The sequence below is a fragment of the Oncorhynchus kisutch genome, linkage group LG2 (assembly GCF_002021735.2).
Source record: "Oncorhynchus kisutch isolate 150728-3 linkage group LG2, Okis_V2, whole genome shotgun sequence".
In the NCBI taxonomy this organism is placed as follows: domain Eukaryota; kingdom Metazoa; phylum Chordata; class Actinopteri; order Salmoniformes; family Salmonidae; genus Oncorhynchus; species Oncorhynchus kisutch.
In genome coordinates, this window is record NC_034175.2 from 30,430,065 (window position 1) to 30,574,243 (window position 144,179).

At 42.7% G+C, this 144,179-nt stretch overlaps 2 protein-coding genes across 4 annotated transcripts; both read left to right on the plus strand.

Annotated features, from left to right (window-relative positions):
• Positions 1-19,559: 19,559 nt before the first annotated feature.
• On the plus strand, positions 19,560-109,819 carry hivep3b (HIVEP zinc finger 3b). Of its 3 annotated transcripts, none has more exons than XM_020453179.2 (7): positions 19,560-19,745; positions 88,191-92,871; positions 93,155-93,303; positions 100,325-100,500; positions 102,996-103,097; positions 104,781-105,412; positions 107,434-109,819. In XM_020453179.2, the coding sequence occupies exons 2-7, from the start codon at positions 88,603-88,605 to the stop codon at positions 107,761-107,763; spliced, it is 5,658 nt and encodes a 1,885-aa protein (XP_020308768.2). In that variant the 5' UTR covers positions 19,560-19,745; positions 88,191-88,602; the 3' UTR covers positions 107,764-109,819. The 3 variants fall into 3 exon arrangements, with proteins under 3 accessions (XP_020308768.2, XP_031648953.1, XP_031648951.1); XM_031793093.1 differs by having other exon boundaries at positions 104,781-105,400; XM_031793091.1 differs by lacking the exon at positions 19,560-19,745 and adding an exon at positions 75,656-75,795.
• A 25,716-nt stretch (positions 109,820-135,535) lies between these two features.
• On the plus strand, positions 135,536-144,040 carry LOC109902273 (endothelin-2). Its single transcript, XM_020498519.2, has 5 exons — positions 135,536-135,703; positions 138,360-138,510; positions 138,901-139,014; positions 142,517-142,582; positions 142,726-144,040. Exons 1-5 carry the CDS (start codon positions 135,646-135,648, stop codon positions 142,814-142,816), a joined length of 480 nt encoding a protein of 159 aa, XP_020354108.1. The 5' UTR covers positions 135,536-135,645; the 3' UTR covers positions 142,817-144,040.
• The last annotated feature ends 139 nt before the right edge of the window (positions 144,041-144,179 follow it).

A 144,179-nucleotide genomic window follows, 5' to 3' on the forward strand; every position in this document is an offset into this window, starting at 1 on the left:
ATCATCACCTCATAAACTCCAGCTATCTAAAATGTCAACTCTAGTAGAGCTGTAGTGTACAGGCGAACCGTCTTCTCAATGACAATGTATCTCAGATGGGCTGAGAGCTTCTCCATATTCCCTTCCCTCTGTAGCCATTAGTTTCACCGGCATAAATCCCACCTTAATTTCCTTGTGGGATAATTGGTGTAATTTGTAGGCGAATGATAGATAGCATAACGAAACATTCCATGGTAGTCCCCCACCGTGCTTGGTTGAGCCTCATGGCATTGTTCATTACAGACTGTGTTTCCTAGTTACTGCGCCCCCCAGAGAGTGACTCTGTCTGTCCTTATCTACTGTAGTTAGAGACTCTCACAGCAAAGCTTAACCCACGGAGCTCTCCTCCCTTTCTTGCCATTTAGATCAAGTATGCACAGGGGTCTATTCAGAAGGGTGCAACAATACAAACTGTTCAGAAGGAAATACACTGAGTATACCAAACATTAGGAACACCTTAGCACGGACTCTACAAGGTGTCGAAAGTGTTCCACAGGGATGTTGACTCCAATGCTTCCCACAGTTGTGTCAAGTTGGCTGGATGTCCTTTGGGTGGTGGACCATTTATTTATACACACAGAACTGGTGAGTGTGAAAACCCCAGCAGTGTTGTAATTCTTGACACAAACTGGTGTGCCTGGCACCTACCATACCCCGTTCAAAGGCACTTCAATCTTTTGTCTTGCCCATTCACTCTGAATGGTACACACACAATCCATGACTCAATTGTCTCAAGGCTTAAAAATCATTATTTAACATGTCTCCTCCCCTTTATCTACACTGATTGAAGTGGATTTAACAAGTGACATCAATAAGGGAGCATAGCTTTCACCTGGTCAGTCTGTCATGGAAAGAGCAGTTGTTCTTAATGTTTTGTATACTCAGTATATTTTAAAGAACAAATAGGTTTTTCTGTAAGGTAGCATAAGGAATTGTTTTCTCTATTCATTACATTTCTATCTTCAACATTCGGAATGTTTCACCTCATTAGACCCCAGATCTTCAGAGTTTTCCCCTCTGCAGTCTTTTTGAAATGTCAACCCCCTTTTCCTGTTGGATTCATTCAATGTGCAAGATAGTCAGTTGGAATTTTTCACATTGTGAACTCCATTTCAATGTTACAGACAAACAGGTCCATTAACAATAATCTCCTAAGGATAATTCATAGTCTTCAGCCATATCATATTGATTTGGATAAGACCCCTGACCACCACTAATTACAAAATGACTGGGAAAGCCTGTCTGATGAGTAATTGCATTTTAAGTGTGGGATCCAGGCACATTGAATTACACTGCACAGAGGGGGATCTTCAGTTTAGGCTCTGCTGGCATATCTATGCTGGAAACATTTAGATCCCAATTAGGCCTCTCTAGGATGGGGAACCTGGCGCTAGGTTAGGGGGTGGGAGGGGTCTGCCTGGTAGATAGGGTCTGTGTCAGGCCCCTGAATGTCACTCTGACAGGGAGGCCCAGTAGGACTGGTCCAAAACTGTAACTCATCCACCATGGGTTCTGCTGAAGGCATACTGATTGGGTATCAAGTGGAGCTGTACCAAGTCATACATTTTCATTTCATTTCATGCTCATGGTTATACTATATTTCCATTGGTTCTGTATTTCCATCCTTCACACTCCTATCCCCTGTAGACCCTGTGTGTGTGTGTGTGTGTTGGCTGCAGTACAGATCTCTCTTGGGCTGGCAGGCAGTGAGTGCTGTGCGCATGCTCTGGCTAGCTCAGAGGAGCTGCTAATGTAGTTATATAACAGGCAGTGCAGCTGGCGTCTGCTGTGAGCCGAGTGCAAGGCCAGCCTGGTTACGTAAGCCTGTCAGAGTCATATTGTAGCTCCTCCCACCTTCTCTTGCTCTGTCTATCGCTCCCTCCTACTCTGTTTCTCTTCCACCCTGTTGCCCTCCCTCTATTTTTTCTCTCCCTTCCTCTCTCTATCCTTCCCTCCCATCTCTTTCTGTTGAGGTTCTGGAGTCAACTGAGGGAACGAAGGCTGAACACGCTAGATGATGCAGATGCATAGACTTAACATGGCTCAGGGTGGTATAGGGCACAAAGGTATTTTGTATATAAACATCATGACTGCACGCTATTGTGAGAGAAAAAACAAGCAAGCGTCCCCTCACCCCCATGGCTTGTCTGTGTCGCCATGACACCATTTGACATGAAGTGACAGGGGCAAGTGTGCCGTGACTCACCACCTAAGAGCTCTGATGTCCACTGACCTTTAAACGTCTGGTTGGCCCCCTGAGGGGCTGTACCTTTACTGACCATGTTTCTCACAGCACTGCCATCCCACACCATCACCACAACACTGCATCAGAGCCACAACAATTAATGGGTGGCATGGGTCACACTTCCTGAAGTCCCCTAGTATGGAGTATTGGTGTGTAGCCACTGCCCAGTGCCCAACTACTACGGGGAGCATGGTTAGACTTTAAGGTCCCCTTGATATGGGGCAGTGTCTAACCTAGTGGTTAGAGCGTTGGACTAGTAACCGAAAGGTTGCAAGTTCATATCCTCGAGCTGACAAGGTACAAATCTGTCGTTCTGCCCCTGAACAGGCAGTTAACCCACTGTTCCTAGGCTGTCATTGAAAAAAAGAATTTGTTCTTAACTGACTTGCCTAGTTAAATAAAGGTAAAAATAAATACATATGAAGGGAAGAGAGGCAAGCTGTGTGGAAGAGCTGCTGCCTGACAGGAAATTAAGTAATTTGCAATTGTAATACACACAGAGGTCCTTATCATTTACATAGTTACTTTGATGACTATCTCTGTGTCACACAGGCTGTAAATGTGCAATCACTGTTTGGGCATGCAATGTGTATGCATGCACACACATTTCTTTAGTCTCTGAGTTAGAGAGAACAAGAAAGAGCGAAAGAAGAGAGGAGAGTTTTACTTCCAAAGAAGAATGGCCCAAAGAACAGTGGGAAATGTACACTGCAGTTTGACTATGGAAGCAGGAGAGGACTGGCCATTAAACATTCTGGGCAAATGCCAGATGGGCTGGTCCATTTTTAGCACAATGGGCCTGTCTAACTTAGATTTTTTTTTGGCTTTTTTGCTCAAAATTATAATTATATGGTTTATAATGCTGGCCTCAAATTAAAAGAAATTGGCAGATTTAGAAATGCCAGGACCTGTTTCTTGTCCCAGTCTGCCCCTTTCTGGAAGAGAACATAAATCAAAATGTTTCATGATTTACTAGACCTGACGAGTTTGCTGCTATTTAACAGTTTTAATAAAGTGTCATTAATCCTGCCCCACAGTTTACTATGGTGGGAAAAAAATATGCCTTAATGTATTCCTCTGTATGTTTTCAACCACTGAGTATAACTGCACAAAAGCAACACAGGAACAGAGGTTTGTGAAAATAGTCATTAAGCTTAACTCTACGTTGTAGTGACCTTAGTAGGCACAACGGTCTAAGGCACTGCATCTCAGTGCTAGAGGCGTCACTACAGCCACCCTGGTTCGAATCCAGGCTGTGTCACAACGGGCCGTGATTGGAAGTCCCATAGTGCAGCGCACAATTGACCGAGTGTCATCCTGGTTTATTTTTTAAAATGTAATTTAATCTCTAGGCGTAACTGCTAAGGTTCAGGTTGGCAGTCGCTGGATCAGGGTTCCTGTCCTGGTCGGGGCTAACCTCTGAATTTGCTAAAATAAAATATATCTTTACTGTGTAGTCTACAGGTAATGTACATTCTTTACCTTGCTCTTTTCTCTGAACCTCCCTTCACTCTCACTCTAGGGAAGGGGTTAATTGAATTGAGACACATATGTATCAGTGGCTTACCCCTGTAATAGTCCCTTTGTGGGCAATGCATTATGTTGCCATTGATTGGTTAAGTGATTTAAACTTGCAAGGAGGCCACAGGCCTAGAGTTAGCTGTAATCAAAGTTGGCTGCCGCCAGCAACCCATCAACTCCCCAGGTACAATCAACTAGTAGGCTATTGTAACTAGAATGTGAGTGATGGGGGTGAGGGAGGTCATAATTCTTGAACACTGGGGGATCCTCTGTTCTAATTGATGCTTTGGATCTTGATGTAATTTGTGGTGGGTATAGAGCTTGCCAGCTTGTAGTACTAAAAAACAGAAATGAGTTACCTCTGGTTCGTTCAGCCATTCCTATGGGGGAAACCAATGCGGAAGAATGGGGTTTTGGGATAAATGCCGAAAATAAGGTCTGAGGTTTACTAAGGCTTAGGACCTTATACGTTTTGTTCTATGAGATAATATTGGTAAATTAACATGACCTTTATGAATTATGAAGCCTTTATGTGCTTGTTATGATTGCATAATGTCAAGAAAACGATACGTTTTTATGATTCTGATGGCCAGATAGCTAGCAACAATGACAAGAAACTGTCGTGGTGAATTTTAAGTGGCTCGTTTCAGCTCGTTTGATCTTGTTCTTGATATCATGTTGTGTATTGAGGTGTTTTAACTGTCACATCTATGCTAATATGGCTAACTAACCAACAACTGTAACAATATATTTGCGAGACAAGTGCTCATTGTGCAACTTTATTTATGTTTTCCATATAGTTTACATGTTATTAACAATCTAAGCCAAGCCTGTCTGTTTTGCCGCATCGGTTTTGTTACTAAACAACCAACCTGTCTATAAGCTATGCTTCAGAGAGGGCTCCTTGTTGCTTGAGCATGGGTCCATTTGCAGGAAGTGTCATCCATCAAGGTGTATGGCTGGTGCTTTCGTTTCCACATTTATCCCATTTTGTGTGACTTGCTTCAGCTCTTTGGAAGTATTTGTACACTTTGATAGTAGTGGAAAAAGTTAAGCGAAGCGGTGAAATATAGTCAAAGTTCAGTATATCAAAATATCTGGTCTGATTACTTTGATAGACTATATCAACCTTATTACTTATTATTACTTATTACTTTTTATAACCTTATTACTTTGGACTGTGTTGAACGCTGAGCTGTAGTCAATGAATTGCATTCCCAGGTGGGAAAGGGCAGTGTGGAATGCAATAGAGATTGCATCATCTGTGGATCTGTTTGGGCGGTATGCAAATTGGATTGGGTCTAGGGTTTCTGGGATAATGGTATTGATGTGAGCCATTACCAGCCTTTCAAAGCACTTCATGGCTATGGACGTGAGTGCTACAGGTCTGTAGTCATTTAGGCAGGTTGCCTTAGTCTTCTTGGTTACAGGGACTATGGTGGTCTGCTTGAAACATGTTGGTATTACAGACTCAATCAGGGACATATTGAAAATGTCGGTGAAGACACATGCCAATTGGTCAGCACACGTCTTGGTAATCTGTAACATGTTTAAAGGTCTTACTCACGTCGGCTACGGAGAGCGTGATCACACAGTCGTCTGGAACAGCTGATGCTCTCATGCATGCCTCAGTGTTGCTTGCCGTGAAGCAACGTAAAACGTTCTGTGTAAGTGTAACAGATGTGAATCGGCTAGCTTAGTTAGCTGTGGTGCGCGCTAAATAGCGTTTCAATCGGTGACGTTCACTTGCTCTGAGACCTTGAAGTAGTGGTTCCCCTTGGTCTGCAAGGGCCGCGGCTTTTGTGGAGCGATGGGTAACGATGCTTCGTGGGTGACTGTTGTTGATGTGTGCAGAGGGTCCCTGGTTCGCGCACGGGTATGGGCCGAGGGGACGGTCTAAAGTTATACTGTTACATAAGTTTCATTTTAGTTGAATGTAGAACGTTTAGGCTATTATTTGGGGAGAGAAATATGATGGTGCATCTAGTGATGACAGCTCTTGAAATCATTTTTGTGGTAGTTGAACTATGTAGAGTAGGTTCATATGTAGAGCTACAGCTAGCTATCAGTAGGTCTATCTAATAAATAAGCTCTTTAGGCTAACAGTGATCACTGAAAAGTACATTTTCTGAAGGAAAGTACATTTTAAAGTATGGTTTTGAAATAACTTAGTAGTAATGGTGGTGAATGGTTATAGTTGAAAAAGTATGTTGATTGATTGGATGGCTGATATGATAGGATAGCCTTAACATGTGAAAGTTAGTTTGGTGTTTAAAACTTGAAAGCTTCAAGAGTTACAATTATTGTTGTTGGGTGTTATATATCAATCTATGCACACTTATGTAGTTATATTTTCTAGTGCAAACAAGAGCTAGTGCAAACCAAAGCTAGCTAGCTACACCTAAGACCAGAGCTGGACCAGAGATAGTGCAGACCACAGCAGTAGTTGTGTGGTCAGTAATTGTGGTCAGTAGTTGTGTTGTTGGGATCATTAGTTGTGTGGTTCTGTAGAATTGTGGTCAGTAGTTGTGTGATTGTGGTCAACAGTTTTGGTAAGTAGTTGTGGTTTGTAGTTGTGTGGCCAGTACTCGTCAGTAGTTTTGGTAAGTAGTTGTGTGGTTGTGGTCAGTAGCTGGGGTCAATAATTGTGTTCAGTAGTGGTTAGTAGTTGTGGCCAGTAGTTTTGTGGTTGTGGTCATTTAATTGTGTGGTTCAGTAGTTGTGTGGTCAGAAGTTGTGTAGTTGTGGACAGTAGTTTTTGTCTTACGTGTTGGGGAAGTGGTCAAAACAGCAGTTATTTCAACAACACAAAAGCAGTTGATACACTTACTAAACTAGCTGTAACATAATAATAATAATAATGTATAGTGCAAACAAGAGCTAGACCAGAGCTAGTGCAAACCTGAGCTACCTAGCTATGCCCAGGACTAGTGCTGGACCAGAGCTAGTGCAGACCAGAGCAGCAGTTGTGGTCAGTAGTTGTGTGGTTTAGTAGTTGTGGTCAGTAGTTGTGTGGTTATGGTCAGTCGTTCTGTTCAGTAGTGGTCACTAGTTGTGTGGTTGGGGTCAGTAGTTTTGGTAAGTAAGAACATGCTGGCAAACGTTTGTGCTATGAAAATAAATAAATACTCCGCTCTGATACTCAACTTCTTTGCAAGATTCATGATAGTATTGTTAGACAAAGCAAGAAAAGTTCATTTCAAAACATGATGTTGTTCTATTGGAATTTGCAGTTATTTTTGGTAATGAATCTGCTAGCATCTGACATTACATTCTGCATCTGAAAGCTGTCGATGGGTTACTAAAACAGCTTTATTTCTTGACTGGTGGAAGCTCTTCCGGATCAGATTTGAAAAGCAGATGAGTAGAGGAAGATTTCATATGCTCTACTTTTTTGTCTTACTTGTTGGGAGAGTGGTCAAAACGGAAATTGTTTCAAAAAGTTAGGGAAAAAAGCAGTTCATGCAGTTACTAAACTAGCTGTACCATTTGATTGGAATAAGATATTTTTGTTCTGAGTTCAGATTTGAATAGCAGAGAAGTATATGAAGATTGCATACCCTTTAACTTTTTGGGAAATGTATCAATATTTCTGTTAATAAAAAGTTAGAGGAAATGTTGTTGATGCAGCTAGCAAAACAGCTGTATCGTTTTATCAGTAGAATACCTTTTTGTTCTGACTTCAGATTAGAAAAGTAGAGGAAGATTTCATTCACCCTCACTTTTTGTCTAAATACACTGAACAAAAATGCAACATGTAAAATGTTGGTCCCACGTTTCATGAGCTGAAATAGGATACGCACAAGAAGCTTATTTCTCTCAAACGTTGTGCACAAATTTGTTTACATCCCTGTTGGTGAGCATTTCTCCTTTGACAAGACAATCCGTCCACCTGACAGGTGTGGTATATCAAGAAGCTGATTAAACGGCATGATCATTACACAAATTGACATTGAAAAAATGCAATTGTGTTCATTGTCCATTGCACACTCCCTCAAAACTTGAGATATCTGTGGCATTGTTGTATGACAAAACTGCACATTTTAGAGCCATTTCATTATTTTGTCATACAACAATGCCACAGATATCTCAAGTTTTGAGGGAGTGTGCAATTAGCATTCTGACTGCAGGAATGTCCACCAGAAATGTTGCCAGAGAATTACATTTTCATTCTTCCAGCATAAGCCACCTCCAACATTGTTTTAGAGAATTTGGCAGTACGTTCAAACAGCCTCACAACCGCAGATCAAGTGTATAATGTGTGGGCGAGAGGTTTTCTGATGTCAATGTTGTAAACAGATTGCCCCATGGTGGTGGGGTTATGGTATGGGCAGGCATAAGCTATGGACAATGAACACAATTGCATTTTTTCAATGTCAATTTGAATGCACAGAGATACTGTGACGAGATCCCGAGGCCCATTGTTGTGCCATTCATCTGCCGCCATCACCTCATGTTTCAGCATGATGATACACAGCCCCATGTCACAAGGATCTGTACACAATTCCTGGAAGCTGAAAATGTCCCAGTTCTTCCATGGCCTGCATACTTACCAGGCATGTCATCAATTGAGCATGTTTGGGAAGCTCTGGATCAACGTGTATGACAGTTCCAGTTAATGGTCAAGGTAGCTCATTTGTTTCAAAAGTCACAATGTTTACTCATTGTCTCATGCTTAGGATCTGCTCCCCCATTGTTATAATTTTATATAATGGCAATTCATTCAACATTGGGAAGTTAGCTAAATTAGTTGATGTGGTGACTAAAACAGCTGCACCTCTTGATTGGTAGTAGATATTTATGTTCTTATTTCCAGATTTGAATAGCAGAGAAGTAGAGGAAGATTTCATACCTTCTAAGTTTTTGTCTAAAGTGCTGGGAAATTTTTCAAAGTAGCTAAATTTGTTGCTAAGTGCTGGTTGAAAAGAAAGTTGCTAAACCTAGCAACAAAATTGCTAAATTGGCATCACTGCATCCATCGAGCAGCGCAGCCTTCTACTGCAAGGGGGCATTATATTTCCACTCTGTTAAAATCGACATTTGAAATGCATGACGTAACAGAGTGTTTATTGGTAATGTAATCAAGGCTTGATATGCAAAATATTGTTTGCGAACTGCTGCCCCCCAAACAATTTGTTCTCGAGTTTGTTGAGCAGAGGCTGTGTATCCTTGGTTCTGCAAAGCTGTGTCCATCATAACATACAATAATCAATTAATTGCATTCATTCTTGCACCATGTGATCAATTATCAGTTCTAAACATGCATTTTTCTTGCCTATGCACACATGATAGACAGTAGCTGTTCGGAGCACGTCTCCGTAGACGTGTATTGTATTAATCCTGTTGAAGAAATCAGACTGTGGGGGATAGAAGGACAATGGATTAGCACACATTCAGCAAATCTGATCTAACAAAGTGGATATTTGTCAAATCCTTAATGATTGATGTATTGTAACTGACCCACAATGGCTAGTTGCTGGATCGAATCCCTGAGCTGACAAGGTAAAAAAAAAATCTGTTGTTCTGCCCCTGAACAAGGCAGTTAACCCACTGTTCCCCGGTTGGCCATCATTGTAAATAAGAATTCTTACTGACGTGCCTAATTAAATAAAGGGTAAATGTAAAAAAATAAATATTTATTTAAATCTAAATCTTTTCTTTTTTTTAAGCTGGTAGCATAGATCAATACAGAAATCGGTGGTGGTAGTTAAAGTCGTTTTAATGTAGTTGATTGATGATGACATGACGAACAGGCATTATTCTCCAATTTTATTGAAATACACAAAAACAATAGGCTAAAAATAGGCTAACATTTAGGCAAATTTCGCTGGGGGAGGGGGGGGGGGGGGTCGAAATTGAGATGTTTGAGTTTATTTTATTTTTACAGGGACAGTGCACATTAATCAACGTTTCAGTAAAAGTGCCGGTTTTAGCCAGCCAGCTAATTTTCAACCACAGACCCTGGGCAGGTTATTAAAAACAATTACAATATAGACAGACGTCAGATTGACCATGCAGCCTTTTAACCCTCCTGTTGTGTTCAGTTTCATGTTAATTAATTCTGTGTTCCCGGTCCAAAATGACGGCCCCATTATAACTGATTTATAAATCAATAATAATACATATATTATCACCTAATGTTGTCTTTGATCTTTTATCAACTTAAGTTTGTTTGAACAAGTTTTGAAATTCTATTTGCTATTTATGGCCTGTAGGCCTCATTGACCTGAGCTCATACAATTCATTTTTGAAAAGAAAAAAGCATAATGTATGGTTATTTTGACTATAACTGTTAAGGGATTTTTTCTCAATAATGACTAATTATGTATACATTTCAATCAGGACTGATTAATCAGAATACTATTATGTTACTGTATCGATGTATGAATTTTATTTTAATCCTAGTACTGAATATAATGTGTGTAATTATAATCAAGAATTAGAACAATGACTGTCTGTTCCTTGGTAGAAACGAATGAACTTATCGTCAGACTGGCTAGAATGCTTATCTACACAGGAAGAACTTGGCTTGGTCATAAATTATCTATACTGGTGGGGGTCGATGTAGGAAGGCTTGAGAACTATACTGCCATTGTACCGGAGTGGAGGAGAGACGGGACAGTTCGAAACCTAATGACGTCATTTTCAGTTTATAACCTGTTGTAAATTGTATCATGTTCAGTACTCTCGAGAATAAATGCTAGTGCTTGATTTTGAGACTGGTCTCCGCCCATTTTATGCAAATAAGTTTCTTACAAATCCTTAGAAATGGGCAGAGTGTATTAATTGGGTATTAAACATATAGAGGAATTAAATTCCTAACAATAACAAATAATCAGATGCAACATATTGTGATATTTATAACAGACTACTTTGTGTCAAAGTTTAACAAGGACTCTCTCCTCACCAGTGTCATGATCAAAGATATGATCAAGAGCCTCACATACAGTTTATCATTTGGTCATTGTGCTGCCACTGAATGAATTGTGAGAAAGGCCTCAAAAAAGCTTTATATACCAGAGCTGCGAGAAAAGTAGTATATTTTATTGAAACAATGTTGCGACTGTTTGTGAGAATGCCAAAAGGTGTGGTTCCCGTGGGGGAAAGATTCTATTGGGGAAAGGTTCCTGTGGGGGTTGCCATGGAAGCCAAGAAGGGGAGTGAGGTGTGTGTGTGTGTGCTCAAACACACATTCATGTGGGGGTCTGTGAGAGGAAGTGTGCCCATCTGATGAATGGGCATGTGCCTGAACTCAATTTTATACACTAATTGTAGTCTCACCCATTCATTTCTAATGACCGGTCATATATGACCGGGAACACCACAGGTGTACAAAAGTTAAATATAACACCCAAAATGTTACGAAAATCCTCAAAATGTATTTTGTGTGTTCAGATGCCCTGTGTGGACAAAGTCATGGAGCATTATGACAATCTAAATAAATCAACTACATATTTCAGAGAGAAAAATGGAGGGTTAAATTAACGTGTCACATAGTCACTGTAGCAGCATGAGCAACTAGTGCTAGCAATTCAGTGAACAACTATCCCAAAATGGAAATATCTGACATGAATAACAAATAAACAAGTAACAATCAATCTCTTGAGTACCTGTTAATGAATGAAGTTGACAGCGACCAGAATAATTATCCTACGGTATAGAGTCCTCCTCTGGCATATTGCCTGGTCTGCTGCTCCATCGTTATGGACATTACAGGTAAACTTGCATGCATATCATACAGGCCATGATTTTTTTAAATAGCTAAATAAACTTTTACTGACTGTTTAAGAACGATTAAAAGCCAGAACAGTGGTGTATAAATGTGAAGCTAATATTGCATTAGAGCTGCTGATGTTTTTTTCTAATGAGTAGGCGTAGATTGTGATTAATTTATACAACTATCACACCTGTGCATATTATTAAATGACACTGATGTTCAAGATAACATGCTTTTATATTAGTTGATAACTAATATTGAAAGGTGATATGATGCAATCTTAGATTGGAAGGCTACTTCATCCTAATGTAAACTACTCGCTCACAAAACTAGCCAAATTAGATGCATTGTTGCTTGCATGCGATTGGCTGTGGTCTTGCGGTTGGCACAGTGTTGCCTGTCAGACATTGTTCAGGGCCTAAATGTCCCAATAAGGCTTAATTGACCCATGAGCTCTTCGTTCAAGGTAAGGGACATTTAGCTTACTAACATTTTAACTTATAAACTGATAAGCTCCAAACACAAATGAAAGCATAATGTTAGCAATGACAAGTATCATCCCTTAGTGTAGCAATCAATAAAAACATGTGCGCTGATCCACCTTCCTCAGCCACACTGTCAATCTATCATCAATACATCCACTCCTATTCATAGACTTTATCTCGTGATCATGACAAAACAACTTTTGTTATGTTGTGTCCATGAGAAAATGATATTGTGATTAACTAAACAACTTGTGTTATGTCGTGATCATTAGAAAATTATCTTGTGATCGACAAAAAGTGTTTTATGTATTGATCGTGAGATACTGTACATAAATTGTGATCTCGACATAACAAGGGAATCTTTTTTTTGTAATATGTCCTCTCTGGTCTTTCATACTAAACAGCCGATAAGCAGGATGATATCGCCTGCTCGCTAGCTATCTTGTCCTACATGGTAACTAGCTAGGTTGGCAACGAGCTGGTAAACATCAGTTACTCAACATTTGACTTAAAATTCAGAGCTAGAGTTTTGCCTGGGCTGCAGACGGCTATATCAGTCAGCTAATACAGGACTATTAATGTCCCAGTGCAGTACCCTACTTCCCGCGGCTTATGATGAGACATCCTGAAAATAGTTTTTCTCAAAACTACTTCTGTAGCGTCCGAACGGTTTGGCCGACAAACTATTATGACCCCTCCGTGGAAAGACGTGACTCTCACTAACATGAACATATTGGTTGTTTTGCCCTACGACCCTCCACAAGTGTTTTGGGACTCGTCTGAAGTCGGTACCACCGATCTGCCAACTTCTGTCTGTAGCTTCTGACTGTGGAAAGTTGAATCTCACTAACATGTACAGTACCAGTCAAAAGCTTGGACACACATACTCATTCAAGGATTTTCTTTATTTTTACTATTTGAATAGTGAAGACATCAAAACTATTGTGGCAGATGGCAGGGAGAGGTGAGGGGAGTGGTTATTAAAGGGAAATATCTTGCAGCTCGCTGGCTCTACCCCCGAGCCTTATATGGACTTCCTGCCCCAACGAGGCGTGGCTATGGATCATTAAGCCAATGAGTGCTTGGGGATAAAAGAGGAAGTGGCCTGCACAAAGGGGCAGAGAAAGGAGGGAAAATTGTGTGTTATGAAGTGTGGGAGAAGAGAGAATAATATCTGTGAGATTACCTGTTGTGACCTGGACTGTCGGATTACCCCCCTTGTGTACCGAACCGGATTGTTTGAGGACTCGACTTTTAGGATTACCCCTGGAAAACGGAGCGGACAACGAGAATGGCTCGTGGACTGTGAAGTAATTGGTGAATTCCCCCTTCCCCAGTTTACAAAAATTCCTAATAAACTTCCACTTGCATTCTAGTTGTGCTACTGTTGCATGTTTTGTTATTGAACTTGGTGATATGGAAACCCCACACCCTTGAACCTGCTACACTATGAAATAACACATTGAATCATGTAGAAACCAGAAAAGTGTTCAACAAATCAAAATATATTTGAGATTCTTCAAAGTAGCTACCCTTTGCCTTGACAGTTTTGCACACTTGGCAATCTCTCAACCAGCTTCATGGGGTAGTCACCTGGAATGCATATAACAGGTGTGCCTGGAATTTCTTTCCTCCTTAATGAATTTGAGCCAATCAGTTGTATTGTGTCAAGGTAGGGGTGGTACACAGAAGATGGCCCCATTTGGTAAAAAAAACAAGTCCATATTATGGCAAGAAAAGCTCAAATAAGCAAAGAGAAACGACAGTCCATAATTACTTGAAGACATGAAGGTCAGTCAATGTGGAAAATGTAAAGAACTTTTAAAGTTTCAAGTGCAGTCGCAAAAATCATCAAGCTCTATAATGAAACTGGCTCTCATGAGGACCGCCAAAGGAAAGGAAGAGCCAGAGTTACCTCTGCTGCAGAGAATAAGTTCATTAGAGTTACCAACTTCAGAAATTGCAGCCCAAATAAATCATTCACAGAGTTCAAGTAACAGACACATCTCAACTGTTCAAAGGAGACTGTGTGAATCAGGCCTTCATGGTTGAATTGCTGCAAAGAAACCACTACTAAAGGACACCAATAAGAAGAGACTTGATTGGGCCAAGAAACATGAGCAATGGACATTAGATCGGTGAAAATCTGTCGTTTGGTCTGATGGGTCCAAATATGAGATTTTTGGTTCCAACCACCGTGGCTTTGTAGGTGAACAGATGATCTCTGCATGTGTGGTTCCCACTGTGAATCATGGAGGGAGAGGTGTGATTGGTGTGGGCGTGCTTTGCTGGTGACACGGTCAGTGATTTATTTAGAATTCAAGGCACACTTAACCAGCATGGCTACCACAGCATTCTGCAGCAATACGCCATCCCATCTGGTTTGCGCTCATTTGTTCGCTCTGAAAATTACACTTTTTAAATAGAAAAATAACAATGCTTAAACCACATCAGGAGACTGGTTTTGAGGTCTGTGAAAAATTGTCTGGGACAAATAGAAGAAATTTCGATTTTTGGGTGAGTGGAGCCTGCTTCGCTCTATTGAATCAGAGTAGCAGGATTAACGTACAGCCCGCCCTTGTCTTTACAGACAGGCAAACTAGGCAGTTCAGTTATTTAGAGAATGGTGCACAATGCTGAAAAAGATGACACGCTGCCTCCTAACTGCTATTCTTGGTGTTTACAATTCTTCATCATCACTACACTATTGTTCTAAATGTATTTACCCTCTTCAACCTGTGAGTAACCATAGCAACGGCTTCGATTGGGCTGCTCAATGACGAGACATGACAAAGCTGTTAGCTGACATTAGCTAGCTACTTTTTGTCACTCTAAACTCCTACAAACCGCTGTAAATTTCTATTGGTAGAAGATAACTCTGTTACAATTCCATATTTGGTCCCTTTACGACAATTTTTGTGAACTCAGTGTACAGAACTCACCATTTCTCCTACCATAAACCCTCACATTGGCGCCCACAAAAGAGAGAAGATGATGTTGTGCAGATGATGACACAATACCACATAATGACAAAGCAAAAACACTATTTTTTTTTTTTTAAACGGGGAAAAATGCATTTACGTAAGTATTCAGACCCTTTACTCAGTACTTTGTTGAAGCACCTTTGGCAGCGATTACAGCCTCGAGCCTTCTTGGGTATAACGCTACAAGCTTAGCACACCTGTATTTGACGAGTTTCTCCTATTCTTCTCCACAGATGATCTCAAGCTTTGTCAGGTTGGATGGGGAGCATCACTGCACAGGTCTCTCCAGAGATGTTAGATCGGGTTCAAGTCCGGACTCTGGCTGGGCAACTCAAGGACATTCAGAGACTTGTCCCGAAGCCACTCCTGTGTTGTCCTGGCTGTATGCTTAGGGTTGTTGTCCTGTTGGAAGGTGAACCTGGAGCAGGTTTTCATCAAGGATCTCTCTGTACTTTGCTCCGTTCATATTTCCCTCGATCCTGACTAGTCTCCCAGTCCCTGCTGTTGAAAAACATCCCCAAACATCCCCACATGATGATGCTTCACAGTAGGGATGGTGCCAGGTTTCCTCCAGACGTGACGCTTGGTGTTCAGGACAAAGAGTTCGATCTTGGTTTCATCAGACCAGATGACTCTCATGGTCTGAGAGTCCTTTTGGTGCTTCTCATGTGCTTTTTACTGAGGAGTGGCTTCCATCTGGCCTCTCTACCATAAAGGCCTGATTGGTGGATTGCTGCAGCGATGGTTGTTCTTCTGGAAGGTTCTCTCATCTCCACAGAGGAACTGGAGCTCTTTCAGAGTGACCATCGGGTTCTTGGTCACCTCCCTGACCAAGGCCCTTCTCCCCTGATTGTTCAGTTTTGCTGGGAGGCCAGCTTTAGGAAGAGTATTGGTGGTTCCAAACTTCTTCCATTTAAGAATGATGGAGGCCACTGTGGTCTTGGGGACCTTCAGTGATGCAGACATTTTTTGGTACCCTTCCCCAGATCTGTGCCTCGACACAGTCCTGTCTCAGAGCTGTACGGACAATTCCTTTGACCTCAAGACTTGGTTTTTGCTCTGACATGCACTGTCAACTGTGGGACCTTAAATACTGTAGACAGGTGTGTGCCTTTCCAAACATGTCCAATCAATTGAATTTACCACAGGTGGACCCCAATCAAGTTGTAGAAACAGAATGCACCTGAGCTCAATTTCAAGTCTCATAGCAAAGGGTCTGAATACTTATGTAAATAAGGTTTTTCTGTTTAGTTTTTTCTCCATTTGCAAAAATTTCTAATAGCCTGTTTTGGCATTGTCATTATGGGTTATTGTGTGTAGATTGATGAGGACATGTTTTTATTTAATCCATTTTAGAATAAGGCTGTTTGGTAAAAAAAAAAAATAGTCAAGGGGTCTGAATACTTTCCAAATATACTGTAAATGTCATAGTTCATCTAAATGCACTCTATTAGCTTCCAAAATGTAAGTAGGCATTATCTAATGCATTCTGATTAAATGGCTTGTCCTGCACTTTGTAAAAACCCAGACTGCGTGTTGGGAAAAATATTGGTTCCTTTCTAAACATAGTATAGAACAAGAAGGCTACTGTTAAAGCTCCCAATTCACTGCTTATTGACAATGTTTCGATCCGAAACGGATCTTCGTCAGGCCAAACACACTGAGTGTTCACATCCCAAAATATATACATTTCACCTCACATGACCATTGCGGACATGATGTATAGTGGGTGCAAAAAAACATTTGTATATTTCTAATAATAATAATAGAGATTTAGAAATTATTTCGTACATTGAGACTTATGGAGTTATTTTGTCCCATAAATGATAAGACTCCAAATGTGGATTTGTCAAGTATGGGTGAGACGAGTGTTCAGACTATGGGTGACACAATGTAGAATGCCATTTTCCATAGAACGAAAACCCCTTTTTGAGCTAAATCCACTTTTTGTCCACCCAGATACAGAAATCCCTCCCTAGAAACATACTGCAGATTGGTGGAAAAAGATTTCCGATTTTAAATAAGAAACGAGAATACAGAGTCTACAATAATCTCCCTAAAGAACAGAGGCAAGCATTTGACATTTAAAAAAATGATTCCACTTTGATAGTGAGTAATGCTGACAAGAGCGGAGCTGTGGTGTTGTTAAACCGTGATGACTATCTGAATGAGATCCGGGGACAATTGAACAACACCGCTTTCTATCAGAAATTGTCACTTGACCTTACACCACTGTTCAAAGAAGAGATTCACTGCAAGCTGATGTCTCTTATGGAAAGTGGAAACATTATGCAAAAAGAATATGAGTTCATGAAAGTAGTCTATCCAATCAGGAGCATCATTCATACCTTACCAAAAATCCACAAACGACTGGATAAGCCACCAGAGAGACCTCAATTGGCTCATTGACTGAAAATACTTCTGCTTTTATAGATTTATTTTTAAAAACCAGTGTGGTGTGACTCCTTGCACATGTACGTGATTCTATGGACATGATTAACACCCTCAAGACATGCACAATATCAATGGGGAGATGTTTATGGCTTGTTTTGATGTTGAATCACTGTATACTAACATCCCCCACCAGGGAGGCCTAGAAGCCATGACACACTACCTCAGTCAACGACCCACTGGCAAACTGCTATGGGTAGTAAAAATGTCACCGAATCATGCCAATCTGTATGTGTTTTTTTCTTTTTTAGAAGAAGAATGTGATTTTCAGCCCTAATAATCCATTCTTGCGACATATTAGACTCTGAAAATGCTTAATTGATGACGTATTCGTTCTATTTCAGGGCACAGCAGAGGAACTTCATTGATTCCACTCCTTCATCAATTACAAGCAGTTAACATTTGAAATTCACCCTTACATTTGATGCGCATGAAATACGTTTTCTTGACATTTTGAATAAGAGGGATGGGGGGGGGGGGGGGGGGGGTCTATACAGGAAGCCGACAGACAGGAATTCCCTGTTACTCGACGACGACAGCTTCCACCCTACTCCGCTAAAAAAGAGCCTACCCATTAGCCAATACAGTCGCATATGTAGGATTTGTAGTACACAGAGTGACTATGTCAAACAAACTGACCATCTGGATGAGCGTTTCAGACAGCAGGGTTACCTAGAGTAATGACACATTTTGTATACATATTATTATTTTCTGGAACCATTACATGCACCCATCTCATTTTTTTTTTTTTTTACTATTAGAGATATGCAAATGTTTTTTGCACCCACCATGCGTCATGTCTTCAATGGTCATGTGAGGTGAAATGTGTATATTTTGGGATGTGAACACTATGTGCTTGACCTGACGACCTGACGAAATGTTGTCAATAAGTGGTGAATTGGGAGCTTTAACTTGTTCTATACTAGTATTCTTTATTAGCCCAGCAACTATGTTTTTAAGGATGTGCCACAAACTTTCCTTTCTAAACATAGCAATGCGAATGCAAAGAGGACTTGGTCCACAAAATAGTTGACGTGAACTGGCAAAAGAGTTGAGTCAATGTGAATACAAAGAGAACTGAGTTATTTTGAACAGAGTTCACTCTAAATAGGACTGAGATCGGTTCTTTTAAAGATAACTATATGTGAAAACACCCTTAAGTAGCTGAGAAGTATACCAATGTGTTATACCCTCTAAAATTCTGGGAAAGTGGTGAAAATGTCAGTTTGTAAAGGTTGAGACAAAAAGTAGTTGATGTGGTAACTAAGCTGTCTTTTTTATTGGTAGCAGATAATTATGTTCAGATTCCTGATTTGAATAGCAGATAAGTAGACCAATATGTCACACCCGAAGTTTTTGTCTAAAGTTCTGTGACAGTTGTAAAAATGTAAATTGTTTGGAAGTAGAGATTAGATTTCATATGCTTTCTGTTTAACTTTGGAAAGTGTTCAGTGTAGCATATTTTTGTCAAAAGTTGTGTTGTTCACAGTGAATGGTATGTTGGAAGTCTGGGAGTTGATTATATCACAACAGGGCCTTTAGACCGGTCTGCACATTTTAAAGTTTGAATGAGGTGTTTAGCTTAAAGCTGCAATATGTAACTTTTTGGGCGACCCAATTCACATAGAAATATCAATTATAGATCTGTCTTTCTCATTGACAGCAAGTCTAAGAAGAGATAGAACATATCTACTATGTGCGCTGTTGCTATGATTCACGTGATTAAGTTTCATTTTTGCATCTTTTGGTTTTATACACCAGCTTGAAATACGGAATATAGGAAAATATATTTCACAGCAGTTTAGATTGTACAATGATTTTCTGCACTATACTTGCTTTTTTTGTTGTCACATAAACTGAAATTGGGTAAACGTGTAAGAGGATTCGTTTTCCAGGTAGTAATTATAAGAAGTATGACAAATATTTAAAGTGGGGACTCTTGCCTTGCAAACCCCATTAATAAGAAGTATGAAGAAGATTTAAAGTTGGAGCTTTTTCTTCACAAGTCCCATCTATTTAAAATGTCCTAGCAAGCCTGGCCAATGGGAGACGAGGAAAGGGGGCGGGATCCTTTTGACGTCTCGTGCGGCGGCGCTGAGTGTTTATGTAGCGCGAGATTGTGTTTTTGTTGTTTTAATCGGCTGAATGTGGCTTCGTAGTTCCAGTTTGACAAGGCGTAGGGAAAGCGCCCCCCCAGTTTGTTTAGTGCAAGATCTGCACTGCACACACCGCTGAGGAAATGCAGACTTCTGGCCCTTTCGCTACGGGTTACATTGCTACAGTCCCCACACCGTAGCAAGCTGGTAAGTAGTGCTAAACGGTGTAACTTCACGCTATGTATTTTAGTCTTTCGAATGATTGAGTTCGTGAATAATTTGATGCCATTATGTCCAAGCTCTATGAAATATGAAGAAATATGGCAGTTGTAGGCTAATGCTGTGAAGTATATTTTTCCAATATTTGAGCTGCTAATCTCAGTGTAAAGTGGACAGTATTATATTGTTACTGTAACGGTATTGGAACTGTGGTACATGCGGTGAATTGAATTGCACTTCCTGACTGTCAAGTCACAGAGTTTCTAAACCCAGAGTCACAACATCGCAAGACTTTCGGGAACGCTTGCGAAACAGACCAGTTCCAGGTTTGGTGTTTGACAACTCAATGAGAGTAATTCTTCCTTAGTTAATGTTCTTGAAATGTAAAGGCACAACCTTGATTCGAGCCAATGTCTTAAGTAGTTGAACACTCCAGCCTCTTGAAGGTGACAAACGGACGTTTTCATTTAATTCAGAAACGACTTCATTATCGAAGGAGGGCCTTTATCTGACAGCTTGCACATGCGCAGTTTGGCGCGAGACGACCGTTAGACCCATTTACGTGTTTCTACGCATGAGTTTCGCCAGCTAACATCGCCATGACATCGCCAAGTGTGATCGTGGATCTCTACTGAAGAAGCAGTTTCTGCCTATCTTCATACTGTACTGTCTTTGATCAAATTCTGAATATGTTATGTTATTATTGATAGGAATGTTGTATTTTGACATAGGATAAAACAAGAATATGCTATATATTTGACATGCGCGCAACTGTCTGTTGAAAACCTAATACCTGTCTTTTGAAAGCCTAATATTTTGCTAATTTATTTTACGCACACAACTGCATGTTTTTGTTTTTGGTTACATTCTTGTGTAATCGGGAAAAAGGGTGGCAAAAAATCCTACCTGCCTTCATTCACCAACGTCAAGTCTGACCATTTATATGAATGAATGTGCTAACTTGCTCAACATAGTCTTGATGATTGCAGTTGATCATGTTATACAGTGAATAATAGCTTAGAATTGTCTACATAGGCCTACATCTGCCAAGATGCGAGTTCTAGAAATATAATCTTGCAATGTGAAAGCAAAGCATGCATTTAGCCAGTTTTGGATTACTTTTGATGATGAATTCTGGAGAGCGCCCACTGCCCAGAATGAAATTACGCATAGCCTAGTGATGGGCTGCTTTGTTGGGAAACTTGAGTCGGTGCACTGTAGTGGGTCGCCTGGCTGAAAACACACATTACAATAATGTTGATCCTATGAGATCTCCTTATACTGGTGATATGACATGGTCAAATACATTTTTGTTATTGTCTGCGTTTGGTGCGATGCGTTTGTGGTTCCTTTTTACGCACGCTAAAAGGTACTGCCACCAGGGGCATTTTAGGACAAAAAGTTAGACTATACTGTAGACCTACATGACATGCCCATGATCTAAAAATATGTTTTGAATGAAATCCTGAAGCGTTTGCTTTGCATCTATTCCTTATTTCCTTTTATATTTTCTATTACCTAATATAGTAATGGGTCATTACTTATTAGTGTGTGTAATTTAAAAATCTGCATACATTTCTTTCATTTTTTATACTGTCCTTCATTCAGAGAGAAGTAGCTCGCTCTTTTGGAAGTTTCAAATTTTCACTGTGCACATTCCTAATAATCTCATTCACAACCCATCAGTGTTTCAATACAAATAAATCTACCCATTTCAATCATCTGTTGCCTCCCTCTTTATTATTTTCCCTGTACAAGTGTCATTACAGTTTAAGTATAATACTGACTAGCACCACCAAGACATTTTCTGACAGAATGTGTCCAAGATGCTCACTGATCGTCCTCTGCAATTGGTTGGTTGGTCGCTTCATTTTGTTGTTCGATTTGATTTATAATTGATTTCTGCCTCCTCTCCTAACAGCTAAGTAGAGGATGTCACGTCAATAATGTTGAAATATATTATTTCACTTACAATGTGTACTGTATTGAAACATAAACATTGTATTTTAAAACAAAAATTGTGTTCCTCTAGTAACTAAAATCAAATAAAATTGTATTGGTCGCATACACATACTGTATTTAGTAGATGTTATTGCGGGTGTAGTGAAATGCTTGTGTTCCTAGCTCCAACAGTGCAGTAATATCTAAGACGCACACACACAAAAAGTCAAATAATGGAATTTAGACATTTTAGGAGGAGCTGTGTGGTGTGTGTGTAGTGCATTTGGAAAGTATTCAGACCCCTTGACTTTTTCCACTTTTTCCAACCTGTTTTTGCTTTGTCATTATGGGATATTGTGTGTAGATTGAGGGGGACATTTAAAAAAAATCCATTTTAGAATAAGGCTGTAACATAAAAAAATGTGGAAAAAGTCAAGGAGTCTTGGAGTACTTTCCGAATGCACATATCAAACTTTACAATGAAACACTGTCAGAACTTTACAAAAACAATATTCCGAGGTCTCTCGCTCAGATGACATCATTGCTTTTAACAATGCAATGCTCACAATACTAGCTAGCAGCAGCAGTAGCTAGCAGCAGTAGGATAGAATGTGTATCTGAAGAATACTTAGGATAATGGCTGTCGATTTTATGAGCTCTTAACCAACTGTGCTATTTAAAATAAATACGTTTTTATTTTATTTTATTTGTTTAACTTATTTTGTACATAATGTTGCTGCTACCGTCTCTTATGACCGAAAATAGCTTCTGGACATCAGAACAGCGATTACTCACCTTGAATTGGATGAATACTTTTTCTTTAATGAGTCGGACGAGAGGGATTTACTCCAGACACCCGAACAGGCCCTCATCCCCGTCATTCGCAGGGAAAAAGAGACTGAGATTTCGTGGAAGGAGATTGGGGTCCATTATGAGGATCCGGTTGGCGAGTGGCTAATCTGCCTTTGCCATCGGTAGTATTGGCCAATGTACAATCACTGGAGAATAAAGTGGACAAACTAAAAGCACGTACATCCTACCAATGGGACATTAACTGTAATATCTTGTTTCACTGAGTCGTGGCTGAACAACAACATGAATAACATACAGCTGTATCGGCAGATTAGAACAGTAGCCTCTGGTAAAACACGGGGCGGGGGCCTATGCATTTATCTAAACAACAGCTGGTGCATGATATCTTAGGAAGTCTCGAGGTTTTGCTCACCTGAGGTAGTGTGGTCTACAGCTTATGAGATACTCTATCTACCTAGAGTTTTCATCTGCATTTTTTTTTTGGTAGCTGTCTACATACCACCACAGACCGATGATGGCATTAAGACCGCACTCAATGAGCTGTATACGGTCATAAGCAAACAGGAAAACGCCCATCCAGAGGCAGCCAGAGACTTTAATGCAGGGAAACTAATCTGTTTTACCTAATTTCTACCAGCATGTTAAATGTGCAACCAGAGGGAAAATAACTCTAGACCATCTTTACTCCATACACAGAGACGCGTACAAAGGTCTCCCTCGCTCTCCATTTGGCAAATCTGACCATAATTCTATCCTCCTTAAATTAAAGCAGGAAGCACCAGTGACTCTGTAAATAAAAAAAGTGGTCAGATGAAGCAGTTGCTACACTACAGGACTGTTTTGCTAGCACAGACTGGAATATGTTCTGGGATTCTTCCGATGGCATTGAGGAGTACACCACATCAGTCACTGGCTTTGTCAGTAAGTGCATTGGTGACTTCGTCCCCACAGTGACAACGTACATAACCCAAACAGAAGCCATGGATTACAGGCAACATCTGCACTGAGCTAAAGGCTAGAGCTGCAGCTTTCAAGGACCGGGACTCTAACCCGGAAGCTTATAAGAAATCCTGCTCTGCCCTCAGACGAACCATCATACAGGCAAAGCGTGAATACGGGACTAAGATCAATTTGTACTACACCGGCTCCGACACTCGTCGGATGTGGCAGGGCTTGCAAACTATTACAGACTACAAACGGAAGCACTGCAGCGAGCTGCCCAGTGACACGAGCCTACTATAGATGGGCTGAATTACTTCTATGCTCGCATCGAGGCAAATAACACTGGTACGTGCATTAGGGCATCAGCTGTTCCGGATGACTGTGATCATGCTCTCCACAGGCGATGAGAGTAAGACCTTTTTAAACAGGTCAACATTCACAAGGCCACAGTGCCAGACGGATTAGCAGGACGTGTACTCCATGCATGCGCTGATCAACTGGCAAGTGTCTTCACTGACATTTTCAACCTCTCCCAACATCTTTCAAGCAGACCACCATAGTCCCTGTGCCCAAGAAGACTAATTCAACCTGCCTAAATGACTACAGACCCGTAATACTCACGTCTGTAGCCATGAAGTGCTTTGAAAGGCTGATCATGGCTCACAACACCATTATCCCAGAAACCCTAGACCCACTGGAATTTTCATACCTGGCCCAACAGATCCACAGATGATGGAATCTCTATTGCACTTCACACTGCCCTTTCACACCTGGACAAAAGGAACACCTATGTGAGAATGCTATTCACTGACTACAGCTTAGTGTTCAATACCATAGTGCTCTCAAAAGCTCGTCAATAAGCTAAGGTCCCTGGGACTAAACACCTCCCTCTGCAACTGGATCCTGGAATTCCTAACGTGCCGCCCCCAGGTGGTAAGAGTAGGTAACAACACATTTGCCATGTTGATCATCGACACTGGACCCCTCGGGTGCGTGCTCAGTCCCCTCTTGTAATCCCTGTTCACTCATGAATCCTCAGATCCTCAAAAAGTTCTACAGCTGCACCATTGAGTGCATCCTGACGGGTTGCATCACTGCCTGGTATGGCAACTGCTCGGCCTCTGACCGCAAGGCACTACAGAGGGTAATGCTTACGGCCCAGTAGGTCACTGGGGCCAAGCTTCCTGCCATCCAGGACCTCTATACCAGGCGGTGACAGAGGAAGGCCCTAGTCATAGACTGCTCTCTTTATCGCACAGCAACTGGTACCGGAGCGCCAAGTCTAGGTCCAAGAGGCTTCTGAACAGCTTCTACCCCCAAGCCATAAGACTCTTGAACATCTAGACTATTTGCATTGCCCCCCCTTCTTTTACGCTGCATGTACATATTACCTCGACTAACCGGTGTCCCCGCACATTGACTCTGTACCGGTACCCCCTGTACATATCCTCGCTTTTGTTATTTTACTGCTGCTCTTTAATTATTTGTTACTTTTATGTCTTTTTCGTTGGTATTTTTCTTAACTGATTTTTGGTTAAGGGCTTGTAAGTAAGCATTTCACTGTAAGGTCTACACCGGTTGTATTCGGTGCATGTGACAAATTTGATTTGATAAACTATACACAACAGCCGTGAAGACACTCAATTCAAGAAGACACTCATTGTTTGACATGTGTTTATGTTGGTCGCATACACATACTGTATTTAGCAGTTTGGGCCCCCGAGTGGTGCAGCAGTCTCTCTGTGTTAGAGGTGTCAGTACAAGCCCTGGTTCGATTCCAGGCTGTATCAAAACCGGCTGTGATTGGTCCAGGTTAGGGCTTGGCCGGGGTAGTCCGTCATTTGTAAATAAGAATTTGTTCTTAACTGATTTGCTTAGATAACAAAATATATATATGTTGGACATGTGAGCCTTTTGTAGTGAAAGTGGAAATAATTGGTGATCAGGCAGCACCACTTGTTGGATATCTGGCCATGGTCTCATTTTAAGAGAGGCAGTGCTGAGTCAGACATGGGCCTTACAGCCCTGAACTAACAGGCAGATTAAGAACATACTCACTAGTTATGTGGAGTGATGTATACACTAGCTGTTTTAGTTTAGCTCTCCCTCAGCACATGCCACCTACAAATCTTATCTCTGGCCTGTCTTAACAGTTGGCTGCCCGCAATCATTGCTGGATTGTGGCGGTCTTGCTTTGCTGAAAAAATAACACGCAGGGGTTATCCTTAGGACATGCTTGGAAAAGCAGGCAAAATAAAATATAGGTGGATTTATGACTATTTAATTGCACCCCGGGTAAGGTGGCACTTGGCTGGTAATACCAGTTTAAGCTAATGAACAGAAGAAGATAAATGCACTATTAAAAGGTATAGTTCTGTATTTTGGCAATGAAACCCTTTTTCTACTTCCTCAGAGTCCGATGAACTCATGGATGGATACCTTTTTTCATGTATCTGTGTCCAGTATGATGGAATTTAGAGGTAGTTTTGTGAGCCAATTGCGATAATGCTAGTTAGAAACTTCCTTCATACTGGACGCAGAGACATACAAATGGTATCCATGAGTTAATCTGACTCTGGGGAGGTAGATAAAGAGCCTCATAACCACTAAATTCTTCTTGGGATTTTGGCAAAGTTTCCAACCTTCCACGATGAAGCAGCCAGTTTTCTTAAGATAAATGATCTGGTTATGATATCATTGCCATGCTCTGATCAAGATTGCCTATACTGCACCAACAAAACACCACCTCTAAACTTCATAGAGACAACAGTTAACCTCTAGGGGCCAGTTTCCCTGATACAGATTAAGCCTAGTTCTGAACTAAAAAGCATGGTCAATGGCCCCTAGTCTAAAGGCCTAGATCCAGGCCTTTGCTACACAGTCTTTCCTTAGCTCTGGGACTGCAGTGAAGTCAGTGAAGTACAGTTATGCTCTTGTGCTGAGGGGGATCAGTGTAGAGAAGCCAATATGAAATTATTTCCTCAGAGAATGGTGTTTGAGCCACTTGTTGTGCTGGTGGGGGACAGCAGCACTAGCTCAGCATGGAGCCTGGGATGTTTTGGGTTTGTTTCTTCGGGAAGGTCAATTGTTTGAAGTCATTGTAAAGTAAACCACTTGATCATTAAAACTCTGATAAGCACTAAATGGTTGTGGTGAAAATTGTCAAAAGTTCTAGGTTGAGTTTTTATAAGTTGGCAGAAGAGGGACACCTGCTTGTGTAACCTTTTATTTTACTAGACTTGTTAAGTATGATTACTTTGATATAAAACTTCAACTGAATGTTATTGGAGAACCTCTCATAACTTTACCAGTGGGTGATCTCAAAGAAGGTACAGCACATCAGAAATAATCTCACCAGGCTGTGCAGCACACAGGGGCTGTGCAGCACACAGGGGCTGTGCAGCACACAGGGTATTGTGTGTGTGGGTGCGTGCATCATGTCTGTTCCTGTAGTTCTCGTGTCCCTGGCTCACACAGTGCTTCAGATGGGTGACAGCGATTTTCTGCCAATTAACACAGAACCTCTCTCTCAAACACACACACACACCTTGCGAAGCAGGTGACAACATGCCGATTTAAATGCTGTCTGTCCTCTTCTTACTGTGTAGCTTGTGTTTATGTTCGTGTCTGAGTAACTGTGACCATGACTCTGTGGCTGCTATTGTAGTTGTACATTTCCCTGCTTTGGCCTGCCTGTGTTCATTTAAAGTACACACACACACACAGTGTTTATTCCCAGAGACTGGTCCTAGGGACAGATGTAAACAGGCGTAGACAACCTTTTCATGTCCCTGCTGCTGGTCATTAATCCTGTTCTCTGAAACACAAGGGAATAATAGAACCACTGTGTCCCTCAGAGAAGAGGGAGCCAGGAACAAGGCCCTGGACACACAGATTTTTGTGGGGGGGGGGCTGAAAACAAGAGACCTGGAGCACTGTTCAGGAAGCCAACTGGCCCACTAGCCTGATTATTTCAGTAAGGTCATTAATTAACTGTGAAGGCACAACATGCATCCTTAAAATGTAGACCAGAGATCATCAATTAGATTCAACTGCGGGCCAAACATTTCTAAAAAACCTGTATTCACTTTGCCATTATGGGGTATTGTGTGTAGATTGATGAGGAAAGCATTTTATTTAATCCATTTTAGAATAATGCTGTAACGTAACAAAATGTTGAAAACGGGAAAGTGTCTGAATACTTTCCGAATGCCTTGTATATCCATGGCCCAGACCCATCCTAGTGTGTTGGCTACCTCAACGAATGAGTCTTCGGTAGCAGACTCGACTGATGTTATTGTGGTTGGTTCTGCAGTAAGCGTAGATGGGGAGGATGTTGTTACTGTAACCCTCCTTACTCCCACAGTAGTTAATCATTACATGTGCTCATATCTACCAACAGAACATGGGCTCATATGAGGGCTTTTGCATGGCTCAGTTGTCAAATAGCTCCCTACATGAAATGGTCTAATGGTACCCAATGCCTGTAACCACACAAGGCCTTTCGGTAACAGCTCTCCCACTGAGGTTTAGTGTGTGGGGAAAATATTGTCTGTTCTACTTCTGCCTGGGTGATATCTTTGTGTAAACTGAAGTTGTCTGTGACAATCCCTCATGTTATAGGCTCCTTTTGGGAGCGGGAATGCAGAGAAAGTGTGTGTGTCTGCTTAGTCTCTTGTGCAACAGTGGCAGTGTGACTGCAGTGTCATACACCACAATTACTGTATGTCTGTAGTGGCAGGCTATTATTGGTAAGAACAGTGTTTTGGAGGGGTGTCTTGTTTTAGGAATGGATAAGAAAGCTACTGCCCATGCAGTGTCTGCTGTCCAGAGCTAGTGACTGGTCTCTTTCATCTCATTGACATGGGATACCATTGAAATGGAGGCTTACCTGTAGCCTTCACACGTTATCATTTTTAATGGAATCCTATAGCCTTGTGGATGCAGGGTCCAAATGACCAGGGCTAGATAGTGCTGTGTGGTTGGGGACAGAAGCACCAGATCATCAGCAAACCGTAGACATTTGACTTCAGTTTCTTGTAGGGTGAGGCCAGGAGAGTAGACTGTTCTAGTGCCCTGGCCAATTCGTTGATATACACTACCGGTTAAAAGTTTTAGAACACCTACTCATTCAATTATTTTGTTATTTTTACTATTTTCTACATTGTAGAATAATAATAACATCAAAACTATGAAATAACACATGTAGAATCATGTAGTAACCAAAAAAGTCTTAAAATATATTTTGTTTATTTTTTGAGATTCTTCAAATAACCACCCTTTGCCTTGATGACAGCTTTGCACACTTGGCGTTCTCTCAACCAGCTTCACCTGGAATGCTTTTCAACTGTCTTGAAGGAGTTCCCACATATGCTGAGCACTTGTTGGCTGCTTTTCCTTCACTCTGCGGTCCGACTCATCCCAAACCATCTCAATTTGGTTGAGGTCGGGTGTGAAGGCCAGGTCATCTGATACAGCACTCCTCACTCTCCTTCTTAGTAAAATTGCCCTTACACAGCCTGGAGGTGTGTTGGGTCATTGTCCTGTTGAAAAACAAATGATAGTCACACCATCCCATCTGGTTTGGGCTTAGTGGATCTCTGCAGAATACTGTGGTAGCCATGCAGTGTCACCAGCAAAGCACCATCACACCACCTCCTCCGTGCTTTACGGTGGGAAATACATGCGGAGATCATCCGTTCATCCACACCGCATCTCACAAAGACACGGCGGTTGGAACTAAAAATCTCCAATCTGGACTCTAGACCAAAGGACATATTTCCACTGGTCCATTGCTCATGTTCTTGGCCCAAACAAGTCTCTTCTTCTTTATTTGTGTACCTTTTTAGTAGTGGTTTCTTTGCAGCAATTTGACCATGACGGCCTGATTCACACAGTCTCCTCTGAACAGTTGATGTTGAAATGTGTTAGTTGAACTCTGTGAAGCATTTATTTGGGCTGCAATTTCTGAGGCTGGTAACTCTAATGAACGTATCCTCTGCAGTATAGGTAATTCTGGGTCTTCCTTTCCTATGGTGGTCCTCATGAGAGCAAGTTTTTTTTGCCAATTTTTAACCTCACACTTGTTGTTTGTGTACATGGATTTTATAATGTATGTTTTTATTTCCCCCAACACCACTTTCCATACATCTGTATAGCAGGCCCTCATGCCAAATTGAGTCTCAAGCTTTAAAAAAAATCAACACAGCATGAGAAGACTTTGCCTTTGTTTGTCAATTAGGGTGTGCAGGGTGAATGTGGTCTGTTGTATGGTAATTTGGTAAAAAGCGTATTTGACACTTGCTCAGGTTTCTGTTGATGCATACAGAAACCAATGGTAGTTGTTTTGGTCAAATGTGTTTCCATTTTTGTGGATTGGGGTGATCAGTCCTGGGTTCCAAATATTGGGGATTATGCCAGAGCTGTTGAAGTAAAGCCAACTGGAATTTGTGGTCTGTATATTTTATAATTTCATTTAGGATACCATCAACCCCACAGGCCTTTTTGGGATGGGGGGTTTGTATTTTGTCCTGTAGTTCATTACATGTAATTGGATAATCCAGTGTGTTCTGGTCGTCTTTAATAGTTGATTCTAAGGTTTGTATTTGATCATGTTATAGGCTCCTTTTGAGAGAGGGAATTCTTTGTTATAGAGCCAAAAAGATTGGAGAAGTGGTTTATCCATACATCTCTGTTTTGGTTGGATAACTCATCTTTGTTTAGTTTTACAATTTTCCCAGAAGTGGTTAGATTCTATGGATTCTTCAATTACATTGAGATTATTTCTGATGTGCTGTACCTTCTTTTTCCGTGGTGTATTTCTGTGTTATAGTGATGGCGTATGCTCAGATTTTCTGGGTCTCTGTTTTTGGTTGGATAGGTTTCTCAATTTCTTTCATAGGTTTTTGCATTCTTCATTTGTCATGGTTAATTTTCTTACGTTGTCTGCTTGACAGTTGTAGATTTGCTAGGGAAGCTGAGGTCAAATATACTGTTTAGGTTTCCTACTGCCAAGTCTACACCTTCCCTATTACAGTGAAACATATTGTCTAGAAGGGATTGAATTTGTTGTTGCCTAATTGTTTTTTGGTAGATTTCCACACTACTTTCCTTCTATCTGTAGCATTTCTTAAAATGATTAAGTTCTTTTGACGCCTTATGATTGACCATAGCTCTGTCCAAGTAAGTGTGATTTTTGCTGTGATCTGATACGGGTGTCAGTGGACTGACTGAATGCTCTAAGAGACTATGGGTAGAGGTCAGTGATAATGTAGTCTACAGTACTACTGCCAAGATATGAGCTAAAGGTGTACCTACCATTGAGGTATGTACATACTGTCAAGATGTTGCCCTGTTGGGTGAGGTTAATACCATGGTAACATCAAAAGTTTTGGGAATGGAACAATATTTTCCCTTCACAACCAGTTGAAAGTGTCCGTTGGTACTTAAAGAATATGATGTCAGATCAGTTTGTTTCTGGGACATTATCTGATGATAGGACAACATAAATTGTATCTTGGAAAGTCTACACGTTCTAATTATCAGATTCACATGGAATTGTTGTGCAATTTAAAATGTTTAAATATGAAACTATTTGTGAAAAGATTCAATGTAATTTTAGCCACCTAAATAAGATAATTGTTTCATAGTAAAACGTAGGCCCAAGTGAACAGACTTTGGTTGAGAACTATAAAACACGCCATTCTCTCCCCCGGTACAAAAGGTGGAAGTCAAACTTCGTTCCCGACGACGTGAGGACTGGTGTCCATATGTTTAAAAGGGCTAATTTCAACGTGGAGGTGATGATCCCCACGTTGAAATTGAGAATTTCGACGAGACCAACCAGAATACAGCGCGAGCTGATTATGGCAACTTGGTATGAACTTTGAATGATTATTCACTGAAGAGGAAGTGATACCCCCTAGACGTCGAGATATCAGCTGTAAACGTACATGGCCTAGGAAAGGACAGACAATCTCAAGAACGACAGGGTACTTTAACCTATCTGCTCTACAACACTACGACCAGAAAGATTCTTCAAAAGACAATGATGATCTCTGCTGGGTAAACCAGTCTTCCATCTTTGACCCATCTATCGAAGCGCAGCTCAGAGGAAATATATATATATATTGCATTTCTCTTATGAATGGGCTTATTAGAATGCGTAAGTATTATTAGTAAGTATTTACTGTAGCATAGCTTCTCAAGATCCGATAGATTCAATCCCTTTGTCCCTCAGCCTTCCCTCTCTTTCATTCAAACCCAACCCCCTTCCTTTGTGTAGCCAGCCGTCATATCGGGTTAGTCCACTAGGGGCTTTATGACATTATTAGTAAACATTGTGTGTGTGTGTGGTTATTTAGCTTATTAGCTAGGGTTTGTGAAGATAACCAAGTAATTACGACAATCAGAATGAGATCGATCGAGGTGATGATTAATAATTCACTGCTATTGATATAAAAGATCTTCAGATCTTTAAGAGTGGATTCGGGAGATAACAGCTCTATGTAAATTAATGATTCCATGGTACCCCAGGTTATTAATAGTTTAATTCAATCAAGTAATCAATTAAACATTATGTAATTGATTTGATAAAATAGCATGTCATATAATTTAATCATACTAGAGTCACGACAATACCCAGCGTCCGACAGAGCTGCAGGGGTTGTGACCCTTTTTTGTTGGTTATGTTGTTGTGTCTAGGGGGCATATGGGGGAGGGAATGCTGTCACCTCCAGGTAGGGGGTTGTCCCCCTGTGTGCTGAGGGTGTCAGGTTCTGGCATTTAGGTTGCTACAGAATAGTAAATCCCTGTAAAGCCTGAACATTGATCTCCCCTTCTAGGATGGAGAAGCTGTCATTGTTAAAGTATGGAGATTCTATTGTGGGGATATAGGTAGCATACATGAGGACATTTTTCTCAGAGATTATTTCCTTATTAAATTTCTAGCCAGATGTAAAATGTTCCTGTTTTGACTAATTTATTACGTCTGCTCTATACCAAATGAGCATGCCCCCTGTCTCTTCCCTGTTTCACATCTGGTAGTTTGGTGGATGGTACTACCAGCGCTCTGTAACCTGGAGGGCAAGTAGTAACCTGGAGAGTAACCTGGAGGGCAACCAGTGGGTCTGTCTCCATGTTTCTTGTAGGATGACAATGTCTGTATTTCCAAGTAATTTGAAGTCCGGGTTAGGCCAAAGGCAGATGACCTCAGACCTTGTATATTCCAGGATGAGATGGTAAAAGCTTTGTGTTCCACAGTGTCTAGTGTTGTTTTTGTGTGGTTTAGGACAGGACCTTCACAGTAGGTGTGAGCAGAGCATGTCGAGCATCTGATACATACCTCTTAGGTTGCAGGATGGGGCTTGGGCAGGTGTAATATTGGGGGTTGAGCCTGTTGCTCTACTCACGACCTGGGCATGTGTCCTACTGTCATGTTGAGGTCCTTGCCACAGAGGGGGGGGGGGCAGAAGGGGTATAGGTCTGATATGGTGTGGGGTGCTATATAGGGTGTGGCCAGGGATTGCTTGGGGTGGTCTTTGCTGGTTGGGGTGTGGCTGGTGATGCTATGGTCTGGGTGCAGGTCCTCTTGGCATGGGTTCTCTCAGTTCAGGTCCTTCAGGAGGTCTGGGAGGGTGTCTCACTGGTCTGGGAAGGGTGTCCGGTGCTCCTGTGTGAGGTGCTGGGGCTACTCTGTGTTGCATTGAGATCAGGCCAGATGCATTACTTGCAAATTTATCGATTGGTCTTGCAGGCAAGGCATTGCATTTCAGTGGTTTTATAGGTCCCAGGATACACAGGCCCTCAGCTGAGTGTGTTGGAGGGTACACCCTGTTTTCACAACTTCCCAGAACTTAACTTTAACAAGTCTTCATTGTTCATCTTAATTGTACCATTTAACTTCCCGACTAGTGACACGCTATTCAGTGAAGATAATGGCTGAAAATCAAGTAAAGCTATTTTTGCGCAAAACATTAACTAAAAAGCTTGTTTCGAAGCCAAAACTTGACACAATATGTCAGCTGTCTTGTACTTTACCTCCCTAATCTGTTCATCTCAAATGTGTTCTCGCTTTCTTGCTTGCTCTTCTCTTTGCCACACTCTCTCCCTCTACCCTTCTTCCCCACACCCCCTTTTCTGTCCATGTGTAGTATCTACATGTCCTCTTTAGGCTCAGCCTGGTCACACCTCAGTGGTTAAGTGAGGGAGGTATGTGTCTGTCTGTGCCTGTGCATACCAGAGAAAAAATGAGAAATTATCAAAACATACAGGAGCCAAGCAGACTAGGCTACACCTCCTCAGTATCTCTTTCCCGATCAAGCTTTCCACTCCTCTGTAACCTGTCTCCCCTGTGAGAGTAGCAGTGCTCTGAGCAAGGCTGTCTCTGTGTTGCTTGTGTGGAAGCAGTCTAGGTCAGTGGTCCCCAACCACTGGGCCGCGTGCCGGTCCCCGGCAAATTCACTACCGGGCTGCACGGAAAGGATAAATAATGTATTTTTTTAAATCTGTAAAGTAATAATTATAGGCTATTTGTGCAGTAATTACATTGAACTTGATGCAGTCTGTTTGTCCTTTTTTCACCACTAATCTCTCTGTCACGTCCACAACAGTTGACAGATTTTGAACTTGAGTAATGTGGCTGGTAACCTAGTGGTTAGTGTTGGGCCAGTAAATCTCAAAAATCTGTCGTTCTGTCCCTGAACAAGCAGCTAACCCACTGTTCCTAGGCCGTCATTATAAATAAGAATTTGTTCTTAACTGACTTGCCTAGTAAAATAAATAAAAATTAATGCGTGCGCCGCGAGTTCATCAGGGTCTGTATGCGCTGTGTTGCCCACTGACTTTGTACTAGCTAACATGAATAAAAACAAACAATGTTGCTGGAGAGCTTCTTCGGAAGGGGTAAGGGAGATAAAAGGCCCAACAATGATGTCGACAATGCAGAGCCCGAGACTGCAAAAAAAAAAGAGAGCCTCAATTCAATAGAAAATGAGTCCTACCTAAAATATGGCTTTATTGCAACAGGTGACTCGCATGCTCCACGCCCCCTGTGCATAGTATGTGGAGATCGCTCGCCAGAGTGTTTGTGTTATGAGAGACACTGCAGAGATTTCTTTCAGGAAAAAAATTCACCACTGGCAGCACATTTCAATGACGATGAATGGGTCGCAAAAACTTGCTTACCTGTGCGACATATTCAACCTGCTCAACAAACTCAATTTGTCACTTCAGGGGAGAATGACAACTGTCTTTAAGTTGGCAGATAAAGTGGCTGCATTCAAAGCCAAACTGGAACTGTGGGGACGGTGAGTGGACAGGGGAATATTTGACATTTTTTAATCGCAGAATGCCTTTTGGTAGGCCGTCATTGTAAATAAGAATTGGTTCTTAACTGCCTTGCCTAGTTAAATGAAATCTCTCCAACACTACTGTCTGTGGTGCACCTTGTTCAGCCCACGGTAATGCTGTCTGTCTTGCCTGGTGTGCTTGTATGACAAACACACGCATTCACTTTTAATTGTTGCCCCCAGGTGTGTGTGTGTGCAGCACAGGGTGGGCTGCACCAACATGGTTTAAATTTATCTTAGATTAGACCTAATCTAGACTTTGTAAATGTAGGTTTATAATTAATCAGATGTGTTGCACAATTTAATGTTAAGCCTAATCTAAGGTTAAATCAATACACGGGGCGGCAGGCTAGCCTAGTGGTTAGAGCGTTGGACTAGTAACCGAAAGGTTGCAAGTTCGAATCCCAGAGCTGACAAGGTACAAATCTGTCATTCTGCCCCTGAACAGGCAGTTAACCCACTGTTCCTAGGCAGTCATTGAAAATAAGAATTTGTTCTTAACTGACTTGCCTAGTTAAATAAAAGGTAAAATTAAAAAAGGTAATGTTTTTTATTTGTCTGATTGTGTTTGTTCACAAGAGCATAAACAGCATACTTTACATATAATAACTCAATCACTATAGATTGAGGATCTTTCAGAGGGAAAATGTGACTTGCCTAGTAAAATAAAGGTCAAATAAAAAAAACAAATAAGGGTTCAGCATAGCAATTTGTTCTAATTCTTTTTCCTATGGAAAAAAAACAGCCTTGCTTGCTTGCTTGCTAGCAAGGCGAGTTTTCACTTCGTCCTAAATTCTGAAATTAATTGCACTTTTTTTGTCAAAGTAGTTAGCTAGCTCGTTGAGTTTTACTAAAAGCTAAAGGAAATAGCATTTCAATCACAACAAAAACAGCACCTACACTGACATTTGATTAATTTAAACCCCCCATTCAGTCTTTGTAATTGTACTTTTAAATCACCACTGTATGTCTAGTAAATCTGTGTTTATTTAATGAAAATAACACCAATACACTACCGGTCAAAAGTTTTAGGACACCTACTCATTCAAGGGTTTATCTTTATTTTTACAATTTTCTACATCTGTGAATGATAGACTGTTTCTCTTTGCTTATTTGAGCTGTTCATGCCATAATATGGACTTGGTATTTTACCAAATAGGGATATCTTCTGTATCCCCCCCCCCCCACACCTTTTCACAACACAACTGATTGGCTCAAACACATTCAATTCAACAAGGCACACCTTTTTATAATTTAAATGCATTCCAGGTGACCTCATGAAGCTGGATGAGAGGATGCCAAGAGTGTGCAAAGCTGCCATCAAGGCAGAGGGTGGCTACTTTGAAGTATCTCAAATATAAAAGATATTTAGATTTATTTCACACTTTTTTGGGGGGTTATTACATGATCACCTGTTATTTCATAGTTTTGATGTCTGCACGCCGCCATGTTTGTTTTTCCGCAACCATCAAAGATAAGCAGTTACAAGAGGAGATGGGTCTGTGTGCAGTATGCATGTTGAAGGGGGTGTGTCATCTACCATCAATAACTTACGGAAGTTTACTTGAAAGACGAGTGAACCATCCCTTCACCTAATTTTGCCAACATCTTTAGTCTGACTGACATTTGTGACAACCAGAATGCATGGCGCCACACAACTGGCAATCAAATCAAATGTATTTTTAAAGACCTTTTTAAAAATTGTCCTTCAAACTTTGCTTTCGTCAAAGAATCCTCCTTTTGCAGCAATTACAGCCTTGCAGACCTTTGGCATTCTAGTTGTCAATTTGTTGAGGTAATCTGAAGGAATTTTACCCCATGCTTCCTGAAGCACCTCCCACAAGTTGGATTGGCTTGATGGGCACTTCTTACGTACCATACGGTCAAGCTGCTCCCACAACAGCTCAATAGGGTTGAGATCGGGTGAATGTGCTGGCCACTCCATTATAGACAGAATACCAGCTGACTGCTTCTTCCCTAATTAGTTCTTGCATAGTTTGGAGCTGTGCTTTGGGTTATTGTCCTGCTGTAGGAGGCAATTGGCTCCAATTGCAAAATTGAGTTATAGCCTTCCTTCTTCAAGATCCCTTTTACCCTGTACAAATCTCCCACTTTACCAACAAAGCACCCCCAGACTATCACATTGCCTCCACAATACTTGACAGATGCCGTCAAGCACTCCTCCAGCATCTTTTCATTTTTTCTGCGTCTCACTTATGTTCTTCTTTGTGATCCGAACACCTCAAACTTAGATTTGTCTGTCCATAACACTTTTTTCCAATCTTCAGTCCAGTGTCTGTGTTCTTTTGCCCATCTTACTGTTTTGATTTATTGGCCAGTCTGAGATATGGCTTTTTCTTTGCAACTCTGCCTAGAAGGCCAGCATCCCGGCATCGCCTCTTTACTGTTGACGTTGTGGCTGGTGTTTTGCGGGTACTATTTAATGAAGCTGCCAGTTGAGGACTTGTGAGGCGTCTTTCTCAAACTAAACACTAATGTCCTTTTGCTCAGTTGTGCACTGGGGCCTCCCACTACTCTTCTATTCTGGTTAGGGTCAGTTTGCGCTGTTCTGTGAAGGGAGTAGTACACAGCATTGTACGAGATCTTCAGTCTCTTGTTAATTTCTGGCATGGAATAGCCTTCATTTCTTTGAACAAGAATAGACTGAGGAGTTTCAGAAGTAAGGTCTTTATTTATGGCCATTTTGAGCCTGTAATTGAACCCACAAATGCTGATACTCAACTTGTCTAAAGAAGGCCAGTTTGATTGCTTCTTTAATTAGAACAACAGTTTACAGCTGTGCTAACATACTGTAATTGCAAAAGGGTTTTCTAGTGATCAATTTGCCTTTTTAAAATTAAACTTGGATTAGTTAACACAACGTGCCATTGGAACACAGGAGTGATGGTTGCTCATATTGGGCTTCTGTACACCTAAGTAGATATTCCTTCTTTTTTTTAATAATCCGTTTCCAGCTACAATTGTCATTTACAACATTAACAATGTCTACACTGTATTTCTGATCAATTTGATGTTATTTTAAATGGACAAAACATAGTTTTTCTTTCAAAAACAATGACATTTCTAAGTGACCCTAAACTTTTGAATGGTAGTGTACTTTATATTTCACACCCAAGGATTACAATGGCAGGAAAATCCCTGCATTTGCATGCCACCAATATACCTCTACATGTAAGGCTGAAGGTTTCTAATACCTCTCAGCTTCCTTTAGAGCTTGTTGGCGCAGCGGCACTGGATCTCAGTGCAAGAGGCGTCACTACAGTCCCTGGTTCGAATCCAGGCTCTATCACATCCGTCCGTGATTGTGAGTATCATAGGGCAGCGCGTTATTGGCCCAGTTTCTTCCGGGTTTGGTCAGGGTAGGTAGTCAATGTAAATAAGAATGTGTTCTTAACTGAGTTAAATAAAGGAAAAAAAAATTAACAGAACAAAAAGCAGACATTGTGTGTAGGTTAGGAATGCTGTGTTGCACGCATGCGCAAAATTTTACGTGACGTCATACCTACGTTTATATAGGTATGCACAGCAACTTTGACATCGGTTTTTAACATTACCGTTAAACTAGACATATGGCCGATACAGATGTTGGCATTTTTAGCTAATATCGGCCGATTCCGATATGTTCACCGATATATCATGCATCCGTACTTTTAGGGGTGCCAGCTTGTCCAGTGCTGAGAAATCTACCCTGGAAGAGTTCCTATGCTCTATCAACATCCTCACTTTCCATAACATCAGACCAGTCTACCTGTCCTAGCAGTTTATTCAATTGTTCTATGACAGTTTGAGTGATCTGGTCCTGATTGTGACAATTTACTTTCCTAGTGCAGTTTATTCCCTTATGCAATTACACCACTTAGGGATATCTTGTGATTATTGGATACCATAATGAGATCAATGGCAGTAAGACTGGTTACACAGATTCTTGTGGGCTCATTTATCAACTGAGTCAGTTTTGCAAAAGTTAGATGAGGCCTTATACAGGGAACAGCTCATTTTCAGTACATCAGATTGGTTTGCTCTTTGGTAATAATATATCCAACCAAACTGCTTCCATGTGATCCTGGTTTAAAACATATGTCCACTTTGAAACAGATGCACAAACCCCCTCTCCAGTTTCTGTCCTTTTCGGGTAATTGGGATGTTTTTCACATAAGGATCTAGCCAAGTTTCACAGAAACTTAACACCCCTGCATTCCTCTTTCTGGCGAGCAAGCAAATCTCATCTATTTTTGGCAGTAGACTGAGTAAATGAACATTTTAAACAAAGCAAACCTCTGGAGGCGAGAGGCTAGAAAGAGCACCTCAAGATCAGTTTGGGGCACTTGGTTGAATATCCCGCAAGTTCTCTTCACCAAGGAAGTCTGCTGACTAAATTGATTGGTCCTCTGTCCGCTCTCCCACAAAGGGTTCAACTCTAGCCATCTTCACGCAACATTGTGCCTCTTCCTCGGATGGTGGAGCGACCACCCCCTCCACATGGCACCTGCCAGTGTTGGTCGCAGTGAGTCTCTAGCCTCACTCCCACTCGCTCCCTTGGCTGTCCTACATGGGCTTGCTGGTGTGACTTAGAATTGATGTCTCAGAGCAGGTATTCCCAAACTGGGTTACAATGCTGTCGGGGGTATGGCAAAAAAATATATAATATTAGCCACATTTTTCCCCTTCATTTTCAAACGGTACATTTATATTTTACAAACGAGGCTATACATATGGGTGAGGTTTTTTTCCTCCCGCCCTTCGCCTGAGTTGCCTCGTTTCACTGCCAAAAATGTAATTAAACCATCTAGTGTTCAGCAAAATAACACTCAAGTACAGGATGCCTAGTTAAATAATTAACATTTCTCTCACGGGAAACCTTCACTCTTGCGCAAACATTTAGAAATGAAACATGATATGAAAAATAAGCCACAGGAGCTTTTTGAGTGAGAATATAGATACATTTAGAGTAGTAACATGTATAACAGATACCATTAATAAGGGGCTAGAAGTATCTTATATAGTGAGCTACTGAGTGGCAGGACAGGCAAACTCCATACTATTGTGGAGGACTTAATTCTTCCTGCTGCCGTGGATATGGCTGGGACAATGCTGAGGGAAAAGACCAAAAAACTACAGACACTGCCTCCATCAAACAACACTTTCATGACGCATAAGTGACATGGCAAGAGATGTTTTGAAACAATTACTTATGGGGGGTGGTCAATTAAGGAAAGTATCCTCTTCTGGAAAACAGAAAAAATATATTATTTGTGCCCTGGTCCTATAAGAGCTCTTTGTCACAACCCAGCTTGTAGGACATGACACTCACACTTATGTTTAGATGTAGAGTGTTTGTGGCAGGCTCTCAAGTGTGCTGACCCAGGTGCTAAAGGGTGTACGCATCTGGAGGTTGAATGTTTGAAGGGGTACAGGACTATAAAAAGTTTAGGAACCACTGTTTTAAAGGAAGTAGGCTTTCCCGTGTGTACCGTTGTCTAGTTGCAACTTTAGTTCCCATGGTTCCCATAGGTGAGAAGCACATCAAAAGCAGCGCAAAATGTCTGAGGCCTTCTCATTAAATTTAGGCAACAACCATAAGTTCCCAACAATAAATGTGTCCGGGGCACGACCAAAAGAGGAACGACCCCTAGGTAAATCTGGGTCACCTTCCAAGAACAAACTCCCCCCTGAGAGCTTTCCTTCCCTAACCACTCTTGTTGCAGCTTGATTTTAGCAAGCTCCAAATCCTGTTTAAATTCACAATTCCTTTTCATATTTTACACAATCATGCTCTAGCTGTTCAAAAAGAAGACTACTAGGACTAACAGATGGAGCGGCCATTTGTGCCCGTTACCTGGAGACGGCGAGTCCTCAGTAGAGGCTGCCCCAGTGGTAACTTCAAGAATACCACTCTCCAGCAGATTGGCCTTCATTATTAACCTATTAGAATTGACTTTTATCACTAATTTCAACCTTGTAGTGTTCAGCAATCTGCAACAGCTGTTCTTTAGTACATCATTCTAATGGTTCCTCTTATGGAAAGCAAATGAACTCGTCTACATTAGACACCATAGTCAGAAGTAAATACAAAAAAAATTATAATCTCACTCATCACCTCTGCTGAACTCACCAGACCACAAGAGAAGTGACAATCACACTGGGCACCACAGGAGGTGAGATATATATGGAGCTTCCCCAAAACCTACAGTAACTCAACCCTAGTCTTCGTGCAGATTTGCAGTGGGTAATTACACACTGGAGGAAATAAAACCACCCAGCAAGCTAGCAGATTCCCCCAAGCCACAGATGTGCCCTGTCTGCTCAGTCTACAGACACCACACAAAAAAATAAAAAAAAATAACCATGCCCAATGTATTCCAAAATGAAACGCGTCGCTAAGCCTAACGGGGAAAAAGGCTATAGCTCCGGGTAGTAAGTGTCACTACCATACCTAAATATCCCACTGAGGTACACAGCCGACTGTACTCACCTCCCCGGACCGATGTCCCAACAGCGAGTAGATCAAGAGTCTCCAGCCTGGGCAAGGGCTTGGAAACAAACCAATGTACTCTCTCCAATGCAGCACACAACCAACTATCCACTGCAGTGGCAAATTTACCAAAACAAACAAAGGTAACCAATAGTGGGCACCAAACATTACAACTCAAACTCAAAAAAAACTCAAAAACTCAAACTCAAAAAAAAAATGCAAACAAAGAAGCTACAGAGTTAAACATTAACTCCACATTTTCTCCCAAACACAATACCTTCAAGATCCCGGACGAGCCCCCACTTGTCACGTACCAGCTCGAAGTTCTTAACAAGTGGGAGACAACATGGAGATAAGGAATAACAAAATATATATTAACTAAAGTAAATACAATTAACAATGATGTGTGAGTGGCTGCGTGTATAAATGTGATAATGAGGGGTGTTGAAAGGTGCCATCACAAACAAAACATCCACAACCAAAATCTGTAAGTGTATCTGCATGGAGAGAGTCTTCCCAGTGGATGGGGAAGAGGTGCATTTATCCTGGGACACACCCGAGCCCAGGTGTGTACCATTTCGCTGACGACCCTCCCGGCTCCGCCCACCGACATCCTATTAAGGAAAACAAGAGCAAAGAGAAAGAATTCGGCAGACAGAGTGGGAGTGTCGTCACATAGCCATGTTATGAATACAACTCTCATATGCTGTCAACATGAGGATATGATTTGAGAGCACTAGTTGGCTCCAAAAGTGGTTAGTAACTTTGGTTGCATACTGACAGTGCATTCATCGCCATCCAGTGGCTAGCCACATTACAACCTTCATTTACCAGCTTCCTGAAAAAAATATTGTCAGAGGTTGCAACACAAACCAAGGGGTGCGGGGCTGAGTGAAGGGTCAATTGTAAAAAAATTCCATGACCAATTTTTGGCAAAAAAATTTTATCAGTAAAATTGAACTAATTGATAGGTCTACCTTGTCACTTCTGTGAACTTTCATTATCCTCCCTCATGAGGGAGAGTAATTCTAAACATATCAACATTTTTGGTAAAGGAATTTCAAGGCACAAGGTAAATCTTCTTACACTTACAGAAGGCAGAATTTTCTTTCTCCAAAACGAAATATAAGTGTTGGCAGGGTTCTTGTTTTTGATGAATTTCTGAAATGTAAGACTTTTTCTGGTAGATGAAAGCCTTTGAAAAATTGTTGAAAAATGTGTATTTGCCTTTTATTTAAAAAAAAATATATATATATATACACTCCACTTTCATTTGACACCCATTTTGATATGCTCCTATGAACTTCCCATGTTTGTTTTCATGGGACCTTTTACATGGAAATGACCTACTGTTCTTAACACACCATTTGTTTTACTGTATGTTACTGTATCCTTGTTAGCAGGTTAGCCCCAGCAAGCTCCGGCTAGCTAAGCTACCTGGCTGTCACCAGCAAAGCTGTCACCACCAAAGCTTGTTTCATGTGGTTGGCTCTTGCAGTTGGGACCGCTGTTTCTGACCCGAGAATATGCAGCTCGGACTCCTCTGATTTGGAGTCGGATCCGGGGATGGACGGTGAAACCATGAAATGTGAGACCTCTTCACCCTAGTAAACGAGGAAGAATTTACTGATTTATACACTTGTTTATTTGCAAAAAAAATTGTACAATGGCTCAAGACTGATTCATTGAACTACTAGAGGAGTACAGGGTCCTAAGAGAATGTATTGCTTTTGCTAAGGAGATTTCAAGATTGCGTTCCGTTTTGAACGGGACAATTCTAAATGACTGAGGGCATAATCTAGGGTGCTCTACGAGATTGGGCCACTGAGGATACTATCTTGGACCACTTTCCAGTATTAACACATCCCACCAATGAGAACCGGAGGACTACTGCGTCTTGCTCTACATCATCGGAGGCAATTTTGCATCCAATTAGAGGTAGGAATATTCCAACGTGTCCTTTCTCTGATGTCTCGTCCAGACCTGCGACTCTCTAATCGTTTTACAGCTCTAAACCCCTTGACTTCACCAGGGCTCTCCGAGGCCGCCCTCACATCCTTCCCAATCCACTTCAGCACCCAGCGCTAGCTTCTCTGGATCTGGTCCTCCCTGGATCATCCCCTGGATCAACCACCATAGCACGCCCGACAGGCCATCCCCTGGATCAACCACCATAGCAAGCCCGACAGGCTCACAGTGACCCTCTCTTTTTCCTCCAGTGGTGGTTGTTATAGGGAGCTCCATATTAAGGATGTGGTGGTCATGGGAGGTCCTTGCTGTGATGAAGAAGAACCCAAGTGCTCACACAGTAGTCATTAGTGTTGGTACAAACGACATCAATCTTTGTAAATCGTAGCAATAGCCTAGAGGTTAAGAGCTTTGTGCTAGTAACCAAAAGGTTGCTGGTTCAAATCTGAGAGACGATCCTATTTCCATGCACAAAACCATTCAAACAAAGTACGTTGGGGTTTTCCCTAAATATTTGCATAATGTCACAAACCGTGCAGCAGTGGCATCAAAATATTTTCTTTAAATAGTGGATGACTTAATAAGAGAAATAATGTATCCTGAGCTACTGAAAACAGTATTTTTACCAGATGAAATCATGACGGGGAGCGTTTGATTCTTGTTAAAGAGATGGAGTCCAGACAGGGTAATTTAGGAAACTTTTTGAATGGACATATAGGCCTATTGAGAGAATCCTTTAACTCACACATGCACACCCCCATAAAAGCACCCGTCAATCAAAGCCACCAGTGTATATCAGACACACCAGCAAATTGTTAAAAACCTAGGCCTACGTTATGCTTCTCTGAAAGTAGGCTATAAGATAATGAATTGACGATTAAAGTATGAAAGCTACAGCTATGCTATAGTATGAAGATGAAATTGACACAAATTAAAATTATGTCCATAGCCCATTTGTCAGTAATGCTGATTATGTAGGGGGAGTGTGTTGGATATTTTTTTTAAATACTGTGAAACTATTATAATTTGACTGGATGTAAAAAATAAATACTTTGTGTGAGGTGAAGAAAAAAATTACTTAGTCCCAGCTGAGTTTTGCAATGGAGGCCTTTTTGTCTGGAGAAGTACTACGCTTTGTTTTGGGACAAACTGGATCACTCGAAGTTCCAATGCAGCAATTGTTTGTTTGCTGAGGATTATAGGCTTGAGATGGCTTCCTTGATCATGCAGGTCGCCAGTCTATGTAAGAAACTGGGGAAAACAAATGTTTACCTTCTCTACGCCGGTGGCTGGATGGCGTTCGGGCTTGTTGGATGCATCTCTGTCTTGCTTTTTGTCGTTGTCTGACTGGCCTGGAGTTCATTCACCAGGGGAGCCATCTCCTTCCTCTCCTCCCCCATCTGATAGCGGAATTGAAGGAGTACAGCAATAGGAGCATGGCAATCAATGATGGTCGCATGTCTTCAGCTCGTGACAGTGGCCTCCAGCAAAACAGGCTACACTCCCAACCAGAGGCCCGGAGTGGATACAAACAATGAATAGTTTTGCCTCCCTGGAGCCTGATCTTCCTGCACCTTCGTCGCTTGGGGTACCTGTGTCTGCAGCCGCTGTGCCTACTCCTTCCCCTATGATTCCCAAGTCAACGTCGGCAACCTTCCGTCCCGGCTCTGGATCGAGCAGGGCTTCCCATCTGTCGGCAGCCTGCACCAGACGCCAGGAGCTATGGGCTCAAGTTATCCTGCTTCTCGTCGTCCTTAAAGGGTTCTCCGAATCCTGTGAAGCATGGGAGTGGGCGGATTTCCTCATCCTCCTTGCCAGCTGTGATTTTGGGTAACTCCATGGTAAGAAATGTCACTGTTCCTGGTGCAAAAGCACTTATCCTGGAGCTGAGTAAATTACATTCCTAAACTGCTCCCAAATGTTCTATGCCAGGACATGGAAATCTTTTTTTTTTTTGTCCATGTGGGTTTTAATGACATTACGAAGGGCAACTCTAAACAGTTGGAACTGGATTTTAAAGAGCTGATTTGACTATCTGCTACACACTAATAAAGACCCATCATATCTGTCCCTGTGCCCTCTCTGAATCATGGCATTGAACGCTTTAGCAGGATTCTTTCTCTTCAACTGGCTACGTGATTATTGCAGCTCAATGGGTGTAACTTTTTATAAGGAGGATGGGATCCACCCAAATAATTTGGGTTGATTTCACAGCATTCTAATGCTGCGTTGACTTATCAATGACCCAATACAATTACTTATTGACCCAAGCCCAGCTCAGTTAATCCCTTCCATTGTTTTTCTGAGTTGTGATAATGCTTGCGCAAATGTACATTATCCCAGAGGCGTTGGCAGACACAATGTAAGTAACCAAATTTACAGTGGTTCCTCAATTTAAAAGTTATGAGCTTATGCTGTGACTGTTTGTGGTAAATGGTGGCATTCTGTCATTGCACAACACTATCACAAGGGGGAGTTAGAATGGTGATCTATCAGTAGTCTCAACTGCGGCAATTAATGGAGACGTTTTCAGTCTGAGAGTCTCTCCTCTGGCACTAGAGTCCTGCATCAAGTAAAAATAACAAACTGGTGGTCCAGGAGTTAAGAGAGAACTTGGGGAAATACAATGGGGAAATTTCACTTGACTGACGATATTCCCAAAAATAGGCACGGTGGGCTTTTGGTTTCTCTCCCTCTAAAAACAGAAATAAATAATTTTAAATAACAAATGGGCTATATTTACAAATTAGTAAGAACGTCTCAACCCATGTTCAAGAATGGCATTTCTCCCTTTATTCAGATTTACAATCACTCACTTTTGGTTATTTGAAACAAAATCATCTCAAATATTATTTTTTAAACAATGTGATTATTATTAACACTGCATTAGAATTATATAAAAGCTCCTTAGATATTCTCACAGATCAGATTTGCCCTAACAAAAATGCCCCTTAGATATTAATTTAGAATCCTCCAATCCTCTAAATTGAATTATTGGTGGAGAGTCACGCCATTGGAAAAAGCAATTTTAGATATACTGGAGGCCTACCGTAGGCGACACAAGTCTCACTAGTGTTGAGTAATGTGTTTTTAAAAGTGTTGTAGGGCTTTTTATTTTTATTTAACCTTTATTTTACTACATAATGGTGTACTTACTCTGCTGGCGTCTTGACCCAGTTTATGCCCTCATTTGCAATGTAAACCACAACTAATTACTAAATAGAAGAGGCAAGTGGAAGGGGAAAAAGTGAGGAACTTCCCTGTTGGCCCTGGAGGCCTTTTGAAAACATGTTTTCACAAGGGCTATTAGCAGGACAATAGACACGATGTGGTCCCAAAAACACCTCTCTGACATAAGGTCCAGCATATCTCGATGATGCTCGGGCTGATTCCTTTTTGAGTTATCTGGCCCAAATGTATTACTTGGGGCTTGGGCTGATTGGGGCTACTCTCTGGCAGATGAGTACACGGGCTGCTTTCATATAATTAACATTTCATTATTTATTCATTTTTCCATATTTTCTCATTGTTTCTGTGATCAAAAAATATTTACATTTAAAGTATTTAAGAGTCCTGTTTAAGTAGTATTTTAGTATTTTGATACTTTGCATGGCAGTTGATGAGCATTAAAAACTTTGGATGGGGCCTCCCGAGTGGTGCAGTGGTCTAAGACACTGCATTGCCGTGCAAACTGCCTTGCTACAGATGCCGGTTCGATACCTGTGCCGGCTGTGACCGGGAGACCCATGAGACAACGTACAATTGGCCGGGCGGTAGGCTTTTGGTTTCTCTCCCTCTAAAAACAGGGAGAGAAAACAAGCATAGCAGGCTGTGAATTATAGAATGGGCTATTAGCAGGACAATACTTTTTTTTCCAGGGTTCAGATTACAACCTCTCACTTCTGGTTATTTGAAAAATAAATAATCTCCAAAATATCATTATATTTTAAACAAGGACTTGAAAATGAAATCGTGAAGTCTGCAAACAAACTTTCCAGTCCGAGAATGGTAAATGACTGTAATACATTCGTTCAGTACATTGGAATACAAAAGAAGCCATCCATCCACCCATTCCGGTAGTCTCGGACTGTCCTATTAGCTGGACAATAGACAATAGACAAATGCCAAGGAGGGTAGGGGGAGAATTGTATTGTTACGGATTAATGTTTTCAGTTGATGCCAAACAAGTTTGATCAAGTTTAAATCAGGAGACCTACATGTAAAGATGCAAAAAATATTTTTAGATATACTGTAGGTATTTTATTTATTTATTTATTTTGGTGCTACCCGTTCCAGGGTTAGGACTGTAACCACCAGTGGACTTGGAAATGAGCCGGAGCTGAGAGGATCACCAAAACTAAAGGTATTTTGGTTTAAGTTTAATTTCTTTAAAAAATATATATATAACTTATCAATGTGTAGGCATACTGTATAATAAAATGGATAATTGTGTACTAAAAACGTGAATCTGTTTTGACAGAGCTTACAACCATACCGACAACCATCCGTGGAGATCAGTGGACAAAGGGCTGGACAACGGGCCGCACCGAAAAAACGCATGGTTCCACAGAATACCAACTGGGATGAATCCCGAGGAAAATGTGGCTTATTGTTTGTCAGACAAATCATTGGGTTGAAACTACAAAACAAGAGAACACACATGGTTAATGTTATGAAAAAAATGTATATATATATTGGTCATGGCTCCCGAGTTGGTGCAGCGGTCTAAGGCACTGCATCTCAGTGCAAGAGGCTTTACTGCATACCCTGGTTAGAATACAGGCTGTATCACATCCGACCGTGATTGGGAGTCCCATAGGGCAGCGCAAAATTGGCCCAGCATCATCTGGGTTTTGCCAGGGCAAAACTCTGACTCTGAAAAACATTAAAAGAAAGATGTTTCTTTCCCTACACATTGCAATGTCCGTACTGTGAGATGCCTAAGACAGCGTTACAAGGAGACAGGACGGACAGCTGATTTGTCCTCAGTGGCAGACCACGTGTAACAACACCTGCACAGGATCGGTACATCCGAACATTACACCTGCGGGACAGGTACAGGATGGCAACAACAAATGCCAGAGTTGCACCAGCAACGCACAATCCCTCCATCAGTGCTCAGACTGTCCACAATAGGCTGAGAGAGGCCTGTTGTAGGTCCTCACCAGACATCACTGGCAACAACATCGCCTATGGGCACAAACCCACCGTCGCTGGATCAGACAGGACTGGCAAAAAGTGCTCTTCACTGACGAGTTGCGGTTATGTCTCACCAGGGGTGATGGTCGGAATTCCGTTTATCGTCGAAGGAATGAGCGTTACACCGAGGCCTGTACTCTGGAGTGGGATCGATTTGGAGGTGGGGGGTCCGTCATGGTCTGGGGCGGTGTGTCACAGCATCATCGGACTGAGCTTGTTGTCATTGCAGGCAATCTCGTTACAGGGAAGACATCCTCCTCCCTCATGTGGTACCCTTCCTGCAGGCTCATCCTGACATGACCCTCCAGCATGACAATGTCACCGGCCATATTGCTCTTTCTGTGCGTTAATTCCTGCAAGACAGGAATGTCAGTGTTCTGCCATGGCCAGCGAAGAGCCCGGATCTCAATCCCATTGAGCACGTCTGGGACCTGTTGGATCGGAGGGCTAGGGCCATTCCCCCCAGAAATGTCTGGGAACTTGCACGTGCCTTGGTGGAAGAGTGGGGTAACATCTCACAGCAAGGTGGCAGGGTAGCCTAGTGGTTAGAGCGTTGGACTAGTAACCGGAAGGTTGCAAGTTCAAATCCCCGAGCTGACAAGGTACAAATCTGTCATTCTGCCCCTGAACAAGCAGTTAACCCACTGTTCCTAGGCCGTCATTGAAAATAAGATTTTGTTCTTAACTGACTTGCCTAGTTAATTTTTTTTAAATAACTGGCAAATCTGGTGCAGTCCATCAGGAGGGGATGCACTGCAGAACTTAATGCAGCTGGTGGCTACACCAGATACTGACTGTTACTTTTGATTTTGACCCCCCCCTCCCCTTTTTTTGTTGTTCAGGGACACATTTTTCCATTTCTGTTAGTCACGTCTGTGGAACTTGTTCAGTTTATATCTGTTGTTGAATCTTATGTTCATCAAATATTTACACGTTACGTTTTCTGAAAATAAACACAGTTGACAGTGAGAGGACATTTCTTTTTTTGATGACATTACTCAATTCTTACAAAAAAGGTTTTAAATTCTCTCGTACAGCCAATATTAATGACTGTCAAATGCTTTTCAAAGATGGCCTCTGGTGGTTAAACTAGCCCTAACTAGCATTAATGGCAACAATGGCTGACAATTAAATAACGTGCAATAGAATTCTGCAGTATGATGCCACTGTCCCTTTAACTGCCCTGAATGCCTCTGCTGATCCTACAGCTGTTGTATGCAGTAATTATGTTCCTTTTTAACCAGAGTTATACAGTTAGCACTGAGGCGGTGTGCCCTAGTAGGAAGTCCACTGTGTGCAGCTCACCCTGCAGTAACATAAACAACCCAAGCTTGTCTACTTCTGCTAAGCTTCCCAGTAAAGCAATGAAAATGATCAAGCATCACAGAAAAGTGCTAAAAATAACCGACATTAACATATATAGGTTCATGAAATCCATAACTTGCTTGTAACAGATGACATTCATATTCTGACTATCTCTGAAACTCACTTAGATAATAGCTTTGATATAGTGGTAACAATACATGGTTATAACATCTACAAGAAAATCAGAACTGCCAATGGTGTTGCTGTTTGTATACAGAACTACATTCCTGGAAAGCTTAGAGAGGGTGTCATGTTAAATACTGTTGAAGTAATATTGCTACAGGTTTGTTTGCCTCACATAAAGCCCATTCTTGTGGGAAGCAGCTTCAGACCAAGTGCAGTCAAAATCTGGATAACGTGTGAAATGCTTGACAATGTATCTGATATCAAGAGGTTTTATTTTCTGGGTGATTTTAAATATTGACTGGCTTTCATCAAGCTGCCCACTCAAGAAAAAGCTTCAAACTGTAACCAGTGCCTGCAATTTGGTTCGGGTTGTCAGTCAACCTACCAGGGTAGTTACAAACAGCACATGAATGAAATCATCAACATGTATTGATCACATCTTTACTACTGCTGTAGAAATTTGCTTTAAAGCAGTATCCAAATCCATTGGATGTAGTGATCACAATATAGTAGCCATATCAAGGGAAACCAAAGTTCCAAGAGGTCATACAAGAAGTTTTGTAGTGATGCCTATGTTGATGATGTAAAGAATATTTGCTGGTGTGTAATGAGGACCAAACAGACATTACACTTGACACATTTATGAAATTGTTTATTCCAGTTACTAATAAGCTTGCACCCATTAAGTAAATGACTGTGAAAACTGATACATTTCTGTGGATTGATGAGGAATTGATCAATTGTATGGTTGAGAGGGATGAGGTAAAAGGAATGGCAAATACGTCTGGCTGCACAACTGATTTGGCAAACGTACTGCAAATTGAGAAATCATGTGACAAAACTGAATTGAAACAAGAAACTATACTATGAAACAAATATGAAATGATAGTAAAAAGCTTTGGAGCACCTTAAATTAAAGGTTTGGAAAAAAGGCAACTTAGTTGGCTCATTCATCGCAAAATAATGCCACCACTGGTCATGCCAATTACTTTAAAAAAATTCATGGGCAAGATTAGCAAACTTAGGAATGACGTGCCTGCAACAAGCGCTGACACTACACATCCGTGTATAACTGATCAAGTTATGAAAGAGAAGCTTTGCAATATTGAATTCCGTAAAGTGAGTGTGGAAGAGGTGACTTTTTGTTGTCTATCAAAAATGACAAGCCACCGGGGTCTGACAATGTGGATGGAAAATGACTGAGAATAATAACGGACGATATTTCCACTTCTTCTATTTGCCATATCTCTTCAATCTAAGCCTAGTAGAAAGTGTACCCTCAGGCCTGGAGAGAAGCAAAAGGCATTCCGCTACCCAAGAATACCCTTTACTGGCTCAAATAGCCAACGTCCCCTTGTCCACCCTCTTCATACAATCTGCCATATTACCAACCCTTATCCTGTTACCAACCCTTAGTAAACTTTTGAAAAGAATTGTGGATCCTGGCTGACTGGCGGCACTGGCGGCTCCTGGCTGACTGGCGGCTCCTGGCTGACTGGCGGCTCCTGGCAGACTGGCGACACTGGCGGCTCCTTGCAGACTGGCGGCACTGGCGGCTCCTTGCAGACTGGCGGCACTTGCGGCTCCTTGCAGACTGGCGGCTCCTTGCAGACTGGCGGCTCTGGTGGCGCTGGGCAGACTGGAGACTCCGGCAGCACTGGAGAGGAGGAAAGCTCTGGCAGCGCTGGACAGGCGGGAGACTCCGGCAGCGCTGGACAGGCGGGAGACTCCGGCAGCGCTGGACAGACGAGGAGCACTGTAGGCCTGGTGCGTGGTGCCGGCACTGGTGGTACTGGGCCGAGGACACGCACCTCAGGGCGAGTGCGGGGAGCTGCCACCGGAGGGCTGATGCGTGGAGGTGGTACTGGATAGACCGGACCGTGCAGGCGCACTGGAGCTCTTGAGCACTGAGCCTGCCCAACCTTACCTGGTTGAATGCTCCCGGTCGACCCTGCCAGTGTGGCGAGGTGGAATAGCCCGCACTGGGCTATGCAGGCGAACCGGGGACACCATGCGCAAAGCTGGTGCCATGTAAGCCTGGCACTTGGCTCATGGCACTTGGCTCGATGCCCACTCTAGCCCGGCCGATACGCGGAGCTGGTATGTACCGCACCGGGCTATGCACCTGCACTGGGGACACCGTGCGCTCCACAGCATAACACCTGCCCGGTCTCTCTCGCCCTTCGGTAAGCACAGGAAGTTGGCGCAGGTCTCTTACCTGGCTTTGCCATACTTCCTGTGTGCCCCCTCCCAATACATTTTTGGGGCTGACTCTCGGGCTTCCATCCACGCCGCTGTGCTACCTCCTCATACAGGCGCCTCTCCGCCTTCACTGCCTCCAGCTCTTCTTTGGGGCGGCGATATTCTCCTGGCTGTGCCCAGGGTCCTTTTCCGTCCAACTCTTCCTCCCATGTCCAGTCCTCCTTATGCTGCTCCTGCTGCCGCTGCCTGTCACCACACCGCTTGGTCCTGTTTTGGTGGGTGGTTCTGTAACAGGATTCTTCCTGGGAAGGAGAGGCAGACCAAAATGCAGCGTGGTTATAATTCATGGTTCTTTAATAATGAAACTATACATGAATAAACTACAAAACAAGAACCGTGAAAACCCGAAACAGTCCCGTGTCGTACTGACACAGGAGACAACCACCCACATAACCCAACACAAAACAGGCTACCTAAATATGGCTCCCAATCAGAGACAATGACTAACACCTGCCTCTGATTGAGAACCATATCAGGCCCAAACACAGAAACAGACAAACAAGACATCCAACATAGAATGCCCAATCACACCCTGACCAAACAAAACATAGAAACATACAAAGCAATCTATGGTCAGGGTGTGACACCACCAGAGGTCTGATCCCAAGTCAAATACAGACTAAGGGAGGCGCACAGTACTACATAGACCCATGACTACATGGAACTCTCTTTGACATCAGGTAACTGCAAGCAGTACAATCAAATTTAAAAAACATAAAAATACACCTTATGGAACATATACACAAGTACAGACACGCATATGCACATGCTCACTAGCCCACGCACTCTACACACAGGTTCATTGTAATATTGTTGGAAATTGGTATTCTACATGTTCTATTGTTGATATTTAGTTGTGTAATAATGTTACATGATGTACTGTTTTTGTTTTATATGTGATGTAAGTGCCTTAATGTTTTTGGACCCCAGGAAGAATAGCTGCTGCCCTGACCGCCTCTAATGGGGATCCCTAATAAATACAAATGCATTATCCGCTTTCCCTCGCTCATCAACCCACCCATTCTCCATTTTTCTCCATTATACTTTACTTCATGTTTTTCATCTGTTGTTATGTGTGAAATTAGTTTCGGTTTAGGTTCTGTTTCGAGGCAATTATTGGGGTGATTATCAACTAGCCACTTTATCCTTCCAATGTCGGGAGAAAGAGCTGCTGCCTGGCTGTGAGCTGTGTGCACTGTGATTGAAGTGAAGATACATTTGTAGAAGAACTGCGCACAGGCATACAAGTTGGTATAATTTACTTAAGTCTACTAATGTGAACCTTTGTCCTTTGTGTTTCTTGGCTATTTACATTGTTTTGTTCACAATATATTTTTTTCAATGTTTGAGTGTATGCTTCAGCGATGACACATCAGCTACTGATCAGATTCTCATATGTCACTGGCCGGGACACTAACTGGCGACTCCAGCGGCTCAAGTGCCCTCATTGCCACTGTAACCTCCTGCCCTTAAAGGGGCAGCTGAAGATTTGTCTCATCTGTGATATTTGAGTTACTCTGATCACAATTTTTTTTAAATAAATTGTTGCAATATATCAGATCACTTCTTACTAGTAATACACATATTGTTTTAGAAAAATTAAAAAGCATGCTCAACCCTTTTTGTTTTTTGGTGTAATAATGGAAAAACAATATTTTGGCTGGTAAATAATCTTAGTGGTTGTTAGATTTTAAAATCTACCTGCCACAGTTGCTGGTGGACTAAAAAGTTTGTTTTCGGTCCCTGAACTGATCTATTTTGTTACCAAAGCTTGAGTTTTGAAATATAATATGGTCTGAGAAGAACAATATTGGCAGGCCAGGCATATAGCCAATATTCTGTGATAATGTATAACACCTGCCTTCTGCATGAACCTCATTCCTTACAGAACAGTTTTTTGGGGGGTAATGTAAAAAAAAATTAAGTCACGTTTTTAAAAAAATTATCTGAGCGATAAATCTTTCTTTTTGACTGCAAAAGTGATCTTTGCTCGGAAAAGATTGGTGATCCCAATGTTAAAAGAACAAAGCGTTCTACAAGCAGTTGTTACAACAAGAAAAGTGTTGTCCAAATGCTGTTGGAGACAACTAACAAAAGAATGGACGATCTGACCATAGATGTCCAGGACCTGAAGAACAGCTTGCAGTTCTCCCAGGGGCAGCTTGATGAGTTTAAACAGGAGCAAGATGACTGCAATATGCAAGTCATTGAGAGAGGACATCAGTTCTCTGTGAACCCATGATGACAATGACAGAGAACTGATTATCTCAAGGAACAATCAAGGTGGAACAGCATTCTTGTGGACGGATTTGCAGAATCTCCATATGAGACCTGGATGGAGTCTGAGGACAAAGTGAGGGAAATGATCACTGAGAAACCAAAGGAAGATTGTGGTGGAGTGCGCACAAAGGACTGGAAAACCCAGCACTAGCCCATAGTGGTCAAGTTCTTGAGGTTCAACGACAAGGTAGCTGTTCTCGAAAGAGCCAAGAACTTGAGAGGAATGTGCATCTTCCTCAACAAGGACTATCCTGAAACTGTGCGCCAGAAGAGGAAATAACTTATCCCAGCTATGAAAGCTGCCAGAGCGCGTGGGGACATAGCTTACATCCGCTATGACAGGCTCATTGTCCAAAAGCCTGGAAGGGATGAGAAAGCCAAGCCTGTGGGTTTGTAGTGTCAACCCTGCAGCACACACACACACACTTACACACACCAACTGGTTGATGTATTGCTGAATATTTTTTTTCTTCTCTTGCTTTGTTTGTTCTTTTCCATATTATGTCTATCTCTGATAAGCTATCCAGGAAAGGACAAAAAAATTGCCCACATTAATATATATATCCTTAGAAATAAGGTTAATGAAATCAATAACGTGCTAACATCAGATAATGTTTAATATTAGCCTTTTCTGAAACTCGGTTAAATAATTCCTTTGATAAAGCAGTAGCTTGAATTCGAAATTCGGCATGTCGCCCCCGGTCCTCTGCAAATACTACTGCTGCACCATCAAGAGTGTCCTGACCGGTTGCATCATGGCCTGGTACGGGAATTGCTCCGTCCAGGACTGTAAAGCCCTACAGTGGGTGGTGAAGACAACCCAGTACATTATTGGGACCATGCTCCCATCCATCCAGGACATCTACACTAAATGATGCCTGAGGAAAACACACAATATCATCAAGGACCCCACAAACCCCAGCCACAAGCTGTTCTCTCCCTTAACGTCGGGCAGATGGTATCGGAGCATGAGGTTTGATACCAACAGCTCAGAGACAGTGTCTATCTACAAGCCATCAGACTGCTGAACACTTAAACTGGACTGACCACCTGCTTTGATTCTCTGCACCTTAGCACACATGTACTCGCTCATGCACACACCCACATACACGGAGTAAACCAAACATTAGGAACACCTTGAGTTTAACCCCTCCCACTTTGCCCTCAAAACAGCCTCAGTTTGTCGGGGCATGGACTCTACAAGGTGTCGAGTGTGTTCCAAAGGGATGCTGGCTTATGTTGACTCCAAAGCTTCCCACAGTTCATTCGAGTTAGCTGGATGTTCTTTAGGTGATGGGCCATTCTTGATACACACGGGAAACTGTTGAGCGTAAAAAAAAAAAAGCAGCAGCACCTAGTACCATACCCCATTCAAAGGCACTTCCATATTGTTTCTTGCTCATTCACCCCCTTAATGGCACACATACACAATATACAGTGGGGAGAACAATTATTTGATACACTGCCGATTTAGCAGGTTTTCCTACTTACAAAACATGTAGAGGTCTGTAATTTTTATCATAGGTACACTACCACTGTGAGAGACTGAATCTAAAACAAAAATCCAGAAAATCACTTTGTATGATTTTTAAGTAATTCATTTGCATTTTATTGCATGACATAAGTATTTGATTAATCAGAAAAGCATAACTTAATATTTGGTACAGAAACCTTTGTTTGCAATTACAGAGATCATACGTTTCCTGTAGTTCTTGACCAGGTTTGCACACAGCAGGGCCCACTCCTCCATACAGACCTTCTCCAGATTTTTCAGGTTTTGGTGGCTGTCGCCACCAATGTGATTTTCTGGATTTTTGTTTTAGATTCCGTCTCTCACAGTTGAAGTGTACCTATGATTTTTTTTAAATGACAGACTTCTAATTGCTTTGTAAGTAGGAAAACCTGCAAAATCGGCAGTGTATCGAATACTTGTTCTCCCCACTGTATGTCTCAATTGTCTAAAAGGTTAAAGAATTATTTTTAAGCCACCTCCTCCCCTTCATCTACAATGATTTTTTAAATGGAATTTAACTAGTGACATCAATAAGGGATCATAGCTTTCACTTGGATTCACCTGGTCAGTTCATCTCATGCATGTGCTGCTGCTACCAGACTCTTATTATACTGCTCAATTTATACACTTGCACCCTATCCCCCTACTTAAACGTAATGCTTTTAAAAAGATAATCAAGGGAGCTCAATTGAGACCAGGGTCTTCATTTTCAATGGTGCCCTGAGACCATGAAGTAAAATATTAAAATGTGTTTTGTGTACTTATGACTAAGAACTTCAACTAGCAATACAAGGATAAAACTTAACAATACAAAGATATATATATATATATATATATATATATATACGGGAAGGTGTTTCTGTATGTATTCAGAGCCATCTGCATAGTTGTGGTTGCAGGTTGACCTGCCTCACCTAAAGTCTTCTTTTAGGGTGTTGCTATAGGCCACCAAGTGCAAACAGTTTGTAACTTTTTTTTACTTTTTCCACATCTTGTTACATTACAGCCTTATTCTAAAATGTTTTCCCCCCCTCGTCAATCTACACACAATACCCCATAGTGACAAAGCAAAAACAGGTTAAAATTATATTTTTTCAATTTCAAATGAATTTATAATCATGAAATATGACATTTCCATAAGTATTCAGACCCTTTCCTCAGTACTTTGTTGAAGCACCATTTGCAGTGATTACAGCCTTGAGTCTTCTTGGGTATGACGCTACAAGCTTGGCACACCTGTATTTGGGGAGTTTCTCCCATTCTTCTCTGCAGATCCTCGCAAGCTTTGTCAGCTATTTTTAGCCTCCAGAGATGTTCGATCAGGTTCATGTCCTTCTTCCTGGCTGGGCCACTCAAGGACATTCAGAAACTTGTCCCGAAGCCACTCCTGTGTTGTTTTGGCTGTGTGCTTAGGGTCGTTGTCCTGTTGGAAGGTGAACCTTCGCCCCAGTCTAAGGTCCTGAGCGCTCTGGAGCAGGTTTTTATCCAGGATCTCTCTGTACTTTGCTCTGTTAATTTGCAGCGATTACAGACTAGTCTCCCAGTCCCTGCCACTGAAAAATCCCCACAGCATGATCCTGCCACCACCATGCTTCACGGTAGGGATGGTGCCAGGTTTCTTCCAGACGTAATGTTTGACATGGGATAATCTTCCAGAAGCACAACCAGAGTGACCATCGGGTTCTTGGTCACCTCCCTGACCAAGGCCCTTCTCCCCCGATTTCTCAGTTTGGCCGGGTACCCTTCCCCAGATCTGTGTCTCGATACAATCCTGTCTCGAAGCTCTACAGACAATTCCTTTGACCTCATACACAGTCAACTTTGGGACATTATATAGACAGGCCTTTCCAAATCATGTCCAATCAATTTAATTTACCACAGGTGGACTCCTAACAAGTTATAGAAACATCTCAAGGAGCTCGATTTCGAGTCTCATAGCAAAGGGTCTGAATACTTATATAAATAAGTTTGTATTTTATTTTATATATATTTTTTATATATACATTTGCAAAATAAATCTAAACCTGATTTTACTCTTCTCGTTATGGGGTATTGTGTGTAGATTGATGAGGAAAAACATTTATTTAATCAATTTTAGAATAAGGCAGTAACTTAATAAAATGTTGAAAAAGTCAAGGGGTCTGAATACTTTCTGAATAAACTGTATACTTGCATGGTCATTCAGTGACCTGGTATTACCATAGAAATCATAATATGACAGGAGACCTCTAATAATATCTGTTTTCTATGCCCCCTGGTGTAGTTAAACTCTGCAGGCTCAGTTTCATATAAGCTGATAGATACGACCTCGGGGATAGCTCAGTGAGCATATGCAGTGTAGGTTTGAGGGATGTAGTAGCCCAGAAGGCTGTGGTTCAGTTCAATCTGCTTACTGCCTCAGATTAAGCCTCCAGCTCACAGTCGGTCAGTATTGGGTGGCAGATCAGCCGTGCATTCCTTGGAAAGAGCTAACAGAAAATCAATGCTTGTAACATCTCTTCTACTTCGATACAGTGCCTCACCTTCCCTACATCTCTCCCTCTCCATTTCGCTCTCTCTCTCTCGAAATGTCTTTCTCTGCAACTCAGAACTCTTTTAATGCTTAACAGAAAGAGTAACATTATGGTAAACAGTGTGTGTGTGTGTATGCATTTGTAAGCCCTCTGTGTGTACTTGAGTATACTCAAACAACAATTGCACATGTGCAGCCTCTCTGGTTGCTCTGTGAAATTCTATTTGTCAAATGTGCCGAATACAACAGGTGTAGACTTCACTGTGAAAAGCTTACTTACAAGCCCTTTCCCAACAATGCAGAGCAAAAAAGAAAATAATACAATAAAATAACAATTATGTGACTATATACAAGGAGTACCGGTACAGTGTCAATGCGAGGTAGTTGTGGTAATATGTAGGGGTAAAAATTACTAGGCGATCAGGATAGATAAACAGAGTAGCAGCAGCATACTTGAACAGTGTGAAAGTGTTCCTATGTGGGTGGGTGTGTGTGACGTAAAAATGTGTGGGTGTGTTTGTTGCGTCAGTCTAGAATGTTTGAGTGGTGGGTAGAGTCCAGTGAGTATGCATAGAGCCGGTGCAAGAGAGCTAATAAAAAAAAGGGTAAATGCAAATAGTAATGTTAGCCATTTATTAACTGTTCAGCAGTCTTATGGCTTGGGGGTAGCAGCTATTCAGGAACCTTTTGGTCGCTCCAGTACACATGTTGCAAACACTGTCAAGAATCAACATGTGCAAGAACATTCATATCAACCTTACAATAACGCAATAACAGGCACATGTTTATATCTTGTGATCTGTTTTTTATTTTATTTTTATTTCACCTTTATTTAACCAGGTAGGCTAGTTGAGAACAAGTTCTCATTTGCAACTGCGACCTGGCCAAGATAAAGCATAGCAGTGTGAACAGACAACACAGAGTTACACATGGAGTAAACAATTAACAAGTCAATAACACAGTAGAAAAAAAAGGGGAGTCTATATACATTGTGTGACTCCGAAGATTCAATTTGGCACACATGCTCAGGGATATGAGTTTAGCTAATCCACACGATAGCTCAGACACCACTGGCCCAATTTTGACGAAACATATGTGAATGATGTGCCTTGCCATAGAAATCTGGCATTTCCAAAATTACACTGATTGGCCAGATGGTGGCCTACAACGAGATACAGGGTGAGGAGCGTGATCTTTCAAAGGTAGCATTTTAAAACTTTGAAAGGTCACGCCCCTTACCCCATTTGACCTAAAGTCATGAAATTAGGGACATGTGTTCCTCTCCTCACAAGGAACAAATTTGACTCGGGACCCATGTCTTCCATGATGGATTTTCCACCATTTTGAATTTTGTTAAAAAAAACAAACACTTAAAACACTACTCTTCTGGCATGGAATTGTTGATCTGCACAAAACTTCATATGTGGCATATATTTACAAAGGTCTCTCAACTCAATATTTGTCAGACTTGTACCTAAAACAACATGGCTGCTATTACAGACTAGTCTCCCAGTCCCTGCCACTGAAAAATCCCCACAGCATGATCGTGCCACCACCATGCTTCACGGTAGGGAATGTGGGCGTGGTCTGGCACTTAAATGCATATCAAAAAATCGAATGAAATTGTATTTGTCACATGCGCCGAATACAACCTTACCGTGAAATGCTTGCTTACAAGCCCGTAACCAACAGGGCAGTTAAAGAAATAGAGTTAAGAAAATATTTGGTAAATAAACTAAAGTAAAAAAATGTAATAAAAAGTAACACAAGATAACATTACAATAACGAGGCTATATACAGGGGGTACCGGTACTGAGTCAATGTGCGGGGGTACAGGTTAGTCGAGGTAATTTGTACCTTTTAGGTAGGGGTAAAGTGACTAGGCATAGATAATAAACAGCAAGTAGCAGCAGTGTAAAAACAAAGAGGGGTGTCAATGCAAATACTCCAGGTGGCCTTTTGATTAATTATTCAGCAGTCTTATATGGCTTCGGGGTAGAAGCTGTTAAGGAGCCTTTTGGACTTAGACTTGGCGCTCTGATTCCACTTGCCGTGCGGTGGCAGGCAGAACAGTCTATGACTTGGGCGACTGGAGTATTTGACCATTTTTTGGTCTTGCCTCTGACACTGCCTAGTATATAGGTCCTGGATGGCAGGAAGCTTGGCCCCAGTGATGTATTGGGCCGTACGCACTTCCCTCTGTAGCGCTTTACGGTCGGATGCCGAGCAAGTGCCATACTAGGCGGTGATGCAACCGGTCAGGCTGTATAACCTTTTGAGGATCTGGGGACCCATGCCAAATCTTCTCTCCTGAGGGGGAACATTTTTTGTCGTGCCCTCTTCACAACAGTCTTGGTGTGTTTGGACCATGATAGTTTGATGGTGATGTGGACACCAAGGAACTTGAAACTCTCGACCCGCTCAACTACAACCCTGTCGATGTTAATGGGGGCCTGTTCGGCCCTCCTTTTCGGGTTGTCCACGATCATCTCTTTTGTCTTGCTCACATTGAGGAAGAGGTTGTTGTCTCTGACCTCCCTATAGGCTGTCTCATCGTTGTCGGTGATCACGCTGTTGTATCGTCAGCAAACTTAATGATGGTGTTGGAATTGTGCTTGGCCACGCAGTCATGGGTCAACGGGGAGTACAGGAGGGGACTAAGCACGCACCCCTGAGGGTCCTCAGTGTTGAGGATTAGCGTAGCAGATGTGTTGTTGCCTACCCTTACCAACTGGGGGCGGCTCTTCAGGAAATCCAGGATCCAGTTGCAGAGGGAGGTGTTTAGTCCCAGGGTCCGTAGGCTATATGGTGTTGAACGCTGAGCTGTATTCAATGAACAGCATTCTCACCTAGGTGTTCCTTTTGTCCAGGTGGGAAAGGGCAGTGTGGAGTTTGATTGAGATTGCATCATCTGTGGATCTGTTGCGGTGGTATGCAAATTGGAGTGGGTTTAGTGTTTCCAGGATGATAGTGTTGATGTGAGCCGATGACCAGCCTTTCAAAGCACTTCAGGGACACCAATGTGAGTGTTACGGGTCGGTAGTCATTTAGGCAGGTTACCTTCACATTCTTGGGTACAGGGACAATGGTTGTCTGCTTGAAACATGTAGGTATTAGACTCGGCCAGGGAGAGGTTGAAAATGTCAGTGAAGACACTTGCCAGTTGGTCCGTGCATGCTCTGAGTACACGCCCTGGTAATCCATCTGTGGCCTTGTGAATGTTGACCTGTTTAAAGGTCTTGCTCACATCGGCTACGGAAAGCTTGATCACACAGTCGTCCGGAACAGCTGGTACTCTCTTGCATGCTTCAGTGTTGCCATCATAAAAGGCATTGAGCTCGTCTGTTAGGCTTGCGTCACTGGGCAGCTCGTGGCTAGGTTTCCCTTTGTAATCTGTTATAGTTTGCAAGCCCTGCCACATCCGACGAGCATCAGAGCCGGTGTAGTGGGATTCAATCTTAGCCCTGTATTGAAGCTTTGCCTGTTTGTTCGTTCGTCCGGCCTTCACCTCTCCCTAGTCCGTAGGAGAGTTGCAGCAATAAGACTAACTACCAATTTGATGTCACGAAATTGGGGAGAAAATGGGCTACAATTTTTTTTTTTTATCTATATATAAAATAATGTAATAATCAATGTGTGAGGACGTGGTGCACACAAAATGTACTTTTTTGCTTAAGTTTTCATGTACCGAATAAAGATCTAAGTTCAATGTTTCTCCATCACTTTTTCAACTCTACCGATAGTTTAGTCACAAAAACTTTTGCGTTAAATAGCAAATGTGCCTACTATGGTTTTGGCACGTGCACTGTAGAAAAACAGCTCGCAGTAGGCTGTGTGGGTAGGCAAGTCTGCATTATGAGAATATTATGGATAAAATAATATTTGTATTTGTCAAATGGCAGTCAAGCATCGATTATCATGTCACCAGAATAAGACACTCAATATTTATAGGAACAGAGCATCAAGCTCATCACCATGCACTTTCAGCACCCTGTGAAACATCATAACTTATTTAATCTGTAACATAATAAACTGGATGTCTCGAGTTGTAGTGGGAGGACCACACACCATATCATCACGTGACATGATGGTTATTATATCAATATTTGCTCGTAAAGAAATTTCCACTGTCATTTCTTACGTAATTAAGTTTACAGACACAAAAACATCCCACCATGTCGAACAAAAACATTATCTGTCTGCATTTATAAAATTGTACTGAAACTTCCAGTTTCCATCAAAGCTGTCATAATTTTTTTTTTTATACGATATGACTTTTGTGGATGGAAACGTGGTTATGAGTAAGACATGGAATCCAAACAAATGGACAAAACCCACCCACGGACACTCCACTCCAATCCAAACCCAATAAGTATGCAGTGTCAGTTCTCTATGTCTGACAAGTATTATGGAGCTGCGGCTCGGGGTATTGTTTCTTTATCCTATGTAATGTATTCTCATTGAATTTGGGGATAGTTTTTTTTATCCATGTTCAGAGTTGTTAGGATATAAACCTATCAAGCATCCTGATATTACCAGGTTCTGACCACTAGATGGTACTGTTAAAGACATAGGAGAATATCTCTCCCTAACACTATTTCTGCATTATGGCAATGCAGTGTACTGGCCTGGGCAGAGCGGGAACAGAGGGGAGGCTTTTGTCAACTGTAAACCAACTCTGGGTCTGAATGGAGGTGTTTGTCGCTATGGGCAGAGAGTTATTACTTAGATTGGCTGGGCGGTGGTGTGGGTAAACTCCTTCCTCAGCAGGCTGCCTGCCGTGGCAGACTGGGAGGGCTGTTTACCACCGGAAGACCCCTGACATCCAGCAACCTGTTGCCCTAGTTTGAACACATTTAAACGGAGCTCCCACCTGTTGACTCTCCCCTGAGCCTGTGTTTGTGCAGGGGAGTGCCCAACGGGTTAGACTTCATTAGCATAGTTTAACATAGTCACAGCGGTTACAAAGATCTGTTGATATGGCGCCCGGTTACACTCAACGCACCAATAGTGATGGCAGGCCTGGGATTCTGCTATACGAGGGTAGCTCTGGAGGGAATTTATTTGAATGGGTCTTTCCCTGCCTTTCATAGTGTTGCTTCAACCACTCGGTTCCTGATGTCTTGTCGGGTTTTGGATTTTAGTTGAAAGTGATGGGATGTCTTTGAGTTGTACTGTGAGTTATTCAATTTTTCATATGACTCCCTCTCTATTTTCAAATTCTCATTCACCTCAGATTATGGTGACTTTAGAAGGACTTTATTGGCTCTGTGGGACTATAGGCTGAGTGTGAGTTTTCTCTAGACTGAGAGAGTGTAAGTAGAGGATTGTGAAAGATGGGGTGAAAGTGTAAAAATATTTGCATGCTGTCCAGACGCCTACGCAACAGCAGCGAAACCTGTGGGTGGTGGGGGGGCGGCGGCGTCTATAAATGACACTTCCTCTTTCTATTTTTGTCTTCTATTTTTCCCTCATGCCATGATGCGTCACATTTTCTTTCTTTCCTTTGTGTATCTCTTTTGTCAGTTCTATGTCTCTGGGTTGTTTTGGGTTGGGTTCAGACAGCTACTGTGGCAGTTGAAAAGACTTAGACCGACACTAAGTGTTTGGTTTACTTCTGTTTGCTTTCTGTGTGGGCCTTCTTTGGTTGTCTGCCAGTGCATGTTCACAGCTGGGTCGTTTGACCAATTCAGTGCCTTTTGAGAAGTGTAATTTGGTAAAATTCTGTCATAAAGAGCACATGTTCAACTTCATAAAAAAGGCATGTTTTCCCAAATAAAGAGGTTAAATAAATAAATGTGGCTATTAAGTGGCAAATATAGTAACAGGATTGACAGTAAAGGGGTTGACTATTTATTCTTAAATCAGTCATAAATTCCCTTGTAACAAGGGGAATGGAAGCTTGTTGAGGTCATACAATAAGTTTTGTAGTGATTCTTATGTTGATGATGTAAAGAATATTTGCTGGTCTGTGGTGTGTAATGAGGAGCAGCCAGACACTGCACTTGACACATTTCTGAAATGGCTTATTCCAGTTACTAATAAGCAATAATGACTGTAAAAACTGTCAAATCCCCTTGGATTGATGAGGAATTGAAAATGGTATGGTTGAGAGGGAGGAGGCGAAAGGTATGGCAAATAAGTCTGGCAGCCCAATTGATTGGCAAATGTACTGAAAATTAAGAAATCATGTGACTAAACTAAATAAAAATAAACTATACTATGAAACAAAAATAAATAATATAAAGAATGATAGTAAAAAGCTTAGGGGCACCTTAAATTACATTTTGGGGAAAAGGCAAACTCGGCTCCATCATCATTCATTGAATCAGATGGCTCATTAATCACAAAACCCACTGATATTGCCAACTATTTTAATTATTTTTTCATTGGCAAGATTAGCAAATTTAGGCATGTAATGCCAGCAACAAATGCTGACACTACACATCCAAGTATATCTGACCTAATTATGAAAAATAAGCATTGTACTTTTAAATTCCGTAAAGTGTGTGTGGAGAGGTGAAAAAGTACCGAGGTCTATTAACAATGACAGGCCCCCGAGGTCTGACAATCTGCGATATTGCCACTCCTATTTGCCACATCTTCAATTTAAGCCTACTAGAAAGTATATGCCCTTAGCTTCCCTCCAGGCCTAAAGTCATTCTGCTACCCAAGAATACTAAAGCCCCCTTTATTGGCTCAAATAGCCGACTAATCACCCTGTTACCAACCCTTAGTAAACTTCTGGGAAAAAATTGTGTTTTACCAGAGTCCATGCTATTTTACAGTAAACAAATTGATAACAGACTTTCAGCGCGCTTATACTGTAGGGAAGGACATTCAACAATCACAGCACAGAAATGTATGATAAAAAGTTTTGGGGCTGTTTTGTTAGACTTTTGACATTATTGATCATAATCTGCTGCTGGAAAAACATAGGTGTTATGGCTTTATCCCCCCTGCTATATTGTGGATAAAGAGTTTACTTGTCTAACAGAACATAGAGGGTGTTATTTAATGGAAGCCTCTCCAACATAATCCAGGTAGATCCAGGCCCCTTACATTTTTCAATTTTTACTAGCGACATACTTTGAGTAAAGCCAGTGTGTCTATGTATGCAAATGACTCAACACTATACACGTCAGCTACTACAGCAGCTGAAATGACTCCAATACTTAACAAGGAGCTGCAGTTAGTTTCAGAATGGTTGGCAAGGAATAAGTTAGTCCTAAATATGGGACAAATAATTCACTAAACCCTAAACCTCAACTACATCTCGTAATGAATAATGTTGAAATTAAGCAAGTTGTCATGGTCTAAACATATTGATACATTAGCTAAAAGGGGGAGAAGTCTGTCCAAAATAAAGTGCTGTTCTGCCTTCTTAACAACACGATCAACAAGGCAGGTCCTACAGGCCCTAGTTTTGTCACACCTCGACTACTGTTCAGTAGTGTGGTCAGGTGCCACAAAGAGGACTTAGAAAATTGCAGTTTGCTCAGAACAGGGCAGGACGGCTGGCCCTTAAAAGTACATGGAGAGCTAACATTAATGACATGCATGTCAATCTGGAAGAGAGATTGATGTCTACACTACTTGTTTTTGTAATAAGTTTTGACAAGCTGAATGTACCTAGCTGTCGGTTTAAACTACACAGATCGGACATCCATGCATACCCCACAAGACATGCCACCAGAGGTAACTTCACCCCAGGAAGAGTAGCTGCTGCCTTGGCACCAACTAATGGGGATCCCTAATAAATACAAATACAAACTGGGAGTGGCAATTGAATGCAAGCTTCACAAAAAAAATGAAATTGCTAAAACAATTTTAGCCTGTCTATCTGTGCTCGACCCACTCAGTTTCCCACCAGAAACACCAGAAAATGGCCAAAAACAGTAGAACCAGCTCACCTGCTTTTATTTAGAAAAAAATAATTGTATTGTTTTATATTGTGGTGGTACAACATTCAACCCACATAATGTGTAGTGCATTTAATGTTTTATTTCAAAAGCCTTTTTTTTTTTACAGAACCGATCTCAAAAGCACTAATTAGCCAGCACTAGGGAGTTTTAAATACTATTATTATTCTATTTCTCCCTATTTCTGTTTGTCATTCTGTCCTTTTTTGTCAAGTGTAGGAATCCTCTGCAGCATAGAACTGCCCCAGTGAGATGGAAAAGAAAAAGTGAAAATGAGAGTGGGGTCCCCAGAGGGTGATAATGTCAGATCTGGCTGAGAATAAGTATCAATTGGAATTAATAACAAAAGACTCACATGCAGGACTCCATTAGTTGCCAGAGAAGCTAGTCAGCTTGAACCTCTCTTTCCTTCTCACTGGAGTGGAGCTGTGTGTTTGTGTGTATTCATAGGTGTGTGTTTACTTTTGTGCTTTCTACCTACTTAGTTAAGGCAATACTTTTCCCTGTAGGCCTATGTGTTATGAAAAAGCTACGACATCCCTCAGTGGCAGTTCCTTGAGGATAGTCTATCTGCAGCGTTGAGGTAGGCCTTCTTGTAAGGGGTATCTGTTTTTCACCCCCAGCCTACACAAATACAAAAAACAGGCAGAAAATGGGACAGACCCAGGCAGTGGCCCTCTATGTAAATGTAAACTAGTTGGGCACAGTCCAAATGGATCCTGTTTTTATCATAACACCACAGTCTGTGCGCAGAGAGGTTTGGTTTAACGTAAACACACATCTTAAATAGGCTGCCTTCTGGATTGGAGGAATTCTTCAGTCTGCTCCTTTTTGGCCCTTTTTACGGTCTATGTCTCCAGTTTACAGGGTGCAAGTCCGAAAATATGCCATCTGTATTGCTGTCTGTCAACAGGCAACAGGATAAACAGTAATAGCAGCATAAGTGATGAGTCAAAAGAGTTAGTTCAAAAAGGGTAAATGCAGATGGCTACATGGACTGTTGGTTAACTATTTAACTAACCATTTTGCAGTCTTATGGCTTTGGTGTAGAAGCTGTTCAGGGTCCTGTTGGTTCCAGACGAGGTGCATCATTACCACTTGCCATGCGGTAGCAGAAAGAACAGACTATGACTTCGGTGGCTGGAGTCTTTGACATACCGCCTGGTATGGACGTCCTGGATGGCAGGGAGCTCGGCCCCAGTGATGTACTGGGCTTGTACGCATAACCCTCTGTAGCTCTTTCCGGACAGATGCCTAGCAGTTACCATACCAAACGGTGATACAGCCATTCAAGATGCTCTCAATGGTGCAGCTGTATAACTATTTGAGGGACCATGCTAAATCCTTTCAGCATCCTGAGGGGGAATAGGCGGTGTTGTGCCCTCTTCGCAACTGTGTTGGTGTGTGTATGGACCATGATAATTCCATAGTGATGTGGACACAGAAGAACTTGAAGCTCTCAACCTGTAGGCTGTCTCATCATCGTCGGTGATCAGGCCTACCACTGTTGTGTTGTCGGCAAACTTAATGATGGTAATGGAGTTGTACGTGGCCACGTAGTCATGAGTGAACAGGGTGTACAGGAGGGGACTAAACACGGACCCCTGAGGGACTTCTGTGTTCAGCGTGGTGGATGTGTTATTGCCTGCCCTCACAACCTGGGGGTGGCCTGTCAGGAAGTCCAGGATCCAGTTGCAGAGGGAGGTGTTTAGTCTCAGGGTCCTTAGTTTAGTGATGAGTTTGGAGGGTGCTGTGGGGTTGAATGCTGAGCTGTAGTCAATGAACAGCATTCTCACGTAGGTGTTCCTTTTGTCCAGATGGGAAAGGGCATTGTGGAGTGCAATGGAGATTGCGTCATCTGTGGATCTGTTGGGGTGCTAGCGAAACAGTCTTGTAGCTTAGCATCCCATTCATCAGACAACTTTCGTATTGAGCGTGTAACTGGTACATTCTGTTTAGACTTACGGTCAGATTTGCCAAATGGAGGGTGAGGGAGAGCTTTATATGCATATCTGTGTTTGAAGTACATTTTTTTCACCTCTAGTTGCACAGGTGACATGCTGGTAGAAATGAGGTACAACGGATTTCAGTTTTTTCTGATCCACTAGGATCGCCGCCTCTGGGTGAGCATTTTCTTGTTTGCTTATGGCCCTTCTCAGCTCATTGAGTGTGGTCTTAGTGCCAGCATCAGTTTGTGTTGGTAAATAGACAGCTACGAAAAATATAGACGAAACCTCTCTTGGTAAATATACTGAACAAAAATATAAATGCAACATGCAGCAATTTCAGAGATTTTTACTGAGTTACAGATCATGTAAGGAAATCCTTCATTTGAAATGAATTAATTAGGCTGTAATATGTGGATTTCACATGACTGGGCAGGGGCACAGCCATGGGTGGGCCTGGGAGGACATACGGCCACCCACTTGGGAGCCATGCACACCCAATCAGAGTGAGTTTTTCCCCACAAAAGGGCTTTATTACAGAAATAAATACTCTTCAGTTTCATCAGCTGTCAAGGTGGCTGGTCTCAGATGATCCCGCAGGTGAAGTAACTGGATGTGGAGGTCCTGGGCTGGCGTGGTTACGCGTGGTATGCGGTTGTGAAGCCGGTTGGACGTACTGCCAAATTCCCTAAAACGATATTGGATGCGGTATATGTTAAAGAAATTAACATTCAATTCTCCGGTAACAGCTCTGCTAGACATTCCTGCAGTCAGCATGCCAATTGCATGCTCCCTCAAAACATGAGACATGGCAATGTGTTGTGTGACAAAACTGCACATTTTATTGTGGCATTTTATCGTCCCCAGAAAAAGGTGCACCTGTGTAATGATCATGCTGTTTTAATCAGCTTCTTAATATGCCAGGGGGACCGATTGGTCTACTCTCCAATGTAATCTCGTCAGGTATCCTGCACGTCGGCTTCTATAGCTCCGTCTCCTCCTTCGAGTGTCTGGTGATTTGGGCCTGGTCCAGGATAATCAATGTCTTTTGCCTCCGATTCATTGCAGTAAAAGTCCTCGGCCAAATACCTTTGTCATTTGTGGCATTATTGAATTTCCTACTTTCCAGAGTGTCACTGAGCTTGCGGCCTAGTCCCCAGCCCTTCTCATCATCATGCCAATGTGTTGCAGCTTCCCTGTCAACAGAGGCTGTATTGTCCCTACCTACCGCCCACCCACTGTAAGCCCCACTCCTTCCCCAGTTTGAAGAACAGAGGACAAAAGGATGGGTAAACCCCCTCTCTGGGAAGTACAGTATGGGAGGTGTGTGCTGGGGCTGCCGTACGACGGCCACAAAGATCATATTCATCCCAAACACAATACAGTACAATACTATAGAGGCCCTTCGGCCAGGACAGGACAGTTAGGACAGGACAGTTAGTTTACAATGGAGCCCCTAGTTCTACTCTTCATACCCCTGATACCACCTTTGTCCCACCTCCCACACATGCGGTGACCTCACCCATTATACAACCAGCATGTCCAGAGATACAACCTCTCTTATATCATCCAGTGCCTGGGCTTACCTCCGCTGTACCCGCACCCCACCATTCCCCTGTCTGCGCATTATGCCCTGAATATATTCTACTATGCCTAGAAATCTGCTCCTTTTATTCTTTGTCCCCAATGCTCTAGGCGACCAGTTTTGATAGCCTTTAGCCGCACCCTCATACTACTCCTCCTCTGTTCCGCGGGTGATGTGGAGGTAAACCCAGGCCCTGCATGTCCCCAGGCACCCTCATTTGTTGACTTCTGTGATCGAAAAAGCCTTGGTTTCATGCATGTCAACATCAGAAGCCTCCTCCCTAAGTTTGTTTTACTCACTGCTTTAGCACACTCTGCTAACCCTGATGTCCTTGCCGTGTCTGAATCCTGGCTCAGGAAGGCCACCAAAAATTCGGAGATTTCCATACTCAACTATAACATTTTCCGTCAAGATAGAACTGCCAAAGAGGGAGGAGTTGCAGTCTACTGCAGAGATAGCCTGCAAAGTAATGTCATACTTTCCAGGTCCATACCCAAACAGTTCGAACTACTAATTAAAAAAATGACTCTCTCCAGAAATAGGTCTCTCACTGTTGCCGCCTGCTACCGACCCCCCTCAGCTCCCAGCTGTGCCCTGGACACCATTTGTGAATTGATTGCCCCCCATCTAGCTTCAGAGTTTGTTCTGTTAGGTGACCTAAACTGGGATATGCTTAACACCCCGGCAGTCCTACAATCTAAGCTAGACGCCCTCAATCTCACACAAATCATCAAGGAACCCACCAGGTACAACCCTAAATCTGTAAACAAGGGCACCCTCATAGACGTCATCCTGACCAACTGGCCCTCCAAATACACCTCTGCTGTCTTCAACCTGGATCTCAGCGATCACTGCCTCATTGCCTGTATCCGCTACGGATCCGCAGTCAAACGACCACCCCTCATCACTGTCAAACGCTCCCTAAATCACTTCTGTGAGCAGGCCTTTCTAATCGACCTGGCCCGGGTATCCTGGAAGGACATTGACCACATCCCGTCAGTTGAGGAAAGTAACTTCCTCACCATTTTAGATAAGTATGTAGCTCTAACTCCAAAAGGTTCTGGGACACTGTGAAGTCCATGGAGAACAAGAGCACCTCCTCCCAGCTGCCCACTGCACTGAGGCTAGGTAAAATGGTCACCACCGATAAATCCAAGATTATTAACTTCAACAAGCATTTCTCAATGGCTGGCCATGCCTTCCTCCTGGCTACTCCAACCTCGGCCAACAGCTCCGCCCCCCCCCACCCCCCACCCCCCCCGCATTTACTCACCCAAGCCTCTCCAGGTTCTCCTTTACCCAAATCCAGATAGCTGATGTTCTGAAAGAGTTGCAAAACCTGGACCCGTACAAATCAGCTGGGCTTGACAATCTGGACCCTCTATTTCTGAAACTATCCGCCACCATTGTCGCAACCCCTATTACCAGCCTGTTCAACCTCTCTTTCATATCGTCTGAGATCCCCAAGGATTGGAAAGCTGCCTCAGTCATCCCCCTCTTCAAAGGGGGAGACACCCTGGACCCAAACTGTTACAGACCTATATCCATCCTGCCCTGCCTATCTAAGGTCTTCGAAAGCCAAGTTAACAAACAGGTCACTGACCATCTCGAATCCCACCGTACCTTCTCCGCTGTGCAATCTGGTTTCCGAGCCGGTCACGGGTGCACCTCAGCCACACTCAAGGTACTAAACGATATCATAACCGCCATCGATAAAAGACAGTACTGTGCAGCCGTCTTCATCGAACTTGCCAAGGCTTTCGGCTCTGTCAATCACCATATTCTTATCGGCAGACTCAGTAGCCTCGGTTTTTCTGATGACTGCCTTGCCTGGTTCAACAACTACTTTGCAGACAGAGTTCAGTGTGTCAAATCGGAGGGCATGCTGTCCTGTCCTCTGGCAGTCTCTATGGGGGTGCCACAGGGTTCAATTCTCGGGCCAACTCTTTTCTCTGTATATATCAATGATGTTGCTCTTGCTGCGGGCGATTCCCTGATCCACCTCTACGCAGACGACACCATTCTGTATACTTCCGGGCCGTCCTTGGACACTGTGCTATCTAACCTCCAAATGAGCTTCAATGCCATACAACACTCCTTCCGTGGCCTCCAACTGCTCTTAAACGCTAGTAAAACCAAATGCATGCTTTTCAACCGTTCGCTGCCTGCACCCGCACACCCGACTAGCATCACCACCCTAGATGGTTCCGACCTAGAATATGTGGACATCTATAAGTACCTAGGTGTCTGGCTAGACTGTAAACTCTCCTTGCAGACTCATATCAAACATCTCCAATCTAAAATCAAATCTAGAGTCGGCTTTCTATTTCGCAACAAAGCCTCCTTCACTCACGCCGCCAAACTTACTTAGTAAAACTGACTATCCTACCGATCCTCGACTTCGGCGATGTCATCTACAAAATAGCTTCCAACACTCTACTCAGCAAACTGGATGCAGTTTATCACAGTGCCATCTGTTTTGTTACTAAAGCACCTTATACCACCCACCACTGCGACCTGTATGCTCTAGTCGGCTGGCCCTCGCTACATATTCGTCGCCAGACCCACTGGCTCCAGGTCATCAACAAGTCCATGCTAGATAAAGCTCCGCCTTATCTCAGTTCACTGGTCACGATGGCGACACCCACCCGTAGCACGCGCTCCAGCAGGTGTATCTCACTGATCATCCCTAAAGCCAACACCTCATTTGGCCGCCTTTCGTTCCAGTTCTCTGCTGCCTGTGACTGGAACGAATTGCCAAAAATCGCTGAAGTTGGAGACTTTTATCTCCCTCACCAACTTCAAACATCTGCTATCCGAGCAGCTAACCGATCGCTGCAGCTGTACATAGTCTATTGGTAAATAGCCCACCCAATTTTACCTACGTCTTCCCCATACTGTTTATATTTATTTACTTTTCTGCTCTTTTGCACACCAATATCTCTACCTGTACATGACCATCTGATCATTTATCACTCCAGTGTTTAATCTGCAAAATTGTAATTATTCACCTACCTCCTCATGCCTTTTGCACACAATGTATATAGACTATTTTTTTTCTACTGTGTTATTGACTTGTTAATTGTTTACTCCATGTGTAACTCTGTGTTGTCTGTTCACACTGCTATGCTTTATCTTGGCCAGGTCGCAGTTGCAAATGAGAACTTGTTCTCAACTAGCCTACCTGGTTAAATAAAGGTGAAATAAAAAAGAGGGACAAAGATGGGTGAAGAAAAGGTGGATAATGGAAAACTAGCAAGGGGACAAAGGATATAGAGAGAGAGGAAAAGTTGTTTTTTCCAAGGATGAGAGACTGTAGAAACACCCGTACTGACCTGCACTACTGTCTTTCACTGTAATCTCATGCCTGCCGCCCAATAAGGAGAATGGTAATGGTCCCACTGGGTAATAATTAGCCGACAGCGCTCCCTCCCTTGTCTGTATGTGTGTCGGTTGGGCTCGTGGCTCGCTTTGTGCGACTGTTTATGTTCGAGTGTGACTCACACTTCCTGTGCCCTGCCAGTAAGGCAATCCTCAATGGATCAGCAGGGCCTCCTCTCATTCTCAATTCCACACGGAAATACTGTGCGGGGGCTTGAATGGATGAGGTGGCTCTGTAATTCATTTACTAGTGCACAGGCACTGCAGTGGATTTCTTTGGAAGGTACATTTTTTATATGTAAAGGAGAGAGCGCAGTCTTATATGACTGATGTTTTGTTAGCAGGAAAAGGCTGCCGTTAGACACAGTCATTGTACGTTCCAGTGTTTCTTGAGTGAAATCTTCTGGGAATTCATCATGCCTTCATCACTTCATTGCTTACTTAGTCAATAATTGTTGGCGATGATGACGGGTTGCTAGGTTTTTCCCCAGGATCCGTCTCCCTTCGGTGTCCTGCTTGTGCTCTGCTCCGGGGGAAAGACCTTTTTGAGACCTGTTTGTAATGGAGACCACAGCCGACTGAGCCATTGAGCCACTGTTTATTAAATTTGAAAAGAGGACTAAATGTGAGGAGAGGTCTCAGACCTGGTTTGAATGAGTGTGTGTGTGTGTTTTCATTCATAGTCCTGGCACAATATTTATTTTCCTCATAAAGTCTGACCACAATCGTTAATATTAGGGATGCAGGGTATATCGGTAAGCATATCGGAATCTGCCAATATTAGCTAACATTCTAGTTTAACGCCGATGTGCAAAACCGATGTCAAAGCTGACGTGCATACCTATATTACGTTGGTAGATGACGTAATGACGTAATGACTCCACGAAAAATACAGCGCTACACGTGCAATACAGCATTCCTAACCTAGCCCACAATGTCTGCTGTGCGGATCTATTTTGAAGTTTCAAAGGAAGATAACTAAAAGGCCATATGCAACGTTTGTGCTGCTATTATTTCTCGAGGAGGGGAGAAGGTGAAATCATTCAATACCACAAACCTAATTACTCATTTGAAAGTTCATCACCCCCAGATGTTCAGCGACTACAAAAGCAGAAAAAAAGTGCACACTTCTAACAACTAAACAAGTTCAAGTTGAGCAGTCATTTGAAAGAGTAAGAACATTTCAGTGAGACAACTCAAAGGCGAAATCGAGTAACGCCAAGATAATGGAATTCATTGACCTTGACAATCAACTGCTCTCTGTGGATGATGTTGGCTTTCGCCGACTGATTGAGCACCTCGAGCCCTGCTACACACTACCAAGTAGGCGCTATTTTTCAGATGTTGCCTTACCGGAGTTACACTGTATTATTGAAACACACATCCATGAGCTACTTGCTATGGGCGTCACTGGTATTAGCTTCACAACTGACATTTGGACCAGCTGTGTCAGCCCCATGAGCATGCTGGGTCTGACAGCACAGTGGTTCGACGAGGATTTCGTACTGAGGAAAGCCTTATTGCATGCTCAAGAATGTGCTGGTTCTCATACCGCTGCGGCCATTTCAATGGCATTTGAGAACATGTTTGAAACTTGGAAACATGAACACACTCCTAGTTCCATTCAAACTGACTCGATAGTAAGCTCATCAACTGCGTCTGCAGCAGATGTGATACCCTCTGTCATGGCATTGAAACGCCTGCTCCACAAAACTGCCGACAGACTGTGGGGTTAAAACTTGTAAAAGTACTCTACTAGAGGCTGTGAACAAGTGATTCGGTGGCATTCTCTCTGAGCCTCTTTACTGTGTCGCCACCATGCTCGATGCTAGGTATAAGGACCGCTACTTCGATACAGACAAGAAAGAGGGTTGAATGGAAATGGACATAGTGACATTGTGCACCGAGGAAGAGAGGCCACGGACAGACAGACAGCTGAAACTTCACTGCTTGCCATGTATGATGAAATCCTGGTTGAGAATGAAACGACTGGGCAAATGAACAACGAAACAGCACAGCAAGTAAGTGAAAGAAATAGGTTTTGATTATGTTTTACTGGTAATGGGGACATACGTAAATGCCAACAAAAAATATTGGATATCGGTATCGGCCAAAAATGTCATATCGGTGCATCCCTAGTTAATGTGCTTCGATGTTACAACAATGATGATGATCTTGATAATGTTTGTAATGATGATGGTTATTCTAAGGTTGCAACTTTGTAGGTCCCTCCTAGCTCTCTATTAGCTATTTAAGTATTTGCATCCCTATTCCCTCTACCTATTCCCTCTACTTCTCTCCATCACTCTCTTTTCACCTCACCCCCTCCCTCTCTAAGAAACACACCCACTCAAGCACACATATCCGCTCACTCTCTCCCCGAATGTCTCTCAGTGACTCTGAAGCTCCTCTGAGGGGTGAAACCAGACTACTCTCTCCCAGGTAAACTGCTCTCCATCCTCGCTCCCTCACTCTCTCTCTCTCTCTCTCTCTCTCTCTCTCTCTCCTTCCTCAATCTCTCTGTCCTCTTTCACTATCTCACTCTTCTCTCTCACTCTCCTCTCACTTGCTCTCCTCTCTCACAACTCCCTCTCTCTGAGGCTAAATGGTCACTGTAATGGAATTAGTCTGTTAGTTATGAGGACTATCAATCCCAATCTGTCTGTTGTGTGATCTGCTGCTGTACCATAGGTAGTGTTTCTATTTGTGTGCTTTCTCTGAATGGGTTGTCTGATTGTCTTCTTTATTCAAGTTTGCTTGAGTGTGTTATGTACTGGATGTGAGTGTAGCAGCTACCTGAGTTCTCATTCTTCCTCGTGTTTCAGTGCAGCTAAATGGGAGTGAGTTTATTAAAGGGCATCTCTGAAAAACAAGTCCTCAATACTCTCCATTTGTTTTTGGAGGGTTAATGGTGGATAGAGGGAGGATGACTAATCAGTGTGTGTGTGTGTGTGTGTGTGTGCTCACGTGTATGGGAGTGTGTGATGAGTCGTCTACATATGCATGATTCACAGTTATACAGGCATACTCCCTCCACTTCCTGGTGTAGGTGGGCTCTTTGCCTTTCTTAATACGTTCAAAGGGCAGTAAAATAAGTATTGACAGCTTCTACGGGCTAATCAGCCTGGTCCCACTGGATTGGGTTGAATCCCTAGACTTTGAAAATATGAGAGCAGCTCTTCGGTTAGAGCTTTGGTCAGTTCCTCTTCTTATAATGTTACCTGAATACATGATCAATGACCTTTATCCTAGCCCCTCGTACATTTCTGTCAAATCCTCCTTGGCTTTTCTTGTGGTTTAGATTAGGGGTGTGAACGTGTAAACTAAATTAGGATTTTTAACATGAAGAGAAATCCCTAACCGAAATAAGTTTTTTTCGTTTTTTTGTTCCTCACCAAATTAAGTCACATTCTTTGCAGTTATCACAAAACTCCTCGCGCTGGCTCGCCTGCTCTTTCTCTTCGCTAATGATGAGTGTTTGTATCCAGTTTTTGGTCTGTTGTGTGTTGAAGAAGTCGGAAGTTTACATACACCTTAGCCAAATACATTTAAACTCAGTTTTTCACAATTCCTGACATTTAATCAGAGTAAAAGGTCCGTCTTAGGTCATTTAGGATCACCACATTATTTTAAGAATGTGAAATGTCAGAATAATAGTAGAGAGAATTATTTATTTCAGCTTTCATTTCTTTCATCACATTCCCAGTGGGTCAGAAGTTTACAGACACTTAATTAGGATTTGGTAGCATTGCCTTTAAATTGCTTGACTTGGGTCAAACGTTTCGGTAGCCTTCCACAAGCTTCCCACAATAAGTTGGGGGAAATTTGACCCATTCCTCCTGACAGAGCTGGTGTAACTGAGTCAGGTTTGTAGGCCTTGCTCGCACACGTTTTTTCAGTTCTGCCCACATAGGATAGAGGATAGAGGTCAGGGCTTTGTGATGGCCACTCCAATACCTTGTCTTTGTTGTCCTTAAGCCATTTTGCCACAACGTTGGAAGTATGCTTGGGATCATTGTCCATTTGGAAGACCCATTTGCAACTAAGCTTTTACTTTACTAAGACTGATGTCTTGAGATGTTGCTTCATTATATCCACATAATTTTCCTGCCTCATAATGCCATCTATTTTGTGAAGTGCACCAGTCCCTCCTGCAGCAAAGCACCCCCACAACATGATGCTGCCACCCCTGTTCTTCACGGTTGGGATGGAGATCTTCGGCTTTCAAGCCTCCCTCTTTTTCCTCCAAACATAACGATGTTCATTATGGCCAAACAGTTCTATTTTTGTTTCATTAGACCAGAGGACATTTCCAAAAAGTATAATCTTTGTCCCCATGTACAGTTGCAAACCGTAGTCTGGCTTTTTTATGGAGGTTTTGGAGCGGTGGCTTCTTCCTTGCTGGGCGGCCTTTCAGGTTATGTCGATATAGGACTTGTTTTACTGTGGATATAGATACTTTTGTACCTGCTTCCTCCAGCATCTTCACAAGGTTCTTTGCTGTTGTTCTGGGATTGATTTGCACATTTCTCACCAAAGTACGTTCATCTCTAGGAGACAGAACGCATCTCCTTCCTGAGTGGAATGACGGCTGCGTGGTCCCATGGTGTTTATACTTGCGTACTATTGTTTGTACAGATGAACTTGGTACCTTCAGATGTTTGTAAATTGCTCCCTAGGTTGAACCAGACTGTTGGAGGTCTACAAAAATGTTTTGGTGGTCTTGGCTAATTTCTTTTGATTTTCTCATGATGTCAAGCAAAGAGGCACTGAGTTTGAAGGTAGGAATTGAAATAAATCCACAGGTACACCTCCAATTGACTCAAATGATGTCAATTAGTCAATCTTCTAAATCCATGACCTCATTTTCTGGAATTTTCCAATCTGTTTAGAGGCACAGTCAACTTAGTGTATGTAAACTTCTGACCCACTGGAATTGTGAAACAGTGAATTATAAGTGAAATAATCTTTCTGTAAACAATTGTTGGAAAAGTTACTTGTGTCATGCACAAAGTAAATGTCCTTACCGACTTGCCAAAATTATTGTTTGTTAACAAGAAATGTGTGGAGTGGTTGAAAAACGAGTTTTAATGACTTCAACCTAAGTGTTTGTAAACTTCTGACTTCAACTGTACAGCTTTTGATTGCCGATAGATAGGCTTAGTGCACAGTTCTGACCCTGTCTGCCTGGTGGTCGACCTGCCTATACTGTGCCCCTCCCCCTTGCAATTAAAGATGTGAGTGTTTGTGTTCTCAGAAGTACGGCGACTAATCAGTCTCCTCTGTTCCAAAAATTCTAGCGGAATCGAATCTTGACTGTCAGAAATGGGAGTCAACATGCAAGGAGTTGAGGAATCAACTATTTTGGAGTCTACTCTCCACCACTTCGTCATCAGCAGCAAAGTCCTGTATGGCAATACTTTGAGAAGTTAAATGACAACGAAATGCAAACTTTGCGAAGTGAAAGTGAAGTACAGTAATGGTAGTACAGGTGCAATGCATAACCATCTGAGACACAAACCGTTGCTGGTAGCAGCTCAGCCGCATTGTGAATTCACGTGGTTATTATAGTTTAAACATTGAGATTTTTTTCCCATTTGTCACATCCCTAGTTTAGATGTACATTTCGATAATGCCTTTGTGCTGCTTGTGTTTGATTTGAAGGGTAGAATTGACCTAGTCCAATCGGCTTGTGTTTAATGAAAGTGAACATGGTGATCGCTATGAACTGCCTGTCTTATCAAAGCCCTCTGAAATCCTGCTCTGCCTGCTCACGGCCTCAGAGGCACAGCAGAGCAGACCTCAAAGAGACTGCTTGTATGCAGTTTAAGAAAATTCCCTCTGTGGGTGTGTACATCTCCTACTACTAGACACAGTGGGAGTAACCCTAGGTGGGTCTGGGGCACGTTGGTTTTACATGCCATCTGATTTTTAGAGCTTCTGTTCTCTGGGTTTATTTAATTGTAAGTTCTTGTAAAAAGAGCTTTATTGTGTTTTCGCCCCTTGGTTACAAAAACACCCTCAGGTTCAGGTTTGGGCATTTGATCTGGTAAAAGTGCTTACACTCTCTCTGAGAAAGAAAACCAAGAACATGGTTTGAGCTAATGTCACTTCCACAGACCTAAGTAATGAATGTTAACAAGTTGCCCCTGAGACACTGATCTAACACCAGTGTTGCATTGTCATGACCTGATGGTTACGATGACAATTTGGTGAAGGTAAGCTAGATCTGCAGGCTGACCCTCAACCTTCAGCGACCCTCAAGCCCAGGGGTCAGGGGTTAGGGGCTGTTCTGCATGGATGCAGAAGTCAGGCTGTTCCACCACTTCCTCCTGCCAGCGTGCATTTCTACCCAGAGAGGATGCTGGGTGATAAATGTAGCCCTCCAGCTCTCTCTCCATCTGCCGTAGCTCAGAGTAGACCCATCTCCATGGAAACCAACAGCACCAGGCTGCAGCAAGGAAAGGAGAGGCGGAAAGAATGACAGACATTTTTTTCTTTTTTTGTAACTCACTTAAGAGGGTTCGCTTCTCCAGGCACAAGCTAATTGAATGTTTAGCCCATATTTTTATCCATAATTACCAGGCGTGGAAAGACCTGCCAAAATGAGCACAAACACATAACCCGGACTGCTCTGTATTCTTGGTGTCTATTCATATTAATATGAAAAACAGTTCTGATGTTGTACTAGTGCAGCTTTTTGTATATTCATATTGAGTGACTGAATGGTGATTGTGATGATGCCCCATGTTATGTGACCTCAACTTTCAAAGTTACAGTAGATCAAGATTTGTTGCTGTGTCTCAATCTTCAGATGTCAAGGTTAACATAGCAGGACTTGCAGCAGACCCGGTTGCTCAAAGAACTCTTACAATATAATCACAATGTTGCGAGCTGTCATTGGCATGATCAGGTTTCCTCTGTCTTTTACAAACATCCCACCAATGTCAGAATAATCTTGCTGCCTAAAGAAGGGTTAGAACATTAGATTGGAGCCTGAGTGAACATTTTGCTTAAATAGTCAGCGCTGTTCCTCTCATGTCGTCCACACATTACAACCACTTACTATCAACGTGTTAAAACAATTTAACAACATTTCCTAGCAGTTTTATCAACAACATTCCTTTCACCTGGAAATGTCTAGGAAAATAAATCTAGTCAGGTGTCAGTCTATTTTATCTGTTTTAATCTCCTCCTCAAGACATGAAGCAAGGTATCAAGCAAGTGCTTCTGTTATCAGTACTGAATAATAATGCTCTGATACATGTAAGCTGAGCCCTAACTTCGTGGCTGCCATGTTGATAAGGCTGATGCCCTACGAAGCTTCTATCTTTTGTGTTGATGAAAGTCCTGGAAATTCAGGGGTAACCCCTCAGGTCTTTGTGAGGACATTTTAAGGCATGACACATATCCAGAGTGAAGGGGTATTTAACTTGTCCTGCATTTAAATACTGTATGTCTCTGCAGACTCACTGCAAGTGTTCCATGGAACAATAAGAGAGGGAGTCTCAGAAAGCTTCTTCCTGGGTCTCCTTTCCCCTGGGTACCTTCACCACTGTTTGTGTTTCTGCTGACGGTGCACTGCACTCACACTCCCCCTCCTCCACCCACCCACACCCCCTCTCCTCTCTTCCTAGTTTGCGCTAGGCAGGAGCTAGGCAATCCCTTTCACACCATGATATGCACGCCTCACATGCATGCACACACACACAGACATAAAAACACACTCACACCACACCCCAAGTCTACTTGGTACTGTGTCCAACTGATGACAGCAAAGGAATGTACTGTACAGACAAAGGTTAAAGATAGACACTAATAGACAGCAGAGAGGTGTGTCCCATTATAGGTTCCCATATTGAAGGACCTGATTCTGCAGAGTACAGTATTAGCCGTTTCATTTCCTGATACTAATATTAGCTCTGGAGTTTTGCTTGTGACAACTCCTATCAAAGGAATGTGTCACTATAAGAAAAGAGAACAGAGCTGCATCGTCGGCTTCACTAACAGTACAGTCACACCCCATAGACTATAAATAGATCTTTGTGAATGAGTGAATCAGCACCCTTCCCCATCTGCATTCATCCACAGTATACTTCTAATTACCACCCTGAGGTTCCAGCATTGAAGTGTTTGGACTGTCAGCCTTCAACTGCTGTACATTTTTAGTCTCACTTCCTTCATATGGTTCCTTCTACCTGGTTATCGTAAAGCATTAATGTAAGGTAAGTGGGTCAGTGGGAAGGAAAAGCCTTTGTGAAACAACAGGAGGAAACGTTGAGAGCAACTAGAGCCACTGGGGAAGGGCAGGATCTCTATACCTGATCTGACTGTCAGAATGGATTTGAGACCGACAGGCTACAGAGGAAGGTGTTCTGGGCAGTGTAACGTGTGAGCGAGTTGGTGCGTTCCTAGCACTAACCAACCATATATTTGAGCCAGTTGAGATGAGTTTCCAGGTGATTCATTGCCTCTCCAATGGTGTGCCTGCCTGACTTAGTAGCCATTGGCAGTATGGTTGTTGAGCTTATGCACCATTAGAATGCCTCATCACCAGACTCATCTTTTGAAAGTTGAAAGTAAAAGTTGCCATACTCAGTCGGACTCAAGTTGTACGCTGACATTTTTTAAGTTAAATGCTGTCAACCAAAGGATTTAAAAGCTTGCTATCTCTGTAGGTGAGAGTATGCTAAGGTAGAGGGGAATCTGTGTTTAGAATTATTTAGAATTATAGAATGTTATTGCTGGTATCTATGGCAATCCAAACTTCCTTCTCTTGTGATGTACACTACAGTTCAAAAGTGTGGGGTCAATTAGAAATTTCACAAGTCCTCAACTGGCAGCTTCATTAAAAAGTACCCGCAAAACAGCAATCTCAACGTCAACAGTGAAAAGGCAACTCCGGGATTCTAGCCTTCTAGGCAGAGTTGCAAAGAAAAAGCCATATCTCAGACTGGCCAATAAAAAGATTAAGATGGGCAAAAGAATACAGAAGCCAGCATCCCGGAGTCGCCTCTTCACTGTTGGCGTTGAGACTGGTGTTTTGCAGGTACTATTTAATGAAGCTGCCAGTTGAGGACTTGTGAGGCGTCTGTTTCTCAAACTAGACACTCTAATGTACTGGTCCTCTTGCTCAGTTGTGCACCGGGGCCTCCCACTACTCTTTCTATTCTGGTTAGGGCCAGTTTGCACTGTTCTGTGAAGGGAGTAGTACACAGCGTTGTACGAGATCTTCAGTTTCTTGGCAATTTCTCGCATGGAATAGCCTTAATTTCTCAGAACAAGAATAGACTAGACTAATGAGTTTCAAAAAGTTATTTCTGGCCATTTTGAGCCTGTAATCGAACCCACAAATGCTTATGCTCCAGATACTCAGCTAGTCTAAAGAAGGCCAGTTTTATTGCTTCTTTAATCAGAATAACAGTTTTCATAATTGCAAAAGGGGTTTCTAATGATCAATTAGCCTTTTAAAATTATAAACTTGTATTAGCTAACACAACATGCCATTGGAACACAGGAGTGATGGGTGCTGATAATGGGCCTCTGTACGTCTGTGTAGATATTCCATAAAAAAAACAGCCGTTTCCAGCTACAAGTCATTTACAACATTAACAATGTCTACACTGTATTTCTGATCATTTTGATGTTATTTTAATGGACAAAAAATTAGCTTTTCTTTCAAAAACAAGGACATTTCTAAGTGACCCCAAACTTTTGAACTGTAGTGTATGTGAAGTCATTATGTTGCTTTGTGACATACATTCTGTTTACTTTTAGATGTTTTAGTATATTCCAATTTTTACCATGGCAACTAAACCTGTTGTGCCCCCATCTGCCTCTCTTTCCCCATCAGAGAACTCTATCTGGGCTGCCTAGTCTCCCTTGGCCCCCTCCTGCTAGTGGGAAAGGACCCATTCTCTCTTTCACTCTCCAAATTTGTCCAGGATTTTGGGAGTCGACTCAGTCTCCCGCTATCGTCGTTGTAGTCGAATCTCTCTCTCGAAGCCGACTCCAATTTGACCAAACTGAGTGTGTGTGTGTGTGTGCTTGCACGCTAATGAACTGGGTGATTGATTAGCAATGCATATGTAGCTGTCTGACAATCTACTGACCAAAATATTGAAAGCTAATCGGTAGCCTACGTCAGCCTTTTTTGTATAACTCCATAATTTTTGGAGTCAACTCCAACGCTTGTGGTCAAGGAGTAGACTCTCCACGACCATTCATTAGTAGATAACGAGTGTGTACACATGCTTTAGTGTGTGTGTGTGTGTGTGTGTGTGTGTGTGTGTGTGTGTGTGTGTGTGCACACGTACATACTGTATGCATGCTTGTTTAAATGTGTGTGCTTGTGTGAGAGATTATGATGTGCTTGCTCACTCTGGCAGGCTTTCCCCTTAACTTCCTGGCAAAGCCCTAATGCGTGTTTCCCTGCTCTGAGCCAGAGTCTAGACTGCACTGCCATGCATAATTCAGACGGTTCTCTCCCCCACCCTAAAACCGCCTAATCACTCTGGTTAAAGACTGCATAAGTACTATGCCAGAGATTATTAAGCCTTACACTGTGATGGCCAACTTGTGCTCAGGTCAAACAACACAAGTAGGACGGGGGAAGGCACTTTCCTTTCTTCTTTTTTCTCTCTCTCTCTCTCTCTCAATTTTTTTCTTCGTTCTTCCTCTCACCGGTATATTTCTATATACAGTATGTATCGCCCTCCTACGCACTCTGACTTCATAGTGCCTAATTTTTTCTCCCCATTCATCTTCCCACTCTTTACCTGTCTTTTCCTGTCTCTCCCACTCATGCCTTTTTTTATTTCTCAGTCTCACACTCCTGTAGTATTCTCACCCTCACTTTTCTTTCTTGGGAATTGTGTGTGAGGAGACCACTTTGGTACATGACCTAGCTACAGTATAAAACCAATCCCTTTTCTAACTATTGTAGCTAATTCCCAAGGCAAACACCACAATGTAGCTGGACAGCTCAGAACATTCTCTCGTCTGCCTCTCTTACTGTGAGGCGTTTGAGTTCATTTTAATATCTGTTATTCTTAATAATTGCTACTGCGAATAGTACTCTGCTGCAAACAAAGTTAACCCTTGTGTAGTCTTAACATCCTATATACTCCCCTTGTCCTAAGGGTAAAAAATGACCCGCCTTCACTAAACCACTACAATAAAGCAGCTTAATTGAATTTTAAAGCCCAAATCTATTTTGAATGAAGAAACAACCTGTCATTCATCACAAACATTGAATATCTGTGTTTTCCCTTCTTCACAATGTAGAAAGACTGCATTTAATCAGTGGACACCATTCGTTTTTATTACAACACACCTATCATAATTGTTTCCTTTACTAAAGTAAAGGTTTATTATCATTGTTATTATTATTATTGCTAAAGGTATTTTCGCAAGAGATAGCACTTGTATAGCCTAAGAAAGTAGCAGAAATGTGCAGAAAGTAGTTTTGATTGCATTTTATTGAAGGGAAAACAATGACAGTATTGAACTTTTTTGGCAACATAGCGATATATTCTTATATACTGTACAATGAGGAATTCAACTACAAAATACTAGTCTTCTCCCATTTTTAAACCATTGCCCCCACCCACAAGGTGTATAAACAACAACAATAAATAAGAAAAAAATAAGATAAAAGATGCAAAACAAAAACGTGAAGAACATAAATCAATCAACTCTAATTAGCACATGTAGGACAGTATGCAAGTGTGTGTGCATGGACTTTGCAGATGTATTTCTCACATGTGCAGCACATAGTATTTGTTTTACAGTCATTCTTTGGGGGGAAGAATTTGCATCTCCTCCTCTTGCCTGCCCCAACTGCAGCCTCAGGTGGATCAGGACAAGATTCACCCCCCTGAACAGCTTTCACAAGCGCTGCAGAGGCTGCTGTGCGGGGGAGGCTCTCCCTTATTTGAATGTGTGTGCCTTTCCCAGCTGCTCCAGGAACACCCTCCTCTTGTTCCGCTTATCAAGCATCCAGGTAGGGTTGATCTTGTTCCGGATGAGGACACATCAATGATGTTATGGAAGATGACCAGGGGCCAGCAGGCAGTCATCCTCCTGCAGCGGTAAGTTCCAATCACCTTAACCAGGTTGTCCATGCCTCCTTTGTTGTGGTTGTAGTCCAGAATGATGGCTGGCAAACTTTGATGAGAAGTCCTCTCTGCCCCTTGTTGATGAGAAGACTTCCCTCCCCCTCTGCATCCCAGAGACTACATGTAGCCTTGCCTCGGGACCTATACACACCCGCTAAGATTAGCAGCCCTATGAAGGTATGCAGGTCAATCTCATCCACCCTTTTCCAGTTGTCTCTATATTTACGGAAACCCTCCAGATTTGTCATATCCAGGATGATTTTCTTGATGGCTGGTGTGATGAACATGTAGAATGTTGAGGCGATGTCCTGGGCATGGGAAACTGCATGTCTTGTGGGCCCTGGGGTCATCCTTATGACATTTTGTGCTGCCATTCTGCATTGGTTATCATATAGTGACAAGGACCATGTTATTTTGCTGTTCTTTGACAAAAATGTCACTCTTTCAGCTTGGGGGATTTCTTCTTCATCTGAAGATGATGCATTGTGCTCTGGGTTGTATTCTTGTATTCATCTTCTTCTTCATATACCTCCTCCTTCTAAATAATTGATCTCTTGTTCCTCCTGGGAATCTGAAAAAATCAGATCTACGACCTGTTGTGCACTGAAAAGTGCACTCATGGCTTCAGCAAAGAGAGAACTGGGGGGGACTGTCATCTGCAGCACCTTTTATAGCCTCTGACTGCATTTCCCATTAGTAAACAATGCTTTCAATAAATGTATTTTGTCTGAAATTGTTTTTGAGTCATGTGTGGGGTTGTGGAGGGGAGATTCTGTTTTATAACTGCTGGTTCAATAACCACCCTAAGAAAATGTTTGTACCCTGGTGGTGTACAACTTTCATTTTTTTTTTATTATTATAAAAAAATGTTTTACCTTTTATTTAACTAGGCAAGTCAGTTAAGAACAAATTCTTATTTTCAATGACGGCCTAGGAACAGGGGGTTAACTGCCTGTTCAGGGGCAGAACGACAGATTTGTACCTTGTCAGCTCGGGGATATGAACTTGCAACCTTTCGGTTACTAGTCCAACGCTCTAACCACTAGGCTACCCTGCCGGAAAAGTCATAAAATTTCAAGTTGAAAAAATACAATTTAGGGGGTTTTCTCTGCTATTAAACCGTGTCGGGTCATGTTTGACCCTTGAGACAACACAAGGGTTAACTTCTGTTCGGAGAAACAGACTAAATGTATGATCATCAGATGTAGGGGAACATGGAAATGGAGCCGAGAATCTGTCAATTCACTTCCAAAAAGGAAGTGTTATTCTCTGTTTTATTTTCCACTGTTAAGAAGCCAGACTGTGCTGTGTTTTTCAGGAACATATGGAGAACGAGTGAAACCTGGGCTCATTAAAAAACCTGTCACCGCTGCCCCAGCTGGAGTCAGTCAGACTAGTCTTCTGCTAGGCCTGTTTAGCCGGCCGCTGGGACACTGAATGACTCCACACAGCCTCTCAGAGAGTAATCTCTCTCTCTCTCGCTCACACACTCACTCACCCTGTCAACTTATCAGTCTCTACCTGCCACTGCTTTTGCCTTACCTAGGGAAGGTGGGAGGGAGACACAGTGTTAAATGCACTATCTTATAACCCCTACATCTATTCTCTCCCTGAAAAGTGGTATTCTGAAGTAGGATTTACTGAGACGTGTGTTGATGGCTCTGTTCTGATGATGGATGTCAGTGGATGGGCCTCAGCTCGGACTGTCAGCAATTGGCTACGACAGTTCAGTGACATTTTTTGATTGGCTCTGGCTGCTCCCAGAATGTGTTTTAATTGGCTGCAGTACAATAATTCTGTGTGTGGAGTTGAGACCTAGGTTTCTCCTAAAGTGGGAAATATAACATCAGATATGTCTTGATAAAAGAGGGGAGGTACACTACCCCATCTTCCTACAGTCTTTTTTTCTATCTTCAACTACTTCACCTGGCATCTCATCCCTGCCATGCTGCACCCTAGTGGCTGTACATGACAGTGCAACACAGGGGGAGAAGCTGAAGGCCTGTTGCTTTACTCATTACAAGAAGATAGCCCCTCTTCCCCCAGCTTGAGAACAAGATTGAATAAGCTCAGGATAAATTTCAAATGTTTGTTTTGACTTGAGTCACACTTTTACCCTCTCTGTTGGCGCTGCTGCCCTGGATGTTGACCTGGCTTGGCCTTCTCAGAGCAGTGGTGTCTCATGCAGACTGCTCTAGCCAGATGGTTTGTAGATAGATACGCAGTGGTGTGGTAGAGTTTTCTCTCTCACTGTGTCTGAGCTCTTTTTGGAACTAGGAGGTATTATGTTGGATGTTGCACGTTACAACATTACAGGGTAGCCAAGTACACTGAAATAGACCGTTTCTGTATGTGGCAGAGACTCCAGTATACAGGTAGAGCAAGAATAGATCAGAGCAATAACACAGTGTTACCGCAATTACCTCGCTAATGTGATCATTAGAGCACTTCCTCCACTCATCAGGCCAAGGAAATGTGGCCTTATTTGTCAGGGTATGATTTGTGGCAGCAATATCAACGTGAGAGTCAGTGTTTGGTCACAGGGCTTTGACTAGGCCTAAATGACAGTCTGTTTTTGGGGTCTTTAGGGACTGGCCACCTAGTCATCGATAGTGTCACGAGTCACAACTAATAATGATGAAACTAATGCCGAGGTGTATTTTGTCAGGTCTGCCTAAGCTCTGTGATTCACTTCTGCTTATTTCTGTGTTTCTGCAGATCCAGTGAGGTACTAGGTTTGACCAGAGACGGCCTAAGAGGAACAAGAGAAGACCCAGAGGTTTCTACTCACCAGAGCCACAGTGTCAGAACGGTCCAGCTGTATGCCAAGCCAAACCCTCATCTAGCTCCCAGTCCACAGTGAAGACCTATCACAATGGCTCAGACTTACTCTGTGATGAGAGCGAATCTATGTTTACCTACATCCTCTATGCTGCTCTGGGGCACTTTTTAATTATGTCTTATTTGGTCCTCTTGAATGACTTTTGGCCTGCTCATAAAAAAAGGTACTCCGTTAGATGTTCCCTCGTCCCAGGCATCTCTGCGGCACTGTGGCTAGCCCCATGAGGCTGTGTGGCGCACTGCTCCCTGAGGCAATCCCTGTGTGCCTGTAAGGCCTCCTCCCCACTCTATGGAGGCGGAGCCCAGCCACCCTGCTGTTGGGGAGCGATCCGGAAGGCAACAGCAGCCTCTTTCTCCTGGGGCCGCTGAGCCCCCCACAGGGTCCCGTCCAACTCAGCCACAGCAACCGCCATCCAACCCCCGCCCCGTCCACGGTGGCCTGGGATGTCTCCACCACTGCAAGCCTAAACGTAGCGACCTGCTTCTCAGGCTTCAGCATCAGCACAAGACCCAAGCAGCATGTCAGCTCTCAACAGACACCCCAGGTCCTTCAGGAGGCAGCTTCTCCTCCCCCTCCACCTTATCCCTACAATCCTCCTCTACCCAAGGCCATAACACTCAGGGGGTGCAGTCCCAGCCCAAACAGGAAGTCCTAGAGGGCAGCCCATCTAAAAGAGGCGAGAGGAAGCTCCAGAAACCGGGGAAGTACGTGTGCACTTACTGCGGCCGTCCATGTACCAAACCCAGCGTTCTCCAGAAACACATCCGCTCTCACACAGGGGAGAGGCCTTATCCTTGCGTCCCCTGTGGCTTCTCCTTCAAGACCAAGAGTAACCTGTACAAGCACCGCAAGTCCCACGCCCACCGCATCAAGGCAGGCCTGGCATCCAGCCGGGACGAGCTGAGCCTGAGCGGACCCGAGATGAGCGCCCTGGGAGAGGATCCCGAGGAGCCCACGGAGGGGGAGAGCACAGACTCTGAGGAGGAGACGGGTCAGTACAGGAAGGAGAGGCTGAGCAAGCAGAAGAGCAGCAGCAGTTTGGCGCTGTCAGGGCAAGAGGAGGGCCAAAGGTCTGACGACTCCCAGGCCGTGAAGCAGAGACTGGCCATGAGGCTGAGCGAGAGGAAGCGTGGCCCCATGGCCTCCCCGGACGACCCTCCCTCCACCTCCTCCTCACTGGGCCCCAGCAGTAAAGGCAGCCAAGAGTCAGGCTACTTCTCCCTTTCGAGGAGCTCTGAGATGAGCCGAGCTGACTCCCAGGTGAGCCCTCCCAATGCCAAAACCTATGCCGAGATCATCCTGGGCAAGTATGGGCGGCTTGGAGGGCAGCAGCGCGGTTCCCATCAGCAGCGCGCCCACTCTTCTTCATCGGGGATGGAGGAGAAGAGCAGCATGCCCTTCAGCATGCCCAAGACGCAGGTCATCGAGCACATCACCAAACTCATCACCATCAACAAGGCGGTTGTGGACACCAGCGAGATCGACAGCGTCAAGCCCAGGCGCTCCTCGCTCTCCAGGAAGAGTAGTCTGGAGTCACCCAAGTTCTTCTCCCCCAAAGACCCCTATGTGTTTGAGCCTAAGGGAGAAAGCCCAGGTCCCAGTATGGCAGGCCAATCATTCCATCCCCATATCCAAGACGTGGGCCCATCGGGGGTCCAGAAGTCCTCCTCCTCATTGCCTCTGCTGAGAAGCCACTCCATGCCCACCTCAGCAGGCCAGGGAAACCACTCCACCACCTCTCCCTGGGGGTTCTCTCGTTTGAGCCACTCCTTTGATGAGCAGCAGGCCGTGGTGGCCAAGATGAGGGTGGGCGGGCAGTACCGTTTGCTGAGGCGCCAGCCCGCCATCGAGTTGCCCCTCGGGGCTGAGCTAAGCCTGGAGGAGGCTGGCCCCTCCTCCTCCGCAGCTACAGAAATTGGCCTAACCAGGAAGCAGCAACGCAAAGGTCCAAGGCTGTATGAATGCGAGACCTGCGGAGTCCGCTGTAAACAAAGGGAGAGTTACGAGGCCCACAGGGGTCTCTGCACAGGCAAGCCAATAAAGGAGCTGGAGAGAGGAGAGGTGGATGGGGCGTTCCGGGATGACCGCCCCCAGATGATGCACTATAAATTCCGGGCACTGGCCATGGCAGTGAGGAAGAGGAGGAAAGAGGAGAGTCTGGAGGAGGATCCTCCTAGCCCCAGGCCTACAGCTGTTGTGATCTGCAGCCCCGCAACCACCACTGCAGTGCCAAACCGGGTGCAGCAGATTAAGGCCTTCTCAGGTGCTCCCTCACAGGCTGAGCAGCAGCAGCAAGACAGGAAGGGTATCTCGGTCATCCAGCACACCAGCTCCTTTGAGAAGCAGAAAAGTATATCCATGGAGAGCCAGGAGTCTATAGAGCTTAGAGAGAGCCAGTTAACACCGCAAAAACAGCCGCAGCCAAAATCATCGCCCTCCATGTCCCGCCTGGTCCGCCAGCACAACATCCAAGTGCCAGAGATCCTAGTGACGGTGGAGCCTGATGCTGATATGGTGTCAGTGTCGCCCATGGCGACGGCATCCTCGTCCAAGGAGCCAGAGAGAGTGGTAGAGGAGTTCCAGTGGCCTCAGCGCAGCCAGAGTATGGCTCAGCTCCCCGCCGAGAAGCTGCCACCAAAGAAGAAGCGTCTCCGTCTAGCCGAGGCTGCTGCCCAGTCTTCCGGGGAGTCCAGCTTTGAGTCGGTATCGCTGGGGACCCAGAGCCCCGGCCAAGAGAGCAGCATTTCCCATTCACCCAGCCGCTCTGCCTTCTTTGAAGACATTGGGGGAAAACCTTCTGAGCCTTCCCCCTGGGGCTCCAGCAGCACCCAGGGCTCCCACATGCTAACAGTGCCCTCTGGCCCCCACCAACAATACCAACCCCAAAGAGAGATGCGGCGCTCAGCCTCGGAGCAGGCCCCGGTCAGCCCCCAGCACACGGATGAGATCGTGGAGACCAGGAGCAAATCCTTTGACTACGGTTCCCTATCCCCGCAGCAGTCTGCTTCAGCCTGGAGGGAGAGGAGGAAGTGCCTACTGGTGAAGCACACCACCCTCGGTGAGCCGGACCGCGAGAAAGGGGCCGTGGCCAGCCACTCAGGCCAACCAGGGAGCACCAAGCCAGACCCGTCCTACACCAGACACCCTTCCTTCCACCCAGCTGAAGCCAGCACCTCTATGCTCAGCCCGGAAGCCATAGGGAAGACCGTACAGCTGTTCCACCAGCCCCATTCCCCATTCCCCATGCAACCAACTGGGCATGATCGGTTCCCTCTTGGCCAGTTAGCCCAGCTCCATCCGGTCACCACTGCCATCTCAGATGTCCTCTCCACCCACATCATCCACAGAGCCTTCTTACACACACACCCTTCCCCTCCAACCATACAAGTTCACCCAGGGCAGCTTCACATGGCAGAACGCCTAGGCCTGCCCCTCCATCCTATTTCAGCTCTGCTCTCCCTGCAGTACCCCACTGGGGCTGGCCAGGCTGTATACCTCCCTGTTTCTCCTGGGCTCACCATCCAAGTCCCCACACAGCTCCCCATGCCCTCCACCGTGGTTCTCCCTGCCCCAGCTCCTCAGTCCTTAGTCCCTCTGCCCTGCCACCATCCCCCGCTTGTCATCGCAACGTGCCTGGCACAGCTGACGCCAGTCGTGTCACTGATGGTGCCAGTGCGCCTCCAGACCAACATGATCACCTACGCCAGTGCCCTGTACACTACCCTCTCCCAGATCCTGGCGTCAGCCCGCTCCCAGGAGCCCATCTGCTGCATGGCCATGGTTATCATGGGCCAGCTGGAGCAGGAAAAGCTGCAGAGGTCCTACCTGAAGATCCCCACCCCGGACTTCAAGAGCTACCTGCCTCTGTCTCTACCCCTGGAGCTGGGCTCTGTGTCCGGAGAGGGCTATGAGCCACTGGGGGCTGGAGGGAACAAACGCATGCTCTCTCCTGCAGCCAGTCTGGAGCTCAGCACAGAGGCCCAGTGCCAGCAGAAACGAGTGAAGGAGGAAGAGGAGGAGGGTGAGGAAGAGGAAAATAGGGGTTCTGGGAGAAAACTGGAAGTCGGGGAAGACAAAAAGAAAGAGCCGGAAAGGGCCCAGATAGGAGTAGTAACTGTGAAAGTCGAGGAGGAAGAGAATGTACGGGACACAGAAGGGCACAGGGAAGAGAGGGACATGCAAGGGAAGGCTGGACCTAAGAAAGAAAAGGGAAATGAGGGCCAGGGAGTGAGTGCGTCCTTTGTACCCCAGAGTCCTGAGCGAGTCAAAGCCCCCTTGTATCCCAGCCTCCACACCACCACCTCAGTCAGCTGGTGCTACTTGAACTACGTGAAGCCCAACCCTTCTGCCCAGAGGGAGCCACTAACCTCCGTTTACACCTCCTGGAGCATCAGCGTGCACAACCCCAACCTGCCAGGCCTGTCCACCAAGCTGGCCCTGTCCCTGTTGTGCTCTAAGCAGAAACACAGCTCAGAGACCTACACCATGGCCACAGCTCTAACCCCGGCGACAGGCAAGGTGGTCCCTGCCAGCAGTAGAAAGCCCCACATTTCAGAGGTAAATATAACAGCAATATTCAATATGTAGCAAACCACAGCATGGGCAAATTAGACAAACTACCAAAACCCCTGATTCAGTTTTAGTTATGAATTATATAGAATCATGCATACCCCACAACTTCACAGCTGGAAATTACCAGACACTATGCTGTTAGATTATACACAACCAATACATGAAATGTTTGACATTAATTGTTGTTCCAATGTACTGTATATCATCATTGCCAACCAAGATGTCAGGGTGCGTTGGTGAATTTGCCCGTATCTGTCTTTGAGTGTAGGTACATGCTACCCCACCCAGCACCCCTGTCGAAGTGAAGGAGCCACCACAGCAGCCTGAGAAGGAGGAGAAGAAGGAGAAGAGAGAGGTGCAAGGGCCCTCCACCTCCAAACAGAGCGAACCTCTCCGTGTCCAAATCTTCGAGGGCGGGTAAGCCCGGATCAACTAATACTAGTGGAGTTTTCTATGAGCAGATAGATTTTTCTGCAAAATTCATCATGCAGATATTCAAGGTTACTGTCAGATAAAGGCAGTAGAGATGTAGCAATACAGTAGATGTGAGTCATTGTATTCAGATACGGTAGCAGTACCAGAAAGCACAGAGTTGCCACCAAATGCTGAGTCTCAAAATATAAATTACACATTATAAGGGGAAACAAAGCAGTGGAGAATGTTTTACAATTCAGTCTTCCAGAATAACAGAGAAACAGGTGAGCTAGCCCCCAGGGACCTCATTTATACCGACAGCAGAGCCTTTCCCATTCACAGCTGGTAGAAAATGTAGATTTTCAGTGGAGTGTTGAATAGGGTTGGGATTTGTGTGGTGCAGCAGACAAGCAGAAAGCATCCCACCAGATGTGTTTTATGAGATTCTCATGGGTGTTGGTATACCTTCCTCTCAATGACATGAGAGCAACTGAAGTTTAGCTGCTGTACTGTACATACTGTACATACTGTACTGTAGGAAAGAAATCACCTAAAGTCTCTTGAGTAAAGGCAATAATTGGGTGTGGGTATTGAACACGACTAATTGCTGTGAGGTGTGTGAGAGTCTTCCCACTGCAGAATATGCTCTCACTGTTGCTTCTGATCGCAGCTCACAAAGCTGCCTTTTCCTGGCAGCTGCTGCAGTCTAGCCAACAGATAGTGATCTGCCAAGAGCACAGTAAAATATAGTGTGATAGAGATGGAATTGAAAGGGAAAGATGGAGGGGAAATGGTGGAGAGAGGGTAATATAGAAGGAAACATTAAACATTTAGTTTCCTGACAGACAAGGACATACATGCATGTGTGCGAAAGAGATGGAGACAGAATTACAAACCGATAGGTGTTGATAGAAAGATGTGTGATAGAGAAGTTTTTACAACGAATGACAGATGGACAACAGAGGTGTGTGTGGGCGGAGGGGTGGGGGGTGAGTGATTAAGCTTATACAATGCTGTTTGTGATCTAATTATTGACACTTTTAGGATATTAATAATGATTTCTCATAAAATTGTTACTTATACATTGATTTATTATAACATTTGTGAAGAATGATAATTCCAGCCAAAATAATATATAGGAGTAGAGCTTTCCACAAATCACCATATCATTTTCAAATATAGAGAGCTTGCTTTGTTATAATTAGCAAATCTGAAAAATTAGAATTCCATATAGTTGGTTCCGAACACATCTACATGAATGAATCATGAATAATGAGTAATGAAAGTTAGAGGCATAGTGTAAATACCCCCGAAAATGCTTACCATCTGTAATGGTGAGAGGTTAGCATGTTTTTTGAGGCATGATCACTCAGTTTTGGAATATAAAAGGAATGAATCCATTAAATATAATGAAAATAAGTTATGTGTTTAATACATACAGATAAAATCAGGGTTCCCCAACTGGCGGTGGTTTTATATGGCCAACCAATTTGTCTGAGGAAAATAAATAAAACTTTTTTTTTTTTATATTTTTGGGAGGGCATGAAAGACTGTAAAAACACAAGGAAGTCAGCTTCAAGTGATTTTCATTTTGGTAATCTGTTCCCAAGTATTCCCACGCATAATAGGTGGGTAGGCTGTTTGGCTGGATTTAGGACCGCGCCGACGCCACAAAGCAGACGGACAGGCTGTGTGAAGGCAAAGCTTCTGGAGGGCTGGCTGGACCAGCACGGGAGAGTTGAACATACTGGTGCAAGACTCCAGGATTTTTGGGGTTGTAGGAGTCGTATTTAGAGTCATAGGAGTCAACCCTTGCTCGACTCCCAAAACACGCTGAAACAGATGCGCACACACATACACCTCATTGTTGCTGAGTTGCTGACTACATTTGTATTCTAGAGGACTGACATGAGCATGATTCTGCCCATTTGCCTATAAAAGGGCTATTTTGTTTGAATATAGAAGGTGATGTGTAGGAACTTGAATATTTCTGTGATATTTCTGTTATGCACCGCCTTGACTGATCCCATGGGATGATGCAGTGCACTCTGCTCATAAAGCGTATTCTTTGCCATGTTATTGCCCTATACTAGATACGTTGGTTTTGAAGTTATTATCCAAGCATGTGCTTTACTCCAGAGGAATTCACACAGGATTAGTTTTTCAAAACTGCCCCCTGTAATTCTTAATTTTTCTAATTGAATTCGACTCTTATGACGGAAGCCTGGAGTTTTTTTTGTTGTTGGCGTGAAGATATTTCAAAGTCATGTCAAGGCGATAATAGGCTATACTGATAACTTGTGCTTGGCTTCCAAATGTGGTTGGCTTCCAAATGTATAGGTCTTCCCATAATATTTAAATGTATGAATTGTGATCGTAATCATTATTTTAGCGATCCATCTATGGTAGACTTCCTTCCTAATAGCAATCCTGCTGATTTGAGCTGCTGAATCATATTTGCACTTGACCGTGTTCATGGATGAGAAACTGAACTTGCCATTTCCAAAAAGTTTAGTGGAGATCCTGTTTTGCGATCTAATTCCTAGGACAGGACTCTTCAGCCCTGTTCGTGGAGAGCTACCATCCTGTAGGTTTTCACTCCAACACTAATCTTGCGCATCTGATTCAATAGTTAGCTAGTTGATAAGCTGAATCAGGTTAGTTACAACTGGGGTTGGAGCTAAAACCTACAGGAAGATAGTTCTGAGCCCTGATCTAGGACATCAACAGCCAGCCAGGGTTTCATTAAATAATAATACATTTTATTGCACATTTAGGCCTAATTTAATTTATGCATTTGGCAATGTTCAACTTCAATTCACTTCCACTATGAGGAATTTCTTAGCCGTACTCATTGATAGCCTATAATATATACTTGAATATACTTTTGGTGAATATATGAGGCATTGCTAGATACAGATTGCCAAGATATAGCCTATGCGCACGGTTCTGACTGGCTGTCTGCCTGCCTCGAACTTCTCTCCCTTGCTTGCTCCTCTTTCTCTTCACTATGAAAATGCTAGTGTGTGTTTGGTCTTCAGTTGTTGTGTGTAGAATAGCTCAGCTTACTTATTGATAGCCTCTACTTTGGTGAACTTGCTCAAGACATTGCAAGCCAAGGAATTGTGAAATACAGCATGCCTATAGCCGACAGATTTTGATCACCTGCACGCTTCTGACTGTCTGCCTGGTAGCCGACATGCCTACTTATGCCTGGCTGTGCAACTTCCATCCCTTTCTCTCTCCCTCAGTAGTTCGCTCTTTCTTTGCTGTGAAAGATGCGAGAGTTTATGTTCTCTTAGTACACTACAAAAAGAATGGTTCCTCCATTGCAAAAATACTGAATCTTAGGAGTCGAGGAGTCTATTCTAAGCTTGACACCCAGAAATGGGAGTCGACGGGCAAGGAGTCGTCTCCCAACCAATAGCTGAACATTGGCAGCTGCTATCGGAAACTCATATGTTATGCAACTCTAGAAACTCATTATGGTCTTATGAAGGCTGTTTTATCTCAGCATGTTTACAGATTCTCCCTTCTCCCTGTTTTTGTTTGCTTGGAAAGGTTGATACTAGATACTTAACAAAAGAAACTGTAACCAATCATTTAAGAAATGCATTGCCATTAATTGAAATGTCACAATGGATGGCAGAAATATCAAGTTATGTATCACCAGATTTGATTTATTACAGGATTAAGGGTATACTGGGCACTTTCATAAGGTCTGGATTAGGGCTGGGCGATATGACGATATATATCGTGTGACGATCGAAAAACGTCTATCGTTTCATATTATGCTCTATCGTTTATTTTGTTGTCGCAAATCAGTCTTTACGGCAATATTTTGCAACACAAACAAACATGGAGGAGAGGGGACACCAGGCCTGGTTTTCATTGCTGGTTTTGAAAAGGCTTTTGATAAAGTACAACTGGAGTTTATATATAAATGCCTAGAACATTTCAATTTTGGGGAATCTCTTATAAAATGGGTTACGGTTCTGTATAGTAACCCTAGGTGTAAAATAGTAAATAATGGCTACATCTCAGAAAGTTTAAAACTATCTAGAGGAGTAAAACAAGGTTGTCCACTATCGGCATATCTATTTATTATTGCCATCGAAATGTTAGCTGCTAAGATTAGATCAAACAATAATATTAAGGGATTAGAAATCCGTGGCTTAAAAACTAAGGTGTCATTGTACGCTGATGATTCATGTTTTCTTTTCAAACCACAATTAGAGTCTCTCCACTGCCTCTTAGAGGCTCTAGATACTTGTGCTTTCCTCTCTGGATTAAAACCAAATTATGATAAATGTACCATATTGGATTACTAAAAAATGCACATTTTACAGTACCATGTAGTTTACCAATTAAATGGTCTGACAGAGATGTGGACATACTCGGTATACAAATCCAAAAAGAAAGAAATGATCTCACTCCAATACATTTTTATAGAAAGTTAGCAAAAATAGATAAGATCTTGCTACCATGGAAAGGAAAATACATGTCTATTTGTGGAAAAATCACCCTGATTAACTATAGTTATATCACAGTTTACCTATTTGCTTATGGTTTTGCCTTCACCTAGTGACCCTGCTTTTTAAATTATATGAACGGCAAGCCAGATAAAATGAAAAGGGCCTATTTATATAACGAATATGAATTCGGTGGGCAGAAATGATTAAATATTAAAGCATTAGACCTCTCACTAAAGGCATCAGTCATACAAAAGTTATAGTTCAATCCAAACTGGTTCTCTAGTCAATTGGTACGAATGTCTCATCCTATATTCAGGAAGGGCCTTTTCCCCTTTATTCAGATTACACCTGCTCACTTTCGGTTGTTTGAAAAAATAAATAATCTCCAAAATATCTTTATTTTTTTAACAAGCCTTAGAAAGTTGGTTGCAATTTCAGTTTAATCCACCTAAAAGGACGGAACAAATAGTACAACAAATATTGTGGTTAAATTCAAATATACTAATTGATTAAAAAAACTGTATTTATCGAATAAATGTTTAAAAAGGTATATTTTAGTGAATGATATCATAAATAGGACTGGTGGAGTTATGTCACACATGCAGCTAACACAGATGTATGGAAATGTCTGCTCTACCCAAAATTACAACCAATAATTGCAGCATTACCACAAAAATGGAAGAGGCAAGTAGAAGGGGGAAAAAGTAAGGAACTTGTATATCGGCCCTGTATTAAAGAACATAAATGGTTAAAGAAAAGTGTGATAAATAAAAACATATACCAATTTCATTTAAGGACCAAAAACTGACAGCTGTGCCATATAAATTGCAAAATAGTTGGGAAGAGATTCCATGGCACATGAATTGATACGCAAAACAACACCGGATTCCTCTTCAATTTAAATTACTCTACAATATTCTTGCAACTAATAGAATGTTATACAGTGGGGCAAAAAAGTATTTACTCTGCCACCAATTGTGCAAGTTCTCCCACTTAAAAAGATGAGAGAGGCCTGTTCATCATAGGTACACTTCAACTATGACAGACAAAATGAGAAAAAAAATCCAGAAAATCACATTGTAGGATTTTTAATGAATTTATTTGCAAATTATGGTGGAAAATAAGTACCATAATTCGTAGTCACATTCATGCCCAGCATCATCACAACCAGAAACGGATTGAAATTGTCAGTGTGATGTAATTTTAACACATTTTGTCCAGTTTCTCCTGCTGGGTGTATGCCATGTGCCTGCACTCACAATAGTGACTCAAAACGCTGTTGCATTCCATCAATGACATTATCACCATCAGTTGTTGCTGCTTTGATTTGACCATATTAATGACCTAAGGCTCGTATTTCTGTGTGTTTATTATATTATAATCAAGTCTATGATTTGATATTTGATAGAGCAGTCTGACTGAGCGGTGGTAGGCAGCAGCAGGCTCGTAAGCATTCATTCAAACAGCACTTTCCTGCGTTTGCCAGCAGCTCTTCGCTGTGCTTCAAGCATTGCGCTGTTTATGACTTCAAGCCTAACTCCCGAGATTAGGCTGGCAATACTATAGTGCCTATAAGAACATCCAATAGTATGTATTGTCTAACCTAAAACTTCTTAACTGGGAATATTGAAGACTCATGTTAAAAGGAACCACCAGCTTTCCTATGTTCTGAGCAAGGAACTTAAACGTGAACTTTTTTACATGGCACATATTGCACTTTTACTATTTTCTCCAACACAGTGTTTTTGCATTATTTAAACCAAATTGAACATGTTTCATTATTTATTTGAGACTAAATAGATTTTTTAATGTATTATATTAAGTTCAAATAAAAGTGTTAATTCAGTATTGTTGTAATTGTCATCATTACAAATATATATATAAAAATCAGCCGATTAATCGGTATCGGCTTTTTTGGGCCTCCAATAATCGGTATCAGCGTTGAAAAATCATAATCGGTTGACCTCTAGTTCAAAGTACTGTTGTTGCCTCATTGGAGCTCAATGCGAATACTGATCTTTATTCATGTTGATAAAGTATACTGTATAACAAATTCTGTATTTAAAGATAAGTGTACATCAGGTTGGGTAGTGCATAGTATTTCCATAAGTATTAAAAACAAAATATAAACTAGTCTTTTATAGAGGAGTAGAGCTAAATGTAGAGGTGGATTTTGTATGTATTGTCTATTTGACTAAAGTCAGGCATCCCTCTCTGTAGCTGCTGATGTTGTTGGCCGAGCCACCCAAACTTAGGATAAAGGTTGGGTTCTCTGCCTACCTGCCTGCCTGCCGGGCATAGACAGGCTGGAGAGAGAGAACTACAAGGGGACTTAGAGGAAGCAGGGGTTTGGTGGGGCTACCCCGCTCTGATGTAAAGAGTGCCTTGTGTAGAGTACGCCCAGGGAGCAATCTTTACCTACTTTTCAAATCAAATCAAATCAACATTTTGATTTGACCTACTTTTAACTCTATGTATTTTGTTTTTCTTTTATCATTCCCTCTCCCCCCACTTCCTCTCTCTGTCCCTCTCCCCCTCTTTCCCATCAGATACAAGTCTAATGAGGAGTATGTGTATGTGCGGGGTCGTGGCCGAGGAAAGTATGTGTGCGGAGAGTGCGGGATCCGCTGTAAGAAGCCCAGCATGCTAAGGAAGCACATTCGAACACACACAGACGTCCGGCCCTATGTCTGCAAACACTGCAACTTTGCCTTTAAAACCAAAGGTGAGGAAGAGGAGGAGGAGGAGGTGTGACCTTTCTAAATAGGACCCAAGTCATACAGCATCAGTGTCACTCTGTCTTTGTATATGGTTGAGCAGTTTAGCTATACTCCAAGTTGATATTCACATCATAAGAAGGAATTCCTCTTGACCACGCCCACAAATTGGGGAAAACAAACATTTTTCCCCATTGACCCCCATTGTAAAAGAGCCAACTGTCAATTTTATTATTATACAGAAATAACAAAACATGCCGGAAAACTGCTGTGTTGTTCAATATACATATAACCAGGTAAATTCGCAATGCTCCAACATAAGGAAATGGAGCCTGCGAGAAGAGCCCTGTGGCTTCAGGCAATTTGGCGTGGAAAATATGGGGTCTGGTTCCCAAGTAGGCTACATGTACAGTGCATTCAGAAAGTATTCAGTATTCAGAAATTATCCTCATCATTCTACACACAATACCCCATAATGATAAAGGAAAAACCATTTATAAAATAAAAGTTGAAACTGTTATCACATTTACATAAGTATTCAGACCCTTTACTCAGTACTTTTTTGAAGCACCTTTGGCAACGGTTATAGCCTTGAGTCTTCTTGGGTATGACGCTACAAGCTTGGCACACTTGTATTTGGGGAGTTTCTCCCATTCTTCTCTTCAGATCCTCTCAAGCTCTGTCAGGTTAGATGGGGAGCGTCGCTGCACAGCTATTTTCAGGTCTCTCCAGAGATGTTCGATTGGGTTCATGTCCGGGCTTTGGCTGGGCCACTCAAGGACATTCAAAGACTTGTCCCGAAGCAACTTCTGCATTGATCTTGGCTATGTGATAAGGTTTGTTGTCCTGTTTGAAGGTGAACCTTTGCCCCAGTCTAAGGTCCTGAATGCTCTGGAGCAGGTTTTTTTAATCAAAGATCTCTTTGTACTTTGCACCTTTCATCTTTCCCTCGATCCTGACTAGTCTCCCAGTCCCTGCCGCTGAAAAACATCCCCATTGCATGATACTGCCACCACCATGCTTTACTGTAGGGATGGTGCCAGGTTGCCTCCAGACGTGACACTTGGCATTCAGGTCAAAGAGTTCAATCTTTGTTTCATCAGACCAGATAATCTTGTTTCTCATGGTCTGAGAGTCCTTTAGGTGCCTTTTGGCAAACTCCAAGCGGGCCGTCATGTGCCTTTTACTGAAGAGTGTCTTCCGTCTGGCCACTCTATCATAAAGGCCTGATTGGTGAAGTGCTTCATGGTCGTCCTTCTGGAAGAGTCTCCCATCTCCACAGAGGAGCTCTGTCCGAGTGAACATCGGGTTCTTGGTCACCTCCCTGGGCGGCCAGCTCTAGAAAGAATCTTGGTGGTTCCAAACTTCCATTTAAGAATGATGGAGGCCAGTGTGTTCTTGGGGACCTTCAATGCTGCAGAAATGTTTTGGTACCCTTCCCCAGATCTGTGCCTCAACACAATCCTGTCTCGGAGCTCTACGGACAATTCCTTTGACCTCATGGCTTGGTTTTTGCTCTGACACTGCACTGTCAACTGTGAGACCGTATATAGACAGGTGTGTGCTTTTCCAAGTCATAAGGCTGTAATGTAAATAAAATGTGGAAAAAGTAAAGGGGTCTGAATACTTTCCGAATGCACTGTAGCTATGTGTGTGTGAAAAACATTTCATCACGTTTAAGACATTAAACTAGCTTAGTATAGTCTGTTTGTAACTCCACTCACTACTTGTAACTGTGTTGTCTGTTTGTTTATGTTGGTTTTTGCTAGCTTATAATGTTCCGGTCAGTAGGTAGCTAGCACTTACTCACTTGGCTGCTATCACCGTCATTTTTTCCCCAAATGTTTGATTTATTTAACCTTTATTTAACTAGGCAAATAACAGTCAGTTAAGAATAAATTCTTATTTACAATGACGGCCTACCAGAAGGCAAAATGCCTCCTGAGTCATGAAAAGGGGCATGAGGGATGTCCTACAATATTACTTTTAGTAATGAGAATGCTTGGGAGTAGGCAATGTTGAAAAGTAATCTTTAGACATGTTGTACTTTTCTTTAAATGTAGTTTTGTAATTGACTAAAACAAGCCGACAAGAAAATTCAGTTTGAAAAAGGTTACGTTTTTTGCTGTGAGCCAATGGGGTAACCTAGGTAACAACAGGTGGTTTTCCCCATCGGCGGGCTGTGATGTTCCATCTAAAAACGACTCGGACTTAGTGTTGCAAAATGCAGGTAACTTTCAATAAATTCCCTGGTTTTACAGAAATCCTGGTTGGAGGTTTCTGGATTTCCTGCTTATTCCCTCCTGATTCCGGGAATCTTCCAACCAAGATTTTGGAAAAAAATGGGTATTTATTGAAAGTTCCCAGAATTTTGAAAACCTTGTTATGCTCGGCTATTTGGTTGTACTCCGGTCTCTCTCCCCACCATCAATTATTCCTCATCTACCCTGCTCTGGTTCAGTCTAATGTGGCTTTGCTGTTCTTGTTTTCCTTGTCTTCATAGGGAACCTTACCAAGCACATGAAGTCCAAGGCTCATGGGAAGAAGTGCCAGTCAATGGGAACGTCTGGGTCTTCACTGGACGAGCAGGAGACCGAGGAAGCAGGTACAATACCATAGGGAGGAAACTTCACTCATCAAACATCTTTCCTCAAACCTGACACGATAGCTAGCCTTGTATCTATATGTAAGCTATATGTAAGGCTATATGTTGCTATTCTCCTTACTCTTGTGCTGAAGAGAAATTACAAATATTAAATTAATACATGAAGAATACATGGCCGAAAACATTCCATAGAGTCTGTTTCTGGTGCAGGATGGGAGAGATGTACAGTGTTGTTTTCAAGGCGGCAGTCCTGGCCTATAAAGAACAGCATTCCAGACACTCACATCCACCCCCTCTCTGTGCAGGCTCAATGCCACCCATCCCTCTCTCCATCCCTCCCGGTAGCAGACTGCACTCAACACTGAGCCAAGGACAGCCCATTCAAACAACCCTTCCATTCAAATGCCAGCTGTTAGACTTCATGAATGGGAACAGCAGCACGATTCCATTAAATCAAACCTTGCCAATCTGCTCGCTATTTATAGCATCAGGTTGATAGAATGTTATGTTGGGTAGGAAGTCACCCTGTCCTGGTCCTTGTGCCCATTTCATGAGTTTGTGTGTATGAGTGTGTGTTTATATACAAAGGTATTGGGGTGTAGTGCCCAATTTTTTATGTTTTGGCTCTGTACTCCATCACTTTGGGTTTGAAATGATACAATGGCTATGATGTTAAAGTGCAGACTGTCAACTTTAATTTGAGGGTCATTTTATCCAAATAGGGTGAACCGTTTAAAAATTACAGCCCTTTTTGTACATAGTTCTCCCCCCCCCCCCCCCCCCCCCCCATTTTCAGGGACCAAAAGTTTTGGGACAAATTTACTTATGTATTTTAAAGTAGTCAAAAGTTTAGTATTTGGACCCATGTACCTAGCATGCAATGATTACATCAGGCTTGTGACTCGTGTGACTACAAACTTGTGACTACAAACTTGTTGGATGCATTTTCTGTTTGTTTTAGTTGTGGTCAGAATTTATTTTGCCCAGTAGAATGGTAAATAATGTATTGTGTCATTTTGGAGTCACTTTTATTGTGAATAAGAATAGCAGTTTCTAAACACTTCTACATGAATGTGGATGCTACCATGATTAGGGATAGTCCTGAATGAACCGTGAATAATGATCAGTGAGAAAGTTAGACGCACAAATATTATACCCCAAAAACATGTTAACCTCTCACAATGGCAGGGGAGGTTAGCATATTTGTGTGTCTAAATTTCTGTAACTTTCTCTTTCTCTTCATTATTCACGATACATTCAGGACTATCTGTAATCATGGTATCATCCACATTTATGTAGAAGTGTTTATAAACATATTGTATTTTTATTGAAGCTCATAGTCCAATCCAAAGTGCTGGAGTACAGAGCTAAAACAACAACAAATGTGTCAGTGTTCCAATACTTTTGGAGCTCACTGTAAATCCATAATGACTTAGGTGAACTCAGTTTCTGGAGAGCTGCATTGTCTGCTGGTTTTCAGTCTTGCCTTTCAATCTGGAACTAGTTTAGACCAAGTGTTCCGTATTGGACAAGTTCAGATAGTACCTCCCCGTTTCACTCTGTTTCTGACTGATTTCTTCCATTTCGTGACTACTGAACACAACTGTGTTAATTTAGGTGCATTCTGGAGGACTGGAGTTTGGAGAATTAGGCTTAGTGTAAGTTTTCCCCTTTTCTCATCAGGAGATATTGAAGAGCATTTATCTGGCTCCGAGGACCAGGATGAGCACCAGTTCTCTGACGTGGATGATTCAGAGGAGGACGATGACGAGGATGATGAAGAGGAGTACTCATCTCACAACGAGCCGTCCTCCTCACCCGACCGCCGTCTGTCCACATGGGGGCACTCCAGCAGCGGAAGACGGTCCCAGCAGGGCACGCCTGACCCCTCAGCCCCAGAACCCCAGCCAGATCCCTGCCTCAGCCAGGAGCTCTCTCCCACCCATAGACTGTGGCCCAGCGGGCGTGCTTCCTCTCCAGAAAGCCGGAGGGCACTGTTCTGGGACGCCTCCCCCAGGGCCTTCTCCCCTAGCATTGAGAGCTGCTCTCCCATCCGAAGCCTTTCCCCCAGACTGGAGCTGGCCTCCCCCAACCGACACCTCTCGCCCTCTTCCAAGAGAGAACCATCCCCCATCAGAGCTCTATCCCCCCTGTACCCCCTGCGGCCTCTGTCCCCTAACCAGTATCGGGTGTTGTGGGCCCGGGCCTCTCCCTCGTCCCTGGGGGTGCAACATAGACCTCGCAGGTCTCCCAGTCGTTTGCCATGGGACATCCCCAGTATGATGGCCAGCGATCGCAGACAGGTGGGTTCAATGGTAAGTTATGTATATAATTCACTTGGTGATCCTGTAGTTTTGTCAGTTACAAAATTTGATGTAATTAGCCATCCCTCCACATACAGTGCCTTGCGAAAGTATTCGGCCCCCTTGAACTTTGCGACCTTTTGCCACATTTCAGGCTTCAAACATAAAGATATAAAACTGTATTTTTTGTGAAGAATCAACAACAAGTGGGACACAATCATGAAGTGGAACGACATTTATTGGATAAAAAAAAAAACGGAAAAATTGGGCGTGCAATATTATTCAGCCCCCTTATGTTAATACTTTGTAGCGCCACCTTTTGCTGCGATTACAGCTGTAAGTCGCTTGGGGTATGTCTCTATCAGTTTTGCACATCGAGAGACTGACATTTTTTCCCATTCCTCCTTGCAAAACAGCTCGAGCTCAGTGAGGTTGGATGGAGAGCATTTGTGAACAGCAGTTTTCAGTTCTTTCCACAGATTCTCGATTGGATTCAGGTCTGGACTTTGGCTTGGCCATTCTAACACCTGGATATGTTTATTTTTGAACCATTCCATTGTAGATTTTGCTTTATGTTTTGGATCATTGTCTTGTTGGAAGACAAATCTCCGTCCCAGTCTCAGGTCTTTTGCAGACTCCATCAGGTTTTCTTCCAGAATGGTCCTGTATTTGGCTCCATCCATCTTCCCATCAATTTTAACCATCTTCCCTGTCCCTGCTGAAGAAAAGCAGGCCCAAACCATGATGCTGCCACCACCATGTTTGACAGTGGGGATGGTGTGTTCAGGGTGATGAGCTGTGTTGCTTTTACGCCAAACATAACGTTTTACATTGTTGCCAAAAAGTTCAATTTTGGTTTCATCTGACCAGAGCACCTTCTTCCACATATTTGGTGTGTCTCCCAGGTGGCTTGTGGCAAACTTTAAACGACACTTTTTATGGATATCTTTAAGAAATGGCTTTCTTCTTGCCACTCTTCCATAAAGGCCAGATTTGTGCAATATACGACTGATTGTTGTCCTATGGATAGAGTCTCCCACCTCAGCTGTAGATCTCTGCAGTTCATCCAGAGTGATCATGGGCCTCTTGGCTGCATCTCTGATCAGTCTTCTCCTTGTATGAGCTGAAAGTTTAGAGGGACGGCCAGGTCTTGGTAGATTTGCAGTGGTCTGATACTCCTTCCATTTCAATATTATCACTTGCACAGTGCTCCTTGGGATGTTTAAAGCTTGGGAAATCTTTTTGTATCCAAATCCGGCTTTAAACTTCTTCACAACAGTATCTCGGACCTGCCTGGTGTGTTCCTTGTTCTTCATGATGCTCTCTGCGCTTTTAACAGACCTCTGAGACTATCACAGTGCAGGTGCATTTATACGGAGACTTGATTACACACAGGTGGATTGTATTTATCATCATTAGTCATTTAGGTCAACATTGGATCATTCAGAGATCCTCACTGAACTTCTGGAGAGAGTTTGCTGCACTGAAAGTAAAGGGGCTGAATAATTTTGCACGCCCAATTTTTCAGTTTTTGATTTGTTAAAAAAGTTTGAAATATCCAATAAATGTCGTTCCACTTCATGATTGTGTCCCACTTGTTGTTGATTCTTCACAAAAAAATACAGTTTTATATCTTTATGTTTGAAGCCTGAAATGTGGCAAAAGGTCGCAAAGTTCAAGGGGGCCGAATACTTTCGCAAGGCACTGTAACTACATTGTCAGTAATGGTCAGTAGTAAACACATCTTATTGCAGAGTAATTTCCCTTTTGGTACTAAGCTAACACTCACTATATGAGAATAGCAGAGACCTAACCATGCAACACTTTGTAAATGTACTTTTGAGAGTTTTTTTCCTATCATCGGGCTCGCGGCTGATGGTGTTTAATGCCTGTGGTTGCGTCTTGCTTGCTCCCCTCCACTGTGTTTTAAAATCTGCATTGGAAGCCCAGTTTAGCCAAAGGCAATTTGAAAACATGTTCAGTGTTTTGTTCTACTGTGTGAAGTAATGATGAGGTAATTGCTCCCCATACAGGAGAGGATAGGAACACCAAGTAAAGGGCAGATTGGTCCAGAGCCCTGCCTGTCATTCCCCCCAGCTTTCCGTCTGTCCCCCACTGACAGCCCTAAAGCCCAGTCCCAGTCCATGGACCGCATCTTCAGCCACCTGCCTCTGCACTCCCAGCAGGCCAGGGTGCCCTACCTGATGATCCCCATTGGGGGCATTCAGATGGTGCAGGCTCGTCCCCGTTCCCACCCCACTACCCCCACCTCAACCTCCTCTCCCCCAATGGAGGGGCTTTTACTGGGCCAGACCAGGAGGGAAACCCCCAGGTGCAGGACCCCCATAACTCAAGGGCTCTGAACTCCTGGGGACCACTGGTCTGACAGCCAGGAAGTAGTAGGAGCCAGCCAATCAGGGCTATGCATTCCCAGTATAACCCCACCCATATGTTCCAAACCCTCCACCTCGCACCAGGGTAGGATGGACCCAGGGATGATAAACACAATGCAAAAGGACAGCTTACACAGCTCCTCCCACTCACACAGGTCTGAGAGAGAGACCAGAAAATGATGGCCCTCACACAGCCAGGCAGGACCATCCCCCTAGTCAGCCAGTCCCCCCTCCCACACACAGGATTGGATAGCTGTCTGAGAGGCAGGAGCCACCAGGGTTGCGGTCCAGAACGACTGGTTCAGAATTGGTAGAGGAAGAACCTAAGGTGGAGACTCAACCAATCAAGGCCAGAGCACTTTGATACGTCATGCATCCTTTACGCTTTTTGTTGCAACTCTTGTTTTTGGGTTTTGTATTGCTTTGTTTTTACACAGTTTTCAATTCAATTGTTAACTTAAATGTTAGTTCTTCTGCAATATTCAGGTTCTTCTGCAATATTCAGGTTTGTTATAAAATGCACTTTTTTATTTTTGACGATTTCTTTAAATCTCTTGATCTTACCTGTATCTCTATTGATACTGCTATCTTAATATATATTTAAATATATATGTCAAATAAATATGAATACATTTGTAAATGACCAAAATCGTTAATGAACAATAAATTCACATTTATTTGTTTTGTCTCTTTGTCCACTATTACCTAAACTGTAGTTACTTGTGCCTTTTCTTTCTGTGTTTGTGTCTTGAGATGACAACAAAGAAAAAAGGCTGTGAAGTTTTGATTTACACTCTGTGTTTCCAGGAAGGGGTTCCTGTGTGGCGTGATGATTGATTGTTTGTATCCTTAAAGGGATAGTTTGGGGTTAGAGGTAGTTTCGTGAGCCAATGCTAACTAGCTGTACCCAAAGACTTCCAGTCTTTGCAATAAGCTAGTTAGCATTGGCTCACAAAACTACAGCACCTCTACCTTCCTTCATACTGGATACAGAGACATAATAATGAATTGCCAAAACACCAAACTATCCCTTTAAGGCCATTGCATTGATGTCAGGGTATTCTAAAATATGGTATATGAGGTGGTATATTGAAGGAACAGTGAGCGCTTTGCAAAGAAAATGCACTGAAGTCATATTTTTTATAAATAGATAGTCAATGTTATGTCTCTGTACAGAGAAGAGTGCTCCATATTTATTATTTTGTTAAACTATGAAAGTTATTCTTTAAGTTTTTTTACTTGACATTTTTGGAGGGAAAAAACATGCCATTTTTATTTTTTCATAATATTCTCAAAAGGCTTGAGAGGGAGAGGAAGTTCTCTTTTAAGATTGGATATGGAACAAGTGCCCAAAAGATTTTCACACAGGACATGTTTTTCTTCTCTGAACCAATAAAAATTGCACCAGACTTCTCTGAGGCTATTTTACTTGTTTTGTTTTCTTGTTTTTGAAAAAATGTATATATTTTTTTAATAGGTCAACAAAAATACTGATTGATTAATACATATAGAATGCTTCTGTTTGAATTCCACAAAATAACAACTGGAGTTAATATCAACAAAATAAAATAAATTGTTATTTGTCACTTGCTTCGAAAACAACAGTGAAATACTTACTTAAGGGCCCTTCCCAACAATGTAGAGAAAAATAATAGAATCAAATGATAACATAAGGAATAAATACATAATGAGTAATGATAACTTGGTTATATACACAGGGTACCAGTACTGAGTGTCAAGTCCTGATCGTAGAGATCCTTTTATTCTCTGTTTGTTTTGTCAGGGTGTGACTCGAGTGGGAAAGTCTATGCTTTCTGGTTCTTTCTGGCCGTGTATGATTCTCAATCAGGGACAGCTGTTTATCGTTGTCTCTGATTAGGAATCATACTTAGGCAGCCTTTTTTCCTTTTCTCATTTGTGGGTTGTTGTCTTTGTTAGTGGCATATATAGCCTTACAGAGCTTCACGTTCATTTTGTTGTTTATTGTTTTTGTTGGCGACATTTAAAATAAAAGAATGTACGCTTACCATGCTGCACCTTGGTCCGGTCATTTCCTTGACGACGATCGTGACAGAACAACCCACCACAAACGGACCAAGCAGCATGGCCGGAAGGAGCAGACAGAGTGGACATGGAAAGACATTGGAAGGAAAAGGATCTTGGATGTGGGAGGAGATCCTGGCTGGAAAGGATCGCCTGCCGTGGAAGCAGCGAGGAAGGCGGAAGCAGCTAGTAAAGGGGTCCAGTGTTACACAGGGTCACGGCTGGCAAGGAAGACCGGGAGGCCACTTCCCCCCCCAAAATTGGGGTGGCATACAGGGAGGTTGGCGGAGCTAACTCCCCATGCTCACGGTAGGGAGCGTGGTACTGGTCAGGCACCATGTTATGCGGTGAAGCGCACATTGTCTCCAGTGCGCGTTCACAGCTCTGTGCGCTATATTCCAGCTCCTCGCATTGGCCGGTCTAGAGTGGGCATCCAGCCAGGATGGATTGTGCCACCTCAGCGCTCATGGCTGAATCTCTTCGGCCCAGGATATCCTGCGCCGGCTCTGCACACTGTGTCTCCAGTGCATCTGCACAGCCGAGTGCATCCTGTGCTAGCGCCCCGCATTTGCCGGGCGAAGATAACCATCCAGCCAGGACGGGTTGTGCCAGCTCTACGCTTGAGACCTCCAGTGCGCCTCCATGGCCCAGTGTATCTGGTGCCTGCTCCACGCACCAGGCTTCCAGTGCATCTCCCCAGTCCGGTGAGACCTGATCCGGTTCCACATACCAGGTCTCCAGTATGTCTCCCCAGCCTGGTAAGCCCTGTGGCAGCTCCACGCACCAGGCTTCCAGTACGTCTCCTCAGTCCGGTGAGACCCGTTCTGGCTCCACGTAAGAAGCCTCCAGTGATGATCCATGGCACGAAGCCTGTAGTGATGATCCATGGCACGAAGCCTCCAGTGATGATCCATGGCCCGAAGCCTCCAGTGATGAGCCATGGCCCGGAGCCTCCAGTGATGAGCCATGGCCCGGAGCCTCCAGTGATGATCCATGGCACGGAGCCTGTAGGACGATCCATGACAAGGAGCCTGCAGCGACGGTCCCCAGTCCGGAGCCTGCAGTGAGGGTCCCCAGTCCGGGGCCTGCAGTGAGGGTCCCCAGTCGGGGGCCTGCAGCGAGGGTCCCCGCACCGGAGCTGCCACCAAGATAGATGCCCACCCGGACCCTCCCCTATAGTGTCAGGTTTGCGGCCAGAGTCCGCACCTTTGGGAGGGGGGGTACTGTCACGCCCTGACTGTAGAGATCCTTTTATTCTCTGTTTGTTTGGTCAGGGTGTGACTCTGGTGGGAAAGTCTATGCTTTCTGGTTCTTTGTTTTTGGCCGGGTATGATTCTCAATCAGGGACAGCTGTCTATCGTTGTCTCTGATTGGGAATCATACTTAGGCAGCCTTTTTTCCTTTTCTCATTTTTGCGTTGTTGTCTTTGTTAGTAGCATGTATCGCCTTACAGAGTTTCACGTTCGTTTTGTTGTTTGTTTTTGTTGGTGACATTATAAATAAAATAATGTACGCTGCACCTTGGTCCAGTCATTTCCTTGACGACGATCGTGACACTGAGTCAATGTTCAGGGGTATGAGGTAATTGAGGTAGATTCGTACATATACACTCAGAGGCCAGTTTATTAGGTACACCACCCTTTTCATGAAAATGGTTCTCTCCTACAGACAGTGAGTCACATGACTGTAGCTTGCTATATAAAGCAGGCAGACAGGCATTGAGGTATTCAGTTACTTTTCAGTTGAATGTTAGAATGGGCAAAACAAGCTTTTCACGCACGGCAGTGTTTAGGGTTCACCGAGAATGGTGCGACAAACAAAAAACATACAGCTCGTTGATGGATGAGAGGTCAAAGGAGAATGGCAAGAATCTTGCAAGCTAACAGGCGGTCAACAAACAGGCAAATAATGGCGCAGTCCAACAGTGGTGTGCAGAACGCCATTTCTGAACACACAACTCATCGGCCCTTGTCACAGATGGGCTATTGCAGCAGATGACCACACCGGGTTACACTCCTATCAGTTAAAAACAAGACGAATAGTCTCCACTATGTTGTGCGATCACCAACATTGGATAATTGAGGAGTGGAATCGCCTGGTCCGACAAATCCCGGTTCCTGTTGCGTCATACTGATGGCAGAGTCAGGATTTGGCCCTCCTGCCTGGTGTCAACGGTTAGGTCCTTTGATACCAATTGTGCAATGTTTTACATGCCCTGAATAATTTGGGTTGTTCTTTGAAACAAAGGGGTTCCAACCGGGTAACTAATAAACTGGTCACTGAGTGTAGATCGGGGTAAAGTAACTAGGCAACAAGATAGATAATTAACAGTAGCATCAGCATATTTAATTAGGCAAAATAGTTATTTAAAAAAAGATCAATGCAGATAGTCTCGGGAAGCTATTTGTTGAACTATTTAGCATTCTTATGGCTTGGGGGTAGTTGTTTAGGGTCCTATTGGTTCCTGACTTGGTGCATTGGTACCGCTTGCAATGCAGTAGCAGAGAGAACAGTCTATGATTTGGGTGGCTGGAGTCTAATTGTTAAGGCCGCCTTCTGGCACCGCCTGGTGTAGAGGTCCTGGGTGACAGGGAGCTCTGCCCCTGTGATGTGTAGGGCCGTACGCACTACCCTTCTGATGCGCCTTGCAGTCGGATGCCAAGCATTTGCCATACCAAGGCGATGATGCAACCATTCAAAATGGTCTCAATGGTTCAGATGTATCATTTTTTGAGGATCTGAGGGTCCATGCCAAATCTTTTCAAACTCCTAAGGGGGAAGAGGAGTTGCCGTGCCTTCTTTGTGACTGTGTTGCTGTGTGTGACCATCTTAATTCCTTAGTGTTGTGGGCACCGAGGAACTTGAAGCTCTCGACCCGCTCCACTACAGCCCCGTCGATGGGGGTGTGTCCGGACCTTCGTTTCCTGTAGTCCACGATCAGCTCCTTTTGTCTTGCTCACGTTGAGGGAGAGGTTGTTGTCCTGGCACCACAATGCCAGGTCTCGGACCTCCCTATTATAGTCTAATCGTCGTCTGTGTTCAGACCTACCAACGTCATGTCATCAGCAAACTTAATGATGGTGTTGGAGTCGTGCAGCCACGCAGTCGTGGGTGCACGACTTTAGCACTAAATGGGAAATCGTGAACAGGGCGGGACAAAAGAGCGTGAACAAGGTTGGACAAAAGTTGGGGAAAGCTGAATATGCAAATACTCCGCGATATTGCAACACTGTTGATCAATCGAAGCTCTAAATAGCTTCCAGCCACGAGTGGGTTGGCTGTTGATACCTAGCACTGCCTAGCCTGCTTCCTAGCACCAACATGAGGGCAAAGCTTAGAGTGGCTATCCGAACTATCGTGCTATGTGGAAATCCACCATGACGAGAGGGCTAGCTTTAGCTTTAGCTAGCTTTAAACTCTCTAATCTCACTTTACTCTCACTTTACATCATTATTTTCTGCGAAATAAACATTCCAGTCAACACTGACTTTGTTCCAATTCTATATTTGGTGAGCTTTGTTCATTTCTGACACCATGTTAAGATGTTATGACTGAACAGGGGGGCGGCAGGTGGTTAGAGAGTTGGGCCAGTAACCCACCCAAAGCTCATGTTCTGTCTTCACTCATGTTCCCGGCATTCCTGTAAAATCCCTTTTGCAGGATTAGACACCCCATGTCCCTGTAAATTGACCCAATAATTAATTACCAGCTGCTGTCTCCTAATCTGCAATGGCATATCCCCAATCTCCACCTGTAGTGCAGCCATTGGGGACGTCCGAAATGCCCCACAACATATTCTGAATCCTTGTCCCCCCAGTCTATTGGTAAATAGCCCACCCTTTCTCACCTACCTCATCCCCATACTGTTTTTATTTATTTACTTTTCTGCTCTTTTGCACACCAATATCTCTACCTGTACATGACCATCTGATCATTCATCACTCCAGTGTTAATCTGCAAAATTGTAATTATTTGCCTACCTCCTCATGCCTTTTGCACACATTGTATATAGGCTCCCCCTTTGGTTTCTACTGTGTTATTGACTTGTTAATTGTTTACTCCATGTGTAACTCTTTGTTGTCTGCTCACACTGCTATGCTTTATCTTGGCCAGGTCGCAGTTGCAAATGAGAACTTGTTCTCAACTAGCCTACCTGGTTAAATAAAGGTGAAATAAAAAAAAATTAAAATAAAAAAAAATGACATCTAGCCTTTCCAATGATGTCCGGGCTGCCGAACCATATGCCCTAACCATACTGCCGTAGTCTATTACAGATCGGATTAATGCAACATACATGGTCCTCAATCGTCTGCATAATCAGTATGCAGACGATACGGTTATGTATGCCATTGCACCAACTGTTGACCAAGCTATGTTAGAGCTGCAATCTGATTTTGTTACATTACAGAATGCCCTTGTTGATTTAAAACATGTACTTAATGCGGGCAAAACTAAATATACTGTATGTTCTCTAATTCACAAAATAATTTATTTGATGAACTACATGTTTACTCATTGGATCGTTCTCTCATCGAGCGGGTTCCTGCCTATAAATATCTGGACATTTGGATTGATAAAGATCTAACGTTTAAAACACATACGGAAGAGCTAGTTAAAAAGCTTTTTTTAAATTTTTTTATAGATCTTGCCTCTCTCTAAACAGCAGGAAGCAGATTGTACAATCAACATTCCTTCCAGTTTTGGACTATGATGACACTATTTATAAAAATGCAGCAGGACCACTCTAAAACCCTTGGATCCAGTCTACCATAGCGCACTTCGCTTTATCACAGGTGACAGGTTTAATACTCATCACTGCATCCTGTATCAGAAGGTCAGCTGGCCATCACTAAAGTCTTGTAGATCACTTCATTACTCCTTTTTTGTTTACAAAGCTCTGCTGAAAAAGCTTCCAACATACTTCACTGTTAAAATAAGACACCAAACCCGTTCACAGGGATAGATAACTCTCGAGGTTCCGCTAATCCATTCCGATCTAGGTAGATCGCTTTCAGTTTTAATGCCCCCCATTCCTGGAATAGCCTGCAGAAATCCTTGCATCTTGAATCCCAGGGGCCGCCCGGGCAGTTTAAGACTAGTATTACTGTAGATGTGTTGAATGAGATTTGCAGTTGGTTTGATTAAAAGAGATTGTTGTGGTTGCAATGTTGAATGTTGTACTGTAACTTGTAGTTTTTTTGTTAGAGTTATAATTTTGTACTGTTGTATAGTTGTATAGCTGTGCTCAGGGCACCTTTGAAAATAAGATGCTGGTCTCAATGGGTTTCCCTTAACTAAATAACAGTTAAATAAATCAAATCATAATTAATACACAAATATGATATTATCATAAGGTGCTAGATTACATTTAAACCTCTTGAGCTATCTGTATCCTCCTGACTGGTCCAGTCAGTGTCCCCCCTCCGCATAATATTGTTGACAGGTCTTTTTTATAAATAATTATGATAAAAAGTGGGCTTAGAAATTCTGTTTAGTAATTAATTAATTAATTAATTAGAATTATTATTTTTTAAACAGGACAAATCTGGGGGGCACGTGCCCTTGTGCCCCCTATGGGTATGACGCCTCTGTCTTCCATCCGATCCTGCAACCTCCCTGCCTAAATTATTACCCCCCGTAGCACTCATGTTGGTAGCCATGAAGTGCTCACATCAACACCCTCATCCCGGAAAACCTAGACGCACTCCAATTTGCATACCGCACCAGCAGATCCACAGACGACGCAATCTCAATCACACTCCAAAACTGCCCTTTCCCACCTGGACAAAAGGAAAACCTATGTGAGAATGCTGTTCATTGACTACAGCTCAGCGTTCAACACATCTGCCACGCTGATCCTCAACACTGAGGCCCCTCAGGTGCGTGCTTATTCCCCTCCTATATTCCCTGTTCACCCACGACTGCGTGGTCAAACACGACTCCAACACCATCAATAAGCTCGGTTATTTCCTGTATACCAGGGAGCTAGTTTCTTATGACAAATGTATTTAGTTTTTAGGGGTTGCATCTAGTTGCATCAAGTGCATCTAGGGTATTGCGCAAGGTTAAATTGAGTTCCTCAGTTAGGTGGTTAACTGATTTTTGTCCTCTGGCGTCCTTGGGTAGGCAGAGGGAGTCTGGAAGGACATCAAGGAATCATTGGGTTGTCTGAGAATTTATAGCACGACTTTTGATGCTCCTTGGTTGGAGATTTGGCAGTTGCAGATTATTTGTTGCGATTGCAAACGTAATAAGAGGGTGGGCCGATAGTCCAGGATTATGAGGAAAAACATTTAGATACACAATATGTATGTCACGGGACAAAACTAGATCCAGAGTATGACTGTGGCAATGAGTAGGTCCGGAGACAAATTTGACAAATCCCACTGTCAATGATGGCTCCGAAAGCCTTTTGGAATGGGTCTGTGGACTTTTCCATGTGAATATTAAAATCACCTAAAATTTGAATATTATCTGCTATAATTACAAGGTTTGATAGGAATTCAGGGAACTCAGTGAGGAACGCTGTATATGGCCCAGGAGGCCTGTAAACAGTAGCTATAAAAAGTGACTGAGTAGGCTGCATAGATTTCATGACTAGAAGCTCAAAAGACGAAAACATTTTTTTTTTTTTGTAAATTGAAATTTGCTATCGTAAATGTTAGCAACTCCCCCGCTTTTGCGGGATGCACGGGGGATATGGTCACTAGTGTAACCAGGAGGTGAGGCCTCATTTAACACAGTAAATTCATCAGGCTTAAGCCATGTTTCAGTCAGGTCAATCACATCAATATTATGATCAGTGATTAGTTCATTAACTATAACTGCCTTTGAAGTGAGGGATCTAACATTAAGTAGCCCTATTTTGAGATGTGAGGTATCACAATCTCTTTCAATAATGGCAGGAATGGAGGAGGTCTTTATTCTAGTGAGATTGCGAAGGCGAACACCGCCATGTTTAGTTTTGCCCAACCTAGGTCGAGGCACAGACAGTCTCAATGGGCAAAGCTGAGCTGACTACACTGACTGTGCTAGTGACAGATTCCACTATGCTGGCAGGCTGGCTAACAGCCTGCTGCCTGGCCTGCACCCTATTTCATTGTGGAGCTAGATGAGTTAGAGCCCTGTCTATGTTGGTAGATAAGATGAGAGCACCCCTCCAGCAAGGAGGGAATCTGTCACTCCTCAACAGGCCAGGCTTGGTCCTGTTTATGAGTGAGTCCCAGAAAGAGGGACAATTATCTACAAATTCTATCTTTTGGAAGGGGCAGAAAACAGTTTTCAACCAGCAATTGAGTTGAGACTCTGTTGTAGAGCTCATCACTCAATTAATCAAGACAATTACTCGATGCCGACACATCTTTCTAGCTGATTTACAGGCTGAAGCTATGTTGCTCTTGGTGACCTCTGACTGTTTCATCCTAACATCGTTGGTGCTGATGTGGATAACAATATGTCTATACTCTCTATAGCATTTCCCTCCAGAAGCCATGAGAACGGTGTCCGGCTGTGGGTACCGTGCGAGGGGATTTGTACTACTATCTGTACTTACTGGTGGCACAGACGCTGTTTCATCATTTCCTACACTGAAATTACCCTTGCCTAACGATTGCATCTGAAGCTGGGCTTGCAGCACATCTATCCTCGATGTAAGGCGATCGTTCTCCTGTATATTATGAGTACAGCGACTGCAATTAGAAGGCACCATGTTAATGTTAGTACTTAGCTTTGGCTGTTTGAAGTCTTGACGAACCATGTCCAGATAAAGCGTCCGGAGTGAAAAAGTTGAATGAAAAAAAGTTGAGTGAGGGAAAAACAAAAAATATAAACGGTAATTAAAAAGTAAAAACCGTAAAGTTGTCTGCTAGCAAAGTAAGGTTGGCAACAAAATAGAAATGGAAATGACCGGTCTATTGAGGCATGGAGGAGGAGGAGAGAGAGTGACAACACATAGCGGCACGCCTTGCCCTTAGCTGTGAATACAGAACTAACATCAACAACATACATGCCAGTCTTTCTGGTTGAGAGTTGACGAGAGATTACAGTGCCTTGCGAAAGTATTCGGCCACCCTTGAACTTTGCGACCTTTTGCCACATTTCAGGCTTCAAACATAAAGATATAAAACTGTATTTTTTTGTGAAGAATCAACAACAAGTGGGACACAATCATGAAGTGGAACGACATTTATTGGATATTTCAAACTTTTTTAACAAATCAAAAACTGAAAAATTGGGCGTTCAAAATTATTCAGCCCCTTTAATGTTTATTTTTGAACCATTCCATTGTAGATTTTGCTTTATGTTTTGGATCATTGTCTTGTTGGAAGACAAATCTCTGTCCCAGTCTCAGGTCTTTTGCAGACTCCATCAGGTTTTCTTCCAGAATGGTCCTGTATTTGGCTCCATCCATCTTCCCATCAATTTTAACCATCTTCCCAATCAAACTTTAAATGACACTTTTTATGGATATCTTTAAGAAATGGCTTTCTTCTTGCCACTCTTCCATAAAGGCCAGATTTGTGCAATATACGACTGATTGTTGTCCTATGGACAGAGTCTCCCACCTCAGCTGTAGATCTCTGCAGTTCATCCAGAGTGATCATGGGCCTCTTGGCTGCATCTCTGATCAGTCTTCTCCTTGTATGAGCTGAAAGTTTAGAGGGACGGCCAGGTCTTGGTAGATTTGCAGTGGTCTGATACTCCTTCCATTTCAATATTATCGCTTGCACAGTGCTCCTTGGGATGTTTAAAGCTTGGGAAATCTTTTTGTATCCAAATCCAGCTTTAAACTTCTTCACAACAGTATCTCGGACCTGCCTGGTGTGTTCCTTGTTCTTCATGATGCTCTCTGCGCTTTTAACGGACCTCTGAGACTATCACAGTGCAGGTGCATTTATACGGAGACTTGATTACACACAGGTGGATTGTATTTATCATCATTAGTCATTTAGGTCAACATTGGATCATTCAGAGATCCTCACTGAACTTCTGGAGAGAGTTTGCTGCACTGAAAGTAAAGGGGCTGAATAATTTTGCACGCCCAATTCTTCAGTTTTTGATTTGTTAAAAAAGTTTGAAATATCCAATAAATGTCGTTCCACTTCATGATTGTGTCCCACTTGTTGTTGATTCTTCACAAAAAAATACAGTTTTATATCTTTATGTTTGAAGCCTGAAATGTGGCAAAAGGTCGCAAAGTTCAAGGGGGCCGAATACTTTCGCAAGGCACTGTAACTGCTTCTCCTTGTTTTTATGGGAAATATTCGGGTTGAGAATTTCTGATTTTCTCCGTTATCAAATAACATACAGCTCAGACTCCCATACATACCCCACAAGACATGCCACCGGTGGTCTCTTCACAGTCTCCAAGTCCAAAACTAATTCACGGAAATGCAGTTTAATACAGAGCCATGATTGCATGGAACTCCCTTCCATCTTTAATTACTCAAGTAAAGAGCAAAGTGACCTTCACATTTTTTTATTAAAAAGCAACTCATGGAACAGTGGGGACACACAAACACACACATACACGCTTTAACAAACTTTTTTTTTAGTTGCATTGTTTGTATATTGTTGTATTTTAAATTTGTGTGACTTTCCTTGTCTATCAGTGTATCAGTGTTTTGTTGCTTGTCATGTTTTGTGTTTTTTTGGTGGACTCCAGCAAGAGTAGCTGCTGCTTCTGAAAAGGCTAATGGGGATCAAAATAAACAGACAAATATACACTCAGTGTTTAATTTGATTTTAGCAGCTGGTAATGGGCAGGAAGTATGTTTGAAAATTCATTTTGATTAAGCTATGTAGCCTATTTATTTCTTCTTGATTAATAAATAAAACAAAAATGTTTTGTTTCTCTGTAAAACTAGCCACCTAGCAATTTTATGAAGTTGGCTTTAGCTAGCCAGCTAGATAAGTTCCCAATCTCCCAACCTCATAACCTGTTATGGCTGCATCTTTGCACCTTTGTTCTCAATTTCCACCTGAAGACATACCCTAATCTAACTGCCTGTAGCTCAGCCCCAGAGGCAAGGATATGCTTATTCTTGGTATCATTTGAATGGAAACATCCTGAAGTTTGTGGAAATGTTAATTGAATTGTAGGAGAATATAACACAGTAGATCTGGTGGCAGAAAAGAGAAAGAAAGAGCATACGTTTTCTGTTTTTTATTGTTGTAGTATAATTTTTCACATGTACTAGAATAGCCACACAGTCAGATAGGATGCTGGACATAATTTTGATGGATAACAATAGAGGGCAACTGTAGGTGTGCAAAGTTTCAGACTGATAACTTCAGGAATGGGTGAGCTACATGACATTTAGCATGAAGTCACCCAGGTGTCCCACACAAGTTGCACAAATGTACCAAATTGGTGAAATGACCTATAACTATATACAGCAGTGCAAATAACTATATACAACATATCAAAAAGCAATCCTAACACACATACACAAAAAAGTGTTTAAAAAAATATTACAAAATAAATCTTTTTTTAAAACAGTACGCCCTTTGGAAGTCCTCGTCACAATATTTTGCTGCCTGTGCCATGTCCCATTGCAGTCTCTTTCTGATGTAAAGCAGGGGCAAACTGAACAAGTGGTGCATTTCATGCGACACAGAACACAACGACGCCTCCATGCTGTGCCCTTTTGGCCCTGAGGCACAGTCATGCCTGCAGTAATGAACTGTGGCATATGAACACCACTGGGAGCAGAGGTAGAGCGGGCAACTTGGCACTGGGGGCTCCCAGTCGGAGTCGCTATCACTGTGAAAGAAAACATTTAAAAAATATTTGTATTGTATGAGCCTTTTATCATCACATAAAATAAACAGATATGTATTGTATAGAGCAGAGGGAACAGTCACTAAGGTGAAGTGCTGTTCCATTCAACTCCGGCCATTGTTGTGGGTGTAACAGGGTTATATTGGTGATTCCCCTTGCCACTTTATTGTTAAGCCAATGGGTTTTTGGCTTGAGTTTGTCTTGCCTTCACCTACTCAACATGGCATCTTATTGGCTGGTTTGCGTAGCTTGCTTACGAGTGGGGATGTTCCAGTTAGAATCGTCCCAGTGAACAAGCACCAAACCAGCGGTAAGTTGTTGGTTGCAAAGCACTGTACATCAAAAGTGATTTTTATACTCTCAAGTAATGATTTAAATGTACAATTTATATCAAATTGTTTGTAAATGTTATTCGAACATCACACATAAGATGCAGTGGTTTTTGGAGAATATTTGTTGTGCATTTTGTTGTAGAGAATTCCCGCCAGTACTAGCTAGCAACTTACCGTGTCTGGTGGGGGGGTTTCATATATTTTGTACAGTGTGTGAGTGCAGAGTTGGATGGTGAGACGTGTATTGCATGACGTGCAATTTTGTGTCGTTCTTATCAGGTACATTGTTAACGATATTATATTGTAATTGTATTATTTTGGTAACTGCCCAGTGAACAAGCACCAAACCAGCATGCGTGAGTGCAGAGTTGGATGGTGAGACGTGCATTGCATGACGTGCAATTTTGTGTCGTTCTTATCAGAATAAAGCTACATGACTGGTGCTACATGTTGGAGTTCCGTGTCGATGACTGATTGTACACAACGCCAGACGAGTACTGTTACATGGGCCTGCAATCGCCCCCAGCACCCAATGGCTATTTAATATGGAAATGAAGAGGAGTAGCAGGCGCAGTGGCCTTGTGTGTGTTTGCTGTTCTACTCCATTCCATTTGAATAAAAAAATGGAAAATATAATCTGACATGGGAAGAAAAATATATATATATATACAGTGGGGCAAAAAAGTATTTAGTCAGCCACCAATTGTGCAAGTTCTCCCACTTAAAAAGATGAGAGGCTTGTAATTTTCATCATAGGTACACTTCAACTATGACAGACAAAATTAGAAAAAAAATCCAGAAAATCATCACATTGTAGGATTTTAAATTTATTTATTTGCAAATTATGGTGGAAAATAAGTATTTGGTCACCTACAAACAAGCAAGATTTCTGGCTCTCCCTGAGCCATAAAAAACATTCAAGATTTAACAGAATAATACATCTCAGTATCTCTGTTAGTGTATGGGTGCATGATTGCATGAGAGCTGGGTGCCATCTCCATTTGTGTTTTATTATGTCAACACATGTCTATCATTATGTCTATCACTCTGTCTAAAAATTAACACTCATCACTGTAGCTAATATCTGATATGACAATCATTTAAAAAGGCATTTCTAAATGCAGTATATTTCACAGTGGTTTAGATGGTACACTTGTTGCTTGTTTTGTCACATACACTGAAATTAGGTGAACTATTAGAATTTTTGCAACCAGGAAACGGAGCAATTTCTGCACACTGCACCTTCAATATTAATATTCTACTCCCCTACTTCTTACTACATTTTAACACTTAATTTACCTATAACCTCTGGGTGACTGTTGTTCTCTGATAAAGCGGTACCTCTAGATGTCACTACTGATTCACATAAAGATAAGAGATGGTTGCACTTCACATTTCTAGCTGCCTTTTTTGCAATCTGTACAGCAGCATTGGTCTGTCTGAGTTGGGCTGTTTTACTTCGAAAGAGACACCTTATAGTTAGATTTTTATCGAAGTGCAGGAGCACAGTAAAACAGAGCTCACTAGGGCTCCTCATCTACCTTCAATCTACTGTCAAAAGGAGATTATCATCATTATCAGCTTGTCATCCCTGAGCCATAAAAACATTCAAGATATAACAGAATAATACATCTCAGTATCTCTGTTAGTGTATGGGTGCATGATTGCATGAGAGCTGGGTGCCATCTCCATTTGTGTTTTATTATGTCAACACATGTCTATCATTATGTCTATCACTCTATCACTAAAAATTAACACTCATCACTGTAGCTAATATCTGATATGACAATCATTTAAAAAGGCATTTCTAAATGCAGTGACTGTGAACTGGTTTTGTAAACCATTTATCATTCCATGTTATTTGCAGGAATGTAAAACCATATTTATATAAAACTATATTCACATAAAACAGTGCCTTTTAATGCCCCCCATTCTTGGAATAGCCTGCAGATCTCCTTGCATCTTGATTCCCTGGTGCCGCCAGGTCAGTTTAAGAGATTGTTGTGGTTGTAATGACAAAAGTTGTAACTTGTTGTTTTATTTAATTTTGTATCTGTCACACCCTTATCGGTTTCACCTGTCTTTGCCCTGGAGGATCTGAGGACCCTCCAGGTGTCGCCCATCTGTAGTCAATGAATAGCATTGTCCAGGTGGGAAAGGGCAGTGTGGAGTGCAATAGAGATTGCATCATCTGGTGGGGCGGTATGTAAATTGGAGTGTGTCTAGGGTTTCTGGGCTGATGGTGTTGATTGTGAGCCATGACCAGCCTTTCAAAGCACTTCATGGCTACAGACGTGAGTAGTACGGATCGGTATTCATTTAGGCACCTTACCTTAGTGTTCTTGGGCACGGGCAATATGATGGTCTGCTTAAAACATGTTGGTATTAGAGACTCGGACAGGGAGAGGTTGAAAATGTCAGTGAAGACACTTGCCAGTTGGTCAGCGCATGATCGCAGGACACGTCTTGGTAATCCGTCTGGCCCTGTGGGCTTGGTAATGTAGGCTGCGGACAGCATGATCACACAGTCTTCCGGAACAGCTGCTGCTCTCATGCATGTTTCAGTGTTATTTGCCTCGAAGCGAGCATAGAAGTAGTTTAGCTTGTCGTGTCACTGGGCAGTTCTCGGCTGTGCTTCCCTTTGTAGTCTGTAAGGGTTTGCAAGCCCTGCCACATCTGACGAGCGTCGTAGCCTGTGTACTACAATTCGATCTTAGTCCTGTATTGACGCTTTGCCTGTTTGATGGTTCGTTGGAGGGCATAGTGCTATTTCTTATAAGCTTCCAGGTTAGAGTCCCGCTCCTTGAAAGCGGCAGCTCTACCCTTTAGCTCAGTGCGGATGCTGCCTGTAATCCACGGCTTCTGGTTGGGGTTTATACGTACAGTCACTGTGGGGACGACGTCCTCGATGCACTTATTGATGAAGCCAATGACAGATGTGGTGTCGTCCTCAATGCCACCTGAAGAATCCCAGAACATGTTCCAGTCTGTGCTAGCAAAACAGTCCTGTAGCTTAGCATCTGCTTCATCTGACCACTTTTTTATTGAGGTAGTCACTGTGGCTTCCTGCTTTAATTTTAGCTTGTAAGCAGGAATCAGGAAGATAGAATTATGGTCAGATATGCCAAATGGAGTGTGAGGGAGAACTTTGTATGCGTCTCTGTGTGTGGAGTATAGGTGGTCCAGAGTTAGTTTTTCCTCTGGTTGCACATTTAACATGCTGATAGAAATGTTGTAAAACTGATTTAAGTTTCCCTGCATTAAAGTCCCCGGCTACTAGGAGCATCGCCACTGGGTGGGCATTTTCTTGTTTGCGTATGGCGGAATACAGCTCATTCAATGCTGTCTTGTGGTATGTAAACTGTGGTGGTATGTAAACAGCTACGATGAATGAAAACTATCTCGGTAGGTAGTGTGGTCTACAGTTTGTCATGAGATATTCTACTTCAGGTGAGCAATAGCTTGAGACTTCCTTAAATATCGTGCACCAGCTGTTATTTACAAACATACATAGTCCGCTGCCCCTTGTCTTACCAGACACCACTGTTCTATCCTGCCGGTACATCGTATAACCAACCAGCTGTATGTTGATATTGTCGTTGTTCAGCCATGACTCTGTGGAGCATAAGATGTTACAGTTTTTAATGTCCCGTTGGTAGTTTAATCTTTCGCTTAACTCATCGAGTTTATTCTCCAAGGATTGCACATTTGCAAGCAGAATGGAGGGAAGTGGGGTGTTTATTCGATCTCCTACAAATTCTCAGAGGGCAGCCCGCTCTTCAGCCCCTCTTTCTCCACCTCCTCTTCACGCAAATCACGGGGATCGAGACCTGTTCCCGACGAGGCAGTATATCCTTTGCGTCAGACTCGTCAGAGTCGTGAAAGAAGAAATGGATTCTGCTAATCCGTGGTGAGTAATCGCATTCCTGATGTCTAAAAGTTATTTTGGGTCATAAGAGACTGTAGCAGCAACATTATGTACAAAATAAGTTTAAAAAATATGTTTCAAATAAACAAACATAAAACACAATCGGCTGGGGGCACGGAAAACGCCTGCCTTCTTCTCCGGTGCCATCTAACAAACGGTGCCATCTTACATATAGTCGAGGTAATATGTAAATGTAGGTAGAGGTAAAGTGACTATGCATGGATAATAAACAGAGAATAGCAGCAGCGTATAAATGGGGGGTGGGGACAATACAAATCGTCCGGGTAGCCATTTGATTAACTGTTCAAGAGTCTTATGATTTGGGGGTAGAAGCTGTTAAGAAGCCTTTTTGACCTAGACTTGGCGCTCCGGTACCACTTGCTGTGCGGTAGCAGAGAGCACAGTCTATGACTAGGGTGGATGTAGTCCTTGGCAATTTGTTGGGCCTTCCACGGACACCGCCTGGTATAGAGGTCCTGGATGGCAGGAAGCTTGGCCCCAGTGATGTACTGGGCCGTACGTAATGCCCTCTGTAGTGCTTTGCGGTCAGAGGCCGAGTAGTTGCCATACCAGGCGGCGATGAAACCATTCAGGATGCTGTCTGCAGCATCTGCAGCTGTAGAACCTTTTGAGGATCTGAGGACCCATGCTAAATCATTTCAGTCTCCTGAGGGGGAATAAACGTTGTCGTGCCCTCTTCACAACTGTCTTGGTGTGTTTGGATCATGATAGTTTGTGATATGGACACCAAGGATCAGCCCCGTCGATGAGAATTGGGGCGTTCTCTGTCCTCCTTTTTCTGTAGTCCACAATCATCTCCTTTGTCTTGATCACGTTGAGGGAGAGGTTGTAGCTAGTGATACGGTTGAGAGATAGATTCCCTATCTTGATGGATAGCTAAAGTCAACTTCATAAAATGGCTAGCTGGCTAGTATAACAGAGAAACAACAGAACATTTTTGTCCAGCCCATCACCGGCAGCTAAAATCAAATCAAACGATGTGTGTCTCTGTTGCTTGGTGCACCTTGGAAGGAACCACTTACTAGGGAGAACAAGGGATGGGTCCTCTTTGCCTGGTCCAGTCAGTGTGCCCCCTCCGCAAAATACAGCTGACAGATCTTTTTATAAATAATTATGATAAAACGTGGGCTTAGAAATGAAGTTGAGTAATTGAAGTAATGAATTTAAAATGAAAAATCTGAGGGGGCATGATACCTCTGCAGACAGAGGTTATGAGTCCATGAGGAGCACAACCCCTCTCAGTCTCTGCAGCAGAAGCAGCAGCAACACACCACAACACATGCCAAAAGGCAGCAGCCGACTTCATATCAATAACAATGGAGTGTCTGCAAGTCAGGGAAAAGCAAGATAAACAGTTTATACACTAACTAATTGTTGTATAAGATGCATGAATGAGTATGATACTGTTTACACAATTTTACAATGTGATTTTTGGACTGTTTAATGAAGGAAAACTCAAAAAGGGAATTGGATTTGAACTAAATCAGAGGACCGCCTCTGAGCCCAGTTAGGGTCAGTTTTTTCTGCCAAAAAACTAAATGTGGGTTTTGACACTCTTACGTAGGTGTCATAAGCAGCCATAAAATAACGCCATATGTGTCACAGGTGTAAATATATAGATCCTGACAGTGTTATGACCATATTATGACAGGTTACGACAAGTTATGTCAGCTGTTATTACATATTATGACATTTGTTTCTTAAATCCTTTGTTGTTGTAATGAATTCTTTACGGTCATGTTTTTTTCATCATATTTAAAATACACTTTATGACACTGTCATGAAGCATTATGACTGTCATGAAACATTATGACCACCCTATTTCACTTTACTTTGACTAAGAAAATACAAGTTTAGTAAAAGATGTAACATCTGAAAATGTTTAAACTGGACAATCTCAGGGGGCATGTGACTTGGTGCCCCCTATGTGCATGACGCAAGCTGTCTGTCTGATCCAGGAATGTTTTATTTAAATATATATATATTTCACCTTTATTTAACCAGGTAAGCTAGTTGAGAACAAGTTCTGGCCAAGATAAAGCAAAGCAGTGCGACACAAACAACAACCAAGAGTTACACATGGAATAAACAAGCGTACAATCAATAACACAATGGAAAAAATAAAGAAAGTCTGTATACAGTGTGTGCAAATGGCATGAGGAAGTAAGGCAATAAATAGGCCATAGTAGCGAAGTAATTACAGTTCAGCAAATTAACACTGGGGAGATAGATGCACATCATCATCTGCTCAAGTAGAGATACTGGTGTACGAAAGAGCAGAAAAGTAAATAAAAACAATATGTGGATGAGGTAGGTAGATTAGGTGGGCTTTTTACAGATGGGCTATGTACAGCTGCAGCGATCGGTTAGCTGCTCAGATAGCTGATGTTTAAAGTTAGTGAGGGAAATATACAGTGCCTTGCGAAAGTATTCGGCCCCCTTGAACTTTGCGACCTTTTGCCACATTTCAGGCTTCAAACATAAAGATATAAAACTGTATTTTTTTGTGAAGAATCAACAACAAGTGGGACACAATCATGAAGTGGAATGACATTTATTGGATATTTCAAACTTTTTTAACAAATCAAAAACTGAAAAATTGGGCGTGCAAAATTATTCAGCCCCCTTAAAATACTTTGTAGCGCCACCTTTGCTGCGATTACAGCTGTAAGTCGCTTGGGGTATGTCTCTATAAATTTTGCACATCGAGAGACTGAAATTCTTTATCATTCCTGCTTGCAAAACAGCTCGAGCTCAGTGAGGTTGGATGGAGAGCATTTGTGAACAGCAGTTTTCAGTTCTTTCCACAGATTCTCGATTGGATTCAGGTCTGGACTTTGACTTGGCCATTCTAACACCTGGATATGTTTATTTTTGAACCATTCCATTGTAGATTTTGCTTTATGTTTTGGATCATTGTCTTGTTGGAAGACAAATCTCCGTCCCAGTCTCAGGTCTTTTGCAGACTCCATCAGGTTTTCTTCCAGAATGGTCCTGTATTTGGCTCCATCCATCTTCCCATCAATTTTAACCATCTTCCCTGTCCCTGCTGAAGAAAAGCAGGCCCAAACCATGATGCTGCCACTACCATGTTTGACAGTGGGGATGGTGTGTTCAGGGTGATGAGCTGTGTTGCTTTTACGCCAAACATAACGTTTTGCATTGTTGCCAAAAAGTTCAATTTTGGTTTCATCTGACCAGAGCACCTTCTTCCACATGTTTGGTGTGTCTCCCAGGTGGCTTGTGGCAAACTTTAAATGACACTTTTATGGATATCTTTAAGAAATGGCTTTCTTCTTGCCACTCTTCCATAAAGGCCAGATTTGTGCAATATACGACTGATTGTTGTCCTATGGACAGAGTCTCCCACCTCAGCTGTAGATCTCTGCAGTTCATCCAGAGATCACCGAGTGAAGAAGGCTTTGTTGCGAAATAGGAAGCCGATTCTAGATTTCATTTTGGATTGGAGATGTTTAAAATGAGTCTGGAAGGAGAGTTTACAGTCTAGCCAGACACCTAGGTCTTTGTAGTTGTCCACATATTATAAGTCAGAACCGTGCAGATGTCACGTCCTGACCTTAGTTCCTTTTTGATGTCTCTATTTTAGTTTGGTCAGGGCGTGAGTTGGGGTGGGCATTCTATGTTTTGGTCCTGTGTGTTATATTTCTAGGTGTTTGGCCTGGTATGGTTCCCAATCAGAGGCAGCTGTCAATCGTTGTCTCTGATTGAGAACCATACTTAGGGAGCCTGTTTTCCAAATATGGGTTGTGGGTAGTTGTTTTCCATTTGTGTTTGCACCATATGGGACTGTTTCAGTTTTCATTTATTCTCTTGTTATTTTGTATTTAGTGTTCAGTTAATTAAAGGAAATATGAACACGTACCACGCTGTGCTTTGGTCTACTCCTTCTTCCTCAGACGAACATCGTTACAGAACTACCCGCCGCAAAAGGACCAAGCAGTGTGGGAGTGGACTCCTGGACATGGGAGGAAATCTTGGATGGCAAGGGACCCTGGGCACAGCCGGGAGAGTATCGCCATCCGAAAGCGGAGCTGGTGGCAGCTAAAGTGGAGCGGCGACACTACGAGGAATTGGCTCGAGGTATCGTGCATGAGAGGCAGCCCCAGAATTTTTTTGGGGGGGGGGCACACGGTGACCGGGCATGCAGTGAGGCACCAGCCCTACGCACGGTGTCCCCGGTTCGCCAGCACAGCCCAGTGCGGTCTGTTCCAACCCGCCGCACTTGCTGGATACCCCCTGTAGCCCGGCAAGGACATGTTGTGCAGGCTCATTGCTTGAGACCTCCAGTGCGCCTCCACGGCCCAGTGCCTCGGCCAAGAACGGTTGAAAAGCATGCATTTGGTTTGTGGTGGAATCAAATCACAAGCCCCGGATAAAATAGGTGAGTGAAATGCTTACTTTCAAGCCCATAACCAGCAATGCAGTTTTAAGAAAATACAAAAAGTTAGTTGAGGTAATTATTATTAGGGTTAAGTGGCAATGCATAGATGAAAGCAGAGAGTAGCAGCAGCATGGGGGGTGCAAATAGTCTGGGTAGCCATTTGATTAGCTGTTCAGGAGTCTTATGGCTAGGGGGTCGAAGCTGTTTAGAAGCCTCTTGGACCTAGACTTGGCGCTCCGATACCACTTGCTGTGCGGACGCAGAGAGAACAGTCTATGACTAGGGTGGCTGGAGTATTTGACAATTTGTATGGCCTTCTTCTGACATCGCCTGGTATAGAGGTTCTGGATGGCAGGAAGCGTGGCCCCGGTGATGTACTGGGCCGTACGCACTACCCTCTGTAGTGCTTTGTGGTCGGAGGCCGAGCAGTTAAAAAAATAAAACAATTCAACAAGGAACACAGACTGAGACCAAGGTCTCTTTTACAGCTGGGCCCTGCATATACATGTTTACACATACAGTTTGGTTACAATGATTTAAAAAACTAAACAAGACAAACAAAACGATCACAGATAATACAAAAAAATAAAAAATACAGCAACAGATTTCATTGACACATAGATTATTCTACTAACAGCACATGCATGAGAGCATGACATACCAGGCGGTGATGCAACCAGAGGATGCTCTCGATGGTGCAGCTGCAATACCTTTTGAGGATCTGAGGACCCATGCCAAATCTTTTCAGTCTTCTGAGGGGGAATAGGTTTTGTCGTGCCCTCTTTACGACTGTCATGGTGTGCTTGGACCATTTTGGTTTGCTGTGGACACCAAGGATCTTGAAGCTCTCAACCTGCTCCACTACAGCCCAGTTTCCTGTAGTCCACAATCATCTCCTTGGTCTTGATCACGTTGAGGGAGAGGTTGTTGTCTTTGCACCACACAGCCAGCTCTCTAACCTCCTCCCTATAGGCTGTCTCATCGTTGTCGGTGATCAGGCCTACCACTGTTGTGTCATCAGCAAACTTAATGATGGTGTCGGAGTTGTACCTGGCCGTGCAGTCATGAGTGAACAGGGAGTACAGGAGGGGACTGAGCACGCACCCCTGTGGGGACCCATGTTGAGGATCAGCGTGGCGGATGTGTTGTTACCTACCTTTACCACCTGGTGGAGGCCTGTCAGGAAGTCTAGGATCCAGTTGCAGAGGGAGGTGTTTAGTCCCAGGGTCCTTAGCTTAGTGTTGAGCTTTGAGGGTGCTATGGTGTTGAACGCTGAGCTGTAGTCAATGAATAGCATTCCACATACGTGTTCCTTTTGTCCAGGTGTGAATGGGCAGTGTGGAGTGCAATAGAGATTCCATCATCTGTGGATCTGTTGGTGCGGTATGCAATTTGGAATGGGTCTAGGGTTTCTAGGATAATGGTGTTGATGTGAGCCATGACCAGCCATTCAAAGCATTTCATGGCTACAGACGTGAGTGCTACGGGTCGGTAGTCATTTAGGCACGTTACCTTAGTGTTCTTGGGCACAGGGACAATGGTGGTCTGCTTGAAACATGTTGGTATTTCATAATCAGACAGGGAGAGATTGAAAATGTCAGTGAAGACACTTGCCAGGATAATAGAGGGGGGAATAGAGGAGGTAGTGTTTTTTCTTGTTTCCTCTGGTAGATATGGCAGATTAGCTCTGACAGTTGATACTATGAGATCCTGATAGATACATCTGTTAATCTCTCATTCCCAACAGTCTAGCATTTGGATCTCATGATTCACCCCATTATTCTTCCATGAATGTAAATTCTACAAATAGAATAGTACCAAACATTGTTTATGTCTCATTAATGTGAATGTCATACTTGATTTAAGTCTTTAGTTTACCCAGGAAATGTTGTCTGTTGTGGCATAATACATGTCTTCATGGACAATTTGTCTAATGCAAAAGATGCCAAGCATCCTTGTGTAGGAAAAGTACCAGTTTAAAAAACTTGTACTCTGTAATATTCCATCTTAAGGTGCCAATTCTCACCGAAGTAATTTCCCAGCAGGCACACACAATTTCACCAAAACAAAGTACATGTAGTACTCACAGAGAGTTGCCATCCTCTTTGACTCATTGAACATATCTAGGAATATTTGCACAAATAGGTGAGGCAGTATGTAGCCTAGATGTTAGAGGCGGAGGGTTGCGGGTTCGAATCTCTGCACTATACATGTGCTCCTCTGAATGTGTATGTGTGTTATGTCATGTTATATTTGTCAACAGACTGCATACTAGATACAGTACTGGTGAAGAATAGACCACTTGAAAAAGATAACATACATTTATTCACATCCACAAGAACCACAGTATAGTATACGTATATTATTGTCATAAATGATCAGCAATGTTCAGAAGAGCGTCGAGACATTACACAAGTAAAACTGATTCAGATTTACACATATGCCTGGACAAAAAACACACTCAACTCTTTATCTCTTTCATCATACTCTAGATATGTGTGTGTGTGTGTGTGTGTTGTCGAGACACGTGGCCCCCAGTATCTACATCTGACAGAGCTCATCACAGCCCACACTGATGCTGATGACTGACAGCTGTATCCACGCAGCATTTCCATACACATTAGCTATATTTTCCTATCAGATAATTGACCATCTATTCATCGGCCATGCCCCGGTGGCTTTAACGAACACCTAAGTTACTTTATGGAGTTAGCGATAAAATCCCTCTTGATTAACCTGGCTAATCTGAGTGTGTGGGGAGATTAATGCCACAGTTCATTTGCATGAGTGAGTGCTACCATTTGGCTATCTGCATGGCAGTGGTAAGATTCCCCCTTGGCTCCTGGGCCAGTCACTCACCGCGCACTGTGTGGGTGGCACAATGCACTGGGGGCACCACTACCCTCAGGCAGGGAAGAGAGCTGTCGGTTTATCTGTGCATGGGCTAATGCCAGCCATCACAGAACAAGAGATAAAGGGATATTTTTTCTCGGGAATGCACCAAGAATATTTTGGTCAAATGTAATTCCGGAAACAGTTTAGCTACTTCTGTGACAGTGCAGTTGTCAAAACAACGACAACGTAATAGCTAGCAATGGTAGTAGAGATATTGCTGTTGGTCTGTAGCCTTCATTTTCAAAACACTGCTTCTGTATTATTGCATGAGATGTTTTGTGTGGTACGTTGCTGACTTTGAGGTAGTGTGTCATAAGGGTGTCTTATGATTTACTGTGAGTATTGTACCTTGGTGTCACGTTCTGACCTTTATTTCCTTTGTTTTGTATTTATTTAGTATGGTCAGGGCGTGAGTTGGGTGGGGCGTCTATGTTTGTTTTTCTATGTTTTGGGGTATTTCTATGTTTCGACCTAGTATGGTTCTCAATCAGAGGCAGGTGTCATTAGTTGTCTCTGATTGAGAATCATACTTAGGTAGCCTGGGTTTCACTGTGTGTTTGTGGGTGATTGTTCCTGTCTCTGTGTTTGCACCAGATAGGACTTAGCTTTTGTTGTTTTGTTAGTTTATTCATGTACAGTTTCTTTATTAAAGTACAATGAATAACAACCACGCTGCGTTTTGGTCCGCCTCTACTTCACCCCAAGAGAACCGTTACACATGGCCTTAGCCTCACATCTATATTGTCTATATCTCTCTTCAACCCAATTACCATTATTAGGTGAAGTGTTCATCATAACCACATCCTTTAGATTAATTGACTGAATTGGTTGTATAATTAAAAGTAGTAAGTTGCTCCAGCTGGAGACAACATTCAATACATCAAAAATGATAGAGGATTAAAAAACAAAGCCCAGAGCTTATTTCCATACTGGTCTTCAATTTCCATTGCACCCCATTTATCTTGTTCAATGACTAATCAGATGAACGTAATACTCTCGGACCTCAAAATTACACATCATGTTCTCAAAACACATCTTGCCTGAATGATTTAATGTTCAGTGCCTTTGGAAAGTATACACATTTTGTTAGGTTACAGCATTATTCTAATGGATTACATAAAACATTTTCCTCAGCAATCTACACACAATACCCCATAACGACAAATCGTAAACAGGTTTTTAGCCATTTTTAGCAATTAAAAAAACAGATACCTTATATACATAAGTACTCAGACCCTTTGCTATGAGATTCTAAATTGAGCACAGGTGCATCCTGTTTCCATTGATTATACTTGAGATGTTTCCACAACTTGATTGGGAGTCCACCTGTGGTAAATTAAATCAATTAGACATGATTTGGAAAGGCACACACCTGTCTATATAAGGTCCCAAAGATGACAGTGCATGTCAGAGCAAAAAGCTCTGAGACAGGATTGTGTCGAGGCACAGATCTTGGAAAGGGTACCAAAAAATGTATGCATTGAATATAATTTAATATCCCCAAGAACACATCATTCTTAAATGGAAGAAGTTTGGAACCACCAAAACTCTTCCAAGGGCTGGCCGCCCAGCCAAACTGAGCAATCGGGGAAGAAGGGCCTTGGTCAGGGAGGTGACCAAGGACCCGATGGTCACTCTGACAAAGCTCAAGAGTTCCTCTGTGGAGATGGGAGAACCTTCCAGAAGGACAACAATCTCTGCAGCACCACCAATCAGGCCTTTCTGGTAGAGTGAAGAGATGGAAGCCACTCCACAGTAAAAGGCACATGACAGCCCGCTTGGAGTTGGCCAAAAGGCTCCTAAAGACTCTCAGACCATGAGAAACAAGATTCTCTGGTCTGATGAAACCAAGATTGAACTATTTGGCCTGAATGCCAAGTGTCACGACTGGAAGAAACCTGCCACCATCCCTACGGTGAAGTACGGTGGTGGCAGCATCATGCTGTGGGGATGTTTTTCAGCAGCAGGGACTAGGAGAGTAGTCAGGTTTGAGTAAAAATTGAATGGAGCAAAGTACAGAGAGATTCTTGATGAAAACCTGCTCCAGAGCCCTCAGGACCTCAGACTGGGACGACAGTTTACCTTCCAACAGGACAACGACCCTAAGCACACAGCCAAAACAACGCAGGAGTGGCTTCGGGACAAGTCTCTGAATGTCCTTGAGTGGCCCAGCCAGGACTTTAACCCAATCCAACATCTCTGGATAGACCTGAAGATACCTGTGCAGCAATGCTCCCCATTCAACCTGACAGAGCTTGAGAGAATCTGCAGAGAAGAATGGGAGAAACTCCCCAAATACAGTTGTGCCAAGCTTGCAGTGTCATATCCAATAAGACTCATTGCTGTAATCGCTGCCAAAGGTGCTTCGACACAGTACTGAGTAAAGTGTCTGGATACTTATGTAACTATATATTATCAAACATTTCTAAAAACTGTTTTTGCTTTGTCATTATGGGGTATTGTGTGAAAGCTTGATGAGGGGAAAAAACTATTTAATACATTTTAGAATAAGACTGTAATGTAACCAAATGTGGAAAAAGTAAAGGGTTTTGAATACTTTCCGAAGGCACTGTAGACCCAAAACTGTGTATGAGTGAAAATCTTATTCTGTGGTGCACGCATGGCCTAGTGGTAACACTTCCAGCAGTATTCAAACAGTACATGTTACAACTGCAATCTTCTGCACTGTCTAGACTATAAATACAGCTTGAGAAAATAAGTAGCGTATGGAGGGTGGAATTACACTTAAATAATATTGTTCGGTCAACACCCCATGGGGGAATTAATTTGATCTGTCAATCAATCCCGAATTGAGTCAATTGTCCCCCAATGCACATCTGCGCCATCACCACATGCCACCACCATCTGCCAACTCCCCATTATTGGATAACGTTCCCCCTGAGCATTGTTTCCACGGCACCCTGGCCTTCTCTTGCAGACTCCATGTAGTAAAGCAGGCAATCAGGAGCCATCTCTCTCCTTTTCCTCATGGTCTTCCACTCCCTTCCTCTCTCTCCTTCCCTCCTACCCTCCCCCTCAAGGCTCTCGCCATATGTCAAACATCACTCAAAATATGACAGAAAAAGTATATGTCACACAACAAAATTGCATGTGGACAGTGAATGCAACATGCTACAGGTGATAAGTGAACTGTTGTCTGTCCAGTTGGGGAGTTGTGGTGGGGTGGAGTGAACATACCTGTAGATTCCTGGAATTTTCAGCAGAGGCTCAAACCCTCTGGAGGAGTTGTGTAACATTGTAGCAGCAGGGGGCAGGGCTTCCAGTGTGACATCATGGGGAAAGAGCACTATAAATTGAAGGCTACGGCTCAGACACCTGCAGACAAACAAGCAAGCAGCAAAGCAGAAGACAGCTGGGATAATTTGCCAAAGCGCATTTAAGGATATTATACTTCACCGTGAGCTCTACAAACAGACCAACAGCAACCATGTCAGCACACGCCAGCCTGCTCCTTCTCATCACCGTGTGTGTGTCAATGCAGCAAGGTAAGTACTACAGCGCTATTATTATAATAGGATTTAGGATTTGTTATTTCCTCCACAAGCAAACAGACTTAATCATGTCATTGAAGCATTGAAAAATAATGGTCAAGTGTCTTCCACTGATCATTTTCTGAATGCATAACTTACAAAATATCAGAAAAATATTATTTTGGAATGACGCACTATACAAAAAAAATATGACATTATATTGAGGTTCTATGCTACTGTCTTGCATCAATAAAACACTAGCTGACTTTCCATTTAAACAAATTATTAGCCCTATAAAATGGTGACATGGTGCAGCATTGACTACATGTTTTCATTGTCTAGAGCAATGTAAAGACTTACTCATAAGCACACTCATTAAATTGAGTGACAAGATATACAAAGCAACAAAGAGACACGTTTCAGCAAGCCCCGTTCCAACTGTCACGTCATCAATGAAGATTTATCGTTAACACATTAAAACCAATGTTGAATCTCACTTCAACCTTGCTGACTAGCTCAGGGGTACACATTCTCAAATGTTGATTATCTGTAGAAACTCTTCATCTCACACAACAAATTAATGATCTTGTATTTGAATGATCTTCGTTGTCAAAAGCACCTTAAACTTGAACTTGTGAGAGCATGACAATGTTTGCTTGCTGTTTGTAGACTTGTCATTGTACAGTCAGAAAATACCAGAGGCTGTATCATCATACTCTGGTCATCTCTGTATAGGGACAAATGAGATGATATGACTCCACTGAGTCAATAAAGAGGTGAAGTTTCCTCTAAATGTCTGCCCTTCACTATTTGAATGTTTGAACAGACAGATGACAGAGATTACAGATGATTACTAGCTTTCCAAGGAAATGATTGATTAGACTGGTGTGATAGATCAAGGAAAATAGCTGAGTACTGGTAATAATACACTTGTATAGTGTCCCTTTATGCTGTTGGCTGGGTTGGGGAGTAAGGGATTACGACAAAAAAATGTAACTGTAATCCATTACATTACCAGCATTTTTAAATAATGTAATCAGATTACAGATACTTTTGAAAAACTAGATGATTACTTTGAGGATTACTTTTAAATTCAGAAAGGATGTTTGCGGGCCAAAAATATTTGACACTTCTGTTTTCTCAATGACATTCAAATCAGCATTGAAAAAAGGCGCAAATTTAAATTTGTTCCACCTGAGTGAGTCTGACCACAAGTCAGAGACCACTATGATGACGCACCAAATGTGTTTGATGGATCGTGGGAAAAGAGAACGAATAGGCTTTTGTAGGCTACAGTCTAAGCCTTCCAATAATGCGATTGTTGTCAGCATTCAAAGATTATCCAACTTGAATAAACACTTGGAGGTAAGGATGAAGCTGCTTGTCAATCATTGTTTTTGAAACCACTGGACAGCTTGTGAAAAATGTGCAACAGCCCCATAGTGCGGATCCCAGCCTACGGAATAAAAGTGGGGCTTTTATTGCTCAATCTAATTCACGCTGATAAAAAAACTAAAAATCCATAGGCCTAATGGACACATGCTCAAACTCACACACTTTTGAATAGACCTTAACGGGGCAGTCTGTAGTTGCTACATCCATTTTTGGATTTATAAATGATATATATATATATATCCATTGATTCTTGAAGAATATAACTTATAAATGCCTCATGAGCTTAGTTCAAATGTCACACTCTATGAGAACCCAAAAGATAAGCTTGTTTTTCTCCATTGTAAATGTAATCAAACACTGTATAGCCTACATACATACATGGTTAAAACAATACTTTTTATATCATGATTGGTTAGTCCTTGCATCCATAGCTCTGTCTATTAATCTGAGAGTGGTTACATTTCTCCAGGCCCATCCCTCAGTTTTTTACCAAAACAGAGGCGGGGCGATTGTTTGGTTATTGTTTCATCTGTGGATTTGCCCTTTAAACAGCTGCATATTATCAAGATATCAAAGTGTCAACAACAAAAAGGTAAACAATACGCATATAGCAAATGCAGCATATGACATTCATTTTTCACATGTAAATAGTACTTTTCAGTAGTGCTCAAAACATACCATTTAATGAGAGCAGCATTTATTTTTCAACTCGAATCAATGAGCACAATCAGTACTCCATGACAACAAAATCGTGAACAACAGAGTAAGGCTGGCTAATACGTCCTTAGTTTTGGGTTTGTGCTCAGGTAAAACAATTTGGCTAATCAATACTTCCAAGTCCTATTCTTGAAGATCAAGGGGTATAAACATTTATTGGAATGACTGGAATTCTGGTAGACTTTGGTTTTGAATGTAAAATTATAATTTAATCATATTATTATATGTAGTTGAAAGAGATGGGTTAGAAGAATTCTACATAATCAAACCATAAAGTAAAATTGAACATCCTTATAAACTTTAACATAGATTTATCCTGCAATAGATGTTGTTCAATTGGTAACATGCATTTTTGTCTTCTTCTAAATGTCTCTTAAGAGGAAAGTAATCTAAAAGTAACGGAATGTAATCAGATTACGTTACTGAGTTTGGGTAATACAAAAGTTACGTTACTGATTACAATTTTGGACAGGTAACTAGCAACTGTAATGGATGGTGGATCGTATGGTCTTGATGCACCAGGATTGGTTTCTAAGCTATATCCTTGTCTGTCATGTAGGTTCTGGACATCCACTGTCAGAGAGGCCTAAATCCAGTGATCTGGCTCCACCTCACAGAGTGCGGACCAAACGCTGTGCCTGCAACAACCAGCTGGACTCTGAATGCCACTACTTTTGCCATCTTGACATCATCTGGGTCAACACACCAAGGTGGGCACACATACCTCACAGAAAAATATGTATTTCTAGAAACACGAAACACATGCACATACACTTACTTACACTACACACCAAGTACGTCAAACAAATACCTACTCAGCTTTGCAGACATATACTTGAGCAATTCACTTATGTGGGTCAATTACATCCCTGTGTGATGATATCAACATTATCGATCAACGTTAATATTTGCATCCTTTTTATATTTTAGCTGTGCATCACTATTATCAATATGCCATTATTCTGGCAATCCTCCCTGTCTGGCATCACTGCATTTTCATTTTATTAATGTCTAGGAACTAAGTCTATAAACATTGTGGTTATATTTTGAGGGTGACTGATATAACTGATAGTCCCTTTCTTTCTTTCCCATTTCTGCAGTAAGACCACTGTTTACGGTTTGGGCAGCCCTCTGTCACGTCGCCGTAGGTCCGCCGGTCCCTGTGTGTGTGCGGACTCTGACGACCACACCTGCACCAGCTTCTGTCTGGACAGGTGAGTTGGGGTCAAAACAATGGCCAAGACACCTTCACACACACCACCACTGCAGACAGACAGATACTCAGTCACTGTGGAATGTAATTACTTGTATTAGTCAGCCATTTGAGTACACAGAACAATAGGGACTCCCCGTTGGAGCTCTTCAAGGTGCACAAGGCGTGGTAGTCTGAGAGCATAGCTCACTTCTCTGGGATGCTATTATTAGCTTGACCGAGTGTTATTGTGTGTATCACACAGGCGTTCCCTCTCATGGTGGAATGAATCTGCACCACAATGTTACGGAGTGCCCGAGGGGGCAGTGTAATCCCAGGCTGCTCTAGCATCCCCACTGCATGTTTTGATTGGCTGAGGGGACAGGGGAGTGAAGTGTGTAGGAGTCTCAAGCATTGAAATGCTGAGTTAAGGATTAATGGTTCCTAAGGATGAAAGAGAAACAAATACATGCACCTAGAGACACCCAGAGACTCATTGCACTCATTGTTCCTCATTGGGAGACAAACCGGGGCCGTTTTTCCAATTAGGGACAGATAGGGCTCTATTCAATCCGTTACGTTACAGCTGGATTGAAATTGAAAGGCAATGTTCCCGCGTTAGCGGAGACTGCATTCACAGTAAACGCTGCATACAGTATGTCGGCTCAAATCCAAATGACCTTGACATTTCTAGCACGCAGTCTGTAACGCTTCAGCGATCCAGATTGGATAGATCCCTTAGATATTATATTGTAAATACATTATTGTTTGGTCTATGACCTTGCAATGATGTCAGTAAAACTTTTAGTGTACAATAAAGAACAATAAAGTTGTCTTTAGATTGCCAAATTGGCAAAAAAAAGAGGCAACAGTTCTTTACTGTCACGTTCTGACCTTTATTTCCTTTGTTTTGACATTATTTAGTATGGTCAGGGCGTGAGTTGGGGTGGGCAGTCTGTTTGTTTTTCTATGATTTGGGGATTTCTATGTTTCGGCCCAGTATGGTTCTCAATCAGAGGCAGGTGTCATTAGTTGTCTCTGATTGAGAATCATACTTAGGTAGCCTGGGTTGCACTGTTTGTTTGTGGGTGATTGTCTATGTTAGTGGCTTGTGTCAGCACAGGTCTCATTTGTAGCTTCACGGTCGTCATTGGATTATTGTTTTTGTATAGTGTTTCAGTGTTCAGTGTTTTCTTTATTAAAATTCATGATGAACACATACCACGCCGCATTTTGGTCCTCCGATCCTTCTCGCCTCTCCTCTTCAGATGAAGAGGAGGACGACCGTGACATTTACACACCTGATTCTTTGATCAAAGGTATTGTGAGAATTCACGGATATGAGTTTGTTTGAGGGGTATCTACAGTGCCTTCAGAAAGTATTCATACCCCTTGACCTATCTACTTTTTGTTGTGTTACAGCCTGAATTCAAAATGGATTAAATAAAAACATTTTCTCACCCATCTACACACATCACTGTTGGCAAGCTTCCTGCCATCCAGGACCTCTATACCAGGCAGTGTCAGAGGAAGGCCCTAAAAATTGTCAAAGACTCCAGCCACCCACAGCAAACTGTACCGGAGCACCAAGTCTAGGTCCAAGAGGCTTCTAAACAGCTTCTACCCCCAAGCCATAAGTCTCCTGACCATCTAGTTAAATGGCAACCCAGACTATTTGCATTGCCCCCCCTCTCCCCCTCTTTACACCACTGCTACTCTCTGTTGTCATCTATGCATAGTCACTTTAATAACTCTACCTACATACTACCTCAACTAACCGGTATCCCCGCACATTGACTCTATATCGGTACCCCCATGTATAGTCTCGCTACTGTTATTTTACTCCCCAGTCTTTTAACGATAACAAGCATATCTATAACATGATGCTTGAAAATATGGAGAATGGTACTCCGTAATGTGTTGTATTGAATTTGCTTCAAACAAAAACACTTTGTATTCAGGACAAAAAGCATTACTTTAGTGCCTTGTTGCAAACAGGATGCATGTTTTGTAATATTTTTTTTCTGTACCAACTTCCCAACTTCCTGTCAATTAGGTTAGTATTGTGAAGTAACTACAATGTTGTACATCCATCATTCGTTTTCTCCTATCACAACCATTAAACTCTGTAACTGTTTTAAAATCACCATTGGCCTCATGGTGAAATCCCTGAGCGGTTTCCTTCCTCTCCAGCAACTGAATTAGGATAGACGTGTCACGCTCGTCATAATCACATTCAGACCAAAGCGCAGCATGATCTGGGTTCCATATGTTTATTGAGTGAAACGCACAAAAGAAACAATAAAGATTGAACGAAACGTGACGTTCTGGAGTGCTCACAGGCAACAACACAAAAACAAGATCCCACAAAACACAGTGGGGAAAATGGCTGCCTAAATATGACCCCCCCCCCCCCCCCCCCACTTGTCACACCCTAACCTAACCAAAATAGAGAATAAAAAGGCTCTCTATGGTCAGGGTGTGACAAGACGCCTGTATCTTTGTAGTAACTGGGTGTATTGATACACCATCCAAAGTGTAATTAATAACTTCACCATGCTCAAAGCGATATTCTATATCTGCTTTTTTATTTTTATTGTACCCATCTACCAATAGGTGCCCTTCTTTGCGAGGCATTGGAAAGCCTCCCTGGTCTTTGTGGTTGAATCTGTGTTTGAAATTCACACTGTGTGTGGTACAGAGATGAGGTAGTCATTCCAATATCATGTTAAACTCTTATTACACACCATCCGAGTCCATGCACCTTTTTATGTGACTTTTTATGCACGCTTTTATTCCTGAACTTATTTAGGCTTGCCATAACAAAAGGATTAAATACTTATTGACTCAAAACATTTCAGCTTTTAATTTTTTAATCATTTGTGAAAATTTAGAAAAACAATTTAATTTCAACCTTCTGGGGTATTGTGTGTAGGCCAGTGACCAAAAAAAACTAAATTTAATACATTTTTAAATCAAATCAAAGTTTATTTGTCACATGCGCAGAATACAACAGGTAATTTACAGTGAAATGCTTACTTACAGGCCCTAACCAACAGTGCAATTGAAGTAAATAATAGGTATTAGGTGAACAATAGATGAGTAAAGAAATAAAAACAACAGTGAAAAATAACAGTAGCGAGGCTATAACAGTAGTGAGGCTATATACAGGCACCGTTTAGTCGGGCTAATTGAAGCAGTATGTACATCTAGGTATGGTTAAAATGACTCTGCATATACAGTACGATAAACAGAGAGTAGCAGTAGCATAAAAGAGGGGTTGTAAATTCAGGCTGTAAACACAACAAAATGTGGAAATTGTGTGTGAATACGTTCTGAAGGCACTGCATCTTTGTTTTCTCAACAGTAAAATTCCACCAAAATTCAAGGTTCGCAACACTGAGGCAAATTGCTGTGTCATTTTATGGTTTATTCCATAGCTTTTGGAGAACTCTTTCACTGATCACCGTTTTATGATGTCATGTTCAAAATGTCTGCCCCATCTCTCTCTCTCTTGTGTGCAGCTCAGATAACTCTTCACCCCAGACTGCCATTAAGAGCTCCCGTGCCAATCTGTTGACTTTCCTTAGGTGAGCTTAAAATAAGTCCTGGAACAGCTGTTTGCTATTCTGGTTATCAAATTAAGCATAGGCTGTACACAGAATTATTTCATATTGTACCACAAGATGACCTTTGTGATATTGTTGCTGACCAGTGTCTCTTTCCTCCATAGATCTATGGTCAGAGCCTCTGAGAGAACCTGGGGATGGGCTTTCCCACCCAGGAAGGAAGCAACCAGGGCCCCTGGGCTTGATGAGCGCTAAACGACATGGCATGGCAGACAGAGTAAGAAGAGCAAGTACCAGAACAAATTACACTACTCTAACATGGAGAGGAGCAGAACAAAGGGCTGCTGGTAGAGAGATGTGTCACATGCAGGAAGGCCACAGACCGGTGGGACTGCCTGTTTGTTTGTCGGTTTGTACCCATAAATAGAGGTTGGAAAACAAAATGTGACAGAGGCCTGAATACATAGAATAGATGCTAGATCTATCTTGAGGGATGGATCGGGCATGATGCATACAGGCTATTTGTGCAGCAAAATATTTATGTTAGGGGCAGGAGGGACAAGGGTGGTCCATGCTACTGGCAGACTCTGGCCAGGTAGCCGTAAAGGAGAGAACACTTGATGTGTGTATGCTGGTTGTCTGTGTTCAAAACAGTGGCAGACCATTGCTGTCATGATGGAAAGAATGTGACAGGGAGAATATGACTGACAGGCTACTGATACGATCATCAAAATGATGTATGAGAGAACCAGTGTTTTACTCTTTCTTTTGCCAACATATTTAATCTCTCCATTATTTGATTGTATAATAACAACATATGATTGCTATGCAGGTTATTCACCAGGGGAAATGACTGAGGTCATTTAAAGGTGCAATGTTTAGGATTATAGACTTAGTGTACTTAACATTAAGAATACCTTCCTAATATTGAGTTGTAAAGTTGACTGGATGTCCTTTGGGTGGTGGGCCATTATTGATACACATGGGAAACTGTTGAGCGTGAAAATCGCAGCAGTGTTACAGTTCTTGATACAAACCGGTGAGCTTGGCACCTACTACCATACCCCGTTCAAAGGCACTTAAGTCTTGCCCATTCACCCTCTAACTGGCACACATATATAATCCATGTCTCAAATGTGTCAAATCTTAAAAATTATTCTTTAACCTGTCTGCTCCCCTTCATCTAGAATGATTGAAGTGAATTTAACAAGTGATATCAATAAGGGATAATAGCTTTCACCTGGATTCACCTGGTCAGTTTATGTCATGGAAAGAGCAGGTGTCCTTAAAGTTTTGTACACTCAGTGTATATGTGTGTGTGGGTGGGAGTAAAAAATACATAACATCGAAACATACGATATGGTATATCATTGACTATTTATTCAATTCTTGAGATTTTGATTTCGACCACTTCTGTATTGAGTGACTGTGTGAAGCAGTGTGTAATAATAAACTAATTAATGTTTGAATTATAAAAAATACTTGACTTATTCTCCTTATTTGATTGCTTTGACTAGATGATGAACTCTACATTTACATACAACACAGTGTAATAGTTCCATTGCAAATGTTCTGATGGGTCAAGGAGTGCAGCCGGAATGGACTTGTCAGTCTTTGG

Excerpts from the sequence above, each read along its gene's own strand:
- LOC109902273 (XM_020498519.2), top strand. The coding sequence starts at position 135,646 with ATGTCAGCACACGCCAGCCTGCTCCTTCTCATCACCGTGTGTGTGTCA. Across the intron at positions 138,511-138,900 it reads ATCTGGGTCAACACACCAAG|TAAGACCACTGTTTACGGTT; the intron begins GTGGGCACACAT and ends CCATTTCTGCAG. Across the intron at positions 142,583-142,725 it reads AATCTGTTGACTTTCCTTAG|ATCTATGGTCAGAGCCTCTG; the intron begins GTGAGCTTAAAA and ends TTTCCTCCATAG.
- hivep3b (XM_020453179.2), top strand. The coding sequence starts at position 88,603 with ATGGAGGCGGAGCCCAGCCACCCTGCTGTTGGGGAGCGATCCGGAAGG. Across the intron at positions 100,501-102,995 it reads CTTTGCCTTTAAAACCAAAG|GGAACCTTACCAAGCACATG; the intron begins GTGAGGAAGAGG and ends TTGTCTTCATAG. Across the intron at positions 103,098-104,780 it reads GCAGGAGACCGAGGAAGCAG|GAGATATTGAAGAGCATTTA; the intron begins GTACAATACCAT and ends TTTTCTCATCAG.